The sequence below is a fragment of the Mauremys reevesii genome, linkage group 1, assembly GCF_016161935.1.
Source record: "Mauremys reevesii isolate NIE-2019 linkage group 1, ASM1616193v1, whole genome shotgun sequence".
NCBI classification, from domain to species: Eukaryota; Metazoa; Chordata; order Testudines; family Geoemydidae; genus Mauremys; species Mauremys reevesii.
The window spans coordinates 270,473,465-270,595,442 of record NC_052623.1 but is presented as its reverse complement, the minus strand read 5'-3'; the positions used below and the strand labels follow the sequence as shown (position 1 = coordinate 270,595,442).

Below are 121,978 nucleotides of genomic sequence, written 5' to 3'. Positions count from 1 at the left end.
TAACAAATGTATTTGAGCATAAGCTTTCCTGGGCTACAGCCCACTTCATCGGATGCAGAAGTGGACTGTAGCCCACAAAAGCTTATGCTCAAATAAATGTGTTAGTCTCTAAGGTGCCACAACTACTCCTGTTCTTTTTGCTGAAACTACAGTCACACTCACATGCACTGAGACAGTCAAACATACACACTGATTAAACACATTCAGAGCAAGCGTAATCACACACAGAGTGGAGCACACACTCAGCACACACACAGAGCACATGCACACAGATACAGCACGCAAACACTCACTGACAGCAAACACATACTGAGAGCACATACATTGACAGCAAACACACAGAGATACAGCAAATACACACTATGAGACACAGCACATGGACAACAAACAGGCAGCAAATACACAGTCACACACACAAGAGTATACATTACACACTAACAGCAAATGCACACAGAGACACAAACAGTAAATGCACACAGTGAGCCACATGCACACTGACATCATACATACAGACTGACAGCAAATACACACATTTATCCAAATACACATACACATCGAGACCACAGATCCAGCAAAAACTCACATTGAAACACACACAGAGAGGCACTCAAACACTGATAGCAGACACACTACTAGTACCATCCAAACACACACACAGACACAAAATGTGTATGTCTCCACCTTTTAGTTTGTAGGCTCTTTGAAACTGTCTTTGTATGTTGTACAATGTACACTGTCTATACTTAATAAGCTATTACCTATAATAATGTAGGACAATTTTTCTTAGTAATCTTACCAACCACAATTTTGGCCAAGTTTGCATCCCCAAAAATGTAGAATTTGACTTCAAACGTGCCACAAATTTTTTCAGAGATAAAATGGGAAACTGAGCTGCCTCATCCCCGAATGCTGATTTTATGGGCACTAAGGTCCTGATCCTGTGAACATTTACTCACGTGAGTAGCCAGCTGACTTCAGTGAAACTGCTCACGTCTGTGAGGTTCAGCTTAAGGGCTTTGCTTTACCAGGGTCCAGATTCTTGAAAATTGCTTTTTTTGTTGTTGTTGTTGTTGTTGTTGTCCAATAATAACGTTTCTTTTCAGAGTGATAGTGAACTGGGTTAGATTTATTTAGATATATAACAAACAGGTGTGAGAGGAGGTGCTTTTTCTAGACTCAAGGGTTGAGATTTTTGAAAGGAGATTAGGGGTGCTGTGGAGCTAAATACCCTATCGGCTTTGAAAATCTCAGTTGAGGTGCCTTTAATATTATTCTTAATTAAAATTTAATGACGTAAAACCTTAGCAGCTTCCCCAAAACCAGTAAATAACTAGCCAGCCAACCAGTCAAACAACACACTGCAAATACACCAGCACAGCTACAAATACTGGCCTTTATTGTGCCCCTCTCCTGCCAAAAGACCAGAGGGAAGGAGAGAGGCTTTGTAGAATTCCCTGAAGGACACGGTTGCTGGCTCTTTTGAATCAGGGGAAGGGGAGTCAGCATTCCTCCATGGAGAATAACCTGCCAGCAGTCCCTTCTTTTATACTGATGCAGCTCCAGCTCAAGAGCCACCATTGATCACACTGTTGCAGTATGCTACAGGGAGACTGTCTCTCAAGAAGGATGCCCATGTTCTTTTCTGACACTTACCAGGTGTGGTTCCAAACCTTGTCTATCTTGGTTGCTTAAGGCAAGTGGAGTAGCTGTGGGGGCCATTATTGTCAGGCAGTATTCATGTCTGTTTAACAAGGGTTGAGACAGACTATCCTCAACTATGCAGAGGCCTGCCCCTCCTCGGGGCCCATTTATTGACACTGGCATGCTTGCCAGTTATCACCAAGTCTAACTTATTCCCTTGCTAAGAAAGTGATTGAGCAGGTAGTGGCTATTCAGTTCCAGGTGCATTTTTACATGCAGTGACATCCTGGGTTGATTCCACCTCTCTTTGAAGGTGAGGCTACACTAGTCAGGGACAGGAATTGGTTTTTATTTGTTTTTTATTGGATATAGCTAGTCATTTGGGGGATAGGCGACTTCTCAGTAATTTGCCTGTGGGTTATTGCTTCAGCAAAAGAAGGCAGTTGCTGGTGTCTGAAATTGCCATCCCCTGGTTTGAGCCATTAATAGAAAACAGGGGGTGTTCTGTGGTGATAGATACTTATGTGTTATTCACTAAAGGTCTAATAAGTAGTATCCCCCACCATGTGTTCACTATATAAATGAGGCCTCTTGCCAAAACTATGTCGTTCATACCTCATAGACCATGAAAATGTAGTCCCTGCCCTGGAGAAATGCTAGGCTGATTTCAGAAGAAGGATGCATCAAGCTGTCTTGTTTTCAAGGCCTGCGGTATCAAAAATCATGGCAGTGGATACTCATCGTAACAAGAAAGTTCTCTCTTGCTTTGTGCCCCTGCTGTTGAGGGGGCTTGCTCTGGGATGGTGAATGATGTTTAAAACACTGGCTCTATCTTTGTCCATGGTAAGCTGTGCGTCAGACGTCGTAATAAAGTGTTTATTTCAGATGCACAGTTTGTCCTGGTCGCATCTTTATCTATCTTGCAATGACCTTGCAGGCCCTCATGCTCCCGTGCAGTTTATTATTGTAATTCCATCTGAGTGGAGCTCTCAGCAGAGCTTCTCCATCATTCACAACTTGTTCAGCCGCTGGAAGCATGTTTGCTCAACGGTTTGAACAACCAGGATCAAATTACGCCTGCCATGCAGTCTTTATATTGGCTGTACATAGATGTAGCTTAATTTTAAACTGGCACTCCAGGGTTTTAAAGCCCTCTGTGGTGTAGGCTTGAGTTACATGCAAAACCATTCTCCTAAGCCTCATCCCGACAGGTATCTGATCACACACACCACCTGCTGTGTGGTAATCAGCCTGTTAATCTTGCCTTTTAAATTTGTATGCAATGGTGGCATGACTGCAGTGGGCCCTAACATGTGGAATATTCTTCCCCTGACATCTGTCTTAGTACATCTCTTCCCACTTTTACAGTTTTCACCGCAAAGTTGGCTTTTCATATAAAACTAATGTTGTACACATATTTGTTTCCTTTAGAACCCATTCCTACTCTGAGCTTGGCCCTTTTTCACAGTAGCAAACCCCTCAGTTTGCTTTATTAATCCCACATTTTAAGAAAGTATTTTTCTATAGAGTTTTATTGCATGTTGATATGGCTTAAAGTGTACAGCAGAGCATCCTGAGTGCAGTTATTATTAATTCTTCTTCTATCTCTCCACCTCTGTGTGGGCAAGGCAAAACTCTGTTCAAAGCAACTTGGTTATCCAGTAGCTTGTCTCCTCCAGTAAATAGATGCTATTTTTTCTTCAGCTGAGACAATTGATTTTTGCAGCATCGTCTTTTGCTTTGGAATGTCACAATTGCCCTCACAGAGACGTCGCACCATTCTGCCGCGTGTCCTGTGGATCAAGATGACTCATAGCGTTCTCCATCAAGGCTCCAAGCCCTGAGGGTGGAAAAACTCAGCACTGGCAGTTGGCCCCACTTTCCCATTAGAAAAGTTTGTTGGAGGCCAGGCAATGACCTTTCCACATAACTCATCCACATATTTCTTCTTTTCTTTGTCTAAACCAGAAATTGGGCGAGGTAGTCAATTGAAGTCAATGGGAGTTTTGCCTACTTCCTTCAGGACTGAAGTTGGCTTCTTTGGGGATTTTTGTAACTTTTGATGAGAGCCACCTTCTCTGCCAATGACCTAAATTTCACCACAACCTTTTGAAAAAGAATGTTTGTGTCACATCCCAGCTCCCCCTTTACTGGTGGACTTTATCCAACCCAATGCAGCAGGGGTACTGGAACAGTTTTTATAGTGGTGGTGCTGAAAGCCACTGAACAAAACTAAACCCTGCATATGATGGAAACCACTTCAAGCCGGGGGTGCTGCTGCACCCAGGGCATCCCTAGTTCCAGCACTCCTGAATTGCAGCAGTTCATGAAGTAAGAGAGAGCTGGAGATCAGAAGTGAGAGGCATTTGGCAGAACTGTGTGGGATCTCAGGACTGCAACACCAGAGGAAGCTGAGGCTCAGGCTTGAAGTGCATTGGCATTAGGGTTGCCAATTTGGGTTGGATGTATTCCTGGTAGGGCTGTCATGCGATCAAAAAAATTAATCACGATTAATTGCACTGTTAAACAATAATAGAATACCATTTATTTAAATATTTTTGATGTTTTCTACATTTTCAAATATATTGATTTCAATTACAATACAGAATACAAAGTGTAGTGTTCACTTTGTATTTGTTTTGTATTACAAATATTTGCACTGTAAAAAACAAAAGAAATCTTAATTTTCAGTTCACCTAATACAAGTACTGTAGTGCAATCTCTTTACAATGAAAGTTGAACTTACAAACGTAGAATTATGTACAAAAAAACCCTGCATTCAAAAACAAAACAATGTAAAACTTTAGCGCCTACAAGTCCACTCAGTCCTTTGTCTTGTTCAGCCAATTGCTCAGAAAAACAAGTTTGTTTACATGTGCAGGAGATAATGGTGCCCACTTCTTGTTTACAGTGTCACCTAAAAGAGAGACCAGGCGTTTGCATGGCACTGTTGTAGCTGGTGTTGCAAGATATTTACATGCCAGATGTGCTAAAGATTCATATGTCCCTTCGTGCTTCAGCCACCATTCCAGAGGACATGCATCCATGTTGCTGACAGGTTCTGCTCGATAACAATCCAAAGCAGTGTGGACTGACTCATAGAATCATAGAATCATAGAACTTAAGATCAGAAGGGACCATTATGATAATCTAGTCTGACCTCCCGCAAGATGCAGGCCACAAAAGCTGACCCACCCACTCCTGAAATAATTCTCTCCCTTGACTCAGCTGTTGAAGTCCCCAAATCCTGATTTAAAGACTTCAAGTAGCAGATAATCCTCCAGCAAGCGACCCCTGCCCCATGCTGCGGAGGAAGGCGAAAAACCTCCAGGGCCACTGTTCAATTTCATCATCTGTGTCAGATGCCACCTGGAGAAGATTGATTTTCTTTTTTGATAGTTTGGGTTCTGTAGTTTCCGCAACAGAGTGTTGCTCTTTTAAAGACTTCTGCGAGCATGCTCCGCACCTCGTCCCTTTCATATGTTGGAAGGCACTTCAGATTCTTAAACCTTGGGTTGAGTGCTGTAGCTATCTTTAGAAATCTCATATTGGGACCTTCTTTAAGTTTTGTCAAATCTGCTGTCAAAGTGCTCTTAAAACAAGCAACGTGTGCTGCATTATCATCTGAGACTGCTATAACATGAAATATAAGCAGAATGCAGGTAAAACAGAGCAGGAGACATACAATTCTCCCCCAAGGAGTTCAGTCACTAAGTAATTAATGTATTATTTTTTTAATGAGCATCATCAGCATGGAAGCCTGTCCTCTGGAATGGTTATGGAAGCATGAAGGGGCATACGAATGTTTAGCATATCTGGCACATAAATACCTTGCAATGCCAGCTACAAAAGTGCCATGCGAATGCCTGTTCACACTTTCATGATAAAGAGATTGCACTACAGTACTTGTGTGAAGTGAACTGAAAAATACTATTTCTTTTGTTTATCATTTTAAGTGCAAATATTTGTAATACAAATATAAAGTGAGCACTGTACACTTTGTATTCTCTGTTGTAATTGAAATCAATATATTTAAAAAAATTTTGAAAATCCAAAAATATTTAATACATTTCAATTGGTATTCTACTGTTTAATAGTGCGATTAATCGTGATTAGTTTTTTTTTAGTTAATCATGTGAGTTAACTGCAATTAATCGACAGCCCCAATTCCTGGAGGTGTCATCACATGACAATCTTTAATTCAAGAGTAATCTTTAATTCCTGGAGACTCCAGGACAATCCTGGAGGGTTGGCGACCTGTATTGGCAGAGCTGCAGAGCTCAGTATTTGTGGGGGCTGGTGGGATGGCTGCCACATAAACCTGAAGTGCAATGCCCACGTTGTGTTGCCCTCTAGTACCTTTGTAGGGACATAATTTCAGCCTATCCCTACCAGCTGACTGTCCCTCACCCTAAATTACCTGGGTGATGATATTGCTCATTATAGACAAACATCACCATAGATTGGAGGATCTTTCATTCAAGTATCATACAGGATGTGATTTTGACTGAGACTGTGAAATGAGTCAATGAAACAGGAGTAGGTTAGTGTATACTAGGGAATTTTCAGTGCATGGTAGCCAGGGCCACATGGACAGTTAGTGTGTGGCACACTAGAGTGCTGTGCATTTACACCCCAGTTTGCCATGCACTAACAGTTCATCTAGACAAGCCCTGAGGGACATGCCCCCATGGCAAAAGCCCCTTGACTGGCACTAAGTCTCAGCACAGAAGCCAAGGATTGAATAGGCCTGTAACAGGGGACCTCTCGCATAGGGGCTTGAGTGCCTAAAGCCAGCCAACCCTGATTATGAAGGACCCACACCTGGGTTGGATCAGGTGGTCCCACTATCAGAGCAGCAGGAAGCTAGAGAGAGAGAGAGGCTGCAGCAGGAGCACTGAGAGAGTTGGTGAGACTGCCAGAGGCAGGAAGCTGTGGGAGAGACACCCTGAGGCCAGAATTCAATGCTGGCACGGTAGTGTTGTTTTCAATTTTTGTTTGCTGTACTAACAAAATGAAAAATGACTAAAAACGTGGCCAGAAGTGCCTGGAGACTGAAGCCTGATAAGAAGCTGGTGAGACTGTCCCTTTTGATGTGGAAGTTATGGGGGAGTCCTGAAAGGGTGAGGAATTGTTAGCAGGGCAATGCCCAGGCACCCCTGGCCATGAGAGGGTGCCCAGGAGGTAGCTGACCCTTATTCTGAACTCCCTCTGTATTTCTGGGAGACATCATGGTAGGGCAGTTTGTGGGGGATCACCCACTGGCACTGTGCCTGCTGCCCCTATGTTACGGCTACAGAATTTGATTGCTGGGGCACCAATCTCACCCCTTTTCAGCAGCACTAAAGAAACGTCTCCCCAAGTTGGGAGCTAAGGGAGGCCTCCCACCTCACTACTTCAGCAAGCAGAAAGGCCTGGCCTAATTAATCAAAGTGCTCCTGTCACAGCAGCCACGAGAGGGAGAATTAGAGTTAATACCCAGCGGCAGGCCTTCGAAGAGCGCCAGGGAGGTGTGCCTGGTGTCAGCAGCAGCGTGACTGCTTCTCCTTAATCCCTTCACTTGAGCACTGGGCACAGCCTGGTGTGGGTGTTCAGTTTCAGCTCAGCTCCCTTGAGACAGGGAGGGAAGGGCAACCTAGTTGTTTGAAGGAGGGAGGGAAGGGGGAGGCACTCCCTTACTTTAGCAGGGAAAGCAGCAGGTATGGTTTTCGCTTATGTGGGCAGCAAATACCCCCCTCAGCCATCCTCCTGCAATGATTAGAGCAGCATTTCAGGTATCCTAGGTTGGCATCGCTGTGGCCAGTATCCCTGTAGCCCCAGCGAGGAGCTGCTGTGATCAGTACTTTGACCACCCAGCTTGGCACCCCTGTAATCTTCGTCAGCTTTGTGTAGTCAATGGGCATGTCATCAGCATGTGTGAACCTGCAGCTCTTCATCTGAAATCACTAGAGTCTCCATGGGTTTGGCCTGCCGTCCTCTCCCCCAGTCCCTGCCTCAATGGAACCAAACTGCGCATGGGCAACATTAACAAGTTCCAGCAGCATGTCCTTGGCACCTTCCTTCCCTTTCCCCAAACTGTAAAGCCAGCAGGCCTTACTTATAGAACCCTGTGCTGGACGAGCAACTCATCTTAGTGCTGGGGAGAGGAATCACCTGCACCTCCTGCCTCAGGCAGAAGAAATTCCTTTCACACCTGTCTGTGCCAAAAACTAATTAGCTTTGCTTCAAGCCAAAATTGTGCCCCCTCCTCCTCCGGGAGAGCTCACGTGGCAGCTGGCTTCACCGCAGCTCTGCACGCACATGGCCATCCCTTGTGAGCTCCCCCCCGCCCCAACCAAAGAGAGTGGGCGGGGAACATGAGGAAGCTTGCTGGGGCCAGAGTGTCACCACAAGAGCTCTTCCCTGCCAGGCACAGGCAGGCACATCGAGGGCTGCCTCTGCTTTTCTTCAGTTGTTATGAAACATCTGAGTGCCTGAGTGGAGCCAAATTTAGGAAGTGCCAAAGGTGAATTCTCACAAGGAGCCCCTTGCGTGTAGCACCCCTGCTAGTGACCAGTGCTTGGAAGCGACATAGATGCACTAAACCAGTGATACGCAGACCTCAGTAAAAAAAAAAAACAAAAAAAAACCCAGAGTACTTGTGGCACCTTAGAGAAGTGGGTCAGGAGCCAAATTAGCGATCAACAGTACCCAAAAGAGCCAGAGTAGTATGAATTGTTTCATCCACTATAGTACTATACATTCATATTTAAACAGTATGACAGGGGAAATAGTTTTATATATATATAAATTCTCCACAGCAAAATGACCAAGTGTTATTTTATCAGCTACAATTGGTTAATAACATAGTAAAAGCATCCTGATTGGTTAATGAATTAGATTGCTTAATAATTAAATAACACACTGTATTAACAGGTGGTGCAAAGGGCCGCTTACAAGCCTCAGTCTGAGTACCACCGCGCTAAGCTGAGTCCTGGTCTCTACTACACATTTAGGTCAATGTAAGGCAGCTTATGTCAGCCTAACTCTGTCAGTGTGCACACTACAGCCTTGCTCCCGCTGATTAACTGCCCTACTACGCCGACATAACTGCACCTCCACGAGAGGCTTATGGCAGTGTAGTTAGGGCCATGCAGTGTCTGCATAGACACTGCATTACTTGTAGCGGCTGTCCACTGTCATTCTTGTCAATTTACCAGCTCCAGCACAGATCCATGAAATTGACAAGAAAGTCCTCCGTGCTCCCAGCCAGGCTGCTCCCCAAGGCTCCTGGCTCCCTGCTGGGGGCCTGGGCAGCTGCCCTGCTCCTGGCAGGGAGCACAAAGCTGGGAGGGCTGACAGGTTCCCAGCAGGGAGCTGAGAGAGGGGCAGATGGGTTCCCAGTGGGGAGCACAGAACAGAGAGCGGGGGCAGGGTAGGGGGAGAGAACTGGCAGGGAGCAGAGAGCCAGAAGCCAGCAGGGCACCCGGGCTCCCAGCAGGAAGCTGTGAGCAGAACTGAGAGACCAATCTCTCAGCTCCCCACACTGCCCCTCCTAGGTTGGTGGAAGTGCTTCTGCAGTGGTTATAAATTGACCTAATATAGATTGACTTTAGTTTTTAGTGTAGACAAGTCCTACTATATTTAAAGGAGAATGGACGGAGTGGAAATCATTAATCTCATAGGGATTAGCAGAAGCCTTCGGGTGGTGGGGACAGAGTGGGGGCAAGGAGGACAGTTGACATGGATTCCCCTCAGGGCAGGTCTTTGTACTTCCTCTAAAAATAAGTGAGACCATGATATGGTACATGATAAGATATGTTACAGCAGATACATGCTGGGTAAGGTAATATCTTTTTCTGGACCAACTTCTGTTGATGAAAGACAAGCTTTGGAGCTCTTCTTCACATCTTATGTTACAGCAGACATTTCTCTAGCACCTTTCACCCTGACCCATCCCAAAGCACTTTACAGACTGGATCACTCATCCTCCACTGAAATGTAGGGGCCTCTGGGGTGATGTGGCCCTGAGCAATGCAAATGAGAAGACCAAGGGAAGAACACTATGTGACTGGAACTGTCTGGGGGTGGGCGGGGGATGTAAGTCAGAAGGACATAATTACCCAAACTGGAATTTGGATAGGGATAACACTTCCTCATAGGGAAAGCAGCTTCTGGTGACTCCAGATGGTCAGGGCCTCCATTTTTAGGTCTCAAAAGAAAGATGGCACCGTCAGCTGAACAGATTCCCCTGCCATCATTCTGAAATATTGGTTCCTTACTGACTCAAAACACCCCTGCATGAGTCACTACCACCACTTCCTGCAGCACCATGCATTTCCTTAAAGGTCTCCTATTGATAGTCTCTTTGGGCCTGATGCTGTTCAGCTTATGAAAACTGGTGCAGTCACCCACACACTCCACGCAATCAGGGATTTTCAGTTCTACTGCAAAAAGCAGCATTGGGTGCATGTGGTTACCAGGTGTTCAAGTCTAGCAACACATGGTCCCTTCCCAGCATCTGGCTGCAGGGCCGCCCAGAGGATTCAGGAGGCCTGGGGTCTTCGGCAGCAGGGGACCCCCACTTTGGCGGTAGTTCAGCGGCAGGGGGGTCCTTCTGCTCTGGGACCCGCTGCCGAAGTGCCCCGAAGACCCACGGCGGGGGATCCCTGCCACCGCTGAATTACCACCGAAGACCCGGCACTTTGGCGGCGGGTCCTGCTTCGGCAGTAATTCAGTGGTGGTGGGGGTCCTTCCACCCCGGGGCAGAAGGACCCCCCACCACCAAAGACCCAGAGCAGAAGACGCTCCAGGGGACCCAGAGCAAGTAAAGGACCCCGCTCCAGAGGCCCCAAAAAACTCTCATGGGGGCCCCTGTGGGGCCGGGGGCAAATTGCCCCACTTGCCCCCCGCTCTGGATGGCCCTGTCTGCCTGTAAGGTACCAGAAAGTTAAGTCACTGCAGACCGAGGGAATCTATAGGAGTAAGAGTTATTCAGGGTTCCTTTAATGTTAAATGTTTTCCCCTCTTCTGAGCATGAGGTGGCCATGATAGGAGTCATGTTTGAGAGGTTCCCCTTCCAGGCCTAGGTGAGCTTTATTTAGGAGTTCTACTCAGCTGGTACCTAAGAACCTGTTTTTCAAAGGTCTGGCCTACAAGCTTGTAATTCCCAAGCATTAGGGGTTGCCTGATGTTGCTCTATAATCAGTGATCATGGAGCTCAGCTAGGACCCCAGTTTACAGGTTTTAGAGAATGCAAGGGAAAGCCCTGGTGCAAGACCACCACATAACTGCCCTTTTCAGCTCCCCATCCTCCATCTAGCTTGTGATACACCACCAGGGCCTCCACCACCTGACCTTGAGAGTCTGTCACTGTTTGCTCTGTTACTGTTAAATTTTCATCACATCATCACTTAAAGAGGAAGAAGTTCAGTCATCACGTGGCCTGCTGCCTTCAGAACATAAGAGTTCCCTTCTTTCAGTGCTCATTTTATAGCTTTGGGTCATATCTCCAGGGAAGTTGTCCTTTCTCGACACTGCACATTTAGCTCCAGCTCTTTCTCCTCCAACCCTCCTATTTGTATTTTATGTAGCTTTTGCCTGAAGCATGGAGACCAAAACTCCACTCTGTATTCTGGGCAAAGTCACACTAGTTCTATAGAGTGACACTTATCACCTGTAAAAACTGTGGTACCTCCATAGACATCTTGAAACAGCATTGGATTTTTGTTCCTACAGCTTTGCACTGCAGGCTCATGTTTAGCTTGGCATTGCTTGCTACCAGTAGGTCATCCTCTGTCTCCTCCTTCCACATAGCCATCCTGTTGCTTGTATGCCCCCTGCATTCAAGACTGCAATAATGAATCTCAGCTAGTTGTTGATTGCACGTGGCCCACAGTTCCAATAAGGGGCTGGGTATTTATACAGAATACAGTCCCCATCGCCATAGTATCTGAACATCTGAGTTTCTTGTTTTTACCACATTTCATTATTTTGGTGTAATCAAGAAATGAAATCTCAGATAAATCATTAGTGAAAATATTTAGCAGGTGTCCCAATATTGACCTTTTCCCCTCACGTGTGATGCTCCACTGGATAGTGTTCTCTATAGGGGGAAGACTGGGCAACTACTCTGCCTTAGCTGCTGGTACTAGGTGCAGAGGACTGTGGGTGTCCCAGGGTGTGGAATGTCCTCTTACAGTGAAACATGGGAGGCAGGAGAACTGGCTAACCCAGATTCAGTTATTCAGACCTATCTACACAGCAGAACTCTACAACAACCTGACAATCAAGTTACAGACTTGCTCACCAGCAGCCTTGAAACATGGGTGCCCCATATACTTAGGAAGGATGTGTTAATGCAGAGTGACCTTGTTCAGGCTCAATACACTCGGTAAATATGTGTCATTCAGATGGACCACTTCAAACAAAGATATGCATGGCTAGTGGAGAATTGCAACACACATGCATTTCCATACAAAAGGGCAGCTCTATATTATGAAAGGTACCAGGTTCAGTGTTACTGTGGCATTGAAAATGAACAGATTCTTCAGGGTATGGAAGCTGACTGTTGGAAGAGGCAGTTTGTTTTAGGTTACACTGATAGATGGACCTGAGTTCTGATGCTCTGTCTATATATTAACTATGTATCTAAAAAAAAAGACAAGTTACTAGCACTGAATAATTATGAAGACTAGTGAATTACATGAATATAAAAACACAGGGTGCCAAGAGTGAAAGTAGTGATAAAAAGAACTAGAAGAAGTTTAAAAACAAAAACCACCCTGAGGTAAAAGTTACTCATAAGTGAAAAATGAGGTTTGATTGAAATAAGATGGATCAATTAAGAGTGCCCCCATTCCTAAAAATGTCAAGAAATGCTGTAGAAAATTGGAAAAGGCTTAAACATGAACTTGATTGATTTTTGAGGGCCTTGGGATCTACTCATAAGGAAGATGAACAAAAGATTGCCATCTTTTTGAATATTGCAAGTATTGAAGCAATTTCATTATATAATTAATTTGATCTTAAGGTGAGAGAATGTGCTAAGAGTGTGTCTTAGGGTATGTCTACACTACGGGATTATTCCGATTTTACATAAACCGGTTTTGTAAAACAGATTGTATAAAATCGAGTGCACGCGACCACATTAAGCACATTAATTCGGCAGTGTGCATCCATGTACCGAGGCTAGTGTCGATTTTCGGAGCGGTGCACTGTGGGTAGCTATCCCATAGTTCCTGCAGTCTCCTCTGCCCATTGGAATTCTGGGTTGAGATCCCAATGCAAAAACAGTGTCGCGGGTGATTCTGGGTAAATGTCGTCACTCAATCCTTCCTCCGGGAAAGCAACGGCAGACAATCATTTCGCGCCCTTTTCCCCTGGATTGCCCTGGCAGACGCCATAGCATGGCAATCATGGAACCCGTTTTGCCTTTTGTCACTGTCACCGTATGTGTACTGGATGCTGCTGACAGAGACGGTACTGCACTGCTATACAGCAGCATTCATTTGCCTTTGCAAGATAGCAGAGATGGTTACCAGTCATATTGTACCATCTACCATGCCATTGTAAATTGGTGATGAGATGATGGTTATCAGTCATTCTGTACCATCTGCTGCTATCATGGGTGCTCCTGCCTGGCCTCGCTGAGGTTGGCCGGGGGCGCATAGGCAAAAATGGGAATGACCCCCTGGGTCATTCCCTTCCTATGTTTTGTCTAAAAATAGAGTCAGTCCTGCCTAGAATATGGGGCAAGTGTACTAGAGAACCAGAGAGCACAGCCGCTCCATGTCAAAGCCCCAGAGATCCCGCAGAAATGATGAGCTGCATGACATTCTAGGGGGTGCCCCTGCAACAACCCCACCCGTTGCTTCCCTCCTCGCCAACCCTCCTGGGCTACTGTGGCAGCGTCTCCCCATTTGTGTGATGAAGTAATAAAGAATGCAGGAATAAGAAACACTGACTTTTTAGTGAGATAAAATGAGGGGGAGGAAGCCTCCAGCTGCTATGATAGTCCAGGCAGGACATTAAAGGGTAGCGGGGGAGAGGAGACCAGCCTTCCGCTGCTATGATAGTCCAGCCAGTACATAATCTTTTCTTTAGACATGACGGGGGGGTCTGATAGAGCTCAGCCCCCAGTTGGTATGATGAGGATGGTTACCAGCCATTCTGTACCATCTGCTGGGAATGACCAGGAATCGTTCCTATTTTTACCCAGGTGCCCCCGGCCGACCTCACCGAGGCCAGCCAGGAGCACTCACGGGCTGATGACGAGGACGGATACCAGTCCTACTGCACTGAACCGTCTACCACCAGGGATAGGAGAGGAGAGGATGCTGCTGTTTAACGCTCCAGCACCCCATCTACCAGCCGCATGCAGTAGACAACATTGAAAAAAGGAGAGAAACTATTTTTTTACCCTTTTCTTTCGGGGGTGGGGGGAAAGGGTGTAAATTGATGACATACACCCTGAAACACCCGGGAAAATGTTTTTGACCCTTCAGGCACTTAGAGCCCAGCCAAGAATGCAAATGCTTTTCGGAGACTGCAGGGACTATGGGATAGCTGGAGTCCTCAGTACCCCCTCCCTCCCTCCATGAGCGTCCATTTGATTCTTTGGCTTTCCATTACGCTTCTCACACAGCACTGTGCTGAGTCCCTGCTGTGGCCTCTGTCTGGAGATTTTTTCAAATGCTTTGGCATTTCATCTTCTGTAACGGAGCTGTGATAGAACAGATTTGCCTCCCCATACAGCGATCAGATCCAGTATCTCCCGTACGGTCCATGCTGGAGCTCTTTTTGGATTTGGGACTGCATCGCCACCTGTGCTGATCAGAGCTCCACGCTGGGCAAACAGGAAATGAAATTCAGAAGTTCGCAGGGCTTTTCCTGTCTACCTGGCCAGTGCATCCGAGTTCAGATTGCTGTCCAGAGCGGTCACAATGGTGCACTGTGGGATACCGCCCGGAGGCCAATACCGTCAATTTGCGGCCACACTAACCCTAATCCAATATGGTAATACCGATTTCAGTGCTACTCCTCTCATCGGGGAGGAGTACAGAAACCGGTTTAAAGAGCCCTTTATATCGATATAAAGGGCCTTGTGTGGACGGGTGCAGCGTTAAATCGGTTTAATGCTGCTAAAATCGGTTTAAACGCGTAGTGTAGACCAGACCTTACTCTGAGGAATATTGTTTACACACAAAAAAAGTGAAGGATTTCACTCAAAAAAATCAAATGGAGGAAGAGACTTTTGAAGCATTTTTAACAGATCTAAAGATAAGTCAGACATATAATTTCCAGAATTTTAGTCGAGAGAGAGATGAAATTGTGATGGGCATATAAAAGATTTCAGTGTAAGAAAGACAGCTAGAGACAGATCTAAATCTGGAAAAAGCAGCAAGAATTACTCAAACTGCTGAACTTAATCAACAGTGATTGCCCATTTAAGAAAGAAAACAAACTGATGAATAGAGAAGTTAAAAAAAAAAAGTATGGAGAAAAACAGCAATTGAAAGGCTAATAATAATAAAATGATACTGAAGCCATATAATCAATTTATTCAAGGTTTACCAGTAATTGAAGGAATTATGTTTAAAGGTAATAGTAGTAATTCCTTATAGGGTTAACAGCAGAGATGTTGAAACACACACACAGGACATTTTAGGTATAGAAAAATGTAAACAAAGCAAGAGAGGTTCTGTATTGGCCACAAATGAACCAAAACCTAGAGCATTATATCAAAGAATGAGGCATACATGAAAAGATATAGAAATGCTCAGTCTAGAAAACCTGACATTTATTCATGAAAATTCAAGACCTTGATCTAAAATAGGTTTAGAGCTATTTGAATATAAAAGACATGCATGTTATAGTTCTTGATTACTTGCATTTTCCTGAAAATATCTATACTAGAAAACATGCCAAACAAGTCATTAATAAAATGAAATCAATTTTTGCAAGGCATGGCATTCCCAACATAGTAACAACTGATAATGGACCTTAGTTTCAGAGCCAAGAGTTTAAAAGTTTTGCCTTAGCACATCATTTCAAACATATTACATCAAGTCCAGGTTACCCATAATCTAATGGGCTAGTGAAAATTGATGTTAATGGTAAAAAGATTACTAACAAAAAAGCTGAAGAAACAAATACTGATTTATAGCTGGCATTATTATAGATCACCATTACAAGGTTTATCACCTGCACATTTGTTGTTTAACAGAAACAGATTACTTATGTTTAAAAAAGGATATAAAGAAAAGAATAAGTAGGAACAGTCAAATTTGTATCAAAAGATTTATTATGATACAAGATTGCATCAACTATCTTATTAGAAACTGAATGATAGAGTATGTCTATATTGGTAGATACTGGGCTCAGAAAGCCACTGTAACAAAAGAGGTAGCACCTCAGTTGTATGATGTCATGACTAATAATGGTCAAGTGTCTAGGCAAAATCAGAGACATTTGCAGTTGTTACCTACAGACCAGACCAGACCCAGCTGAAAGAAGAAATGAGGTAGTACAGCACCAAGAAAATGACCTAATTCCTCTACATAGTAAGAGCAACTTCAATAATACAGTAACTCCTCGCTTAACGTTGTAGTTCTGTTCCTGAAAAATCCAACTTTAAGCGAAATGATGTTAAGCAAATCCAATTTCCCCATAAGAATTAATGCAAAGGGGAGGGGGGTTAGGTTCCAGGGATTTTTTTTTCCACCATACAAAAAACTATATATTATATAGATATACACACAGTATACGTTTTAAACAAACAATTTAATACTGTTCACTGCTATGATGCTTGTGAAGCTTGGTTGAGGTGGTGAAGTTAGAGGGTAGAAGAGGGTGGGATATTTCCCAGGGAATGCCTTACTGCTAAATCAGTGGTTCTCAAACTTTTGTACTGGTGACCCCTTTCACATAGCAAGCCTCTGAGTGTGACCCCCCCCATATAAATTAAAAATACTTTTTGTATATATTTAACACCATTATAAATGCTGGAGGCAAAACAGGGTTTGAGGTAGAGACTGACAGCTCGCGACTCCCCATGTAATAACCTCATGACCCCCTGAGGGGTCCCGACCCTCAGTTTGAGAACCCCTGTGCTAAATGATGAACTAGCACTCGGCTGAGCCCTCAAGGGTTAACACATTGTTGTTAATGTAGCCTGGCACTCTACAGGGCAGCACGAACAGGAGGGAGGAGACACAGCGTAGCAGACAGAGACAGACACACACCTTGTGTGTGTGGGGGGGGGGGGGAGAAGAGAGAGAGAGAGAGATGCACACAGCCCCTTTAAGTAAGCTGACCCATTCTTAAGTGCATTGTCTTTTTAAGTGGATCAGGAAGTTGAGACAGCAGCTGCTGCCCCAGGCTCTCTCTGTCCGTGTGCCCTCCCTGCTCTATATGGAGAAGGAGTAAGCAGGGTGTAGGAGCAGGGGGAGGGAGACACCCTGACATTAGCCCCCCTGCACAGCAAGCAGGAGGCTCAGGGAGCACCTCCAAGACAGGGGGCAGGAGCAGCACATGGCAGTGGGGGGAGGGAAAGCTACAGTTATTAGCCTGCTGGCAGCTGCAGCACAAGGAACTTAGGGGAGCGGGGAGCTGATGAGGGGCTTCCAGTCCACCCCGGTTCCAAGCCCCCACCAGCTAGCTGCAACAGGCTGCTCTTCCTGCAAGCAGTGGACAAAGCAGGCGGCTGTCAAACGATGTTAGAAGGGAGCATCGCACAACTTTAAAAGAGCATGTTCCCTAATTGATCAGCAATGTAACAACGAAACAACATTAACCGGGACAACTTTTAAGTGAGAAGTTACTGTACAGCAAAAATAGAATTTAGATGGCCCTTGCTCAAAGTGGATCTGTCAAGACAATTCTGATATGAATACATTTGCATTAAAAAACTAAAAGACAGATGTGGTGTTACTGGGGATTTAAGAGAGTGAATAGAATGTCCAGGGCGTGGGAGTGACTACTGGAGAAGGCTGCTGGTCTTTAGTTAGACTGATAGATTGGCCTGAGTTCAGATGCTCTATATATACACGTTACCTATGTCTCTAATAAAGACTACTGTTAAGCTACTAGCAATGAATGATTATTAAGTGGATACTAGTGGATTACTTGGATATAAACCACAGCAGGTGTCCTTCAATTCCATCCCCCCACCCCTCCCACACCACTCTCTCCCTGTAGTAGCAATATCATTTACCAAGGCAGCCTTGAGGCCCCAATAAGGTCTTTCACAAACTCTTTGCAACATAGATACACAAGTCATCTGGAGAGGGTTTAAAGTGCACACTTTTATTTTCTATTACAAAGGCTAAAAGAAGCAAGTTTGTTTTAAGAACAAAAACAAAATTGTTAAAACATCTACATTATTATCTTGGTACTAGACCTTATGAAAGGTACTAAGGTTTTCTTTAATAGTAAAGCGTGGTATTCTTAAATTATATTAATACAGAGACATTTTAAAGGACTCCATCTCATTACTAGCCAACTTAGAACTGCAGCAGCCCCTTGCGATTTTTCCCTTTCACATGCCAAGAGCACATCCATTTCTGACACACTGTTCATATGAGCTGATTTGTTGTTGTTTTTTGCTTCAAACAACTTCACAAATCCCTCCCTTCACTTGAAAGGATTGGGAGAAGGATTTGTATTATATCCCTCAGCATTTAACAAGCTGAACTAAATCAAAGTCTGGTGTGTGTGTTGGAGGGGTTTGGTTTTTATAAATAAAGGGACAAGATATTTTGTAATGTAAAAAAAAAAAAAGTTAACGGCACTCGTTAGCCCTCAGATGTGTTTCCTTGCCGAAAATCCTCCCCTTAGTCCCCACATTGCACAGGCTAGATTGTTATTGTAAGAGGAGTGAGTGCTTGGTTCGTGGTAGGGTTCCCTTAGAACACTGGAGCTTATGGTTTAATTATCGCAGAGCTGCTAGTGCTGAGTATTTTTGGTGAGATGAAATATCACACTGAAAAAAAAGTGATAAGCGAAAGAAAACGAGGGGTCAAATCTGGAGTCTCCTGCCCTTTACATACATATAAACAAGCTTTTAATCATAACTTTACTCGTTAGCGAAGCACCTGAATGTTCTTTCACTAGGGTGGGGTAGGAAGGTCATCACCGGAGGGCTTTCAGAGGCGTGATGAGGAAAACCTGTTCCAGCTTGAACTTTATACCTGTCTATAAACTCCTCCCTTCCTCCTCCTTTCTGCCACCCCAGCTGGGGGGGAGGGAGGGGAAGCCTTCACATTTAAACAGGAGATGCTGCATTTCCTGGACTGAGTCCTTTTCCTTTACCCTCATTAAAAAAGATTCCTTTGATACCACACACATATATAATATTATATAGAGCGATATATTTAATACCTGTGTATATATGCTTCACAGGGGTCACATATATACACACTAAAACAAGTCTGTGACAAAATACTGCAACACCACAGATCAGGTTATCATATCTGGGAAAACAAAAATAGATACGCAATGCTCATGAGCATCCCCACCCCCTTTGCCCCCATAACAATAGCCCCTCCCCCCAGCTAACACTATCAGTCTGGAGAAGAGTGGGTGCAGAGCAGTTATTTTGATTAAAGAGAAGGGACATTACCCCGCTCCATAATCTAAACAAATTATCAACTCTTAAGTCCCGGCGCAGCAAACGCGACAATTACACTGTAAATGCAGATTTGTTTTTAAAGTAAAAAACAAGCATTTCCCCCCCCCCCCCGATTAATTTTTCCTCTCTTCCCCCTGCACACGTCGCTGCCACCACTCCAACAAACATGGTACAAGCCTACGCACTGGTGTGAATCTCACTTTTTTGGTCAATTCTGCAGAGGGAGTGACTGGCTGAACACGTGTTGGTAAAGCAGGGATTAGACAGATACAAAGGGGGGGCGGGGGTGAAGGGAAGGCTGGATTAGCTCATTTAGCAGCAGCTGGGTTCCTGTTACTTTGCTTAATCCAGTGTCACAGCAATTCTATACATTATGAGTATACGTGGCAAAACAGAAGACAAGCATCCCTCTCCCTTGCCATCTAGCCTTTACAATTTCAGTGCTTGAGACAATGAAATGTACGTCCTAGGAGATGAGGTGCCCAGTTTCAAATCTGAACAGAAATCGCGCCTCACCCGGTCGGTGGAAACAAATACAGCATCAGCCTGCTCATAAACCATGGACATCGGGAGGCAGATCAGTGGAGCAAGGATCTTTCCAGCTGCTCTGCCGTCTCCTTGGGGCATGCAAGAAAAAGCATCCTCCCTTCTCCCATCTCTCTATCATAAACAACGAATACATACTCAATCTCTCTGCTTCTAGTGCCACTTCCAGGCCAGGACCCCAAAGAGTGGTACACACACACACACTAATGAATTAATCCTCATATCGTTATCATCACAATTTGGCAGAGGGGAAAACAAGCATGGAGGGGCTAGCAGTTTGTCCAGGGGACCCAGTGACTTAACAGCAGTGGCTGAAAAGACCAGACCCCAGGTCTCCTCATTAATACTCCCAGGCTCTAACCACTATGCAGGAGCTGAGCCAGCTGCCTATGAGTTGTATACATCCAGAGTTAGGTCTGTAAATAAAGATGCCAGCTGCCAATTCAGTATCTCCCACATATTGCTCCCTACCTAATAGCTCTTGTCTAGGGACACAGGTGTCCTCAGAGGTGGGGTGAAGAAAAGGGGACCCAACGCTGCTGAACCACCATGCAAAATACAGCCACGTTTTATTGATTATACATACAGCACTGGAGGGCTCTGACTTCTCACAGGCAAAACAATCTCATGAGACCCTATACAAAAAACTACACACACATTGCTCTAAGAAGGTGGGACTGTTTGTTCTTCAGCCGATGGTGCTGTATCAAACTACGTACACACATGCACACTCTATTAAACTGTAATCAGAGTGAGAGATAGGGAGGCAGATGTCAGCATGCCCACTCCCCAGTGACAGGTGGACCAGGATGAGGCACAAAGCTGACCCCAGAGAAACTCTGGGGTGTTGGCATAAGCTCATTATTGCCATTAGAAATACTGAGATCCTGACTCAGTGGAGTTATATTTGAGACTCTACTCCGCACCCCAGCTCGGCCAATCGGGTTCCTCCATTTGAGCTGCCCTGTTTTAAACACAATTTATATCATTCCAGTATTGGAGATAGAAAATCCTGCGAGACGTCCCACCACCACTCCTCAAATTAACAAGGCAAGAGTGCAGGTGGTATAGTAGGCACTATGGACAGTCTCTGCCATCTTCTTAACATATCCCTGCATCAATCCCACCCCACCCAAATGATGTGAAATCACCCCAGCTTGCCGACAGACAGCATGTGTTGGGCCACATCACAGACCTTCCCTCTGGAGCCACACATGCCACATGCACTAATGAATCCCCTCAGCTAGGCTCACTGGAGAATGGTACCAACTCTGACAGGAACAGCATTCAGCGGGGCCACTTCATTTGGCAACACTAGCTTCACTTACAGCTGACACAGTCTAAGGGCTGGTCTACAGTGGGAACATACAGCTGTACAGCTACAACTCTCGGGGCGTGAAAATTCCACCCCCCTGAGAAACGCAGCTATGCCAACCTAACCCCCGGTGTAGACAATGCTAAGGCGACAGAAGAATTCTTCTATTGTCCTAGCTCTCCCCTCTCAGGGAGGTGGGTGATCAATGCCAATGGGAAAACCGCTCCTGTCAGCGTAGATAGTGTCTACACTGAAGCATTACAGCGGCGCAGCTGCAACTTTGCCCCAGTAGCATTTTCAGTGTAGACATACCTTGAGTGTCAACTGCTCCCCCTAGAGCTGACCTAATTCAAAATGCAAGTCAGCACAATACCAGCAGCAGACTTGACAGCTGTTCCCTCTCTTGCTCCATAAGGCGAGGCGGGGCGATTCTATCAGAGGCTCCCCTGCGCACCTGAATGTTCCCATGGCAAAGAGGCACTCCTCTATTCTTTCTGCCGGCAGGGGCCAGCTTGCTGAAAAATGACACTACTTGCAGCACTGGAACTCTAGTGAGGGGAGGGAGGCACAGAAGCCTAGAAGCCAGTTTAAACGCAATGTTCATAATGATTTAAAAAAAACAAAAACAATCAGAAAAAACACACTTCCCACTGCTGAACTTTCCCCACCAAAAAACCAAGATGTAACCTGATGGGGACACTGGGGCTGGGTGGTTATGTGTTTCTATTTACCCAGAGGGACCCTCATATTACAAATATGATCTTCCTCTTCTCTTCCAGACAGTTGTTGGATATCTTATCCTCTGTTTGACAAAGGATACAGGAAGAATTAATTTCCTTTTTCTTTTCGGGGAGGGGAGGGGAGACTGCAAGGGGACACACAGTCAAAGTAAAAATCACATGCTAGGAACAAACATTCTCCTTACTTGCATTAATAAACTGGCTTCAGTTTAACAATCTAAAAGAACCTTTAAAATTGGCTTCTTCAGCATGCTATTGATTTGTGTTTTGCACATCACTCAGCTCCAAACTACCCTGGTCAGTTTTGTCTTGCATTTCTAGTTAGCTTTGTTTTCTGGTTCCCATGCACTCGTCAAATGCTACTGAGTGTGATTTTGCAACACTGAAAGAGAAGGTTTCAACCCCCACCAGCAACTACACTGTATTAATTTCAATCGCGAAATCATTTCCAAACGCATTCTTTGTCAAACACACACTCTGAATTTTGGATCTATGCTACTTGAGTGTCCTTGAATTGATTTATGCCCACTTCCTCTGACAGCACCTTCAGCCTCTACAGACAAAACCCGTATCCAAGTAACCAAGTATATAGACTATTTAAAGACGTAATCCCCGAAGCAGAAGCTGACTGACTTTACACTGTTGACAAATAAAAATACAAGCTCCTTTTCTGTTACTTCCTTTTTTCTGCTGATCCCAAGGCCCAGAGCACACAGATGACAACAGCACCATAGTATTAGCTATACCCTGTGGAGGGACTCAGTCTTACTTACATAATCACACTAGTTTAAATTAAAAAAAAAAAAATTCTGCACTCTCTTCTGTCAAATGACCCATTACTAGTTTGCTTTTTGGACACAATCAATAGTAACAGCAAAAAAAAGTTATCCATGATTACTTTCAAACTGCCCCTTCTGCAAAAAGCACCCTGGTTGCTTTCTCAGCAATGCTCCTTGCACCCATGTATGGGGGAGGCTAGACAGCCGTTACCCTCCTCAGCTGTTGTGTGCCTCAGGGGAAGACTTGGGATGTAATTTTGCTCCTTTGCAGTCATCCACAGCAGCTAACAGGCCGGGTGTTTTAAAACTAATGTTTTAAATCACATGGATTTAAAGGCTTTCCTCACCTGCATCTCAGCTACAATTGTTTTTTTATATTGTTCTTCCAGGAGAGCATGAAAGAGAAGGGGAATTTGCTCCATCCTATGGAGGAGAATGAGCACAGAGGACTGCAGACACCTATGCTCCAGTAACCCTGCCCCCTCTCTCAGCTCCCCCTCTCAGCTGCATTCATGACACTGCAATGTCCCAGAAAACCTCCCAGCCACACTTAGAGTCTAGAGATGGGGAATTAAAAGGAAAAGATTCTCTCTCTCTCATGCCCAACTGTGTTCATTCCTTTCAATTAAAGAAAGAAAAAAAAAAAAGGTGGGCAGAGAATAAGGAAAGAAAAGAGAAGATAGAAAAGAAACTTTATGAGCACAGCGTTCACTGGCCACAGAAGAATCGGGTCACAATTTCATTCACCACCGGAAAATCATATTGGTAATCTTGAAACAAAGGGGAAAAAAAAGTTCTCCTTGTGAGACATGTCTCTGTTGCCCTACCACAGCCTCACCCTTTGAAAACTTGCTTCTGTTTTTCCAGTCAACAGGTCCCCACCACCCCACTATACGCCATCCCGCAATAGGAAGTTGTATTTGCCGAAGTCGTCATCCTTGGGGCACAGCAGCATGTCCTTGCGAGCTTTGGCCAGTTTCTGCTTCAGTACCTCCCGCCGGTCCAACCACTCGGTCAGCTCGTCCTGGCCATGAGCACAGCGACATTTATCTCCCTCAGGGCAGGCCTTGGTCTTCTGGAACCTGCCAGGAGAGAAACACAACTCACTGGACTATTTTATTTTGAAGGGGCAGGGTTTAAAGGGTTGCTCCGTTTCTCTAGCATGGACGTTGTGCTGGATTCTAAGGCACTTTACAAATGGTCTTCCTGTATTGGGCTCATTCTCTGAATGCAGAAATGTAGCTCATCACCTCTGGGGTGAAGCCTGGAGGTTGTTTAACAGAGTACAGCAATAACAGTTTTGGCCAAGAAGAGACATACCCATACCCAGCTGAGACTAGAAGGGGATTTAGGGCTGCAGAATGAAATGACAAGTTAGAACTGGGCTAACATTTAGGGTTGGAAGCTCTACTCTTGAAAAAAATGCCATGGCATCTTGAAACAGACATGAGTGATCAGGACCTCCGTTTTCTACTTCACCTCCAGCAGCACAATGCCTCCTATCATCATCTTGAGGCATGGACAAAAGAGAGAAGGGCACTCTAGAGAGACACTAAACCCACTTACTGAAGCAGCTGGGTTTCCCAAAGAGGTGTCTCAGACAAGCAAGGATCCAGCCATGCTCTGATTAGCTTGTGAGATCTGACGTCACCACAGTCATGGGTGGCATGGATGTTGGGTTAAAGGTTTCATTTCCCAAAGTATAGACAGACCACGTGAGACTGAAGAAGCATCACTCATGCCTTTGAGCTTTGTAGTTTATCACTTTTAGGTGGGGGAAACTGGTGTGAGCTCGATTCTGAAGCATTATTGGAGGGGGTGTTCCCAATAACATCTCCCACTTTTCAACCTCCACAGAACTCCCCCAAGCTGCAGTTCCTTGGGGCTCCCCATTTAGGAGGAGAGCGACTCGGTACCAGGTCTGCTCTCCTCTCACCAGCAGCAAACCCGTGTGGAACGGAGGTGTGGCGCACGCGGTACCTGTCACAGAGCCGGAATTCGCCCATGGGGAAGCGGTAGTTCCAGCAGCTAGAGTCGTTGTCAGAGGTGAAGACCTTCTCCTTATGCTTCTCTGACTGGATGTGTTGCTGCCATTGCTTCTTGCTGTTACTGTTCTTCCCACACAGCCAGCAGTGGTATCCCATCTAACCAGCACAGACAGAGCAGCCCATTAGCAGTGCCCACACTGACCTTCCCAGCACTGGGGAGTGGAGAGGAAGGGATGTCCCCTCTCTGCCCGAGCATCCGGGGTCTCCCCACTCGACCCAGCACCTCCCTCTCCTGACACATCAGTGTTGGGAACATCAAACTGTTGGCCACAGGGGACAGGACTGGATTCTTTGTCTGAGCCCACCAGTATCACTCCTTATAACAGCCATAGGAGGGATTGTTGAGCAATTAGATATGGATTCTCCAGACCTCAGTGGCCTGCCCATCCCCCTCCCCATACCTCCCCTCTGCCACACATTAGTACGCTGCCTCTGCAGTCTCCCCCTACTTCTCTTCCCACCCATTGGTGGGCCAGTTACACCCTCACAGATCTCTCACCCCCAACCCAATTCTTTTCAAAATGGCCAGCCGTGGCTTTGCCATTCCAGGACTCCAGGGACGGGCGGGAGCCCAGGAAGCAGGAGTTGATGCGTAAGATACAGTTTCAGCCGACTCTTGGATAAAAACATGTTTAACTGACAGAAAAGTCCTGGAGCAGCCTTGCTGACCCATGCCTATGCCCTCCTGCCTCGTCACTGCTACCCTGGCTGCCCTCCTCCTAGCTGGCAAAGATCACAGGCTCTTTCCCAAGGGGGTGTTCCAACATCACTGGATTTCCAGTCAGCCCAGTCTCCTCTCAAGAGACTCCTGCAGGGAGGCACAGGAGAGAAGGGGAGATGTCAGAATGAGGAAAGGGAGGAGGAAGGAGAGGTATTACCATGATGTCAGCGTAGTCGGTGGGCATCTGGATCTGCTTCTCTCCTTCACGCGACGTGAGTGGTGTTCCCTCTCCTGGCTTCCCAGGGTTGTGTTTCTTTAGCCACATGTCATAGGTCTGCTGCATATCCAATACTGCGAGGAGGGAATCAGTCAGGTCAGCCAGGCAACTCACCTACCCACCCACTATGGACACACTCAGAACAAGAGACCTGTACAGACCTGGTGTTCTGAGTGTGCAGCCCCCTCCCCCTTCCTTCAGTTACAGACACTCCTTCTGCAGTGTGGTTACTGCCTCTGGTGAGAGGCTGGGTAGAGAAATCTCATTCCCTTGGTCTGGGGGAGGGAGGCAGAGTTCTGAAACCTACAGGGTACTGTGATGGCAGCTTTTACAAATACTAAAGAGAGAGAAGGAAGGAGGGCAAAGAGTTAGCGATCCCTCTGGACTTCACACCCACGAGGAGGTGCCAGATCAGAGCTGAGCCTGGTCCCTCTCGCTGGGTAGCTCACCTCCTGCTGCAACAAAGCAGGAGACGAAACAAAACAAAGTAGTAGTTTGTTTGGGTTTCAAATGTTGTGATTTTCTAAGCAAAATATTTATTCAAACTGACATTTTCTTCAGAAACAAAGTATCCAAACACTGATGGGGACATTCTTTTTTGACCACAACTATTCACCAAATTTGACCCAAATTTGTGAATAGTTTTGGAGCCCCCCGCAACATGAATTTTTTTTTAAGCAAAACTGCCATTAGCCAAAGCATTTTGGCCAGCTCTACAACTCACGACATTGGTGGGAGAGTGAGGTAAGCAAGGGGAGAAGAAGAAATTTTGGCCAAGACCACGGGGTGTGGTGCCCACCTACATTTCCAAGAACTATTAACAAGTGAGGACAAGCTTGTCTGTAAGGGGCACTGCCCAATGGGGTCCTCACACAAAGTTCACACCCCTGTGTATGGCCTTTCACACAATCAGCAGGGAGTGCTGCAGCCTAGGCGTCAGGGACATTAGCAGAACTAGGTGAGAGGCCAGGACAGGCGCAGAGGTCAGGAGTGAGGTGTATGGAGCCAGGGCTTGACTAGGAGAGGAAGAGCAGAGCAGTGGAGCGAACAGGCGAGAATGGAATAGCCCTGGGTGCAGGACTCGGGTGCGCTGGCGGAAGGGTGATCGCGCAACTGTGTGTGGCTGTTTGAACAGCTCTAGCCCACGCACTAAGAGTCTCATTTTTCGGAGTAATTTCACCCGCCTGCTGGAAAGACGGGGGTGCTCGACGGCCTTTCCAGCTCTGGGACGCTGGGGAGAAGAGGTGTAACACACCCTGTGCTCTTCAGCGTCCCTGTTCCTGCCCCCATCTCACCACTCACTTTTATTTTCTTTCATGAAGGTCCACATGTCTCTCTCCTCAGGGCTGTGGGCAAAGGAGCAGTTCCCAACATACTGGCACTTCCTGCCGTTTTGTGCATGGATACACAGCTGTCAAGAGACAGAAAAGAAAACACAGCCCCCGCCACCCCACCCAGACCCTTCTGGTTAGGGAAAGAGAAAGGGGCAGACCAAGCAGCAAAGGCACCGAGCAGGTGATGCTGATCACTCGTCCCCTAAGACTTGAGGGAGGAGATCTCTGTATAAAATGTACAGGAGGCTTGAGTTCAGTGACTATCCTCTCACTACCTAGCCACCAAGCCCATGGCTGGCCCGCTTACAGCTAAGGTTACTCATGGAGCCAGGTGAGGTGGTGGAAAGCAAGTTATGCTAACCCAGCAGCGGCGTCTGAAGGGGACTCTCACCCATGTCCTCTCCAGCCTGATGGATGGAGGTCTTGAAGGGGTGGAGAGGCTTTCAGAGGGAATTGGAGAGATGCCCAAGGCGAGTTTAGATTGATTCAGAGCAAAAGTTCCCAATGACAAAAAACTCTAGTAAGAACAGCAAAGAGCTTTCCCTACATACATCCAGCCCACCCTTTGCTAGTTACCCACTCTCTCCCTTTCCCCCTGTAAACAGTCCTACCGAGGAGAGTCTGGAGGGTGGCATGCAGAGCCTCTCTTCTCCATTCATGGCTGTCCTTATGCACAGCCAAAGCAAGCAGCTGGTTGGGGCCCTGCCTCCTTCGCAACTCACCAGCTGACCTTATCTCCCGCTTCACCAGGAAACAGCTCCCTCCCAGATCCCGTCCCCTCCCGTCCCCTCTTCCAGCAACCGGACTGGAAGCGGAGAAAACTTACGGCTGGGTTCCCCCCATTTCAGCAGCTTAGGCCCTGCAAACTGTCAAGCTAGCCCTGACTACGCTGATGGCTGGAATCCAGCCCAGATCAGCAGTGACCCCTGTTGCCCACCAGGAAGCTGCAACATGGCCCCACATGAAATGAGCAAGGCATGGTATGAAGAAGGGAAACTGCCTTTTGGAAGCACCTGAACGCAGAGGTTTTTGACACTGCAGCCCTTCCGGTGGGGGTAGGGGGGGCGGAAGAAGGGGGGGGGGGATGAGGGCATGTCTACCTTGCAAATACCACCCCCGCTGTTGACATACACATTGACCCCCTTGTTGCAGCCTCAGAGAAGGGCCAGGGCCTGAAGGCATCACTGGAGACATAGCCATTCACTCGCCCGCTGGAAGCGAGAGAGAGAGAGAGAGCGCAGCAGGGCCGGGGCGGGAAGCTTGCACTCCTGCTGCCCATGCACTGCCTACTGTGGGAACAAACCGAAGGGTTCACTCCCCAGCAAACACTACCTACCCATGTGCACCTACACAGGAAAGAGAGGAAAAGCCCCCCAGACACTCCAGTGACATCAGTGCCGGCGGCAGCATTTGGGGCCGCAGGTCCAGGACTCCCTCACGAGCTCAGGAAGAATTCAGAGCCAGGCCCAAGGCTCTTGTCAGGCCCTTTTCTCAGGACACACTTTACAGACTCACAAAACAAAAGCTGCCGCCCTAGAGCACATGTGCTGCCCCCGCCCAGGGGTCCTTCCTTCTGCAGCTCTCCCACTGGGCACCCGCCTTCCTTTAAAAGCCCTGCTGAGCCACGTGACAGGCAGGGCTTAGCCCTCTCCTGGCCGTGCCTCCCTGTCATAGGCTCTTTAATGGAGGCACGGTGGAGAAAACAAAGGGATACTCCTTCTGCCAGACACTGGCTCCCATTTCCTGTAGCGCTCATGCCTCCTTTTGCACTACGGGGAATCTTAAAAACAAAACCCCAAGTCAGCTAAGCTGCAAGTCCACACCCTTCTCCTCTCCCCACCCCACAGCTGGAAACTCCCCTGGGTGACATCTCGGCAGCAACTTAGTCTGACCTATCGCCCCCTCCCGCCGCCAACACACACATGATTTTGGCTTTGGGCTGAGAGGGGAGAGACACAAAATCTGATTAGAAACAGACTGAAAAACCCAGGACGGTTTCCCAGAAGTCAGCAGCCACTCTAGGAAGAAACTCCCACTCCCCCAGGCACCGCCTACGACTGCCATGGCAGCACATGCAAATCTTTCATTATGAGGCAACGGAACACACTCAAGCAGCTGAGTGATCCGACTGACAGAGATGGCAGGTGCTTTATAGCTACCCTGGCTGTGAGCAGGAGAAGGGGACCCCCAGCATTTTCACATGGGCTCCCCTCTGGCTCTAGATTAAGAGACAGCAGACACCTCTTCACTGAGGGGAGGGGAGCTCTCCGTGGGGCCTGTCCTGATCTCCTTCTCCTTCTCCTCCTACCCGGAGGCAGAAAGGAGAAGAGTGCTATCCCACCTCCCATCACATGCTGAGCTGGGATTGGGCTTCACAGCTTTTCATGTCACTCTGGGGTTTTAATTTAGGGTGTGGTTTTAAAAAAAAATATCGGTTTTCAAATCACCTTTTAAGTGAGCTGTAAAAACTGGTGGAAGTGGCTGGATTGGAAGCCTAGGAGACTAGTGCGCTCTGTTTACCAGCAGAACAGGTACAGCAAAAGCAGGGACAACACAAGCTTACCCTGTGCCTACTGCCCCACCTGTGACCTGGCCTGGCGTGACTTAAGGAGAAGGGCGAGACCCCGACCCCATCGCCGACCAGTCCTATAGGCGGTGATGGTGTTAAGAGCAGTGTCAAAAACCTGGTTGCAGGGGTCCTTTCATACCATGCTATGGAGCTGGCTGTTTGAGATGGAACTGATCTCTCTTCGCTTTCAGTTGGTCTCTGCTTTCCACCTGGGTCCACGTCTACCTACCCACCTGTCCATTTACAAAGCACCTGCTCCGCGAGCATCGAAGCACTGGCTCCATGCTCGGTGCATGCAGTGTTGCGATAGGAAGGGAGAGGATTCTGGAGCCACGAAGGGGTACAGGGCTTACATCATATTGCTGTGGGAAGTTGCGGATGGAAGGCAGCGGTCGGACGGAAACCCACTTCCTCTTTGCTTTGGACATCACCAGCAGGACACGACGCTCCTTTGTCCAGCTAGGAAATGGGGAGGGGGAAATTAAAACAAAAAGTCAGGAGGGGAAGCAAAGGGGGTTTAAAATATCCCATCAGCACACCAGAACCATCACTCAGCTTGCCCCTTGCACTGGCTGGTAGCCATGTGCTACACTACACCAGACACACCAGAAGAACAGAATGTAGCTCTACAGGGTGAGCCAAAAGGGAGCCTTTCCTCCCGCCCCCCCGCTTGTGAGGTGCTGAACACCTCCCACATTCCATCCCCAGGGGTGACTGAACCAGTCCTGGTCTATGCAGTCTGTAAAACACACACACTTCGGGACCCTTCAGGGCGAGAGCTGCTGTAGAACTGCAGGTCCTTACACACAGACACGGCACTGTGAACAAGATCCTACAGTTAGGCAGATCACTCTTCCACAATGTCCTACAAAAGGATCTGAAGAGGGTATTGTGGCAAAAAAATCCCAGACAGAGAAATGACATCCCAGGAAGGGAAAGCAACCGTCCCTCTCTATGTGGCACTGAGGAGACCTCTCCTAGAGCACTGCATTCACAGAGCAAGGCAGACAAATTGGATGCCTTTCAGAGAAATGCAACAAAAATGATCAAAGGGCTCATTTAAAAAGGATGTAAAGTATACACCATGGCTAAATTTACAACCAATGGTGATAGGATTGCCGTCTACAAACAGCTGACGTCTGGAAACAAGTTTGGAGAATTGTTTTGGGTGCTCCAGCTGAGTATAGCTAGGAGAGATGGGATGAACTGAACAAAGGGAAAATGGAGGCTCCCTCTACCCTAGCTTGTAAGCTCCTAGAGAGGGGACTGTTTTTCTTTCTGCAAAGTGCCATGCCCAAAGAGGACCCTGCATACAAATGATAAATAATAGAACCTGACTGCAGAAAAAACCCAGTCACCTACCTTTTCGTAACTGTTGTTCTTCTTCAAGATGTGTTGCTCATATCCATTCCATTCTAGGTGTGTGCGCACCCACACGCACAGTCGTCAGATATTTTTGCCTTAGCAGTAACTGTAGGGCCGGCTGTGGCACCCCTTGAGTGCCGCACTCATGTGCTGGTATATTAGGCGCTGCTGGCCCTATGCCCTCTGAGTTACTTCTTGCTGACTACTCCGACAGAGGGGTAGGAGGGCAGGTAATGGAATGGAAATGAGCAACATCTCGAAGAATAATAGTTACAAAAAGGTAGGCAACCGTTTTTCCTTCTTCGAGTGCTGGCTCGTGTCTATTCCATTCTAGGTGACTCACAAGCAGTATCAATGGAGCTGGGCTCCGAGTTCAAGGTCTTGCAGCTTGCAGCACTGGTCTGCCAAAGCCAGCATCATCTTGAGCCTGCTGGGTAAGCGCATACTGAGACGCGAACGTGGGGACAGATGACCGGGTAGCGGCCCTACAGATCTCTTGGATTGGCACCTGTGCCAGGAAGGCCGCTGACACTTGCGCCCTAGCCGAGTGTGACGTCACGACTGCTGGTGGAGACACCTTGGAAGCAGCCCATGATCCAGGACAAAATCCTCTGAGCAGACACTGGGCCACCTTTCATTCTGCCTGCCACTGCAATGAACAACTGCGCTGACTTACGGAACAGCTTCATTCTATCTACGTAGAAGGCCAGCGCCCTCTCGACGTCCAGGGCGTGTAGCCTGCGCTCCTTATCTGACGTATGAGGCTTTGGAAAGAAGACGGGTAAATATATGTCCTGGCCAGTATGAAACTGGGAAACTACCTTAGGCCGAAACGCCAGGTGTGGTTGTAACTGGACCGTATCCTTGTACGAGACTGTCTAGGACAGCTCTGAAGTAAGGGCCCTGATCTCGGACATCCTGTGGGCCGACGTTATTGCAACCAGGAACGAAACCTTCCAGGAGAGAAGCAGGAAGCCAGAGGTTCAAAGGGAGGCCCCAGACACCTCAGCAACATGAGATTCAGGTCCCAGGGAGGGATGGGATCCTGGACGTGCGGGTAGAGACACTCCAGACCTTTCAAAACCATGCTGTCACATCACAAGCGAAGATCAACCTGCTTTGGAACAGAGGATGGAAAGCCAAGATAGCAGCCAGGTGGACCGATGACAGGGACAAACCTTGGAGTTTGAGGTGCAGCAGATAATCCAGGATCTCCTGCAGTGGGGCCTCCTCAGCTCAGATACGCCGTTCAGAGGCCCAGCACATGAACCTTGTCCATTTGGCCAGGTAAGTCGCGTTGGTGGAGGATTTCCTGCTACTCGGAAAGACCTGCCTGTTTGTCTGTGCTTAGCCATGCGGTAGCCAAGCCGTCAAGTGCAGCGCCACCAGGTTCTGGCGCAAAAGGCTGCCATGGTTCTAGGACAGCAGATCCAGCCAGAGGGACAGCTGCAGCAGGGTGGCTACTGAAAGGCTCAACAACGTGCCGAACAAGTGCTGGCGAGGCCATGCAGGGGCTATTAGGATCATTCTTGCACTGGCTTGCTTGATCTTCACAGGGACCCTGTGAGCCAACAGCACTGGCAGGAAAGTAAACATCAGCACCCCGAGCACAGAATGAGAAAGGCGTCTGATAAGGAGCCCCTGTCCATCCCCCGGATCGAACAGAACATGTGGCATTTTCTGTTCTAGAAGATTATGCTGACCATCTCCAGATGGAGTGACCACTCATGGCGAGATGAGAAAGTCCTGCTAAGGTGATCTGCTAGGACATTCCTGATTCCAGGCAGGTGCATGGCTATCAGATGAATGGCATGCCACACACAAAAATCTCAAAAGGTGGAGAGTTTCTTGACAAAGGGCCGAAGACTTGGCACCACCCTGCCTGTTGATGTAATACATCGTGGCAGTATTGTCCATCAGGATCTGCACCACCCTGCCCTTCAGGTGGGGCAAGAAAGTTGCAGAGTATAGCCCTGAGATACTATGTCCAGCACCCAGCAGTCTGTGACCAAACGGTAGGGATGAAGATGGTTGAAGAAAGAACAAGGTGGATCCAGGGAATTGACTGGGGCATCGCTCTCGAGCGCACCTTCAAAATGAGCGTTTCTGGCCCCGGGACACTTTGCCAGGCCGGGCTGGGCAGGTGAGCAGGTGGCGACTATGACTAAAGCTTGTGTCTCTATCCCTTCTCCTTGCACACCCCGACGAGGCTGCCAAGGCCTTGGTGATGGGGGCAGCTGGAACTGCTTCCTTGCAGACTGCGGCATATGCATGCCCAGAGAGCGAAGGGTGGCCCAATTGTCTTTTAACCTGTGCAGCCTCACAACAGTCTGCTTCGAAGAGAGACTGTTCTTATCAAATGGGAGGTCTTGGATTGAGGTCTGCAGACTGCCGGCCTGTCCCGAGAGACGAAGCCAGGAGCTGCGCCTCATGACCACCGCGACCACCCTAGCTGCTGAATCCGCCATGTCCCACGCTGTCTGGAGAGAGGCCCTAGCCACCGCAGTGCCTCCTCAACCAGGGTGCCAAATTCCTGGGCCAAACAGTAAGGGAGAGACTCCTTGAACTTATGGAGGAAGTCCCACAAGTTAAAACTGTACCCGCCAGAGAGAGCCTGTTGGTTCACTGCCTGGAATTGCAGGCTGGATGTTGAATACATTTTTCTTCCAAACAGGTCCAGTCTTTTGGCTTTTTTATTTTTGAGAGTTGAACTAGTGTGCTCCTGTTTGTCCTTTTTGTTGGCCACAGAGACAACCAGCAAGCCCGGAGGTGGATGGGTATAAAGATACTTGAACCCTTTGGCCAGGATGAAGTACTTCTTTTTGGCCCTTGTGGAGTGGGAGGGATGGATGATGGGATTTGCCAGAGGGCCTTGGCAATTTTCAGGACCCCGTGCCAGGGTAGAGGCTGAGAGAATATCGAACAAGGTGGTCACCTGCTCGGCCATCTCCTCCACTTCTAGGCCCAAGTTCTCGGTTACCCATCGAAGCAGGGCCTGGTGTTTTAAAAACTGTCCAGTGGGCTGGCTCTTGAGGATCCCGCGACAGCCTGATCCAGGGATAAGGACGACAACTGTACCGCTGGGGGAGGCTCCAGGGCATCATCCCCCTGTTGGGGAGGGTTTTTTTTGGGGTGGGCACTGTCTCCTCTACCCCAACCTCCAAGCAGGTCTCATGCACCAAACCCAGCGCTGCCAGCTGTTGCTCCGAGGTGGCGGCAGATGAGCAGTGCAAAGGGGTCATAGTCATTACTGGCATGCCCCATGCACTCGAATAAGGCCACTGCACTGGCCAATGGCCATGGTGCCAAGGCAGTGCCATAGATGTCAACGCAGCCTCAGGTGCCCAATCGCACCGGTGGGGTCTTGACAAGGGGCTGAACAGCCCTTCCGTGCTGGAGGAACACCCTTCTGGTGACCACAGTGGGGCCGTCGCCGCCTGTGTCTGCCTGCTGACTGTCGCCACTGGAGACCGGTGTCTGGAGTGGCCGGGGAGGGGGCGGGGGGAAATTGATGCCAGTATCGAGGGGACCAGAATCGCGATAGGGAGTACTCCCACGGGGCAGGCAACCAAGATGTGTGCTGAGAGGATGACCGGCAGGAGGGCGAACGGTGACGGTAGAATGGAGACCAGCGCCTCCCCCTAGGCGATCTGCATTGAGATGGTGGGGACTGCGATTGTGGTGCTGATGACCGAGGGCAAGCCCCAGAGGATCTGGGCTGCGACGCCAGAGATCTGCAGCGCGGAGATGGAGCGCGCTGCCTTGTCTCGGGGCATTGGTGGAGTTCCACTGCCCCCCGAGGGGTCTTAGCGGCTGGTTTGCCCTTGTAGGCAGACTTTGCCGCTTCTTGTGGCACGGGAGGGCACATCCACATGGCTCCAGAGTGGCCCAAACTGGGTCCTTTGCCCAATGCCCCACGGCCCTTCTTGTCCGGTGCTGGGGAGCCGTGCTGCTTCTTTTTCTTTTTGGGCACCGGCGACGGGGAGCAGTGCCAGGGGTGCACTGAGGCCAAGGTACTAGGTGAGTCTTGGCGGGATGGCTTGGAAGCCGGATGAAGGGCAGCCTCCATGAGGAGAGCCCGCAAACAAATATCCCGCTCTGAGTCCTGGGTCAAAGTTCTTTACAAATATGACACTCGTCCTTCACATGTGATTCTAAGCACTTTAGGCAGCTGCTGTGGGGATCACTTACAGGCATAGGCCTGTTACAGTCCGTGCGGGGCTTAAATCCCGGAAACTGGGGCGTGCCCCGCTGGGATTCTAACTTCTAACTACACTTAACAGCTACTTAGCAGCAACTACTATGAACAGCTATTTAAAGACCTTAAGGCTCGAAGTCAGAAGAAACGTAATTGCGAGCCCTTACTATGCAAGGAAAGGCGCTCCAACCAACCACCCCGGACAGTAAAAAGTAATGGAGAGGGCGTATGACTGGTGGCACCTGATATACCGACATATGAGCGTGACACTCAAGGGGGCGCCACAGCCGACCCTACAGATACTGCCAAGGCAAACATATCCGACAACTGGGCATGTGGGTGTGTACGCATGTATGACACAAGCAAGCACTCAAAGAATGCTTGCTAATGGTGATGTCTATAAAACTGGAACAGTCTCCCCAAGGGAACAGTCTGCCAAGATGGAAGCCCTCTCAGATATTTCAAAGTAGCCTGTACAAAGCACTGGATAATGAATATATGGCAGGGGGAAATCCTGCACTGAGGCTAAGGGGAGACAGAAGAGAGGACAAGAACACTCACCAGTGGCGGGCTTTGGCACTACAGTACTTGAGGTCCTTGTCTGGCTCCACCACCTGCCCGTTCCTCCAGCATTGGCCACACACAAATTTCATCTGGAGGTCAAAGCTGCTTGACGTCGGAGCCCGGGGGGCAGCCTGTGAAAGATCACATGAAGAAACAGGATTCAGGTACATGGACCTCAACACCTTGCCCCAGTCAGTACTGTGTACAGGCACAGGATCATGCACGCGTTTGCCCTGGGACAGATGCCTTTCCCCATAGGCACTTGTACGCTACAGCAAAGTGCACAGTATAAAAGCCAAGACAGAGGCAGGTTGAGCTCTCATTTGGCAGTACAAGCCATTGGTCCATCAAGATACCAGATTAGATCAAACCACTGGTCCGTTTAGTCTGGTTTCATACCTCCTGCCATATGATATAGGGCCATTGATCACTCCTGTCTGTAGCCTCTCTCTAACAGTGGCCAAATCCAGGTTTTCAGAGGAAGACACAACCACCTCACAATGCACGTGAACAGGCCACACACACCACTAGTGCTGACTGAGGGTTCAATCTGGGCCCGCTGATGCAGCTGCAGACAAGGGATGGGGATTCATTCGCAGGGAGGGTGGGGGGGCATCTAAAATTAATCTCCTGGGGATGCTGTCTATCTGGAGAAAGCAGTTTAAAGTCACAGTTTGGGCCCCTCAGGAGCTCTGTTAGCAGAGGAGGCCCCTCCCGGGGCTGCACTGAATCAACATGTCTCCTGGCCACACTACATCCAGCCACTGCCACCCACTTTTGGGTCACAGCTGGATGATGTAGGCCCCACCTTGTGCCTCTAAACTCCATTGTGGGCAGACTTTCCACCCCTGAGGTTCCTGTGCCCTGAGTTGCACAGCCGGACTCAACCCATCAGCCTATTAACCAACATGTGACCCGAAGCCTGAGAATTCACAGGCCTTACATCACGATCTCTAGCTGAAAGAGTCACAAAATGTCCCTAGTCCTTTCATATGCTCTCGAGGGAGGAAGGACGGTCGGTCATACGATTAAGATACACAATTTGCAATCAAGAGGCCTGAATTCTCTACCTGCCTCTTCCACACACTTACAGCAGAGTGGCATTTTGAATTTGCACCACTAAACGTGGGCACTTATATCTGCAACAACAGGGAAAACATGATGTTTGATTCTACAGCTCATTTCCCAAGGAAGAAGCAAACGCAGATGCAAGGAGCTACGCTCAGCAGCCAACCACATGGGGTGCAGCCAAGAATCCAGAGCCAAGGTGAAATTGCCAAAGGAGCGCACCTAGAGGCGAGCAGGCTGTGGAGCCCAATGATTTTGTGCCAGTACATGCGACTGTCTGCCTGTGCCTGCTGTCCCACATTGACTTTCTTATGCTGGGCATTTACCAGAGAGCAGACAGAAGAAAACCATCTCCATGAGCAGCAGGTTTTAGTCAGTTTGCTCAACAGCAATGTGGATCCTAGGGACATTTGGGCCAATATCTGGCAGGTGGTGACGGCAGTCCAAAGGTCCAATGGACAATGCAGAGGCCTCCAGTTGAAGGACTCACTTCTTCTGATTGAGGCAGATCTGGTGGCATATTCATTTTCACCAGCCCTGCAAGGTCTGCTGTATTATCCTGCCATGTGGTGTATTTCATAACATAACCATGAGATGCAGGTTAGCTCTACCAGACAGGCCAGACTGATGTGTCAGATCCAGAGCATGACTATGTTCAGGGATCTGAGAGGATTAGCTGAAAAATTCTTAGCAGCGTCTGGCTGCTATTCCGAGAACTTCAGGCAGGAACTAACCAAACATGTTTTCTGATGCGAGTAGTGCAAAGACCTTGCATATTTACTGACACAATAAGGGTCCAGACACCCCAAGGGGAGAACAAAAAGTTTAAACCCACAAAATAAGCAGTTAAACCAACTGATTTATAGCATAATACAGTACGCAAAATATATTGAGTAAGGTCTTTCATGAAAGCTTGTCTGAACTTGCTGGGTCAGTATGAGATATGTATACAGAAGGTGGTTATGAATCTATGTGTATAGAAAACTGTGCTCAGAATCTGTACTATGACTCCAACTACATCATACAGCTGTGAGCAATCAAGCAGGGAGGGAGGCACCACCCAAGCCAGGTGTTTTTACATGAAACTGGCTTTTTTTTTTTCCAAACCCAGGAAAAGGCAATGATGGACCATTAGCGTTAATGGGAAGGCACAGAGACAGCCTGGCTATCAAGCCAAGAAGGAATTTCCCCACTCTGGCTAAGCAGAGTCATCATGGACAGAGAGAAAATAAAAGGGAAACCTTTTAAAAGCTTGAGACTGAGGGGTTGTCTACACTTAAAAGGCTACAGTGGCACAGCTCCGCTGCTAGAGTGCTTCAGTGTAGATAACACCCACGCAGACGGGAAGGGTTCTCCCGTTGGGATAGGTATCCACCTCCCCGAGAAGCGGTAGCTAGGCTGACAGAAGAATTATTTCGCCAACCTAGGGCTGTCTACATGGCAACTTAGGTCAGCTTAATTATGCCGTTCAGCGGCATGGATGTTCCACACCCCTGAGTGACGCAGTTAAACCTGCCTAATTTTCCAGCATAGACCAGGTCTGAGGTTTTTTATCCACAACTTGAGGGACAGTCTCTAGGTAGGAGGCTGCCCATGAATGCTGGATCCCTCCTATAGCTAGAGGGTATGTGGAAAAAACTGTTTTAGGGCAATAGGTAACTTGTATTTGAAAAGGGATTTTATCTAATACAGAAGTGTAAAGTCGGAGGCTGCGTCTATGTCTATGTAACTTGTACAGGTTTTCACACCTTTATGATTTCATCTTTGAACCTGTGGTTTTTCTATTAAACAAAAAAGTTTGTTTAGTTTTACCCCAAGCCAATCTCTAGCGTGCAAACTGGGTGGAGCATGGGGGCCAAAGTGAACTGATGACAGAGCCAGTTTCATGCCTTTAGGGGTGAGGAACCAGATGGGAATAGTATGAGCATCTGGTACTTAAGAACACGGGGAGGATGGCTTTGGGACTGGAAGGGCAGGTGGTGTCTTTCCGCAAGGAGTACCTAGGCTGGTGAAAGGCAGGGGGAGACCTTGTGCTTGTGGGCAGGCTGCTAGTGTCAGGGGATTAAACCATAGCTGCACAGCACAGAGACACAAGGTGACAGAACCCCTAGCTGGGCGGGTGATCCCCAGAACATCACACTGACCACGTGCAGTAAATCCGGCATGCCTGCATGCTCAGAGGGGACTGGGCGTAGAGTCAAAGCAGCTGCTGCTACACACAGCTGTATCTGTAAGGACATGCTACACGCCTGGCAGACTGGTAATCAAACAAATAGCCATGACATGGAAATTAGGGTCTCGGGAGGTTGCTACACATTAAGTCAGTCAAAGGGCCTTGAGGTTACAACAGCACCAATTGTTATGAAGCCAACACAGAACACTACAACAAAGTTAGCTACTAAACTGTAGCAACCAAATGAATCAAGACTTTGGCACGGCCGTTCTCAGCTTCATGTTCTAAATAAGGCACCAGACACATTATAAAAGGAGGCAAAAAAATTCTCCTTCCCACATTTTCCCTCAGTGCCTAGCTACCAACTCTGATGCTTACCTCAGATGTCGTTCAGCAGCTGGCCACTGTGATGTGGCACAGTAACTTCTGGAGTCGCAAAGACCTCCAGGAGTCCGGGTAAGTCTACTGCAGAGTCCCCAAACCACCTCCTCTCCCACCCACATCCAGCAGCGGTTTGCTTCTGCACTGCAGAAGACTCTGATCAGAAACGACTCTGACCAGCTCTGGGTGAATGGCCTGACAGCCACACGGCCTCTGGGACTGAGCTGAGCTCCCGCACTAGCCTGAAGAGCAGCCCGTTGGCATGTGGCACCTCCTGTGTGAACCTCCTCGTCTGCACAGCATTTCAAGTCAGCCCAGCATTGCCGCCTTACACTGTTTTTCTCCAACCAGAGGCATCTAGCTGGTTTTGGGGCTCAGTTAGCTGCTGTGGCAGTTTAGGCTGCTCCTAACCGTATAGGAGATGCCTTGTTCCTGCTGTCTGAAGGACACCCTGAGAAGCTGACCTTGGAGCTGTTTCAATTAAGGGTGGGAGGAGGGGCTGGTTTGCACAGTGCTCCTGGGAAGTTGTCTTTGCCATGCAGCTGAGTTCTGAAGCTGGGTGGATGCTATGCCAGATTAGCCTGCTCAGGCTGGAGAAAAATAAAGGCAAAAACCAAACTTCTCTTTGCTGAGTGGGCTAGCCCTGCCCTGCAGTCTGCAGCAGTGAGTTGCTGACTCTCCTGAGCCTATTGTCTGAACACTCACTGGTGCCAGAGCTGTGGTGTGCTGCCAGGCACGCATGTGGCTTTAATTGACTGCAGGAGAGTCTCTCTCTCTCTCTCTCTCTAAAGACACAAACGATGCCATGCACTGGCGTCAGGCTGGGGCACCGACCAGCTCCATGTTCGTGACAAGGGACGGCGTGATAAGCAAGCACCTTCCAGCCACACTGACAATGCATCCCACGTGTCCCACGACAAACACGGGGACATGGGCCCTGCAGCTCTGTCAGGGCCGGCTCCAGACCCCAGCGCGCCAAGCAGGCGCGTGGGGCGGCATTGTCCTAGCAGGGCGGCATTTGGCTCCGGCGGACCTTCCGCAGTCATGCCTGCGGGAGGTCCACCGGAGCCCCGAGACGAGCGGACCTGCCGCAGGCATGACTGCGGAGGGTCCCCTCTTCCCGCAGCTCCGCTTGAGCTCCTGCAGGCATGACTGCGGCGGGTGCGCTGGTCCCGCGGCTCGGACGGAGCTCCCACAGGCATGCCTGCGGATGCTCCACCGGAGCCGCGGGACCACGGGACCGTCCGCAGGCACTTCTGCCCCGGCCGCGGGACCGGGGAAGGGCGGCGCAGCGCGCCACCCTGCTTGGGGCAGCGGAATTTCTAGAGCCGCCCCTGAGCTCTGTTATGTTGCAGAACACCACAAAACTCAGCGCCTGGCTGTCATGCAGCTTTATGAGAATATTAGCAATGGGGCCTGGAAACTGTCAGCTTGGTCTTCAATCCCCACAGGCACTGATGCCCTCCCGATCCTGGCACTGCACATGTCGCTGCTATAGGCCTTTAGCAACAAGGGGAACACGCATATTCCAGGTGTTATTTCCTACTCCCCAATCTTTGTCTTTATTGTTCGTACATTGTCCATTTTAGGACCTGATCCCTCTGCTAGGCCGAGGCACCTCAGTTCACAGTGATTCCGATGGGAGCTGAGGATGCTCAGTGTCTCACAGGACTGGACCCTAGCTTTTCAGCTCTGCAGGGAGGGAACTGGCTCCTGTGGTCTCTACACTGCCAACAAAGTATTGTTGCTCTGCCACCCAGGAACGGCCTCTACATCCTGGGTGAGCCACTCAACTCCTCAATACGTTGCAGACGGAAGCAAGCCCCCCTTGTGGCGGGAGGGTTTAACAAGGCCTCCCCTGGCCCTCTCGGTGGGGTTTGTACACCAAGGCCTAGCTTGGAGGCATAAAGAGACTCTGCTCCTACTTTTCTCACCTTGTCATCTGCACCAGGCAATTAAAGGAGAGAGAACTCTGTGTTCTAATGCAAGAGCAGCTTTAATCTGACCCCAGGGTGGGGCCGGGCTCAGACGGTTACTCACCAGCTGGGCTCTGCTCCACAATGCAAGCCACCACCACCACCAAGAAAGATGGCAAGTGGTTAGGGCTGCAGCTGCCTGACACCACCCAGACTCTACAGCTCAGAAGGAGGCAAATGTGGAGTGGTGCCCTCTGCTTAAACACTCCTCTCCAGGGTCAGCGCTGCCATGAAAGCCTGGTGGGAGGAGGAGGAGGAGTACGACCAGGGGGTGAGGCAATGCCTTCCATCTGCTCTGCCCCCCAGCTTCCCCTGGGTTGGTTGCCTGGCATGACCAGCTTCACCAGCACCTCAGCTTGCATGTCCCCTGCAGCTGTTTTTAAATGGGCTCCTCTACCCTAAAAGGGTGTGTTTGAACCCGGCACCAGTATGACGATTACTGCTCCCCACGGGATCTGGCTTGCATGAGCGGGCTGTCCTCCTTCCCTGCAGAGGCGACACGAGGGCAGGGGGAACGCAGGGTCACATGCCCCCCCAGATTTCTCAGGCCACCCCTTGCTGGGATGCCCAGCAGTGAGGAGGCAGCAGTGCTCACCATGTGTCCATGCAGCGTGGGGAGGGAGGAAGCAGCAGGGTGGCTGTGGCTGGCTGTGGGCTGAATTCCCCTGCCCACTACATGGGGCTGCTTCTCCTTCTCTGCTGCTAGAGTCCCAGCGTTTCCCGCTGCCTGCTTTGCAGGCCACCTGTTGAGGTGAGTCGGGGGCATCTTCAAGATTAGGAAGAGGAGCTGCGACTTGGTGCCCAGCACCAGGCAGCTCAGGTGGAGCCCCATCCAGCCCGAGAGCCCCGGGGTGAGTGAGGGGAGCAGGCTGGAGGGGAATGGCGGGGGCTGATCCTGCTGCTGCATTGAAACAGCAGCAGCCTTCTATGTCTCTACTAAGGAGAAAGCGATTTGGGAATGTCATATCCCCACTCAACAAAAAGTGGCTGATAATTCTGCAGCTTCTTGTTAACTGAGACGAGCCAGCCCCAAGCACTGTCCCACCCTGGCGCCACCCATCCCGGACTGCGCATCCCAGCAGGCCAGCCACAGGGCAGAGAGCAGGAGGAGGAGGAGGAGGAGGAGGAAGTTGCTGGTGTATATTGTCTACATACAGATCAAATTTTAGGGGATGGAGTCGGAGGCAACATGAAGGGCGGTCACATGCCCCCAAAGAACCTTTCAGTTGCGCGACCCCCCACTATCTACACTCATGTCTCACCTCTGATCTCCCCGCCCCATCACAACAGGCACCATCCTCTTTGCTCCACCCTAGGCACACAGCAGGGGGGAAGGCAGCCCCCAATGTGACTGAGAATGCAGGAAGTGATGCCTCATGCTAGAGAAGGAGCGAGCTCCTGCGTGGTCCCATCTCCTCCATGGCCGTGCAGAGCGCCATTCGCGCAGGGGTGTGGCAACTGCAGGGCTTCACCCTTCCCAGCAGAGCACCTCAGGTCCAGCCCAGGCCGTTGTCACGCGCTTGCTCCCACCCTGCTCGCTATGGCGCACGGGAGGGCAAAGGGGGCCCCGGCGGCGCCATATTTTCTCTCTGATTGGTGGAGAGCGGCAGTGGGTGGGGAAGGCACAGAACTGGCTAGAACAGGCGTGAGTAACAGCTCCAAAACCACAAACCAGTCCCAGGTCCCCGTGGCTTCTTACCGTGCTGCTGGTGGCTTTGCTGGCGTGCACCTCCATCAGCTGCCAGTACTTTTTAGACTCCTGGACAATATCTTCATGGGTCATCCCTGAAGACAACAAAGCAGAGACATGACTGAGCATCCCCACACTGACCCAGGCACCAAGGAGGGAGGAAGGGTGGTGTGGCTCCTTTCCCATCACCAGCCCAAGACTCCACTTCTAGTAATGCTGCAGTTCAGGCCTGCATCACATGGATCTTTAGTTTACAGGCTAAAAAGGTGCTGGAGTCACATCCCTGGAGACTCCGGCCTTTTACTTTTCACCAGAACAGGTTCACCACAGGCCAAGGAAGTTCACATTTCCTTCCCACTCACTCTCTCTCTCATCCACGTGAATCAACACCCCAGAGGAGAGAGAAGAATTCAGTCTCCATGATTCAGTCAGTCTTTGGCCTTCCTGCTGAGACAGCCGCTGACTCCTTTGCTGGCAATTTCTAAGATGTGGACACTTGTCCTACAAAATCTCGATGAAGGCCCACCAAACGATTTCACTGAACATTGACCAGCCAGCAGAGGTCACGTACATGACTACCAACCTTTGGCCGAGTTGCAGCTGGTGCCTTAAGATAAAAGGCTGCATACAGTAGAACATTAGCGTTAGGGACACCTCGGGAATGGAGGTTGTCCGTAACTCTGAACAACAGACTTCTGCCATGGGTGGAGGTGGGGAGTGTCAGGGCTGCTGATCCTCAGAAGCACTGGGGCTCAGAGCTTCAGCCATGCAGCGGGCACCGGGGCTCAGGGATTTAGCTATAAGGGGGCCGGGAGGGGGGCCAGCTTCAACCCCAGCACTCTCCCCGTAGCTAAAGCTCTGAGCCCTGGTGCCCCCACAAAACTGAGCCCCAGCACCTCCCGATCTAAAGCCCTGGTTCTCAAGTGGGTCAGAAGCCCTGCCCACCCCCTGCCCAGAGTCTTGACCCCCCCACCATGCGACTGCAACCCCAACCTCATCCCCCCCGAAGCCTTGAGCCCCAGGGCTAAAGCTCCGAGGCAGTAAATATTTGGGGGGGGGGGGGGGTGTAGATGTCTGTCTGTCTCTCCGCTGCTGCCTGATGACGTCCAGTTCCAGAGGGTGTCCGGTTGACCGGTAAGTCCAGAACTCTGGTGTTCGTATCTTTGAGGTTCTGCTGTATATCACATTCCCCTGAGTCAACCAGTCTGTCATTGATCCTGAAAGTCTAAGCTAATTCCTGGCTCCCACATTCAGTCTGTCTGTTTATGGAAAGTCACCCAGTTTTGATTAGGGACTTAACAAATCCACTTAAAACAAAAAAACAAACCCCAAATGGCAGGCCTTACATTTTACTGGATACCAACAATGGCTCCTGCCACTAACAAGACATTCACATATTTGGTTGAAGATACGGTTTTTGTTCCAGTATAGCTATATTGGTTAGGGGTATGATTGTTTACCAGTACAGCTCTTAGTGTGGACAGTTATATCGGTATAAAGATACCTTATACCAGCATAGCTTTTCCTGTACAGGAAGAGGAATAAGCATATTTATACCAGTAAAACTGTGTCCAGTACACAACTTGTGCGTGTCGACGAGCCACAAGGGCTGAGCCACACACAAACTGTCACTAAATAACTAAATCAGGTATAATTCACACCTCGTCGTACTTCGTGGAAGTCTGTGTGTAGACATACTTGTTTCAAAAATAAATGTCCTATTTCAATTTTGTTAAAGTTGGCAAGAAAAAGACTCTTATAGAAACATTGCCTTGGTCACAACTTATCTCAGGAGTTCACTCCTTGATGGGTTCAAGGATCTGAACCAGAACCTTTGCCAACACTACCAGAGTGGAGACAACCAACTAGCATTAAGATTCTCAGCACACCAAACAGTGAGAACTTGTTAATTTTCTAGCAGATGTACAAGCATGCAGTCAATGGAGCACTATGTGGTGAGACATCTTTAAACTACCTGGGTTACTGCCAAGCCTAATTATCTCGTTGCCATGCAGTTTAGAGATGGCATATGAAGCATGTTTAAGATGTCTGACCAATTTCCAGCTCACTGAAACCAAAAACACCAGAGGGCTGCTTTAATAAAAGCCCCACTGATACAGAAAGGCAGCAAAGCAGCATATATTAAAGTCACTGAAAGCTGTTATGTTAGCTTTGCTATTACAGAGTACCATGTGAATGCTCTCTCGGCTCTGAGAACCTGTGTAGTCTAGAGGGTTGGAAGCCAGGAAACACTATACTTCTTATGACCTGCTGTGTGGCCCTGGACAAGAAAGAATATTCTGTGCCTCAGTTCCCCCATCTATGAAATAATACCATCTGGCAGCTTTCCAGGCATGTTGGGGCATTCATTTTGTTAAAGTCTGTACAGTGCATTGAGGAAACCCAAAGCACTAGGTAAGCATTTTTATTATTCAAGAACACCCAGAAATGCCTCTGGAGCAGCAGCTGCCCTGTGTTTGGCACTCAACCAGCAAAACACTGGTTTATCTCCTTGTTGATACAATGTGGTGTTAGCCCCCAGGGAAGACTGCATAATGTCATTCTGGGTCCACTTCTCCTGGCCTTCATGCCTTCTGCAATTCCAGAATGTAGGGTACAACCAACCTCTTACCAGAAGATCCTGCTCAAAAAAATCTTTTTAGTTTTAAAATTACATTTCTTGACCTTGTGGTTGTGTAATAAAACCTTCCGAGTGCAAACAGTGCGGTCCTCTTGAGTCTGCAGACAGCCTAAAACAATGTCTCTGAGGTGTGAACTGCCCAAGCAGCTCAATGGGATAGGAATGCTGAAACCTAAAGCCAACTATTTACATTTCGACATTGTCAGCTATTTCACCCTCCTCTGTACCATCCTCCAGTATGGAGGGCAACCACCCAAGGAGTCCAAAAAACCCCAAGTGTTGGTGGATGGTGGCAAAAGAAGGCCCACTACCATCTGCTACTCGCCAGAAGATTGCACCCATCTGGCTGCGGTGGCCCAGGCACGTGTGTCCTCCAGGCTTCACTAGTGCAATTCATCAGCCCTAGGACAAAGCCTGAGAAAGCTCAAGCGACTACAAAACGCAGCAGCCCACCTGCTTGGCAACACAGGTCACTGTGAACACATCACCTCCAGTACAACCACCCTTGGACTCTGCTCACTGGTGAGCCAGTGCAAGTCAAGCTCCCAAACCTGCTGGTCCAAGCTCTCCAGGGGATTGGCCCTAGGTTCCCAAGAGAGCTTCTCCCCGTCCGTAACCATGAACTGCCATGGCAGCTACATTTCCCTGGGACCATCAGCCAGGGAGGGCAGGCTCTTGAGTGAGCTGGAGACAAAAAACTTTCCCAGGGACTGCCCCTAGATACAGGGGGGGAGGGGGCAATTTTGCCGGGAGGGCGACAGGTGGCTCCGGTGGACCTCCCGCAGGCGTCCCTGCGGAGGGTCCACTGGTCCCGCGGCTCTGGTGGAGCATCCGCAGGCGTGCCTGCAGCAGGTCCACCGGAGCCGCGGGACCAGTGGACCCTCCGCAGGGACGCCTGCGGGAGGTCCACCGGAGCCGCGGGACCGGCGGCGAAATGGGTAGAGCCGGCCCTGCGCCTAGGGCACCAAAAACCCTGGCGCCGCTCCTGCCTAGATAACAGCACTCACTCCTGCAAAGAGACAGGAATGAGCATGGAGCGATTCCCCTGCACAACTAAATGCAAAACCCATGTCCTCTCCTCACACACAGACACACACTCATCGCATCCAGGCTGAGGAGGAGGATGGAGATTATATTTGTTATTTCTCTTTTTACGTACTCTAGAGGTGCTTAAATACTACAGAGCCCATCAGTACGACAGGCCACACAAGCGCCGTGAGAGGAAGGCAGATATTTCTCCGCTTTCCCCTCCGGATGGGCACCAAGTGGAACTGCCACAGGTTTAGGAGCCTGCCTAAACAGGTCGTCTCATTTCAGCCTAACTCCTCCAAGCACACTGCTGAGTTCTCCATCAACTGTTCCAACTCAGGAAAAAGAGTCGGGCTTCATCCTGGGACAGGTCAGTGAAAATCTCTGCTCAGCATGCAATGAGTCAAAGAATCAGACAAAGCACTTGGAGGGGAGAGAAAAAAAAAAAAATCAGACTGAAGAGATCTCCGTGCCATTATGCAAGTGACCTGAATTGAAGAGCGCGCTCCAAGAGGGGGCGGACGGCCTATTGCCAACTACTTAGTTTCCATAACAGCCTCTTGGGAGTGGCTTTATCAAAAAGTTTTTGAATGTTCAAAGAAATCCCACTGGTTACCACTATTTTGTGAATGTGTACAAAGGAGCGAAACATCAGAGGGGCCCAATTTCCTTTCGCTGCAGCTGAGCCAGCTTGTCACTGCCATGTCCCGATCACCTAGCTGTTCTAGGACTCTGCTTCTAACGACCATTTCCTCCAACACACATGGTCCTGAGGTAAAGGCTCGCTGGGCTAGAATTCCCAGGATTGCCCCTAGACAGACAAACCTGGCAACCGCACTGGAAGGGCCGACCTCTCAGTCAGAGCATTTCACAGTCCCACCTCTATCTCCCAGAAGCCGGGAGAGGGAAGGGAGGGGTGGGAGTGCATGTATTGAGAGAGAACATAACATTTCCTGAACTCTGACAGAGCCCCCTGCCAGGCCCTCTCTCTGTGGCGCGCTTACCCGAGTATTGCTGCAGCAGCCAGACCTTGAGCTCGATGAAGCTGTGAGCAAAGTGGCAGCTGTCCTCGCGCAAGCAGCCGTAGCGCACCTCATGCCGGCACACGTCAAACTGGAAGTGCTCCTGGAACTGGCGGATCTTAGAGTATTTCAGGGAGGTGGAACGCACAATATGAACCAAACACCTGCAGTGGGGAAATGGCCGAGCCAGAGAAACACAAGGGATCAATGGATCGACTCTTCACCCCTCCTCCTCCCCCCATTCACTGAGCCGGCTGAGGCACGGGTGGGTGTTAAAGCCGATCCTAGGAGTCACTAACAATCTGCAATAAGCAGCCATTTGCACAGGTGGATCCAAGCCCTGGGCCATGCCTTGTCCCCATCCCTGGAGCACTTCAGGCAGACACTTTGCACCACCTTGTTTAAAATATCTGACCTCTGAACCCCTGTGCAACATAGGCCAGATCCAAGCTCATTGGAGTCAACTGCGGTCTTTCCACTGACATCAATGGGCTCTGATCTGGCTCCAAATCCCTTGGCACCAGGTGTCAGCCATGCAGCGCACCATATCACACCTTATGCTTTCATGTGCTGGGGCTGAGAGGAAGAAATGGGCAAGTAACAGGAGCTAGCTGACGGGGCACTAGTGGGGTTACTCCGGCAGGCACCGCACGGGCCAGTTCACTCACTTGTTGTCGTAGAAGCTGTGTTTGGCAGCAAGGTTGGAGCAGACAGCTGGAGAGTCCTTGGTCCCTTTGCTGATTATCCGGGGTTTGCTGTCAAAACAGATCTGAGAAGGGAAGAATCGGCACACTAGGAAATCTCAGAGAGCAGGAAAAAGGAGAGATGCTGCCAGAGATCTCACCCAGACTGGGATCATTTCACTTGGAAGGGAGAAGAGCCAAAGGGAACTTACTCAAGAGGTCCAAAAATTAGAATAAGCCTGATGGAAACTTAAGCAACAGAGCTGCTTGGAAACCAGTAAACACATTTGCAAAAATTTCCAAACAAAATTTTTGGCTTTTTTTTGGGGGACATTCCAATAGTTTTTTCATCACAGCTGGAAAAATTTCAACCAGGTCAACTTATAATTCCCTTCCTTGCATCCAAAAATGCAAAACCAAGAGGAAACAACAGAGGAAATTAAAGACGAGTAAGTCAAAAACAGAAGTCATGTTCCTTTACACACACACACAGTCACCCTGGGGAACGTGCTGCTGCAGAAGGCCAAGACAGAGAGGGCCAGATCCTCAGTTGATGTAAATCAAGGTAGCTCTACTGGCTTCAAACAGCCTGTGTTGTGCAGGAGGTCAAACTAGATGATCACAATAGTCCCTTCTAGCCTTAGAATCGATGAACAAGTGACACTAATTTCCTTCAGCAGGGGATTTTGTCCATCACGTGGTTATGATTTTTCAAACAGTCGGGTCAAAGTTATGATTATTAACTACCTTGCTAGCTATGAAAGCCCAGGGTAGTCAAACTGCATGCTCTAGGCATGAGATGACCACCTGCAGGGGGCACAGTTGCTCAGGTACATCACGGATTGTTCCGTTTTGTCACCTTCCTCTGAAGCAGCAGGGACCGGCAGCTTCCGGAGGTCGGATACTGGCCAGGATGGACCCCAATGGTCTGGCTGCACACTGACAGCTGATCTAGAGTGGGACGCAGCAGAAGGGAGCCTAACTCTTTCACACACTTACAGTAGAGTTACATTTTGGGTTTATACCACTAACGCGGACACTTATATCTGCAACAACAGGGAGTGTGTGAAGTTTGTGCCTACAACTCATTCCCCAAGGAAATGGTGCCCCCCCCTTCCTCTTCCTCCCTGTACCTCGCAGAGGAAGGTGAAGATGCCCTGGTGTTCCTGCAGGAGCTTGGCAATGGTCAGGTTGCCCCGTTTGATCCCTCCCAGTGGGTCAAAGAGGAGGTCGCGATTGAGTGTTCCCTTCCTTTCCTCTGTCCATACGTCAATCTCCTCCTGGTGGTACGCGAAGGTGCAGTTATCCCCGTACTTACAGTCCTGCTTGTTAATCATATCTACAAAGCAACAAAGAGCAGAGCACCCCGCATTCAGGGGGGCCAGGTCAGAAACTGAGCTCACCCTCGCCACCTCGCCTTGCTCCCCACAACTCACAAGGAGCTAAAACTGAAGAGTTAAGAAAGACACGAAGCCTGAGCTTTTGGCCCCTCGTTAGACACTTTATAGTTACACCACCTCAGAGACTAGTCTGGTTACATCTCATATGCTGAGCAGGGTCGGGCCCGGTCTGGCCTAGCAGGGGGAACTTCTTGGGAAAGCCCCAGTGTTCTGGAGCAGGGCTGGTTACTCAGCAGGGAGGGCTCTGGCCAGAACCAAAGTCCCAGCACATGCTGGTGGGAGCAGTGTTAGTAGTTCAGTGTCAGTGGGAGACAGGCTCTCCGCCTCGGCGGGACACCTAAAACTGGTTGCTTTGAGAGAAGCAGGCTACAGTCTTGCCATTCCCATCACGCTGCGAAATCTCCAGCAGCCAGGCGCATCACTCTTTCCAAGCCGCCCTGTACCCAGAGTGATAGCACCAGCTGCTGCTCCACTGTGCGAAGCTCCTGTTTTCTACCATGTGTTACGGGTTCATCCGTCTTGTCTCTGGTTCTCACCCCCTCCCCCCCAACACCTGAAACCCAGTGATTGTTTCATGAAGGAGTGAGAAGGCTCCAGAGGGAGCATGTGATCCCTGCTGAAAGCTCCCCTGCTACCTTTGCCGGCATATGCCTCATAGCCCCGCCCCCAGCTCACCTTTGCACAGGTAATAGGATCCCACAAAGTTGGTTTTGGTGGGGCGGGGCCGGATCCTCTTCCAGGTCTTGTCTTCAGAGTTTCGCAGTCTCCCCAGCAATATGTCCCGCTTGCACTTGTGCTCCAGGCCTTCCCGGTAAGTGTAGTCACCAGCCTTGGGGCCTATGGGAAAGGAGAACCTGATCAGCAAGAGGGAAAACAATCCCCAAGCACACGAACTGCTGCGGGTGTCATGAGCACATCACCTGTTTTGGGGTAGCAGAGGTGGCAGGCTTGTTTGAAGACATGAGTGGACGCCAGGGGGTTCTTCACGAGCAGGGCAGTGTTGGGCATCACTGCCTCTGGCTGAGACTGCAGGAGCTCTGCCCCTTTGGGGAGGGTGGGGTGACTCACCCCACTGAGGCTGATCTGAAAGACAAAAAAAACCAAAACCAAAACACTCCTCTTCTAAACCTCACAGCCAATGGACAGAAACTGGCCCCCAGACTAACACTGGGCCCCTCATGACCCTGCACACACACAACAGAGCTCGTGCCTCAGCAAGATGGCCACCACCAGCAGCAGGCGGCTCAGAAACAGCAACAGGAACACCAGAGTTGTGTTTTCAAATACACTTAATGGCAATTTATCTGCAGCAGAGAAGGACCTCTCCTTCCCCACGGAAGGGCCAGCAACTCAGGAGACAAGAGCTTTCTCTTCATCCCTGGAGAAAGGGCTTCTCTCCCCCACCTTCCAGCACAATGAGTTGTGCATTCCACAGCACTTGAACAAAAGAACTAACCCTGCCATGCAACGTGTCAGACAGAAAGAAAACAGGAAGGACGGAGGTTCAACGATGCCCCAGCCCCACTCAATAAGCTAGTTTAGACAGAGGCAGATCATCCCACCCACAGAGCTCTGTGAGGAAAAGCCTCAGCCCAACCTCAGACCCGGTGTACAATCCCGTGCATGACGGAGACTGGAGTGAACCATTTAACTCCATTCAGACCCCAGTGACACAGTGGGGGAGGGGACAAAGAAGGAAGGGGAAAATGCTATGTTACCACATATGGAGAAAGGTCTCCACACAGCCCTGCCACCACACGGGGCGAGCGGGAAGGAGGTTATGCACACAGGCCAGGGTAACTGAAGCCACCAGATTTTGGAACTGATTAAGGGCCCAGAGTGCAAGAACAGCCCCGTGCCCTCCCCACTCCCATGGCACACAGGCACCTGGGTACATCCAGCAGGGACAGCAGCTCACTCACCGCAGGAGATGGTTTCTGGCTGCCAGCAGTGTGTCGCAGTTCCTGAGGACCAGCTTCTTCTGGGCAGAGGAAGAAAATCCCAAACACATACATCTCACTTTCAGAAGCTGCTCTGATGCCCGAGACACAGATTTGAGCTTGTTCAACAGTTTTTTAATTCTTTTCATCTTCCAGGAACATCCAGTACCCAGGGCAGAGACTTGAAAACCTCTGCAAGAGCCTCCCCTTTTCTGAAATCCCCAAAGGTTGCAGAACCCCACTGCCAGCTGCCTGAAGGGTGCTTTTCACAAACAGCAAAGGACCAAAGGAATTCAGTGCAGTCAGGAGCCTAAGTTCCAGCACAGTCCTCACTGGGCAACCTCTTCTCCACTTGTGACGCTCCAGCATTCAGTCTGCTGTAACATCCCTGTGCAGCCTACCTATGCCCCAAGGGGCTGAAATGTTCCTTACCCGGTCTCCCTCCAGAGCCCGGCTCCACAGAACATGGAGTGCTCTTTGGGCTATGACACTTATTGCTCACAGAGATCAAAGGAGGCAAACACTGACTAAACCATCTAGTCCACCCAACCCTGCCCAATGCAAAATCCTGCCCTACAGTAGATTTGCCAAGACTTTGCCAAAGTCTGTTTTCAATGACTTGGCATGAAAGGGCTCCCACGACTTCCCTTAGGAGACCACTCACACTCTAGGAGCTCTCAGTGTCAGGCAACGTTCCTTTGATATCGACCTGAATGTCTCCTCATTACTTGAGTTTTATCACCTGGGATAACCCTGAACAGCAGCTCTGCCTCCTTGGTGTCTACACCCTGCAGATGCTTGTGATCAGCGGTCACACACCACCGCTCCCCCATTATCGCTCAGACAAGCCGTGCTGATATTTAGTTTTTTTAATCTTTCCTCCATCTCAATCAATTATCTGGAAGCTTAATTATTGGTCTCTCTCTTTTCTCTGGCATTGACATCTGCCTGCTGTGGAGATGCTCAGAGCTAAAACACAGTGTTCTAGGGGCACTGTCACAGCCACAAACTCCTGCAACCCCCACTCCTCTGTGCCCTGCACATACCTACAGCAAAGGAATCCAGGGCATCCAGTGAGCCCCTGCTAGTCCCAAAGGCATCCAGGGCATCGAGCCGTGGCTCTGTGTACGGGAGCAGGTCCAGTGAATCCAGAGAATCCAAGGGGGAGCCACCACTGCCCCCAGTGGGCTCAAAGGCATCCAGGACGGAAGAGGAGAGCTGCTTGGTGGGATCCATCACCAGGCCGAAGGAGGCAGGTGGCAATGGATGTTGGTTGATCGGGATGTTGGCCGTCACCACAGGGGGCAGCAGAGGGGTTCCGCCCGGAAACACTGGGATCAGCTGGGGCATCTCAGTAGGCAAGTTGGTGGGAATGGTTCCCTGGACCAGAGACTTTGAGAGTTGGGAGAAAAAGGGGGCAGAGAAAGCATGTTAGAGAAAAGACTGGAGGAAGCATGTGTCAGAGAGATGGGTGGATGGGCAGAGCGCACTACAGCAGCGAGTATAACATGGTCTCCCACTCCAGAGTGCACAGCACTTAACTTCAGAGCAGTAAGCCAGGCCCATTTCTACCCCCAAACACTGAAAAGCAGGGGTGGAAGGAGGAAAGGCGCTATCTTCATTCCCATGGGGACTAGCCCCTCCATTTGGATTTATGTATTCCACTCACACTATGCCGTCCAATGAGCCAAGATCTAAGATGGGCTCCTTAGAGAGACACAAGCCAGTGATGGGATGAAAGAAAGGGACCAAGCACACCCTGCCAGATGAACACGCGATGGCGAGGACTGAGAGAGAGAGAGAGAGAGAGAGAGAGAGAACATGCTCTAAAGGATGGATTCAGAACACGACCGGAGCTCTTACTAGAGGGTACTGCGACCCGTCAGCCAGGGAATCCAGAAGAGAGTCCAGTTCTTCCCCAATAACCTCCCCGTCTGTGAAGTCCTCCACACTCTCGGGCACGGGCAGGGATACGCAATCTGGAGAATGGAGCAGTGTGGCGGCAGGCAGAGAGGTGGGTAGGCCCTTTGCATCCATGTCAGAGGCTGAAAGGGCTGCACCTTCGCTCACAGGGATGGAGGTGGCGAGGGGAGCAGGGATGCACTGCAGGTCCATGGAGAAGTCTGCAGGGGGGTATGTGGGGGGGGAGAGAGACACAAAGCCAGTTACATGGCGCCTGAGGGTGAGCCAAGTGCGGCTTGGCCAAAGAACACAAGATGTACAACTTAGTTGAACCTCAAGCACTTAGCAGGTGAAACCTTTAGAGACTGGCGGCTCCAGTTTCGGGGATTCTTGGCCTTTGTTTTTTGTCTCAGACCTCCCAAAGGCCTTTGCAGAATGCCTTGTGAATAGCCAGACAATGCTCACCTCCCCATGATGATGCCTGGGAAGCGTCTGCAGGCCAAATCTTGGTCTCACTGAAGTTAACGGCAAAATTGCTATTGAATTCAGTGGTGTCCAGTCGTGGCCCCATGAGTCCAGTTACTCTATACCCCATTGTCCGGTGGTTTTTAAATGCTTCTGAACTGCCTCCTCCTGCAGAGCTCAGTTGTCCTCCCAGCACCTCTGCTCCTTGCCGCCCCTGTGTCCCCCCCCCTCACTAAACCCCACTTCCCCTCAGGTTCTGTAAGTTCTGAGCTTCCCTGTTGGGGAAGGGAGCAGGGTAAGGAAGCCCAGACAAGCCTCCCAAAGATCATACAGAATATTGGGTCCCCAAACATACATTTTAAGACTCACCAGATGCCCTTGCCAGAATGGTGCCTAACTCTTGAGTACCCCTCCCCTCGATGTCTCCAGGAGACAGGCTTCCTGCCTTAAAGATCTTTACTGTGTTACGGAGGCTTCCCTCGGTAGTTTTAGGGGCGATGTGGGGGAAGGAGAGACACTCTCCCTACAGCTTCCTTCACCCTCTGGCGCAGTGTTCTGACTATTTGAAAATGAGGCAATTCCCCCTCCCGCCCAGCTCCAAATACTCTGTTAAGGTGAAGTTAAGGAGGCAACCACATGTTTGTCACCTGAGCACGCTCTATCCTGCAAAACTGTTAGAGTTTAAAAACAAAACAGTCCAAACGTTAGACCCCCCAGGAGATGCAGAGTTACACACGTAAGTCTCAAACCAGGCACCCAAACTACCTTCATTCTGCCCCTGTAGCGATGCCCTGAAAAGAAAAAAAATCAGAAGAATACTACCACCTTCTCCATCCACTCCAAAGAGTTCCATGTTCAGATTCCAAGCCCAAAGGGACCCACTCTTGTGATCATCTAGTCTGACCTTCTGTATAACGCAGGCCATAGAACCTCCCCAAAACATTATCAGCAACCCCAAAACTAGAACGCCTTCATCTCCACTGATTAGTGACTGGGCTGCTTTGTGGTCGGACACAGTACATATACCAATTCCTGAGCAGACAAATAGCAAAGCGAAAGCAATCACTCCTCACTCTGCATTAACAGCCCAATTCTGCGACATCCTGAAGGCTCATAAGAGAGGCTCGTGGCCTCACAGGTCTGGGTCTTATGATTCCATGTGATAGTCTATTATTCAAGAGTCATTAAGCACAGTGCTAATGTGTTTCCACATACAATCATCATACACCCAGATGAGAAAATGGGGTCCTTTAACGGGCCCAGCAATAGTTAGTGCAGTGACAAATCTTCATACTTAGTATTGCAGACATTTATGCAAGGAACAAATAAAAAGCAATGTGCTGTGGAGCATGGTTTTCAATATGCTGTTAAGAAGGGTGGGTGTCGGGTGGCATTTCTACGGGCTGGGGGTGGGGGGGCAGAGTTAAGGTAGTTTAGTCCCTGGCAGGAAGAGTGCAACCTTCATTCTGCGTTTCCTGGGGTTCTAAACATACAAGGCTCCAATTCTAATGTCCCTGGAGGGAGGTGTGTATTCAAAGCACGGCTCCGTGTCTACAGTCTTAACTTTAAAGTTGTTTTGGTTGGGAATGTACAGCAGAATCGCATGTGTTCAAACCCGGCTTTAGAGCTGAAAATAGGTTACGTCCCCATGTGTTTGTTATTTGCATTGATTAGTCCCCATTTATCCAAAAATATGACCTGTCCCTTGTTCTGCTTGGATAGCTGAATTCCTGCTGTACAAGGTTCTCCTAGTAAGTGCCTTCTTAACCTGATTTTCCCCTCTATCAGTGTCTTAACAGTTTACTGAGGATTCTGAAGTGAAGAGAAACCAATATAAAGAACAGCACCTCCATATACTCCTGCTCCATACCACCTCCTGCCCCCATCCCCGCTAGGCTGGTCTCTTCCAGTCTCCAAAGTCAGGACGCAAAAGAGGCCCAAATGAAGACAAAGCAACTATTAGTCCAGCCAATCTGAGCAGGTGCCTTACTGCTGCCATGAGAAACAGAAAGGAGAAAGCTTTACCTGTTTCAATATCATCTATGGAGCCCAACCCATTGGAAGTCATCTGTAAGGCAGGGAGGAGGAGAAGAACTCATTACTACAAAGACATCTTTTGAAAGGTGTTAGTGCTTCACAGCCCCAAATCTCCCCTCTCAAATATCTTCAGTACAGTCTGCTGCTGCTTCCCTCCTCTCCCCCCACCCCGCCCCCGCCTTTCAGTACTGGAACAATTAAACTGATGTACTGTTAGACCACTATTCCGCCAAGCCTGGTATTTCACCTTCAGCAGTGACCAAAACCTGTATTTCTCTGAAGTAACAAACCCCCATAATACCGGACCTTCTCAGTAATTCTGCACATGGGATTGCATGTGGGGGAGAATATTCCTTCCTGATTCCCAGAGCCAATCAGCTAGCCCCACAAAGCAGGAGATCTGATTAGCCTTATCTTACATAACTAGCCTTTCTTAGCTTACATATCTTTCCATTTAATAACCACTAATTTTTTACAGCAAGACTAAAAACAGGAAAAGGTTCCCACCAAAAAGAATAAATGAGCAACTTTGCAGAAGTCTGAATGGTGCTGCTGGAAATAAAATTTTCCTAATAATTTTATTAGGCCTACCATGACTCCGTTTCCACACAAAAACATTCCTGTGTTAGACCAAAGACCACTTGGCGTTGGTTATATCCAAAATACAAAGATAAGCAAATATATCTATATTCTATACTCCAGCAACAATACAGTTGTAAGTATTTTGGCCAAACAGGCTCTGGTTTGGAAGACACCTTCTCATCATGGCATCACTCTGATAAAGAACCCCTAGAAAACCTTGCCTTATATGCACTCTAACAAACAAGTGATGTCATTGCTGGTTACCGGACCTTGGCTAAGGCCAGATGAAGCTGCTTAGAGCCGAGCTCTATCCTCTGCCCTGGTCAAGACAAGATTAATGACTGGGCCTCTTTCCTCAAGGTTTTCTTATCTCATTTTACCATATTTCACTCTCATTATACTAAACTAGGCATTTCTTTATAATCAACTCAACCAACCAATTATTTACTGCACCTGGTACCCAAATAATAATATTTTTAAAATTTCTATGACTTTTGCACAAAACTTAAATAAGATAACACTAGTATTTTTAAGGGTCACCACAAGTTTAACACAAACAACTCTTCCTTCTCATGATCTGACTCTTTTTAAAAATCACAGGCTTTGGACCTATTCCTTATGCTAAGATCCAAACTCAACTTAAAACCACAGTTCACCCTGGTCTAATGTGAGCCTATATTCCAACAGTGCAAACAGAGTTTTCTTCCTGCTTTCAGTTAAAAATGACACACACCAACTCGACAAATATTTGAGATTACACATTTGTAACTCCATCAGTTACACCTTCAGTTTTTGCGGTGTTCTAATTTTCCATAAAAGGGAAAAAAAATTAATGGAAGAAGATTATGGGCAGCTACAGGAAATGATCTAAGGCTGATTCTCATTGCTAGACAGATATTAAGGGAAGTCACCCATCAATGTAAACTTCAAATTGTACTGCTCTAGTATCTTTTAAGGGGTTTTTAGGTTCATTTAAAAAGGGACAGTGTCAAATAGTGCTAGGCCCCAAATTTAAGAGCCTAAAATGATTGTCAAATAATTCTTTTTAAATATGAAGCGTTTTAATGAAATCTCTTAAAAATCTGCAATGAAATCAGTGATCCGATTATTTTTCATTCTGTCTTTGTACAGTGCCTAGCATAATGGTGTCCTGGTCCATGACTGGAGCTCCTAGGTGCTATGGCGATACAGAAGAGTAAATAATAAATTAAGCAATGTTTAAATTTGCACACTTCACTCAGCTTGGACAGTGAAATCCTCCAGTCTAGTTTCATTCTGTAAGTTTCTTCATCTGTTTCCACTTCCTGGTTCTTGCATTATTAGCACTTTGTAATTGTACCAGCACCAGAGAGGGAAACAGAAAGTGAAGTCATCCAGTCTAGATAAGTGAAACCTAAGCTTTGACAGTGAAAAGCAAAATTAGATTAAGAATTTTTCTGCTTTAATAATGTTTTCAGCACCGCAGCAATGGAAATATTTAAAAAATAAATGATTTTCTTGACACTGTTCCTTGAAAAGGGAAAAATAGATAAACACTGATCTTTTGCTCCTAAAAGATGGTAATAAAACTTGCATGAAATAAAATATAGAAACTCATGTAAAAGAATGTATGCACATTGAGAATGTCAGACAGGAACTGTACCTGATTTGCTAAGCTGGCTGATGTGCCATTACTGAGAAGAGAGAAAGTTTCCAATTCCTGCTGCAAGGAAGAGAGAGATTTCATGACACAGGGATTCCTTGAACTCCTGCAAATTAGGTAGTGACTGATTGTATCTTGTCAGCCACTCCTATCCAACGGTACACTTCCCTGTCAGGCATTCCCTACAACCACAAGCCATAGGGAGAGAAATCAGGACCGCCTGCTTTTCCTTAGCGTGCACCAATCATCCCAAAATTCATGTGATTGTACCTGAAGCCTGTTGCTTGCAGGATTATGAAAGAGCCTCAGATTCAGTCCAGCCATCCTGGTGCAAAATGCACATCGATGCACCCCTGTACAATGCTACATCATGAGATGGTAAGTTTGAACCCCACCCCACGACAGACACATTCAGCCTTGTCATTTAAAAAATTAGTTGTGGAGTGCATTAAAGCACTGGAATGAAAAACAGAAGCTAGAGCAAGCTGCAGCAAAATGCTACTAAAAGGTTTCATTTAACTAAAAAAGGGAGTCTTGTGTTTTGCTTGCATAGACACAGTTTACACTCATCTCTGTGGAGTAACGAGGTAGAGGGAAAGTGCAGAGGGCCAGTGAGTAAGTATGAACAGTATTTCAGGGAAAGTTTCCCTTCTCTCAAGATTCAATAATTACAACATTTTTAGAGCTCTAGCAAGTGGAGGATTTTCCTCTAATCCAACACCACTTCCAAAACACACAGAGCTTACATTTATATAGCATTGTTACCCAAAAGCACTTTACCAACTACTACAAATCACTTCATCTGGCACTGAAATGCAGCCACTTCTCAGCTGGAATGTGCTCGCTGTTTAACACTGCACAGCAAGGTTGCACAAGAATTAGAGACAGGAACTGAAGAAGAATGTTGCAGCTCAATAAAACTGCAGAGAGGAATTTGAGGAACACAGAATATCACTCGCTCAAGCTGGAGTTCAGCTAGGGCCTTGGGGCTAACATTCCTATTCTTGAGAAATGTGTCACAGGAGCGTCAGTGACCAGAAGTGGTTTTGCCTTATCTAAAGGACAGTCCCATCAGTGGCTCAGAACCCCTTAGCACAATCCTGGGGCGTATGTTTCATACTGATAGAGAGAAGAATGCTCCGTTTTGAACAACCACATCCATTTATTGTAGCATTAGGGTTTTCCTTAGAGCAGTGGTTCTCAAACTTCATTGCACTGTGACCCCCCTTCTGAGAAAAAAAAGAAAAATTACTACATGCCCCCAGGAGGGGGGACCGAAGCCTGAGCCTACCCGACCCCTGCTACCCCGGGTAATCTAAGCCCCACTGCCCAAGGCTGAAGCCCTCAGGCTTTGGCCTCAGAGAGTGGGACTTGGGCTTTGGCTTCAGCCCCTTGCCCCAGCAAGTCTAAGCCAGCCTGGTGACCCCATTAAAATGGGGTCGCAACCCACTTTGGGGTCCCAACCCCCAGTTTGAGAACTGCTGCCTTAGAGCTATCCCCTCAAACAAAGTCCAAGCTCCATTCTGCTTAGCTTGAGATATAGGAGATTGCGCACCAAGCCAAGATGCTTATGGCTGCAAGCCAGAAATGCACTTGCAGGGGTGCTGCAGGCCAGGACTGAAGAATGACCGGCAGATCTGGGGGTGGGGGCATTCCCAGGAGTGGAAAAGCAGGAGGTGCTGAAGGCTGTACCTATGGCAATGCAGCCGCTTCAGAATCAGTAGCCTTCACAGAAATTTATCAGTGGAATCCAAGGGACAGTCTAGAAAGAGTCATACCTGAGGCCTCTTATATGCTTTCCGAACCCTTAAACCCAGCTTCTGTGCGAGCTCCTGACCAAGCTGCGTAACGCTCTCATCCTAGAGAAAATGTAATTCAAGGACATTGTCATTTTAAAGCATGTGGTTTTATTTTCCTGCAGATAACATAACCAACCAGAAACAGACCACAAGTTACAGCTACACAGACTGAATTACATGCTAGTATTCTTATTGATATGCAAGACGAGAGGTAGCCAATTGGCTGACTCCATTCCAGGAGAGGCTGTGCAGATCTAAGACATCAGACATTCAACCCTGCAGAGATACAAAGTGCAGAAATGGAGAGGCGACATCCTCTCTCCAACAAAGTATCGAGTCTCCAAATGCAGGGCTAGTGATCCTTATTGACACGAGGGCCCCACCTTCAACCCTGCTTGCCCCCTCCAATCCCAGGATCTGGGTGGGAACACTGGTTATGAGCCACCTTTGACCTTCCCCATCCATCATGTCCAGTCTGCGGTCACTTTCTCAGTTCCTCTCTTAAAATAGAAAACAAACAAAAAAAAGTTTCCAATTTACACAACACATAGATGCTACTTCCTGGAACTACACAATCCACAACGTACATTCAGCCGATCGCTGCCCCTCTCTCCTGTTCGAGTCCACCCTATTAACCCACAGCGCTAGGTCACTCCCAGCATCCGCTCCTGCTCCCATATTGCTCAACACCTTTGGAGGGAGGCCCATGACCACACTGCATCCCCCACTACAGTTTCATTCTCTCCTCCTTCAGCTCTGTCATCTCCCTGGCCAAACAAAAACCACTTTCCTTCCACACTGAGTCCCACAAGCACAATCCCCGACACTTATTTTCACCCTCTGACTGCCTCCTTCAGCCTCCTGTTCCTCATCCTTTCTTCCCTCCTTGCAAAGTATTTGGTTAACTTTGTCACAGGGAAAAATCAACTAAATCCTCTATGATTTGCCCCCTGCCTCGTTCCCTTCAAACACCTTCTCCCTCATCACCAAACTTTGAAGTCTGCCACCTTCTCTCCACCACTAACCCCTCCACCTGCCCCAGTGAGTCCACTGCTGCCTGGCTCTTTACCTACGTTGCCCCCCGTGCTCCTCCCCTGCTTCCCCCTCCTTCTCAACCTCTCCCTCACGATACCAGCATGCCTTGTTTTTCCCCTCTCTTTAGAGCACCATCCTTCAACCAGACCTATTTCTCCAAATACTGCCCCGTCGCCATCCTTGCCGTCTCTGAACTCACTGAGCACAATCTAAAACCAACGCGTTTACTTCCTCTCCTCTAGCTCTGTCTTGGATCCCTTCCAATCTGGCCCCCACCTCTCCTCTCTACTGAAACTGCTCTCGCTAGTGTCGCCAACAACCTCTTCCTGGCCAAAGCTCAGGGCCTCCAACTCTGTGCTGCTTTTGACACGGCCCATTTCCCTCCCCTTCTTGACATCTTATCCTCTCTGGGTTTTCGAGATACCATTGTCTCCTGGTCCTCCTTCCACCTCTCTGTCCATTCCCTTTCAGTGGGCCCACCTCCTCCCCTCTCCCACTCCCAGTGAGGGTTCCCCAGGCCTCTGTCCATGGCCCAGAGACAGAATGTAAAGTGAGGATAGTTCAGGGCCAGCTTGTCTGCTTACTGACCTGTTTTCTTCTGTCCAACTCCGCTTCCCAACCTGTCTGTGACATCTCCTCTTGGATGTCCCATCATCAGTTAAATAGATGTGGTCAAAACTGAACTTCTGTCCCCTCCCAAACCTCCTCCACTTTCCCATCCTTCTCTCTGTCAAACATGGTCACTATCACTCAGGCCTGCAATTTGAGGGTTTCTTTTGTACCCTCCCACTCCGTTGCCACTAATACTCAAGCCATAGCCAAATCCTGCTACTTCTTCCTTCTTAACAGCTCCAAGATTCATCCTTTGTTGTCTCATTTCCCACAGTAAAAACCTCCATTCAGGCCCTCATTACATCCCATCTCGTCTACTGCTGCACACTCCTCTCTGATGTTCCAAACACATGCATTGCTCCCTTCAGTCCATACATAATACAGCCGCTAAAATCATCTCCTTTACTCAGTCTGTTTAGTCTCTTCCCTCTTCACATTCCTCCACCAGCTGCCCATAAGCTATTATAGCAAATTCAATCTGCAGGTCACCACCTTTAAAGCTCTAGGGGACTCTGCCCTGCTCCAATTATTCTCCCTTCTCAAACTCTGTGTTTCCCCTTTCAGTCTATCCCACAAATGCCTCCTGGGCCCCCTATACAAGGGCCCAGCTCCCTGACCTTAGCCACAAGGCCCCTACTCTGTCCACATTTAAGTCTCTCTTAAAGACCCACTTCTGCCATGCTGCCTACACTGAATCGAATGATTTATTTAAACAATTTAAAGAATACCCATACCAAATGCTCTAAAAATTCCTTAGCATTACAACGAGGACCTCACAGAAGCATGAAACACTATATAGCACCACAGTATTATTTAGATTTTAAGCTCTTTGGGGGATAGAACATCCTTTTGTTAAGTAGGTGCACAGGGCCTAGCACAATGCTGCCCTGATCCATGATGCTACAGCGATATAAATAAAATCAATATAATCATCATACCGGTAATGTATTAACCACACAAGCCAGCAGCAGGAAATAGCAGAACCAGGTACCAAATTAATTCAGTCAATCACTTGAAGTCTTTAGATAGTCTACAGCTCAAACAGGAGATACAGGATTGATGCAGGAATTCCTGGGTGAAGCTCTCTGGCCTGCGTTATACAGGAGGCCAGACTAGATGGTTACAACGGTCCCTTTCTGGCCTTAAAATCTAGGACATCAAAGTAACATTACAGAATCCCAGAAACATAGGGACTTTGAGAGGTCATCTAGTCCAGCCCCCTGCACTGAGGTAAACCTAGACCATCCCTGACAGGTGTTTGTCCAACCTGTTCTTAACAACCATCAGCGATAGGCTTCCAAGGGATGGAATCCCCATTCCAGAGCTTTACTATCCTTATAGTTAGGAAAAACTTTTTAATATCTAACCTAAATCTCCCTGGCTGCAGATTAAGCCCATTACTTCTTGTCCTACAATTGGAGGACAATCAATCACAGTCCCCTTTATAACAGGCCTTAACATATCTGAGGAGTGTTATCAGGTCCCCCGTCAGTCTCCTTTTCTCATGACTAAACATGCTCTGTTGTTTTTTAATCTTTTCTCATAGAAAACCTGACCTAAACCTTTTATCATTTTTGTTGATCTCCTTTGGACTTTCTCCAGTTTGTCCACATTTTCCCTAAAGTGTGGCATCCAGAACTGGACATAGTACTGCAGCTGAGGCCTCATCTGTGCCAAGCAGAGCGGAACAGTTATCGCCAGTGTCTTACATATGGCACGTCCGTTAATATACCCATATTAAATCCCCTTTCACACACTGACACCTCTCACCCCCAAGAAACACTGGCCCTGAGGACCTGAACTCCACTCTTATTAGGTAAAACGACTGCTGTTTATCACTTAAAACATATTTACGGTGCTCTACTGAGACTCGAGGCATTAGGAATAGGGTATGCCTACACTAGAAACTTAAGTTGACCTAATATAGGTCGACTTACAGCCAGCGCAGTAATTACTGCAGTGGTGCATGTCCAGACTACCCTCCTTGGGTTGGTGGTGCGCATCCTCACCATGAGCACTTCCACCAACCTAAGAGGGGCAGTGTGGAGAGATGAAAGCCCGGTCCCTCAGCTCTGCTTGCAACTTCCTCCAGGAGCCCAGCTGCTCCACAGGCTCCTGGACTTCAAGTGGGCTGACTGGGGCTTCTTGCCTCCCTTTTCCTGGCCGGGAGGAGAAGCCATCTGGGGCTTCTTGCCTCTGGGGAGTGGGATCCAGCTGTCCCAACTTCTTCCCTCACCCCCTCCCCCACGAAGCCGTGTCAGTTTCACAGCTACAGCAGGGAGCCATGAAATTGACAAGACTGCCAACATTTCCAGCCCAGAGATGAGCTGCTGCCTGGCTTCTTGCTGGTTCCCAGCTGGGAGCAGGATCCACTCTTGCCCCTGCTCTCCTGCCGTGAAACTGACAAGACAGCCAGCAGCTGATGTAAGTAATGCAGTGTCTTCACAGTCACTGCAGTGCTCTAACTACACCGACATAAGCTCTAAGCCAGTGGTTCTCAAACTTTTGTACTGCTGACCCCTTTCACATAGCAAGCCACTGAGGGCAACCCCCTAATAAATTAAAAACACTTTTTAAAATATATTTAACACCATTATAAATGCTGGAGGCAAAGCACGGTTTGGGGTGGAGGCTGACAGCTCGCGACCCCCCCAGGTAATAACCTCATGATCCCCTGATGGGTCCTGACCCCCAGTTGGAGAACCCCTGCTCTAAGCCTCTTGTGGAGGTGGAGTTATGTCGGTGTAGTAGGGCACTTACATTGACGGGAGCAAGGCTGTAGTGTAGACACTGACATAATTAGGTCGACATAAGCTGCTCTATGTCAATTTAAACTGTGTAGTGTAGACCAGGCATGAGTCTCTCTCTCTTCCATGTCTCCAGTTCCCATCTGTCCTAGACTGGTAGTGACGGACAGTCATTCCCACCTGATGGCTGTTCCAACATGGACATGAAGCGAGTTGATGATCTCAGTGCAGTTCCAACTGGGGCAGGCTTTCACATCACAAAGCCATCCCAATTGGAACAAGGTGGCCCTTTTGTTGGCAGCCTCAGCAGAGATGACTTGGTCTGAGAGGGACATGTAGTCAGAACTCTCCAAGAGATGCGATTACGGGGAAGGGGTGTATCGTATAGAACAGCCAGCGTCTCTCTTTCACTACCATCACCATTCACACCGCACTAGATTGCGGGAAAGGAAAGACGGAAAAGTGCCTCACAGGTTGGGGTAGACACGCATGTCACACACTTACATGTGGGAGGGACAGCAGGCAGCGGCTATTACATTCATACGCCTCCTTGTGCCTCCCCAGCTCCTTTAAGGAGCGGGCTTTGCGGAAGAGGGCACGGATGTTCTCCTTGTCAAGCATCAAAGCCTTCTCACTGTCTTCCAATGCCTTCTCGTACAAGCCCTGCATGAGAGGAAAGAGACCACCTGAGCAGGTAATGGTGTCTGTCATACACTGGAATCCACCTCCTTTCCCTGCTTGAAAGTTCTGCCCAACCATTTACCACAGTTCACTGGGGACATGTCATCAAAACCCATGAATATAAAAGCAATTGGAGATTAGATATAATTACACACAACACACCAAACTGCATTAAAAGATTATAAAGGTTGCAGAGTCAAGCCTCAAAAGTTAGGAAATGCCAGAATTAAGGGTGCCTGTGTGATCTTAATTCAGGCCCTTCTGTGTATAGAGTCGTCTTTTGTGATTCCATAATACTTTTCCCACAGGACCCCTGCACCATTCAGTGCACAGGACGGCCCTGCTCTAGGGATAAATAAGGGTTGTGTAGTGAAGGGGCCTATTGTTTGTAGGATTCCTGCCCCATGTATGGGGGGAGCTGGAAGGTGTGTAGTAAAAGAGGCCAGCAATTGAAGGAAGGGAAAGGATGGTCTCAGGGTTAAGACAGGTGAATGCTGCCCTAGAGAATGGGAGTCTAACCCTGCCTCTGCCACTGAGTTCCTATGTGATGCTGGGCAACTCACTTAAACCAGACTTTTTACAGGTGGTCACTCCTTATGTGTTCCTCATTTTCTGGGTGCCTGAGACCATGGGGTCCATTTTTCAGAAGTGCTGAGCTGCAACTGAACTCAACGGGAGCCTTGATTTGAACATTAAAAATGCTTTGTAATGCTGAGTACTCTGAAAAAATCAGATCCTAGGCATCTCAAATTAGGCACCCAAAATTAGTGGAACTTTTTACTTTAATCATCGTGCCTCAGTTCCCCATCTGAAAAACTGAGATACCTCCCCCCCCCCAATCTTACAGGGGTGTGTTGTGAGAATAAATTCATTAACGGTTGTGAAGCACTCAGATACTGTACTTATGAGCGCCACAGAATAGCCTATGAGGAAATTAACAACTCTTCAGAGCAGAGTTTGACTAATGTACATTAAATAAGGCCTGAGGCCACACTCTGATCAATGAGGAGAAAACAAAATATTGACTAGCTGCTCATTCAGTAAGTGCTGCCTGTTCTGTGCACCATCCACACTGAATGAGGCAGGGGTTCTGTGGAAAAAAATAGTATGCAAACATGTAACTAGAGACTGCCTCATAATGCCAGGCACAAGGGGGCCAAATTAAGATCACACAAGCAACCATAATTCAGGCATTTCTTGAACTTTTGAATGCTTGACTTTACCACCTTAATAATGTTTTTTTTAACGTGTGTGTGTGTAATTTCCTAGGTTTAAAAAAGGCAAATCAAATATCATAATGTGGCATCATACTGATACATTTTTAACAGTGAGGGTAATTAACCTCTGGAACAATTTACCAAGGATCATGGATTCTCCATTACGGACCATTTTTAAAACATGATTTGATTTTTTTTCAAATACATGATCTAGTTCAAAGAGAGTTACTTTGGGGGATTTTTATGGCCCATGTTATTCAGGTCAGACTGGATGATCACGGTGGATCCTTCCGAGCTTGGCATCTAAGGGTAGGTCTATACTTACTGCGCTGGTCGACGCGGAGATTTCGACTTCTCGGAGTTCGAACTATCGCGTCTAATCAAGACGCGATAGTTCGAACTCCCCAAGCGCTCCGGTCGACTCCGGAACTCCACCACCGCGAATGGCAGTGGCGGAGTCGACCTTGGAGCCGCAGACTTCGATCCCGCGGCGTCAGGACGGGTAAGTCAGTTGAACTAAGGTAGTTCGACTTCAGCTACGCTATTCGCATAGCTGAAGTCGCGTACCTTAGTTCGACCCCCCCTCCGGTAGTGTAGACCAGGCCTAAGGGTTGTCAGCAGAGTTGGAACCTTTAGATTTACCACACACACCTCTGCCACTTGCGCTAGTGGAGTAACTGATAGCAGAAGTAGTGTGTCATCCTCTTTGTGTACCAGCACTACAGGGAGATGAGACACTGTCAGTGGATTTCACAGATATTTGCTGACAACAGAGGAATGCTGAGACTCAGGAATCCTAGGTTCCATTTCAGGCTCTGGAGCAGAGCATGATCTAGCAAGCACAGACTTTTCCACCCACTTCCTCCAAGCTTAACCCCTTCTGCCCCTGGCCCCTCCAGCCCACACCTGGCCCAGTCCTGTGTCTCTCTCACTCCTGGTTCCTCATCCTAGTCCCATTCTCCACACATCTAGCCAGTCCCCAGTCTCCACTCCTCATGCTTCTCATCCCAACCTCCTTGCCCAGCCAGTCCTAGTCTCTCCCACCGGACTCCTTGTCTCAGTCCCCCCAACTTCCAATCTCCCCCCACCCCTGCTCAACCAATCCCAGAGCCCCCCCTCCAGATCACTGTCCCTAGTCTCCTTGCTGAAAGAGTGTTAGTTCCCCCTCCAAGCTCCTCATCCGGTCTCTCCCGCATGCTGGCCTCGTCATCCCCACCCATGTTCCAGTCTCACACCCCAAGTTCCTAGGCTAATCACAGCATCATCCCCACAAGCTTCTCCTTCCAGTCTCTTTACCCAGCCAATCTCCGTTCTCCCATTCCACTTCGGCTCCTTGTCAGATCGGGCTCCTCGCCCCGCACAGCTACTTTCCAGGCCCAGTTTCCTTCTCCCACCCCACCTCACCTGCCTGCAGTCCCAGTCTTCCTCCCATCAGGCTCCTTGTCCCAATCTACTCTCCCTTCCCCACCCCAGGTCTGTCTTTTGTCCCCTCTGTATTTGAATCAGTCGGCTTCTTCTTCCTCACTGCATGGGCCCAGCAAAGGGGGTTCACTGTTGCACAGGAGAGACAGGCCCCTTGCTCCAGTGCCTGGCTCCAAACTAGCCCATAGCATCAAGAAGTAGTAACTAGAGGTAAAATCCTGCTCAGCCCCAGGCTGGAGCATGCTCAGTGCCCGCAGAATCTTGGGGAATTTTGCTGCAAAGTTTTAGCATGTCTCAGTTGGGTATGTGCAAACTTAGAATTTTTCAAAGGCTTAAAACTGGGCTAGATTTTCCTAGGGATGGCAAAAGACACCTCCCTGTCACAAAGGCCATCTCACTGCCAAATTTAAGTCCCTGCTCCAAAGCGCAAGAGCATCTTAAAGAAAAGCTTGTCCGAAATTTTGAACATTGGCAAAACATAATTTTTCCCCTCGCCTTGTTCTCAGAAACAGCTGAACTGTTTGAGCTGAAGTTTTCCCAAAACATTCAGCCAAAGGCAGACATCCAGTGTGGAAAATTTCAGCTTGAATAGTTAGTCTGGCAAAGTTATAAGCAACTTGAAACAGGATCTTATAATGGGATGGAAGAAACCTTAATAATAGACGGTGTCTACCAGTCCCACCTATAACAACTTTGAAATGGGCATCTGAAGGGAAGAAATCCTACTGGTTGACTGAAGCCTCTACTGCAAGAGTATCTCGTATGACCACATTGGGATCCTGGAAGGGTAACGTTTAAAACCAGTTAGACAGGAATATAGAATATACTACCATACCAGATCATAGCACTGGTCCATCTAGTACAATATCCTGCCATACCAGTTCAAACAAATAGTCTACCCAATCCAGCATCCTTTCGCTTACCATACCAGCTTTGACCACTGGTCTATTTAGTTCAGGATCTTACCTCCACCAATGGTTGATACTTCAGAAGGAAGTGGCCCTGTAGCCAGAGGGTAAGAAGAGAAAATTTCCCCACAACTGCCTCAATTTTTCATCTTATCTCCAGAGACACTGCAGCTAATAACCCCTCTCGACATGTAATGTTTTATTACATCTGTCTTTAGGAGGACTAGTTATAGTGGACGCCAACAATTTAACTAGGAGGGGACCAGGGGCTCATGCCATACTTTGCTGAGAGACTTAAGTTAGGGCTAGTAGAAATTTTTTCATACAATTTGGGAGGGTGGGGGGGGGGAGGGGAAGATGACAGAAAATTAGGTTTTCACTAAACAAAACTTTTGCAAAATATCCTATTTCCACAGAAAATTCTAATGTTTCCCATTGAAAAACTGAACATTTGAAAACCAAAATATTTGTTTTTCCATACAAAAAATGAAATATTTTAGTTCTGAAATGCCTCATGGAAGCTGTGGTTTGGGTACCACATGCTCCTATACTCCTCTATAGGTTGAGTTCCCAGCCAGACTTCACCTTTCATGACTTATTGTGATCACGACACTACCATGATGCACCACCTCCACTTACCAAGAGGGGAGACTGAGGTGTACCATAGGAGATGTAGTCTGACCAGGGAACCTGGCGTATAGAGAATGAGGCCCTTGAACTACAGCTCCCATGGAGGTACTACGGCAGCATTTCAGAATCAACATATTTCAGTTTTTGGTTGAAATATTTCAAATTCAAAATTTTCTATGGAAACCCCCCACCCACCATGTTCATACCAGATCTAGATTAAATGTATTTTCCTCAAGCACAGGAGAAAGAATAAATTTACAGAGCAATGCTCCCAAGGATTGCATCCTCATCATGGAATACCTGAAAGAGCTGTCCCTTTATAGCTCGGAACTCCACAGAACCTCAACCTCTCTCCCAGCACTCTGATCTATATTAGTGCACCCCCTCACATATTCTGTCTTTATCTTGTGACACCAGTGTCATAATGAGAAGAGTTCAGAGTTTTCTGCATTCCTCCTCCCATGCTGGAGGCAGGAAGAGTGGACAAGATCAGTCCAAACCCCCATCCTATGCATGGCCATTTGTTGCATCTCCCCACTTTCTGATGGTTTTTATCCAGCTCTTGGGAATGGCTCCGATAGGTGCTCACCATGGCAAAGTAGCAAGCAGCCCGGTTGACGTGCAGCTTACATAGTAGCTCCACCGGGATGGTCACCTCGTCCGAGGCCGCATAGTCCGCCACGTTCAGCCCTTCTACGTACTGCACCAGTGCCAGCTTGAAGTCCTTCTCCCGGAACAGGTCATTCCCCTCTGCAAAAAGGTTCCGCACCAGCTTCTGTATAAAGGCCTGGGTGGAGCGAGAATATAAACACAGTGGAGTGGAGATTCATAGATTCCATGGCCAGAGCAAGTCATTGTGATCAACTAGTCTGACCTCCTATATAACATGTCCAGAAACTGAAAGGGGTTTCCCAACCCCCCATTCACCTTCACGTATGCCTTCAAGTCAAGTCCTCCTGTGAAGAAATTAATTCCCCATCCTTAAATTCCATCTGTCACCTAGTGGGGAGTTTAATTCAACCAAATCTCCTTCTCTCCTAAGGCTAAGTGCCGTCACCCAAATTCCCCCTCTCTTTGAGGTTAACTCCTCCCAGTAGTCTTCCCCTTAAAGATCTTCCACTATAGACAAATGGCACTAGACCACTCCCACACATAGCTAGCCCCTCTTGGCTCTCAAATGCAAGAACACTAATTTATAACATCTGTGCAAGAGGACAACATGTATTGACCGAAAGCCACCATTATGTGGTTTCAAACACATTCAGAAAAACAAATCTTAAATTACCTCATAATCTTCTTGGCTTAGGGGTAATGTGGACCTGAGGAGAGAAAAGGAAGGTTTCATGAAACATGGATCTGTGCAAGCACATGCATCTCTCTCAGCTAAAGAGGCAGTCTTTCTGGCTCTGCGTTATGGATCTCATTACGCATTTTACTCCACATTCACTATTGATTACTTGTAATCCTGTTATGCCAAGAAGGCCAGTTAAACACGAGTACACTACCGAGCCAGGCACCGCACTCCCTCACCCCCAAGAGATGGTCACTGCCCCAAAGGGTTCACAATTTGACTAATTTAGGAGACTGTATTTTCATGGCTATGCCCTATGCAAACCAGCTGCTCTGGGGGCTGCATTCAGGCAGCCAGGTTTCAATCTGTGATCAGAACAGATATTGTCATGATAAAATGTTTTTATAAAACATCAATTTTAAAGAGAATTTGGCACCAGTGCAAGATGTTGGATTGGTAGCCTCAGAACGCTGAATTCCTCTGTTTACCCACAGAACAAGTAAGGCCCAGAGCGCAGAAAGTGTCTTTCACGCTTCCCCCGACAAAGGGTCTAAACCAGAGGTTCTCAGGACAAAATATCTGGTGGCCTCGGAGTGCGGCCACCAACTCTTGGTGGTGGCCGCTCGCACACTTTTTCCTAAAATACTTAATTAGCTTTAGGAAAAGCTAATAAAATATGCACATATACACCCAAATCATTTTAATGTATTTATTGCTAGCTAGTAAGTCTGTTGTGAAAAGTCATATTAACACACATACAAGTATCATTCTTCACAGCAGACTTATTCATCCCTGGCAAGCCAGAGACAGATTAATCCCTGGAGGCGGGGGGGAGGGGGGACCAAGGGAGACAGTGGAGGGCTAGAGCCTGAAGCCCGGCTGTCGGAGTCTGGGCCCTGCTACTGCACAGCCGGAGTCCAGAACTGGAACCTGAAGCCCCTCACTCACCCCATTGCCCCAGGGCTGAACCCCAAAGCCTGAGCTCCACCACCCCTGGGAAGGTGGAGAACTGCTCCTCCAGCATTGTGCCCCAGGTATCTCCAGAAGGGCATAGGGCCCAACCCCTGCTGGCGGCCCTAGCAACCAACACCAAGGCAGGGCATCCGGGAGCAACAGGGTGGGGGAGTGGCTGCTACTTTGCCCTCTCACACACCCCCCCAAGCCCAGGAGGCTGTGGCCACAAGAAAAGATCCTGGTGGCCGCATTTGAGAAACGCTGGTCTAAACCCTCCCCTGGAAGAAGCACCTCAAAGGAGTTCTGGCTCCATAGGCCATCAATCCTTGCCTTTTCTGCAGAGACCACCAGCCAGGGGGCCAGTAGTGCTGGGTGGTTAATGTGGGACATGGGTTCTGACCACAACAGGACTGAGACCATGCCGTTTCATACAGATCACCAAATAACAGTCTGACAGTAAGGACTTTTGGTCACTCTGAAGATGGGACCAGACTAGAACAAGTGACCCAGAGGTGAAAGACTCCATATCCCAAACCCAATCCTTAGATCATCCAGTCATCTTCAATAAAGTGTCTTTTGTTTAACCACCACAAGATAAGCCATGTTCCCTCCCCTTGATCAACGCACCAAAGCCCAGATCCACAGTGTTTCTTTTCTTCAGGGAAGAGAATGCCAAGCCCCCCCAAAAGCCCTTCATTTCCCCATATCTTTCTAACCCCTGTCCACCCTTGGAAAACTACATCATAATCATCTCGTTAGCCAGATACACCATACTCCCTTCTAGAACTCATCGGTTATTGTGCCTTAAAATTAGCCAGAAGAACATTCACGGACTTCGTAAGTAAAGTGTGTGGGGGCGGAGGCATCATCAGGCCACTAAAATTTTAAAGCCCCTCCTCCATAGTGACCCCTCGAACCAAGCCATTAAATGAAACTTTTGCTGCTCCAAGATTCAGGACATGCTATACAGGAATACTACTTCACACTTCTACAGCACTTTCCAGATGAGGCTCTCAAGGCACTTTAGAAATATGAACAAATTAAGCCTCACAACTTCCCCTGTGAAGCAGGTATGCATCATTAGCCCCACATACTGAGTCTGGCAGAACTAAGGCCAAAATAGCACTGTAAGGCCAAGGCACCAGCGACGGTTTTAAAGTCCTATATCTCACAAACTGATCCATCAGAAGTGCAAATACATATTACGTGCTATTGGAGAACTAGCCCTCTCAGCTTTCCATTACAAACCTGATCTTAAACAAAAAAACACCAACACAATTCACATTACCACCTCGCTTCTCTTACACACACTGGAATTTTGACCCGAGTTTATAGCATTTGCTAACACAACTGTTGGAGAAGGAATACAAAGCTGTATTCCATGTAAACGCAACTTAGACTCCTAGCTTCCAAACACTGTACAAACATTCCTCTCAAACTCTAGCAGACCATAGTCACATAAGGATGGTCTGGAAATTAAATCCCAGGACTGGCAGTTAAGGGATCAGGATTCTTTTTCTGACATTTGGCACCTCTTGTGCCTTGGTTTCCTCATATCTCAAATGGAGATACTACTACTTACCTACCTCACTGAGGTAGTGAAAGGCTTAAATTGTCAATGCTTGACCAATGCTTTGAAATCCTCAGATGGAAGGCTTTGAAGAAGTGCGGAGTGTTACTATTATTATTACTACTACTGCTACACTGGCTATTAAGATCACATTGGAATGGAAGTAGTGGGCAAAAACAAGATGGGAATTGGAATAACGTGATTTTAAGGTTGCAGGACTAGCAACACTTGGAAGGATCAGGACAAATGCTCTTTGGACCTTTCCAAGCATCAGCCCTGGACTAGTGAACAGAATGAAAAGAAAATGCTATTTCTCCTTATACCATATGTTGCAAGGACTATCTCCAAAGAAAATAGCAGTGAACCTGCTGACTTACTGAATGAATTGAAGTCCCTTCTCTATTTCCTCTTTCCTTTTCTGTCTCTCCATTATAGTGTCTGCAGAGAGAAAAAGACAAAGCCAGTTATTACAGATCTTACTGTCAAAGTAGCAGTGCAGTATTTAAGTGACTAGATCACTAGCAAAATGTTCCAGACTGACTGCCTTAGACACCAAAATATTTTATTTACCCAACAGCATGGGAGGCAGCAGCAATGCAAACTCACCACCCATGCATCTCCCTGTCCCTATATGCCACAATGTTGATTTGCAGGAGACCACCCAATGGGGTGAAAAGGAATTCATTCCCACTGGCCCACTCAGTCCTATCTCTCTGCTTAGATTGCCAACAAGAGTAGCATGTTGTCTGTGTACACAATACATGCATGGCATTCCCCAGGACCAGCCATGCCTGAAGGAGGATTCCATCCAGGCCCCAAACGCACATGGAGGAAGAACAAAATGGCGTCTTCTGCACAGCATGACTTTGCATGCACCATACGTGCCAGGTCATGCCACATCAAGGATACAATTTTGCATGCAAGTGTAGAAATGCATGCCTGACTAAAAATGTCATGGTATGCCATTGGCCAGCAAGGAAGTCAATTAGTGCAAACTGTGATGGCAGTGGTTCACTAGAAAATTAACTGAGACCTTCCCCCCACTAACTAATTTAATACAGGCTACCAAGCAGCCATCAGATGATAAAATTTGATCACTACTTACCTGGGTTAGATTTTAACCTGGTGTAAGATGGGGGGCGGGGTGGGGGGGAAATCAGATACCATAGGGATATAGGTAAACTAACTACAACAGGGGTCCCCAATGGGGTGCCCGCGGGTGCCATGGTGCCCACAGGGGCATCTAAATGCACCCGCGTCCTGGCCAGCGGTGAAGCCTCTGCCGAAATGCCGCCAAATTTCTGCGGCGTTTCGACGGCGACACCTCTCGATGACGTCACTTGTCGGCGGCAAGTGACATCAAGAGGCGTCACCACCAAAACGCCGCAGAAATTCAGCGGTGACGCCTCTCGATGACGATGATGCCACTTGCCGCCAACAAGCGACATCATTGAGAGGCGTCACCACCGAAATGCCGCAGAAATTTGGCGGCATTTTGGTGGGTGCTCCACCACCGTCACGGTCCTTCGTCTGGCGCCCACCAGACAAAAAGGTTGGGGACCACTGGCCTACAGTATTTGAGAGATGTAAGCACCATGGCAGCTGAGGAATTGATTTGTGTGGTACAAATAAAAGTATAAGGATGAAACTGGGCAAAGAGAATTTCAGACTGACTTGGAGAATGTTTCCTAATGGTGACACCTGTTAGACCATGGAATATTCTCCTAAGGAAAGTGGTGAAAGCCCAAGCATTTAACACGGAATGGACAGAGACTAGGGGAAGCCACTGTAGAGAACAATCCTGCATTGGTCAAGGATGGAAAAAGACCAGATCCATTCTCTTTCACCTATTTTCCATGACTCTATGAATGCAAATGTGGCCCTCGGGCCAAAGAGTTTGCCCACTCCTGAGATAGAACAAAGGATATGAAAATAAAACAGTTGTCCATAGACTTGGCCCACTGGGGACCATGGTGAGAGCAATCAAACATTGGCAGGTCACTGCAAAGCTAGTGGCAACAAGCCAAAGAAATGCTGTGGCAGCACTCTGAACTCCTGTTTACCCACACACCAAGTACAGCATGAGCAGCAGCTATGAAAGTTTCCTGTACACATCACCTAACCCAACCTCTGCCACTTGCATCAACCCTATTCTCAAGGGACTAGTAGGAGGAGCTGGCGGGGGGGACAGGAGTTCAGCCTCCATTCTATTACATCCTTAGCCTTCCTGCTTAGACACCCCACAAAGTGGGCCAATGGGTCATGGACATGGGTTACATACAACAAGAACTGGACTAGGACTCCTGACCTATTTTACACATCACTGAAAAAGCTGACAACTGAGAATGACTTTCAGTCACTACTAGGACTGCAGGATAGTTACGGTGATGACAATGTGACGGACACTGCCTTTTCAGACTGGAGTGAGGGGGCTTTCACAACACACAGCAGCATCCTCTGTCCAGGCACAGCAACCCTAATCTTGGTCAGGTCTCAGGCACAGGGGCTGCAGAGTCAGCTGGCCCCACGCTCACTCTGAAGCAGCACTCTGGTCCCACAGGGCTGGATCTGGCTTCCTGCTCCAGGGTTTTGCAACCTGGGAAACAGAGTCACAGTGCTGCTCAAGCTTGGCCTGGCCGTTGCTCTGTCATGACTCATTATTCCTACCCGTGACTTTACACGCCATTTCCCCTTAAACCTGTGATTTTTAGTAAATTTACCATGACTGCTCTGTGATTTTTTATTTTAAAAAATGCCAACACAAATCTGCACCCCTAGTCATTATTGACCAGAGGCCTGGTTGGAGCCAATGACTTTGCGGGGAAAAGGGTCCATAACCCTTCTTTGAGCCCCCAGACTCACCCAGCTCCCCTTGGAGCTCATTTCTGATTTCTCCCCTTTTTCACCACCCCTGCTTCCCCCACACCCGTCTAACCTGCCACACCCCACATGCCTCCCCTCCAGAGCTCCCCACTTTGATAACTCACCAGCCTAATCTACCCCTGCTGTAACCCTCATACCTGACCACTGATCCCCACATAAAACCCTGCATACTGTCTCCTCTGCCCCACCCTCTGTGCCTGACAGGTGCTCTTACCTCTCTGTACTGCAGGCATAGCCAGCCCTTTCATTGGCCTTTCTGTGCTCTACATGCCTAATCATGCCCCTCCTATCCCACATGGTTAACCAATCTCTTCTACTGCTGACCCTGATGACTTTCCTTTGCTGTTAAACCCACCCACACCTTTTCATGTGCCTCCACCCCTGCTTTATATAACCCCACATACAAGAACAGTCCTGCTGTGTCCCAACATGCTGCAATACTACCCACTCCATTACACATCTCAGACATGCCATCTCCTTCCACTATCTTTCACGGAACAAGGATCACCCTCATTTTCCGCTGTGCTCCACTCCATGAAGCTGACCACTCACTCCCCCATTCTCCCTCCATAACGGCTGTCACCTGCCTGACCACTCCCCTATTCCCACATTTGACTACACCCCCAACCCTGTCTACCACCCTTCACTCTGCAAATCTGACCACTTCCCCATCTCCCGCTGCTATTACTTACTCTGTGAGCCTGACTATTCCCCAACCCCCCTGCCACGTCCCATCCTATGCCTCACAAACTTCAAACCAGCTAATGTGGAACACCAGCAATCCAAATGTGTGACAAACAAGCAATATGTGAAGCACCTGGATTTTACGGCATGCCATACCATAACTGAGAGAGAACTTATTTTAATTATAAAACCTGTTTTAAAGGATGTGTTCGCACCATCTTAATTAAATAAGTTAAAAAAAAGTTAAGAAAAATGGAAAACCATGCTATACCATGTGCAACACCACAATACTTCCTCTGACTGCATCAGCAGCAACCTGGGCGTTCACATCCCCTGCACAGACCTCTACCACTTAAGGCACAGAGGTTAACTGTTACCGTCTGTGTGGATTAACCACTAGAGGGGGACTTTACACACATTTTGCCAAGGAGTTACAAACTATTTACTAGACAGCAGCAAAATACAGTACTGGCAACCACGCATCCTAAATTCTGTCCCTGGCTCTGGGAGGGACATGTGGTCTAGTGGTTAGACAGGGTAACCCAAGCACATAGATTTGGCACATTCAGTCTGAAAGACAGTATGACTCAGTGGAAAAGACTTGAGTCTTCCATATTAGAGATCTGGTTTTTATTTCCAATTCTGTCTGTGCAAAGTTCCTGTGAATTTATTTGAAAAATGGGGATTGAGAAGGCTAATACTTGACTGCTTTCCAGGGTTTGGTTACAATGCTTTGGTCAGTAATATGAGCTATAAATGCATTGAAATAGAAATGGCAATCAGTAGAGGTGAGATCAGAACTCATGGTCTTCTCACTCCCAGCTTTCAGTAGGCACAGAGTATTTAGATAAGGAGTCCATAACCTGCAGAACTGTACCAGATTTGATGCAACAAAACAGATACCCTAATTCAGCTCAAATGCGGAAGATTCTGCATAATCCAGTACACCAAAGAGCTCTGCCCAATCCTGCACATTTGATTGTCTTCCACTCCATGTGCTTGAACTCTTCCCCAGTCCTTCACCACCCTGGCCCATGCCTGACAACTCCCCACATCCACTCTGTAAACCTGACCACCTTATCCCATACCCCACTCTCCATGTCTGACTAACCCCCATCCCCTCTAACATGCCCCATCCCATATGCCTGACCACCTTCTCTCACCCTACCACCCCTCCATCTCCCTTCCCACCATGCCCATTAGAAATGCTGCATGCCACCGAGATCATCATTGCCACCTGAGTGCCTCCTCTCCCCATATTTAAAAGCACACACAATAATGCCATTTAGACACCGCTGGACAGGCAGCCAGTGCACCAAGCCACCCTCAGCTCAGGCCTTGCCCCACTTTATAGCAGGCTCCCACCTGCACTGAGTGATGTTTCCCCCAGTCGGTGGGTCCATGCATCTCCTGGGGGGGGCATTTCAATGCAACAGGCACCCAAAGGGGCAGGGGGAGTTTTTCCCCCAGACACTTCTTTGTATTGCAGGCGCTGCAGCCCTTCTCCCCGCTCCTCGGGGCGGTGTCACTCCCCTGCCCCCACTGAGGGCCCTAGCAGCAAAATAGCCTGGTTCGATCTCCCAGGAACAAAGTCATCGCCTCTCCCCTCCCCCACCAGCCGTAGGCCGCCGATCCCCGGGCTCGCTTGGCAGAAGCAACGGGCGGCAGGAGCATCTCGGCCGGCGACATACGCTAAGGCAGCGCCGCCTTCCTTTGGCAGCTACAAACGTCTCCCGTCTCGTCTTCCAGGCGTTGATCACCCCAAAGTCAGCTCTCCCTATTGCTGGGAGGTTTCTCCCATCGCCAATATCGCCCAGCTCCCCCACCCACTTAAAAACCAACTCCCAGAAAATTTCAACAACAAAATCACCTATTTCCAAGAGTTTGGGGAGACAACTTAACCCCCCCCCCCTTTTAACACTACCGTCCACCCAGAAACTAGAAAAAGGATCAAAGAATAAAAACAACCTTTCTTATTTAATGAACCTTCCAACCCCTGAGAAATGTACATCTGAAAAGCTATTTCACAAGCATTTCTTTGCTGTTTCATGGGGCTTAATATACCCACAAGAGGGAAAACTGCAGGCAAAACACAGAGAAGGATAAAGCTTTGAAATCTTAAAACCACACCAACATAAAACCAATTACTATCCAGTGTTCACATCAACCCTAGGGGCTTTTTTAGCTCGCTAGTAACTTTTAAACTTCAGTTGCATTTTTTCCCCCAAAGGAGGCATTAGAATCTTTGACAATTATTTCCTGCAAGCCCCACATTTTTTGGTGGGAGGTGGCCTCGAAAATAAATCATTTTCTCTACTTGTTTTTTTGCTACTGCAAACCATTTCCTCTATTTAATTACTATTAGGAAGTGGGGGGATTTTGCTAATGTAAACAATATTTAGCTTTTCTTTCTGTTTGTCGGACCTGTCCCTTTTATGTCTAGAGTTAGGGGAAAAAAATCCAAAAAATATAATAAAGGACTCACCTCTGCTTGGGTTTTTCCCCACTCACACTGTGTATAGCTTTCCTTGATAAATGGTATTATATTACTAGAGATATTATTAGAGTATTATTACAATTAGTAATAATAATAGTAAATGCTATTTAATTACAGAAGGAAGCATTCTGCTTCCGGATCTGCTGCCCCTGCAGCTCCCTCCATGTGCCTCCTGGTCTCTTTACTTTCATTTCCAGGTCTCTCTCTCTCTCTCTCCCTCTCGCAGCAGTAACAGCAGTTTCCCTGAGATTCTTCTAGGTCCTAGTGGTAACCGGTTTCTCCTAAACAGACCTTTCCCTCATGGCCTTGGAAATCGGTTATTTGATTTTTACCAAGGTAACTGTCTTGCTACCGCAAATGATCACAGTATTTGTTACGGTTGATATTATTTTGATCGCCGATTTCAATAGTTTTTATTGCTCTTTTTTGTAAATACATGTACAATAACATAGGCCTGGAATCTTTGCATACACACTTGAGTAACTTTATGCAAATAAGGCATCACATTGAAGTCAGCAGTGAGAGTATGCTACCTAAAAGGACCATCACTATCTATGTGCACTGGGACTACCACATGCATGAAGTTAAGCAACTGCAGGTGCCTAAATTGTTTGCAGGATGAGGGTCATGAAAATTAGAGATGGCAATTACCTAGTTCATCCCGCACTGCTGTGGGATTGTTCTTTACACAAGTAGTTCTCAACCAGGAGTCTGGGGGCCTCAAGCAGGTTTCAGGGGGTCCTCCAAGCAGGGCCAGCATTGGACTCACTGGAGTCCAAGGCAGAAAGCTGAAGCCCCACCACATGGGGCTGAAGCCCAGGTCCTTGAGCCCTGCCACCCGGGGCTAAAGCTGAAGCTTCAGCAATGTAGCTTTGTGGGGGCCCCTGGCAATTGCCCTGCTTTCTACCCCCTAATGCCAGCCCTGGCTTTTATATGAAGAAAAACAGTTATTGTAGCACAGGTGGGTCATGGAGTTTTTATAGTGTGTTGGGGGAGAGAGGCTCAAAAAGAAAAAGGTTTAGAGCCTCTGCTTTACACTACACTCCTAAACTCTTTATCTCAGTACAAAAGACACAAGCAACATATCCAATTTCAGTTATTTTCAAACTTCTAATTGGCTTCTGGTGGAGACTGATTGTTGCTAGAAATATCAGCTGTGAAATAATTTTTGCTGCTTTTTCAAATCCATACATGTTTCCAGTTTAGGCCCTGATCCCACATAAAGCTCCATGCAGGCAAAACCCTGCATCCATGTGGAGCACCACTATCTTCACTTAACTCCATTTGGATCCAATTCCAGGATGGGGCTTAATCTAATATCACTGTTTTTTTTTTTCCCTCTCAACAATATTGTTTAGTGGCAGATGTTTCTCTTCTGACTAATTCTGAAAAGACAAGACATAACAGGTGGGTAAGACAACAAGAGGGACGGTGGGAGTTAAAGAGGCAGAGTTAAGGGCCTAAACACTAAAAGACTGCACAGTTCTTAGCCAGTGAGGAGCAGTACTGCCAACTCACCACCTGCCTCTCGGGAGACTGACATTGAGTCCGAGACAGTGGCCACAACCTTCCATCTGAACAATTGCCTAGCTAATCAACCTCTTACAATCTGTGTTGTGGATTGTCTACTCCCTTTCCAATCAGTTGTCACTTATTTAGGAGTCAAACTGGACCACACTCTGTGATACCTGTTCCATCTAGAACACGTAAAAGATCTGCACTGTCTTGATCCAGAAGCTAGCAGGAACCTTCTGGGGAGCAGAAGCAAATGTTTTATGAATTTCAGTCCCTCTTGGTGCTGGTATTTGCTCCAGCAGAATATTGTGCAGCAGTTTGGGGCAGAAGTTGACTACATATCTCATTGATTTGGAGATTAACACAGCCACCTATATCATTAGTGTCTGTCTTAGCCACACATTAACATCTAATTTATATGTTGGCTCATATAGCTCCCCCAAAACTTTGCCAAGATGCCATCACCCTTAAAACTGCACAGAGGGACTATGGTGGATGAAAACAACCACAAGGCTGACAGTGGTCCCAACAGATGCAAATAAGCAACACAGACGAAGATCTGCCCACTTCCAGAAGAAAACACCTACATCTGAAGTTCCTGCTGACTTGGCACAACTAACTTTGCAACATCCTTTTGCGGTGGCCATCAATACATCATGGCCAATGCTGCCGGCCAGTGCCAATCTTGGATGCACAACAGAATATCAAGGCCAACAACTATGTCCTCACAGAGTGGCAGCAACTGTGGGATAGAGAGACAGACATGCTGATAAATTTCAGAAGCCTCAACTTACAGCCACCTGTTTGCAACCAGGGATGCAGATCTTGGACTAGGCTTCACAGACTGCTGACTGGAACAGCCAGAGCATCTGCCAGAATGCAGAAATTTTACTTAGTCCAATCTTCACAGTGTGACCGTAGGGCAGTGATGCAAATGGACACACGTGTGGTGGAGGAGTGCACAATTAGAAAATTGGAGGGTGGACTGCAACACCTTGCTGCCCTTGATGATGCAGCAGTAAGATGGTTGAACAATCTAGATATTGGCTTGCGACCCATATGAAAGGAAAGGACCACCTGCCTAATAATCAATCTAGTTTAAACTCATCCTCCAGCTGCCCATGCACTAGGTTGGAATAAGAACTAAATTTTTCATACAGTAATGTTCAGTTTCAAGATGGAAAGCAGAGAGGGGTGACCTTGTGGGCTAATTGTCTCTCTGGAGGTGAAAATCCACACTGCAGGGTGTGAACGGAAGTCGCTATAGAAGGAGGAGGTGAGGAATGTGCTCACCGGGCAAGGCATTTCTTTCTCCCCATTCAAAAGGCACCACACTCCCCGTCAGGGAATCAAACCCTGGTCTCCCACATGACAGGCAGGGATACTCACCACTATAACAACAAGGAATAAGATAAGACCTTGTACTGCATGGAACTCCAAGAGACCAGTTATGGCCTGCTTACACCACACCACAGACCACCCCACCAGGCAACAATATAGCTTGCTCTTTTCTCCTTCTTAAGCAGGGCCGGCGCTTCCATTAGGCGACCCTAGACGGTCACCTAGGGCTCCAGGATTCGGGGGGTGGCATTTTGTGCACTCCCCACGGGGCACACGGGAGCTTCCGGTTCCGCTCCCGTCACGCCGCCGAAGAAGGACCTTCTGCCGACATGCCGTGGAAAACAGCTGCAGGCAATTGAGCAGCTCAATGACTGCCGCTGTCGCCTGCGGCATTTCCGCAGAGGGTCCTTCTTCGGCGGCGCGATGGGAGTGGAACTGGAAGCTCCCACGTGCCTCGTGGGGAGCGCACAAAATGCCGCCCCCTGAATTCTGCCTAGGGTGCCAGAAACTCTGGCACCGCTCCTGTTCCTAAGGGCTTTGGCTGCAGGCCCCAGTTGCCTCTCACTCTTGTCCGAAGAAGCTTTTGATATGCCCCATGCAGGTTCCAGGGCTGCTGAGGAGGCAGTATTTGCTATTCAGATTCCTGGTTCCATCAGTAATGTCCCTGGAGTTCAGATTCCCGGCAACTTCTGCGGCCTTTCTGCAGGGGCGGCTCTAGGAATTTTGCCGCCCCAAGCACGGCAGGCAGGCTGCCTTCCGCGGCTTGCCTGCGGACGGCCCGCTGGTCCCGCGGCTTTGGCGGACCCTCCGCAGGCAAGCTGCCGAGGTCAGCCTGCCTGCCGCCATCGCAGCGCCAGCAGAGCGCCCCCCGCGGCTTGCCGTCCCAAGCACGCACTTGGCGTGCTGGGGCCTGGAGCCGCCCCTGCCTTCTGGCTTGTGTACCCATAACTGGACGTTTGTAGGGTGGCAACCTGGTCATTGGGTCATATGTTTGCATCTTACTATACCATCTCTCATCAATCTAGAGTCTGTGTCAGATTTGGATGGGTGGTTCTACAATCCCTGTTCAAGTAGACTCTGATCCCACCTCCCGTTCAAACTTCTTGTGAGTCACCTACAGTGGAATGGACATGTGCAATCACTTGAAGAAGAAAAACTGGTTACCTACCTTTCCATAATTGTTCTTCAAGATGTGTTGCACCTGTCCATTCTACAGCCCGCCCTCCTTCCCCTCTCCATAGAAGTCTTTCCGGCAGGTAGGAACTGAGAGTGCGGGTCTTGCCTAGCCCCTGAGCTCCTGCCCCAGGAATTTTTGTAAGGGAACAGTAAAAGGACTCTGTTTGTGCTAGGCTGTTTGCGCTTGGCTAAAAGGGATCATTCCTGATAACAGCCATGGGGTGCGGGGGAGGGGGTGAAGGGATCATCCCAAATAGCCAGGCGGAGGGGTTGGGGGAGGTGTTTGCTGCACATCCACCTGAAAACCGCAGCCCCTCCTTTTAAATGGCAAACCCAACCGGCATTACTTGCTATGGGAAAGGAGGGCACTGCAGTTTGAAAACATTCCCACATGTTATGAAGGCGTTAGAAGCCAAACTCCTGTACCCTTTGGCTTACCACGGCTGCCTGGAAACCGAATTCTGTTGCCCAGCTGTGTGTGATGTGTCACCATACCAGCAGGCGCTCAATATAAAAGGTGAAATGCGACCTTGTACCTAAAGCACATACGTTGTCTGCTGTGAATTGCTTGATTCACTGTGAAAGAGTCTCCCTTTTGTTCTCAGAAATGTATCATCTTAAATTTTACTCTCCCTTTTTATTCTCCCACAGGTGCAAATGTTTCTATGCTCCCCCTATCATCTCCGTCCCTGAGGTTATCGCAGATTAGAAGGCAAAAAAAATGCACTTGCAATGACGTTTTCCGAGCTCATGCAGTCCTCCTGCACTGATAGGACACAGCTGACTGCATGGAGGCATTCAGTGGCAGAGTCCAGGAAAGCATTAAGTGAGTGTGATGAGAAGAGGCAGGATGCAATGTTGAGGCTAATGGGGGAGCAAACAGACATGCTCAGGTGCCTGGTGGAGCTGCAGGAAAGCCAACAAGAGCACAGACCACTGCTGCATCCGCTGTACAACCGCCTGCCCTCCTCCCCAAGTTCCATATCCTCCTCAGCCAGACGCCCAAGAACGCAGGGGGAGACTCCGGGCACCTAGCCACTCCACTCCAGAGGATCGCCCAAGCAACAGAAGGCTGTCATTCAAACAGTTTTGATTTGTAGTCTGGCTACAATAAGCAATGTGGCCTTGTCCTTCCCTCCTCCCCCACCCCACCCTACCCAGGCTACCTTATCAGTTATCTCCCTTTTTTTTAATTAATAAAGAAAGAATGCATGGTTTCAAAACAATAGTGACTTTATTTCCTTTGCCAGCTGTGGTTGGCTTACAGGGAATTAAAGGGGGGAGGGTGGTTGGCTTACAGGGAATTAAAATCAACAAAGGGGGCGGGTTTGCATCAAGGAGAAAGCACACAATTGTCACATCGTAGCCTGGCCAGTCATGAAACTGGTTTTCAAAGCCTCTCTGATGTGCAGCGCGCCTACCTGTGCTCTTCTAATTGCCTTGGTGTCTGGCTGTTCAAAATTGGCAGCCAGGCGATTTACCTCAACCTCCCACCCTGCCATAAACGTCTCCCTCTTACTCTCACAGATATTATGAAGCACACAGCAAGCAGTAATAACAATGAGAATATTGGTTGCGCTGTCTAACCTAGTCAGCAAACAGCACCAGCGAGCTTTTAAATGTCCAAAGGCACATTGTACCACCACTCTGCACTTGCTCAGCCTATAGTTGAACTGCTCCTTACTACTGCCCAGGCTGCCTGTGTATGGCTTCATGAGCCATGGGAGCAAGGGGTAGGCTGGGTCTCCAAGGATAACTATTGGCATTTCAACATCCCCAACAGTAATTTTCTGGTCTGGGAAGTAAGTCCCTTATGATTTAGTTGGGAACTGGTCCTGCTTTGAGCAGGGGGTTAGACTAGATGACCTCCTGAGATCCCTTCCAACCCTGATATTCTATGATTCTATGATTCTATATCTCACCCACTGAAGGGTGACATTCTGCCTCTTATATACCCACAAGGGCATGGCTGACAACATTAAGGAGGTTCAGGGAAAATGTAGTTCTCAGAAAGTCTGGAAGGTGCCATGAGATTCTAAAAAGGTCCAGAATATTATAGAATGTTAGTGAAAAATAAATCCACATATCAAATATGTGAAACATTTACTTCAAACATTCTATTTTCCCTTTTGCTGCTAACAACAAAACAGCACCCCGAGCCCGGCGCCCCCTAAGCCCGGCACCCCAAGCATTGCCTGCCCCTAAATCTGGTCTTGAATATCAGCTTTCATTTAAAAAAACAGGTAAATTTCTAACCCTTGTGGATGCCGAGGAAAGCTGAAAAGCATGACCCTAAAGACCCAAAATCCAGAAGGCAATTAAAAATGCAATATTTTTTATTTTTTAACAAGTCTCATTATTTTAAAGCCGATCACATGACATTTTGGAATCTGACTCAAGATGTTTTAAAGCTTGGTGTTGGCAATACTGAACCAGGGCAAAACGTAGTCCAGAAATAGCTTTATATTTAGGCTTGGAAGGATTAGATTTTTATCAATAAATGCTGGTAAACGTCGATTTCATTGCGTGCACAAAAAATGACAAAAAATATTTCCATCAATTGTAATAAATGTTTACAGCTAGGCAAAGTAAGAAAAATGCTGTTTGAAAACTTATTAGAGTTTGATTTAAGACTATTTACTTTGTATGTTTTGACATGTGATGTTCACAATTTGTGCTTTAAGGGTTATAAAGCTTTATCTTTTTGAATCTGTCATTAAATGATTATCTGACACACCCCCAGTGTCTGACCCCCATAATTTCCCACAACTTTGAAAACTTACATTGATAACGATTGGGAAAAATGCTTAAAACCCATAATTTTGCACAGCTGTGAACATTTACACTGATCAAAATTGAAAAAATACTTAAAAATAAATATTGATATTATGTCAAAATTACAAACACAAAAATTGAATTCTTTCAAGACTACTTAAGTTACTTGTAACATTCTTGAAAATTACGAGTGTCCTTGTTGTGCCCCAGGGCCAACCAATAGAACCAACTCAACTCCTTAAAGTCTTTGTATCCAACAGCTGGATTCATTGTACAGATTGCTCCAGCTGTAATTTGAAATGAAATCCAGGTCAGCATCAGTAGGCAGCAGTTGTGTCTCTATTGGACCAAGCCAAGAGGAGCTATGCTAAGCTTGTTCCACCAGGGAGTAGCTTGTTGCATAGCTTACATTGTCCTACAGTTCATGCCTTTTGTTTTATTGGGCTCTATTGACAGGGGAAAATAGGACACAAATATATATAGTCACAGTCCAAAATCATGTATTTTTTAATCATAACATAGAATCTCAAACACGTGGTAGGATGCCCATCAGGTAAGTTTGAGAGCAAAATATAAGACAAGGGAGATCTATAAAGATATTATTATTTAAATGACAATTTAGTGAAAATTCACAGAGTAGGGGGGTCACCTACAGTAGGGTACCATATACTGGAGTTTTTCACCTGGGACACATTAATTCAGCTAGATAGTTGCCTAGTTTTACAACAGGCTACATAAAAAGCACTAGCGAAGTCTGTTCAAACTAAAATTTCATACAGATAATGACTTGTTTATACTGTTCTATATACTATATACTGAAATGTAAGTACAATACTTTGATTCCAATGGATTTATTTTGTAATTATATGGTAAAAGTGAGAAAGTCAGCAATTTTTCAGCAATAGTGTGGTTGTAACACCTTTGTATTTTTATGTCTGATTTTGTAAGCAAGTAGTTTTTAAGTGAGGTGAAACTTGGGGGTATGCAAGACAAATCAGACTCCTGAAAGGGGTACAGAAGTCTGGAAAGGCTGAGACCCACTGATCTAACAAAACTGAGATGATCCTGGAAATATCAGGAGGGTTGGCAACTGTATATTCACTAGCAGTTGCATAAGTCATGTTTGCAATCCTCTTCATAATTCATATTATCTCACCTTCCACAAAAGCAGACTGAATCAGTTACCAATGCACATCCTTCCTCCAGATATCTGGAAAGGCTCTAAACCATTGTACTGATTCTTTCTGTATTAAGTACAAAGCACAGCTAATGGAAGCCACACTTCTCTCTCTGCTTGGGGCGGCAAAAACACTAGAGCTGGCCCTGACAAGTTGACACTGAATAACATAGACTACTCAGATTTTCAGAAAAGTTAACTGTAAAAGGCATGTCACTGCCTGTGGGGATGATCTCTTGAGGGGCCTCAACTTCTCGTGACTAACCCCATTACAAGGCATTATTTGTTAAAGTTGGTAACAAGTCATTTTAAGATAAATAGAGTGTGCTGAATCCAAATACAGTTGTTAGCAAGCTGCACGTTGTGTATAAAGGCCTCTACAAAGAAAACAAAGTTGGATCTTAATGGGCTGTAGGATGTAACAAAAGTAATCAAATATGCACAACTTTTTTATAAAGCTATTGGATTTCAATTTCTTATTTGCAAATATTGTAATATGTTATACAACCATGAAAGAGCACGTTTAGCTGGCTCTTATAACTTGAGCATAAGCAACTTGAAACAAACGTATACACATTGATTTATTGATTGATTTTCTATCAGAAATACAACACAATCTGAAAACAGATGTTGGCATAGAAAGTACGCTTATTAAGTTTGCAGATGATACCAAACTGGGAGAGATTGCAACTGCTTTGGAGGACAGGGTCATAATTCAAAATGATCTGGACAAATTGGAGAAATGGTCTGAGGTAAACCGGATGAAGTTTAATAAAGACAAATGCAAAGTGCTCCACTTAGGAAGGAACAATCAGTTTCACACATACAGAATGGGAAGAGACTGTCTAGGAATGAGTACGGCAGAAAGGGATCTAGGGGTTATAGTGGACCACAAGCTAAATATGAGTCAACAGTGTGATGCTGTTGCAAAAAAAGCAAACATGATTCTAGGATGCATTAACAGGTGTGTTGTGAGCAAGACACGAGAAGTCATTCTTCCGCTCTACTCTGCGCTGGTTAAGCCTCAACTGGAGTATTGTGTCCAGTTCTGGGCACCGAATTTCAAGAAAGATGTGGAGAAATTGGAGAAGGTCCAGAGAAGAGCAACAAGAATGATTAAAGGTCTTGAGAACATGACCTACGAAGGAAGGCTGAAAGAATTGGGTTTGTTTAGTTTGGAAAAGAGAAGACTGAGAGGGGACATGAGAGCAGTTTTCAGGTATCTAAAAGGGTGTCGTCAGGAGGAGGGAGAAAACTTGTTCACCTCAGCCTCTAATGATAGAACAAGAAGCAATGGGCTTAAACTGCAGCAAGGGAGATTTAGGCTGGACATTAGGAAAAAGTTCCTAACTGTCAGGGTGGTTAAACACTGGAATAAATTGCCTAGGGAGGTTGTGGAATCTCCATCTCTGGAGATATTTAAGAGTAGGTTAGATAAATGTCTATCTGGGATGGTCTAGACAGTATATCGTCCTGCCATGAGGGCAGGGGACTGGACTTGATGACCTCTCGAGGTCCCTTCCAATCCTAGAGTCTATGAATCTATAAAACACCTGTTTTTAAAATAAGTGAAAATATTTTCTTAACTAAACATTGAGTTAACATTAAGTTAAGCACATGTTAATGTTGTTCTATTTCAAGAAACCCTGGAATGCAGTGGCAGATTGAATTAATGTCTTAGTGTATTTGGTCACTTACTGTGACACATTACTTATTTGATAATACTGTCCTTAAGCACTAAGGTACAGGTACATCAACACAACCTTGTTCCAGTGCTCTACATTTGTATGCTTCTATACAAACAAGTCATGCTGTTTTGAAGTGGCATTGCTGACTTCCGCACCCTGTGCAGCCACAGAATACTGCCTCCATGCAGTCTGCTGGTATTGGTGGCAATGACATGAGCTATAGCAACAGATCTTTGTTCTCCTGTTTCCAAAGCATTGTATTTGGAAGAGGAAGTACTGAATTTGGACAGTGGGCTTGTCTCCAAACTAGTGCCTGCTAATGAGCTCTCTCTGTGGAAGAAAAGAGCACCACCTGTTGGGAGTACAGCTTCTGATGACCACAAGTATGTGAACAAAATGGCATGTGCTTTGTCAGTGGTGTGGACCTCTGGCAAGCTATACATCTTACAAATAAACTCTGCACTTTTCATCTTTTCTGAGTCCAGGTCACCCTGTCCAAGGTGTGTCGAAAGCTGATGGTGTCACTGAAAAACTTTTCATGTGGTCTTTTTTGCTGGGTCCAGCAATAAAAGTCATAGCATCACAACCAGTCAGGGTATGAAATGGGAGCAGAGTTTCCGAATAGTGGTATCCACATTGTAGTTTCTCACAAATGGCATGAATAGGAAAGTACTCTGTCTCCTTTGATGTGCCAGCTTTCATCTAAAGCTGCCTATATGCCATTTTGCTATAGGGATCCAGCAAAAGAATAAGCACATCAGTGTTCCTGGCTGTGGCTGCAAGAACCACACTGATGGCACTCACTGTGGACACAATGTAAAATAATTCTTGTGTCTGCTTCTTCTCCATGAGCACACAGCTGATGGGTGTCAACTGTTGCTGTCGAGCACCAGACTTCAGCCTCATTCTGAAAGCCACTAGCCAGAACAATGATTTTACCTTGTGGTGCTTGTGTTTTTAGTTGCTCAGATAAAAATATTGCACAGTCCTCCTTACAGCTTCTGAACAGGGGACGGGTAATGGTGGGTGAGCAATGGACATCAGCTGTCAGACTAACACCCAGTATTGCTTTTGTGCCTGTTCTTAGACTGCCATTTCTCTGTACTAATGCCAAAGGGACAGGTATTAACTCATGTTTCAAAATCTGTTGCAAATTCACAGCCCAGACAGCTTCATAGGCCATGATTAGTGACTGAAGAATATTTCTGCCTGCCTTCATGGTTGAGGTCTTTCCTTTGACCTCTTTCCCGCCTCATAGATCATGGAAAAAGTTGGAGCATTATTGTTTGGCAGTAGATCATGAACATATACACATCCAGGCTCCTCCTCTTATGTCATGAGCTGTTTCTTCATAAAATTGTCCAATTGCACTTTTCCTAGGATATTTACATTCAACAGTGTGTCTTGTATGGCTTCAGCAGCCAGGTCTTTTGTTGCAATATTTGGCAATGAAGTGGGTGGTACATCCCCAGAGAAAACCTTGAACCTTTGAAGAGTTTGTAAGAGTGCATCCTCCTCTTCACTGTCACTGTCATGTTGCTTCCTGGCCATATCTGGCTTCAAGACTAAGCTTGATAAGTTTATGGAGGGGATGGTATGATGGGATAGCCTAATTTTGGCAATTAATTGATCTTTGATTATTAGCAGATAAATATGCCCAATGGTCTGTTATGGGATGTTAGATGGGGTGGGATCTGAGTTACTACAGAGAATTCTTTCCTGGGTGCTGGCTGGTGAGTCTTGCCCACGTGCACATCGCCATATTTGGGGTTGGGAAGGAATTTTCCTCCAGGGCAGATTGGCAGAGGCCCTGGAGGTTTTTCACCTTCCTCTGTAGCGTGGGGCATGGGTCACTTGCTGGAGGATTCTCTGAACCTTCAGGTCTTTAAACCACGATTTGAGGACTTCACTAACTCAGACATAGGTTAGAGGTTTGTTACAGGAGTGGGTGGGTGAGATTCTGCGGCCTGCATTGTGCAGGTCAGACTAGATGATCATAATGGTCCCTTCTGACCTTAAGTCTATGAGTTTCATTGCAAATAAATTGGTCATCCAAGCCAACATGAAACACAGTTCTGGTGTCTGCTGCAATATGGGCTTTCCAGTTGTAAGACAAGGCTGATCTGCTGGGTGCTGAGAGAGTCTTGGTGATGCCTACACTTCCAACTCCTTTCTTTCCTATGCCATTAAGCCATTCTTGGGCTCTGACCAGGATCCACCTGTTTTAACTTCTCATATGATCTCTTGAAAACAAAGTTCTCTTGTAGGAACTTCTTGAACATGCAGCATCTCCAGTCCATATGTTTCACAGAACTGGACTGTCTTCTTTTGCAGACACTGGTGTCTTTATTGGGATCACTAGAGCTTGCCACACGTGATACATCAGTTGCAGATAGTCTTACTTTCTATAACCTTTGGATTTTGCCTTTGTCAGTGTATTGGGCATAGCAATTTCTGTGCCACATGTACTCCTGGGGGAATTCTGCGCCAAAAAATAAAAAAATCAGCATACAATATTTTAAAATGCTGCATATTTTATTTGTCAAAATAACACAATATAATCACGCCAGTTTCAATTATTTTGGTAATTTATTTCAAAATACCTGTCAGCAAATATGTCTCTAATAATATAGAGAACAAAATTCAGGATTATTTTTTTTTTGACAAATAGATTCCTTACTAGGCAAATTAATACAGAACGTTAAGTAATTCATTTAAACTACAATAAAGAAACATATTTCCCGCATCACTCAGAAGCAATGTAAAGGCTTTGGGGAGTGAAAGGTAACAGAGGAGCTGAGGGAGAGGGATGGAGCCTGGGAGTGAACCTGGAGGGTTGTTGGGTGTGGATGGGAGAAGTATGGAACTGTTTTTTTGGAGGGAGGGGATGCTAGGGAGCCTCCCCCATGCAGACCCTGACTGACCCCTAGCCTCTCCTATTCAGTCAGGTACATCTGCCCCCATTCCTGTGTGTCCCTGCAGCCCCCTTCCCCACCCCATCACCATGTGGCCCTACAGCCCCCCTCCCATTCAGCCCTTGGGTCAGTGCTGTTACCCCACTAGCTTCTGTGCCCTCACCCCAGTCTGTGACCGCCCCACCCCAGCAGTCCCATGTGCCCTGCTCTGTCTGTCTTCCCACATCCTGTGCTTCCTAACCTGGCTCCATGGTCAGGGTGCTGTGATGAATGCAGCCAGCAGCTGGCTGTTACTGTTGGTCAGCTGCTGCTCTCTGTTCTAGTGCCACAGTGGCCTCTGGTGGGCAAAAGGCAGAACATTCTCAGACAATGTATTTTCTGTGCAATAAAAAAAAAAAAAAAAAATTTCTGTGCCAGACAATTTTGTGTGTGTGCAGTGGCACAAAATGTCTCCAGGAGTACACAACTCAGTTCTGCAAGATGGACTCAATTCTGTCAATGGCCTCTCTGTATTTGACATTTTGTAGTTTCTTTCTAATGGCTGTTGCCTCCCTTATTCTACACAATCCTTGTTCACCTGTTTAATGCACATTTTCTTTACTTAATACTTCACAAATAATGTAGAGGCTGTAGGAAACCAGTATGGATCTCTTGAGCCTTACTACTGGTTCCATGGTTTACCTACAATCATAATCAATATGAGTGTCATAAAACATCCTCATCTAACCACTGTTTCTTTGTTTGTAAAAAATGCCATCACCATCATTTCTATGTTAATTCTACTCTAACTCCAAAGCATTATATACTGTAAAACAAATACAAAGTGTGCAAGAAAATAAGAAAATTATTTCACATATTACAGGAAAAATAACTTATGATTATTATAAGGTGCCACAGAACCCTTTGCTGCTTTTACTTACAATAGTATATGAATAACCAAATACTGTAAGAAGTTGAACATTAGGGTGAAGTAAGTGTTTAAACCATGAAGCTTGACAAGGAATTATGTCATGCTGTTATAGTCAGTCCCAGGATATTAGAGATAAGGTCCTTTTACAGGACCTACTTCAGTTACTGAGAGAGACAAGCTTTTGAACTACACAGAGCTCTTCTTCAGGTCATCGTGTTAGCTTGAACACTTGTCTCTCTCACCAACAGACATTGGTCCATAAAAGATACTGCCTCACCCACTCATCTCTCTAATGAATTACATCAAAGCATTTGATTGCACTGACAAGTCCATGCATGTGCTGTTTGCATACCAAACGTTTCTGGTGAACTTTGGCAACTGTATGTATTTGCAAGCTGCAGGGTCTGAACGTCAAAGCTCAGGCTTGGCAACCAGCAGGTTCACACAGGGTTAGAAAAGTTGTTACCAATTTTGAACAAAAACTGCCTCCTGGCCCCGGGCCCCCACCGAGGCTGGTTCAGCCATTTCAGTCCATTCTCTAGTCTAGGGGCTGCAGTGTAGAACCTGGCAGCACCCACGTGCACCGTGGTTGCCAGGCCTCTGACCTCCAGCTCTGCACCCATCCTCGCCTACCTCCCACACCCCTTTTAGCAGCTGGCGCTGCGCGAGGCATCCTGGGAACCACAGTCCACGCGCCCGGCTCCCCCACCAGAAGCCCTCGTTCTTCCTTTGTAGAACTCCAATTCCCGGTATGCCTCGCGGCACAGCGAGCCACCGCGCGGTGCACCACGGGACTTGTAGTCTTCCCAAGGGCTCGGCGAACCAGGCCAGGGTCTCCAGGGGAACCACAGTTCCCAGCGTGCCCCGCGGGGAAGGGCTGGCGTCAGCGCCGCCGCGGCGGCCGGGCGAGCGAATCAGAACCGGTAAAACAAAACTGCCGGGTTTGAAATCCTCCGCCTCCCCCCTGCGCCATCGTCCTCGGCGTGACGGGCCAGAGCCAGAGCCAGGCGCGTCCGACCCACACGCGGCGGCACCGCGCGCAGGTGAGCGGGGCCGGGGCCGGGCGGCTTGTTTACTGTAGGGTCGGCCGGAAGTTGACGGGGTCGGGGGGATGGGCGGGTCCTGACGCTTCTCCAGCCCGATCTCCGCGCGCCCCCGCCCTGCCGGGTTTCCCAGGTAAACAGCTGCTGGGGGAGGGTGTGTCCCCCCCGCAACCCCTTGCTGCCCGGGGCGGGGAGTGTCTGTGCCCCGTGCGGCCGGTCCTGCGCCCCGTCCCCGGGGCCATGTGCTCCGGGAGACGCGCCTCTGGCCCCGCATCCCTCCCGGTTGTTTCTCTCTCTTGCTGCGTTGCACAACTGGAGCCGCCCTGCTCTTGTGCCTGCCGCCTCCCCTGGGCTCCGCAAGCGGCCCGGGCGGACTGAGGCGGGTGAGTCATTCTGCGCTGCGTAGGCAGGGTTGTTGCATCACAGAGCGAGGAGGCGCCGGTCCCGCCTCTCCCTGTTACATCCTCACCTGCTGTGCTGCGCTCTGGCCGCATCGCCGGAGAGCCATTACCTACAGCGTGATGGAGAGCAGCGGAAGTAATGATCGGGGGGGGTGGAGTGGCTGACACAGACAGATGGACAAACAGCTAGCCGTGTTGTAGCCCTGTCGGTCCCAGGATATTAACGAGACAAGGGGGGTGAGGTAATGTCGATTATCAGATCAACTTCTGTTAGTGCTGCTATGTCTGCACTACAAATTACTTTAGCATCACTTGCGTCACTCTGGGGGGGTGAATAATCTGAGCGACATTAATTATATCAGCCTAAGTGCCAGTGTGGAATGCGGTATGTTGGTGGGAGAGCTTCTCCCATTGATATAGCTATGGCCTCTCAGGGAGGCAGGACCCATCCACTTAGAGTATCTTCACCAGAAGTGCTACATCAGCTGTACCACTGTAGTGTAGACGGAGCCTGAGAGAGACAAGCTTCTGAGATCGCTTAGCTCAGTTTTGACTAACGGGTGGCCTAAGAATCCACAAAAACATGGTGTGCAATTGCCAAGTGGGGGGAAGAATTATCTAATATAATCTAAAGCATTTCCAACTAGGATCAGAAGAATGAACCAACCAAAGGGAAATCTTGGACTGTCTGCAAAATTTACCAGGTGTTTCAGGCTGTGGAATAGTTTTTCAGGGAAAGAGGTGGAAAACCCCTTTGCTTGTTACAGTTACAACTAGACTGGGTAAAATACTAGTAAATAATAAAGTACACTGTAGTTGCTCTTGTGTCCTGCACCCATGTTACCTCTGTGGTAGCTATTCAGTAACCAAATCTGATTCCAGTACTGTGCTGCCATGTGAGTACCAGCCAGGATTTAAGTGAAAAGGAAAAACAGTTGTGTTTAACTCTGGCCCAGCTTTCAGAGGAGGGGAAACTCGCAGGGCTGGATCATGGCTTGTGTTTAAAGGCCATGATTTTGGGGAGAAGAATGCTGTTTTGCAGTTCTAACAGTATTGCAAACAGAGTAATGTCTTATGGGATGTTGTCAGGTAGTTCAGGTGTCCAATTCAGTTGTGTTGATTAACAGTAATGACTAGATTAAAATCTAAACCTTTCCCTGCAACACACTTTTTCAGATTCTGAAACTGACCAATCTAGTCTCACTGTCATGATTATTACTGTTTGGGTTTTTTTTTTTAATAGCTCAATCAACTAGATTTCTAAAAAAAATCAGTGTTGATAACCTGAGATGCTATTTGTAAACCAGATTAAACCTGTTTCTTCATGTCAAAGTTTTTTTTGTTTATCTTGACAGTTTACTCCCTTTAAATCAACAGTTCTTGGAAGTTGGTGAAGTGGAGAAAATGGCATCCGAGGACATCACTAAGCTAGCGGAGTCACTTGCCAAAGCCCAAGTGGGCGGAGGGCAGCTGAGTTTCAAAGGCAAGAGCCTAAAACTCAACACCGCCGAAGATGGTAAGCAAAAACGCTTGTGTTGGGGCAGTGTTCCCCCTGGGTACATGTTAGTGCCATCCCAGAGCTGTGTGTCATGAACCTCCTCCTAACTAAAAGTGTCTGGACACAGCTAACTCTAATATGTGAGAATCTGCGTAATGTGGCAGGGGGATACAAGGGTCAGCCATCTGAGAAATGGGGACTTCTGATAGAGAAGCAAGCCCTCCCCACCTTTCCCCCCACCACACTATCCCAGCTTCACCGCTACACCTGGAGAAACTGGTTTTGACTCTCCCTGACTTATAAACATTGATTTTGTTCTGGGTGTGTCTCTTGTCCTTTTAATACGCACACTGACGCTTTAAATTGCTAGAGGCAAGGGACTTTCCTCCTACACTAAACGCTTCAGGAAGCCTAGTAAAACTCGGAATGATTGAAATGCCAAGAGATGCTAGCAAGGCTTTACAAGCTCCATGCAGGGGGATTAGTTAGTCTCTCCTGCCTGCCTCCGCAGTCCCCCTTGCCGTAGGATAGAGTGCCTCAGTTCCTGTCTTAGTCCTAGACAGGCTTGTTGTTGTTTGCCTGGGGTGCTCTTCCCCTTGCACATCTCTTTGTTAGGATAAAGCACTGGCTGGGCAGTGTTGTCCTTGTCTTGCAGTGGGGGAATAAATCCCTGAATCGCACCTGGAAGTAGGTTGTTCTCAAACCTGGGACTGACTTTTCCCACTAGTTTGCATGGCGATGCTCTCCTTACCCTCCTTGGTAGTGCAAAACTACATTAGTTGTGGGTAAAAGGCCTAGAGGCTGGGGAAAAATGAGTAGTGGTGGGAAGAGAGACCCTGCAACCTGCCCTTGTAGGGAACCTAAGATGACTTGGGTTAGAAAGGAGGAGAGTAAGGCTCTGCTTGCTCTGTGCAGCCAAAGAGGTGTCTAAGGAAATTGAGGAATTTGATGGCTTGGAAGCCCTGCGCCTGGAAGGCAACACCGTGGGTGTGGAGGCAGCAAAGGTCATTGCCAAAGCCCTGGAGAAGAAAGCTGAACTCAAGGTGAGATCTTTTAGTAGTACTGAAGGGGAGGATATCTTGACGAGATGCTGAAGGCCTTTCTGTTTTTGAGCGCTGACCCAGGACAGGTCCCTGCAGGAGCGATACAAACTTCAAATTCCCTCCTTGTCCCCCCAGCAGATAAGAATAGACCCAGGAAACTAGGCTTGTGTATGAATAAGTGGTGGCAAACCCATAGGACCTCATAACTTGGCTTAACAGCCCTGTGAGTAGCATTTGCTGAAATACTGCATTTCAGCCTTGGGCAGCGCTCCCTGGCTGAGACAAGAAAGCCATGAGAGAAGACTCGCACCAGGGTAAGCCTCTGTAAACCAGAGGGGAGCGCTCTAGTAATGCAGTGTAGCCACTTAGGGCTGTGATCTCATCAGATCTTGCAGAGTCAGACCTCCTGCTTGGGTAGGAGACTTCAAACAAAGCCCAGGAAATGGTGATGGAAGTTTACCACGATGTTTTCTACCCCTTGAATTATTTATCCAGTACTCTAGCCTAGTATTGAGATGGGTGGGTACTGTGCCACTGGAAATGCTATCTTCTGAATGAAACCTAAACCTGAAGCCTTGACAGCTTGTGGTCACTGAGGTTTCTGTGGCCCTTCTCATAAGTTTAGGCTTCCTATCCTGATGAAATTCTCATTCTGCATCCTTCAGTTTTCATTGGGTGTGGTAATCTTCACTTATGTCCTCCGTTCTTGTGTGTTGTTGCTGTGCACTGTTAAACAGCTGATGAATTCTACCGCAGAAATGACTGTGTTTCCTTGGTGGGTGAAGTGAATTATAGTTTGTGTAGCTCTTTGGCATAATTAGGTGACAGGCACAAGAGAAGTGTAAATTGTAATATATCATGTCCCCTGTCGAGTGCTGGGGGCTAGAAGACCTTTGTGTGTGCTTCTGATATTTGACAGTCATATCTTTCCATCTGTCTCTTTTTAGAGGTGTCATTGGAGTGACATGTTCACAGGGAGATTGAGGTCTGAGATCCCTTTTGCTCTGGTAAGTGGGAGAATTGGGGGTTAAAGTTTCAGATTTGTGATTACTCCTAACCCTAATCTCCTCTTGCTCCTTATGTTTACACTTAAAACTATCCATCCTTTCCATGGATCCATGTGCTGCCAGAGACCCAAATACAGACATAAGCTTGCTGATAAAGCATGAGCATGTATGGCTTTCCCTCTCCCTCTGTCTCTGGGATGATGGGAAGAAGCTACAGCATAAGCACCTTCTGGCTGATCAGTAAAGCAGCTCTTACCTGGAGGAGGATCAGCGGTGTGGCCATCTGATGGGCAGGGTGGAAAATGAGGACTCCAGAATAAAAGGATACCCTCTTAAAGCAGAAACTTGAAATGATTCTGGGGTGAATCAGGAGATGGCTTCTGTAATCTTAAAATAAAAAAGAATAATTGCTCATTTAAGTAGCATGTATTTGTATCTGTGAAACTTGGTGCTTGGGCAGGTCACTGAAATGTGTATGGCTCCTGTGGCCTTCTTTTAAAAAGGCCTGGATAACTTCATGGTGTCTAATTCTTAGAGCTGTGAACATTCAGCTAACACTAATCAAATCCCATGCTTCAGGGCACAAGCTAACTGCCTTGGCAATCAGAAAAGATTCCCTCTGCCTCGTGCAGCACTGCATAATGCAGGGTGGGTGGGTGGGTGGTGGGGGGCTCTTCTGAAGCACCGAGTAGTGGTCTAAATGGGCCTGTGGAGCTATGTTACTAAAAACCAAATCCCTTGTCTCCTCACAGACTGCCCTGGGGGAGGCCCTTATCACCGCAGGTTCCCAGCTGGTGGAGCTGGACCTGAGCGACAATGCCTTTGGGCCAGATGGCGTGCGTGGCTTTGAGGCACTGCTGAAGAGTCCTGCCTGCTTCACTTTGCAGGAGCTCAAGCTGAACAACTGTGGCATGGGCATTGGAGGCGGCAAGGTAAGTGACACTTCTCAGTCCCAGCTCGCTTGCATTGGTCACCCCATAAAGATTTGGTATGAAGGGCCTTAGGTTCCAACTTCCCCCTTTGTTGTCTTGATTACCATCATACTTCAGACTGATCTCATGAGGTGTCCCCAATGAGCAGAGTTGGCCTATCCCAATACCTGGACAGGAGAGTCCCCCATCAAGAGAATTCTGTTCTTCTCTCTGAACCCAGTGCCTGAGCCTGGCTCTGATGGAGGCTGTTCTTTTGAAGTGTAAAAGACAATTCATGGTGACTAAAGAGCAGGGTTGTTTACCCAAGTTTGTGTTTAGACAGGGCAAAGGGACTATTGCGTTTTTGTGCTATAAATTTCCTTCTGCAGTTTCAAGTGTGACTACACTGTTAATATTGTGTAATAGTGGTGGTGTAAAATGGTTCCTGTGTCCCACACCAGAAGCAGCTTCACTTCAGTGGTGTCCTAAATGCTTCCTATATATCCAATTCATAAAACATTTCTGGGATCCTCCCAGGATGAGATGCTATAGTAATATAAAGCTGTTACTATTGTCTCTAGATCTTAGCAGCTGCCCTGAAAGAGTGTCACAGGAAGTCAAGTGCCATGGGCAAACCTCTGGCTTTGAAAGTATTTGTGGCTGGCAGGAACCGCCTGGAGAACGATGGTGCCACCGCACTGGCTGAGGCATTTGGGGTAAGCGCCAAAGTAGGACTTCCTCAGAGAGGGGGTACAGGTGTGTCAAGTATATGTGGGCACTGGTTCTGGTAGTGATGGGGGAGCTGTGTGTATTCAGACACGTATGCTAAAGAAATGTGCACTGAGGAGAAAGGTGTGCATAAGGTACTGGCCCTCAGTTCATCTTTACCACCGCAATCTGTATGCTGCTAAAACAGTCAAGCATTTGAGGATAACACCAAGAAAAGGAGAAGACTTGGTTAGAAGAGGCATAACTGAGAGTAAGGGGACAAGACTGAGCACAGAAAACACAATTCATTTCCATGATGAGTAACTACTCCACACTGTAATCTGGTAACTGTTAGGTGAAGTGATGTATTGCTTGAGTAACTTAATACAGTACAGAACAAGTGATGCAGTTGGAGATAATCTGGCACTGGGAGGGGGCGGGCCAAATGACCAGTTATATCTCTATCTCTAATCACTATGATAGCTGGCCCAGGCATAGCTTTTATCTCTCTCTCACAAAGCTCCTGCAGGGGGCACTACCAACTGGTGTCTCATTTCTTCCCTTAGCCCCTGTTCTGATCAAGCTGCTAGTGCTGTATTTGGGCGGGGGAATGGAAATCAGGCTGTCCCATGCCCACCTTTCTATCCAGCGAGAATGAATGAGACTGGAATTTGGTTTAGACTTGTGGTAGTTTTGGGGGACTAAGTGACAAGAAGTCTCCACGTTTCCTCACCAGCAAACCTTGCATTGCCTCCCTCTTTCCTCCTGTGATCTCCATATCCTAGATCCTTTGTGCCAGATCTCAAAACACTGTGCTTTTCAGCTAAAAAGACCCATAATGATTATATACAAGTCTGGCAAAAAATAAGGATTTAAATTCAGTGCATGGAAGTTTTGAGATAACTTCACCCTTTAAGAATGTATCCTGAGAGAGACGGGCTGCCCTCCAAAAGCTCTTCTAGGCAGAGAATGTCTGTCTTCATCCTGCTTCTTTCAGCCATGAGTACTAAGTAGGGGTGGTATCCATGAAGGGACTAGGTGTCGCAACACTGAGCATCACAGCGCCTATCTTTTTAGATACCTAGAAAGTCACAGGAACAACACAGCATTCCACAAAACCGAGTGAGTGGCCTAGGCTCCCTACACAACGAATGGGGGGAGCGAGGTGCCTAAGCATGTGATCCACAAAAGTAAATGCACCATGAAACCGACAACAGTATACCTGAGATGTTGATATTTTCATCCTCTGGACAGGGGGCTTAACGTCCCTCATAAATTTCCACCATAATTTCAACAACCCCCACTCGTCTATTAAACTCTCTCCCTTGAACACTCCCACACTTGCATCAACTTCCTGGACACCAATCAGCTACAGCAATGCAACCCTGCAGACAACCATATACAAGAAACCCACATAGCAACACACCTAGGAATCTGTTATCTACAGCCAGGCACTCAGATACCACAAAATGTGCTCCAAGGAGGAAGTCTGGGATATACAACTTAACACACTCAAAACCACCTTCACCAAACAACACTACTTCACCAGAGAATGAGATCGAAGCTTGGATCGGGCCACCCAAATAGCCAGAGAAAATGTGCTTCAATACAGAAATAAAACCCCTTCTGACTGCACACTGCTAGTTGTCACCCATCACTCAACACTGGAACTCATATGGGGTATCATCAAATAGTTGGAACCCATGCTCAATGGGGATCCATCCTGAAAGAAATCTTTCTTAAATCCCCTCCTCTGGCCTCCAAATAAAGCTCCCCAACTTCTCCAAGCTTATCAGAAGCAAGCTCCCCACAGACCAGGACTATACCATCTTATAGCAGCACCAGACCCTGCCAGAACAACAGATGCAAAACCTACAGACATATATCCACTGCTACAATGATCATTTCCTCTCTCTACCCCCGCCCGCCAGACACACACCTTTCAAGATCCAGGGGTCCTACACATGCCTATCCCAACGTGGTGTACCTCATCCAGTGCACTAAATGCCCCAATAACAACTGTGTGGGTGAAACCAGGCAATCACTATGCATGCATCCGACGAAGTGGGTATTCACCCACGAAAGCTCATGCTCCAAAACATCTGTTAGTCTATAAGGTGCCACAGGACTCTTTGCTACTATGCTCTTGAATGAACTCTCTCAGGAAAATAAGATGACAAACACCATATCACCTGTGGGTGAACACTTTTCACAAAACAATCACTCTATATCTGACCTATCAGTCCTCATCCTCAACACTTTAAAAAGCTGAGCCTGGGAGCTTAAATTCATTATTCTGCTAGACACTAAAAATCAGGGACTGAACAAACATTGGATTTGTGGCTTATTACAACCATCTGCAACCCACTAATGCCCTCTTCTTGTCCTCTGACTGCGGAGGTGTTAATGGGTCACTCTACCTTGAATGGTCCCTTTAGAATATGTGCTAACTACTTACACTAACCTATCTATTCCACCTTGCATTTTGCTGTGATGCTGGGAGTACCTTTCCCAGCCCTGCCGTGTGGCAGGAAAGTTTCTCTCTCACCAGCAGAAGTTGGCCCAATAAAAGATATTACTTCACCCACCTTGTTCCACAAAAGCCAGCATGCTAGCTGAGCAGCTACCTAAGCTAACAGGAGATGCCAAGAAGAGGGCTGTGTGCTAAGCCTTACCCATGTCTCAGAAATAGGCACCTAAGTCCAGCCTACAGGGAGGCGCCCAGCTCTGCTTAGCATTCAGTCAGTGGGAACTCACTGCCTGGAGACAAGCATCTAAGGCCTTTTCTTGCAGGAATGAGTTAAACGCCTGTCCTGCGCAAAACGGGGTGCTGATGCTGGGCCCACCTCATAATTGTTAGTTCAGTGGGTAGAGCAGTGACCTGCCAGAGAGGGAGAAAAGCGGAAGACCCCTGTTCAAATCATCTGAGTGTTCTAACCACTGAGCTAGGGGGTATTCTGATGTGGGGCTCCCTCTGTCTCCTGTCGAAGCTGTTGCACTCTGGATAAATAATGGGAGAGTGATAGGAGCAGGGGGACTGGACTCAGGGCCTCCCATATGGGTGTCCTGACCATTGGACTACAGAGTCATTCCCATTCTTGCCCATTCTCTCTGTGGATAAATACTTAAAATAGTCACTGGGCCAGAGAGAGCGAGTACATGAGTGAGAGTGACTGACTGTAGTCCAGTGGTTTAGACACCCACTTGGGAGGTGGGAGACCCTGGGTCCGGTCCCCCTGCTGCCATCACTCCCATTATTCATCGAGAGTGCAGCTGCTTCAACGGGAAAGACTGAGGAAGCCCCATTTCAGAATATTGCTTAGCTCACTGGGTAGAGCTTTCTTCTGAGAGGATTTGAACAAGGGTCTCCCACATCCCAGGCAAGTGCTCTAACTGTTGAGCTAAAAGTTTTGTATGGTGGGTACCACCTCCTCCAGACTTGGAATGGGAGCTGATCCGGTAGGCGCTTCACCTGACTTCAGGGGCCAAATGCCTTTCTTCCCCTGGTTCGTGAATCGCTCTGGGGCGTAGGCAGCCTGAGTTATATGTCTGCCTAGAGGGAGACAGCAGCGCGTGTGCCCAGAGGCAGGAACATAGGCGCTGAGGGACTCTGAAAAACATATTCACTGAGTGAGTTTAGGCACCTGTATGGTTCAGCAGGAGTTTTGTGGACCACATTGGTGCCAAAACTGGGACTTAGGTGCTGAAGTACCTTCTTGGATCCCACCATAGCTGCTCACTACATAACTCCCATCCAAGGCAACAGGAGTTGAGCCACAGAAATAACAAGTGCCTCCATGTCTTTCAAATGTACATTTTCTACCACCTAGTGACTTTTTAATTATCTTGCATGCTGTCAAATGTGCCAGCAATAGTGTTGCAGAATCTACGTATTGGTGACCCCATCAATATGTGTATTGTTGCATGTAAATGGGTAGATATGATCCTGCCTGTTTAACAACTACAAATAAATGAGACTCTCTATCTTTGGATACTATATAAGTATCTTCCTAGGCCTGTCTTACATATTTATATAATGCCATTAGGTGTGTGGACTAAAGAGAATTCTGCACAGTGCTAAGACCAGCCTGCAATCCCTAAAACAATGACAGGTTTGGGGTTTTTTTCCATATAGCAAGGCACTTAGACTTGTGTGGGCTGTAGTCTTATTTTCATGTTATATATTGTATGTGCCATACTGCACTAATTCCCCTTTTGGATGGTTTCCTTTGTGCCCAGAAGGGCCAGAAGCAGAACTAAAAAGAAGCAAAAGATTTTGATTCTGCCAAGTGGTCATGTGCCTTGATCTGGAAAGCAGCTTCTTGAGCCACTTCTGAGCCAAGGCTCAGAATCTTTGGCCAAAGAACAGATGGAAAATGACATCCTAAGCCCTGACTCACCAAATAAAAACATCGGTCCTATCTTGATTTGTCACTGGAGGCATAGCTGCTGGGGCAGGAGGGGTGTATTTGTAGCAGTTAACAGGATTGCAGGGGTTCTGGTGGGTGATATAGTGGACTCACTGTGGGTGGCAGAGAAGCAATTTGTAAGGTAATCCTGTGGGATGGTGGTTGTCTCTGCTTGTATTGAAGTGTCTTTTTTCTAATGGCTAATCCTGTCTGAATCTAGCTCATCGGGACACTGGAAGAGGTCCATATGCCACAGAACGGAATCAACCATCCTGGCATTACAGCGCTGGCCCAGGCCTTTGCTGCCAACTCTTTGCTGAGGGTTATCAATCTGAATGACAACACCTTCACAGAGAAGGGGGCTGTGGCCATGGCAGAGGTGAGTTACTAGCGGTTGCATTGAGTGTCTCTCTCTGCTTCCTCCCCATCCCCCCACCCCTGGTTAACAATGGTCAGTGCTTTGGGGCCGAATGTCCTTGTGAAGCAGGGAGGGAGAAGAGTTGATCGTTCCCTTTACCCTTCACCTGAATTTCTGCCTTCATGGGCGTGCACTCTCTCTCTGCAGACGCTGAAGACTCTCCGACAGGTAGAAGTGATCAACTTTGGGGACTGCCTGGTGCGCTCAAAGGGTGCCATCGCCATTGCTGAAGCAGTCAAAGAGGGGCTCCCTAAACTAAAGGTACCACATTCTGCTGCTCCATCTTCAAATCTCTTCCCAAAACACCCAGTATGTTTCCCCTCCCTTGTTCTATGTCCACTCCCCAGCCCCACCCTGTAATCCTAAAACACGGTTCTTCCAAGTGCAGGCCTGTCAAATTCTACAGCTCTGCCTACTGCTGATTTCAGAGGTGTGATGTGTGGAAACTACACCTCACAGCATACAGTGCTCCAGCGTGAGCTAAGTGGTGGTCTGTTCAAGTCCAGGTTGAACAATGTATTTAAAGCCACTTGTCTCATCTACTCTACAAGTTGCTAACAAGGTTCTTGGGTGGGTTTGGAAGCAGCTATTCTAAGCTATGGGACAGCATAAATCAGGAGGGGAACAGGATGAGTGGCCAGTACAGTATGTTCATAAAATGCAGTATCTGTATCTCCATGTCACATCTTGGATGAGACCCCAGTTCACTAATATTTGTATTATCCTGGCATCTATGGACCCCCATATTGACTGCAGTTCCTGTCCAGTACCATACCCTACTATTTCATTGTCCCTACAGTACTAGCATTTCTGTCAGCCTTTTCCAGGGTGTGTCTTACTCAGTCACCTGTGAGGTATTTGGTAAGAGTGTCCCTCTAACTCCAGCCATTGCATTATTATTTACTTGTATTACCAATGCGCTTTTGGGTTCTGGTCCATGCCTAGGGCTCCTTTGGCCTCAGCACTGTACAAACGCAGAACAAAAAGATTGATCCTTGTCCCAAGGAGCTTACAATCTAAATAGAAAACAAGAGATAACAAATGGATACAGACCAATGGGCGAGTGAAAGAAAACAGTGAGACAATATTAGCTACGCAAGGTTATCTAGTGCAGAGAGTTGTTAACAACTTGCTTTGTGAGTTTGGAAAAAAGTGTCCACCCTGTAGTAGTACCCAGAGCTCAGGCCTGTACTGTGCCCAGTGGAAGTCACATTTAAAAAACAATGGGGTTAGTTCATGAATACGCCTGTTAAAGTAAGACACAGACATCCTTTCTCCCAGGTCAAAGGATCCCAGGATTAATAACAGGCGAAGGGAGGAGGACATCAAACCAAAATAATCCATTCCAGAACAAATTCCCTTCAGCTGTTTATATTAAATCCCTTCTCGGGGATCATCTCATTCAATATGTCTCAAGGGATGTGGCTGCCCGTTGAATAATTTGTTCTTATTGGTCTGTTGGCCTATCTGTATTGTTTAGTCTTTGCTCACTGCCTGAGTCCCTTCCAAGTCTCTTTTATAACTTAAAAAAATATTACCTCTGTGCTGAGACCAGCTCCAAAGAAGAGAATTCCTTAAACAATTCTGAGCATGCCAAGCTGGTATTTCTAATGGAGAATTGGCATACAGCATTCCTATAAAGCAACTTCTCCTCTGCTTCTCAGGAACTGAACTTGTCCTTCTGTGAAATCAAACGAGATGCTGCCCTGACTATTGCAGAGGCTACTGAAGATAAGTCTGAGTTGGAGAAACTGGATCTCAATGGTACGTGAGCATGAAGTTAGATCAAAGCTTATCCAATCCATGACAAACTCTAGAAACCATTGGGAAAAAGCCTGCGGGATTGAAATATCTGTACTGCTGCCTGAAGTGTCTCTGTATAAAATATTGGTGCTGCTTAGAGCAGCTGAACCGACTAAGCGAATAAGCTCTTCCCTCTTCCCCTAGGCTTTAGTGGTTATACTTAAACCTCTTGAGCCACAGTTTCAAATCCTGACTGCTTATCCCTGCCACTTCCTGAAGTGAATAAATCTGAGTTCCATATGTCTGTGTCTCTCTCTCTCTCTCTCTCTCTCTAGGATGAGAATTTAAAAACAAGGTCCTGTCTGCTCTGTATTGGTATTAAAGATTCCATGATGCTATTAGTTTTGCATTGAGGTCTGCTTCTATGTGATTGGTCAGTTTCCTGTTCCTTGTGTTGGTTGTTGCCTTCCCTCCCAGAGGTGGCTGCATTTCTATGGTACTATACATATATAATTTGAGAAGTGCTTTAGAATCACCCAGGATGAAAGAAGCTGTATCAATGTACAGCGAGTTCAGTCTCCAAGACTCAAATCTCTTCTGGTTAATTGCATTTTTCCTTCTTTGAACTTCTCTTGCAATTGGATTCTGTAATGTTCTTCTTGTCTCAAACCCTTGTGTGGTGTCTGAGTTGGTAAACAGCTGACAGATTTCAGTGACAAGTCTGCTGTCTGAGCAGTTTGTAAAGTGCTTTGTGTGAAAGGTGTTTATAGAAATGCAAATCAAGCAGCCATCCTCCCAGCCAGCCAGAGGTTGGATTTATGGACTTCACTGAGCGCTCTAGTTAAACTTTTATTTTCTCGTTACAAATTCCGCACCCGATCTGTGAGTGTCTGTCTCTTCCTCACCCTCAAGCTGACTTCTGTCTTCTTGCATCCCAGGAAATGCTCTGGGGGAAGAAGGCTGTGAACAGCTCCAGGAGATTCTTGAAGGTTTCAACATGGCAGATGTACTGGGTTCCCTGAGGTAGGCCATGAGAAAAAGCTGTGGCATGGGTCTGCTCACCATTCATGTCAGAGCTCTGGCTGTCTGCCTTTTACATCTGGATCATGCGAGTTCCTGTTTTTATGGGGTCTGGCACTACTGGGAGGTGTTGGATTAACAGGACTGGAGATGGAAAATTTCTATCCCCAGTATGTATGCAAGTCCCACCCCTCAGTGTACCTTACACCTTCGTCTGGAGGGAGCTCCGTAAGGGTGAGGTGAGAACACGGTCTTCGTGGCCTGCTCTGCTTTTGACTCTTCTGCCCACACTTGATGCCTGCTCTGGTGTTTTGTGGACACCTGTCCACTAGGAACTAGGCTGAGACTCTCACCTCTGTTTTACCCACTGCCAAAGGGCTGTCGGATGGGACCCAATCTGTCTCTGCTGGTCTGATTTTCTGCCAGTCACCTTAGTGGTTTAAGGCTTGGAAGGTTCTTACTGCATTTTGTAATGACCTGGAGAACTATTCTCAGGTGCCAGTGCATGACCAGGAAGTCTGTATTGCGGGGCTGCTTTTCATGTGAACTCTTCTCTTAATTCTTCTTAGTGATGACGAAGGGGAAGACGAAGACGATGAAGATGATGAAGGCGAGGACGAAGAGGATGAAGATGACGAAGGGGAGGATGAAGAGGAGGAACAACAACAGCTGCAGGAGAGGGGGCAGGGAGAACAGGAATCGTTGCCTTCTAAGAAGATTCTTGACTCACATGTAAATGTGCTTTGAGGGGTAGCCAATAATCCCTTATTGGGAGTAGGGGAGGGAAGTTTGAAATGGGGGGAGGCTGTTATGAACGTGTAGAGAACAAGTGGGGGTCCACATACCTCTTCTTTGCTCGGAGGGATGTGTCAGAGCAGGGGTGGAGTAAGAGAGGAGGTGGGAGAACAGTACCTCAGGAATGTTCAGTGGTGATCTGAAGAAAATTAGCAGGAAAATAATTTCTTCTGTCATTTTCCGTAGCCACGACAGCGCTGCCTGGAGCCAGATAGTCATAGCGTTTGCAGTACAAGCTTTCTCCTCATAGCTTATCTAGTGCCATTCCTGTCCTGGGCTCACTTTTCCCACCCCTTCACAAGCTCTGACAGTGCAGATAAGTACTGACCTGCAGCACCATCGCCCTTTCCTACATATTCATGCACTCACAGTTCTGCCGGTGCTCTGCAGAATGAGCTGGGATCTCACTTGCTCTGTTTCAGGACTCTACTCCCGTGTCTTCTGCTCCTCCTGTGGATGTTGCCACGTTCCTCGCCTTCCCATCTCCAGAGAAACTGCTGCGACTAGGGCCCAAGTGCTCTGTTCTGATAGCTCAGCAGGTAGGTGGGTCAGTGGCTTTCTGATGGTGTGGTTGGGATAAATTGTTTAACCGCCAGAGGTAATCTCTTCCGGGCAGACACTCAACTTGAAGCTGCACGTCTCTGAAGCAGATATGGTGCCAGCACAGCAGCTGCATTTCATGGCATGGCTTATGCCTCCATGAGCATCCTGATACAGCCATGACAGTTCCTGTCATGTGCAGCCAGTTGGAGGCAATTGTTACACGGCTCATTGTTGCTTCTGTAGCAATCGTGTCTCTTCTGCCCTTACTCTGCCATGCACTTAATGGCTCCTGCTTTTTATCTCTTACAGACAGACACATCTGATACGGAAAAGGTGGTTACGGCTCTCCTGAAGATCTCTTCTGTGTTCAAAGATGAAACCACAGTGAAAACAGCAGTGCATGAAACAACAGGTGATGCAGTCAGTGTCTCCATGCAAAGGTGTGGGCTGAAGGAGCCTAACTTGCACCTGTGGCTTCTAAAGAGATCCCAGGGATGGCCTCCCTGGACCATGCCATTTTTTGGTAGTTCGGTCTCCCATGGCAGCCAGAGGAAGACTGTTCTGTCTCCATAGTGTGCCAGATTGTGCAGTGCTGTTTTGGGGGGAGTGAGGGTCTGAAACCTCAACAGATCAGTTTATGCCCCCAAAGCATGACAATCAATATCCCTTATAGCTTAATTAGTTTGGCTGTGAGTGTTACTCTTCCTGGTATTTTTTGGTCGGGGGAGATGGGATTTATTAGGGTTTTGGTTTTGGTTTGGCCTCAATATCCTGTCAGTGAGTTCCACAGATTAATGATACTGTAAATAGAAAGTGCCCCCTTTCTTCTTGTATCTGGGGACAGTGTAAATAGAGAGCACCCATTTGGTGTTCCTTTTACTAGTAACTGTCTTAGATCTATCGTCTCTTTCCAGAAGCACTGGGACTGGAAAGGTGTGGGGCAGGGCAGAGAGGCAGTGCGGGGGGACCATGTACCCTTTGTATGCTGTGGAGCACAGCACTGGAGCACAGTATAGTAGAGGAGAGATTTGGGTGGGGTGTGGCCTATGGACTGTGTGAATCCACTGAACAAAACCTTCCTGTAGAAGTGTGGATGCTTCCATAGCCCTGAGGCTGCTGTCGTGGCAGCATAAGGTATGTGAAGGTGCTTGGTGTACTGCCCTGGGGTTGAGGAAGAGGAATTCTCCATCCTTTCTTCCCGAAATCCACAGCAGCCGTATTCACCTACATGCAGTCTGCTTATTGGAGCTGTGTGCAGGGTTCAGGATTTGGCTTCTCCATCTGGCATCCCTTTAAAGTCTCTTATACTGATTTACGCAACTAGCTATTGCCATTAACAGACTCCTAGGACAGAAACCACTAAAGGGCTGTTCTGTGCACACCAATAATGTCCCTTGTCACTGAGGCAATAACCTGTGGTCAGTTGTATCAAAGGCTGTTGCAAAATGGCCAGCTGAGCTTCCTCTGAGGTCAGCAGGAGATCAGAGGATTATGGCTCTGCTAATCTCTGCCTCTGCTCCTGTGGGTGACTGGCACCCACGATGTGACTAGTGTCCACATGCACCTGGAACTGGATACTCTTCGCCTTCCCTAGCAAGTTCAGGTCATATCTGGCAATTGCTGCAGTGTCAAGAGATGGTTTCTTCAGGGTGAGGCGTCTGTGTGTTTGAAGGAGGGCTGACCCTTCCTGAGGGAAACATTGATAATGTCTCACATGGTACTGCAGCCACCCCGCTTTCCTTAAGTTACCAAGTGAGGTGAGGGCCAGAGCCACAAGTGGCTGATCTTGAGGAACTCTGAAAACCACAGATCTCCTTGCTGGAAACCAAACCAAATGCACACCCAGTGGATGACGGTCCCATGGCAGCCTGTTGCTCTTGTCATTTTAAAGGCCAGTGAGACCAGCTCACAGCCAAATTGTCAAACCCATCGCAGCGAGGGGGAGGCTGTGTGCTACCCAAATGCATCCAGGTCGACCATTCCTTGCATTGTCTCTGCCTGAGGTCAATTAACACTTCTTGACCTCAACCATAGTTCTTCTCTAGGCATTTATGCAGCCCCCATACTAAAGACTGGACTCCATGTGACTTCTTGACTTTCTCTCTGCCTCATCTCTTTCAACTCCCAGCACTCACTGGTGGCCTGCAGTCACCTCTGGCACCAGAGACAAACGGGGTATATAAAGGGGTGTGGCCTCCCACGGTCCATCTAACAGCTGATAATAGTTAAGGCCTCATGTACTCAATGGCAAACTTGACCTAAATTCTGCACTGAGCCCCCTGTCTGTGTGGTGTTCCAGTGCAGTAGACTGGAGATTGAGGCAGCTTCAGATGAGATGAATGTAATTGAATCCAGTAGTGACATGAACAGAAGTCACCACAGTATCTCATGGTGCTCTTCAGCTTGACACATTTATTTCTCTCTCTAGATGCCTTGATGAGAAAAGCCTTCACTTCTGCCACGTTTAATTCTGATGCATTCATCACCAGCCTACTGATCCACATGGGCCTGCTCAAGGTGAGAGGGCAGGAGAGAGTTAAAAGTGGGCTGTGATGGGTGAGGTGGGCTGAGTTCTGATTACGTTTCTGGTTAACAGCTAAGGCTAGCTGGATTGTGGGTAATCATGTTCCTGTCTCCATGGCAACGGTAAAACTCCTGTGTATGCCCAATGCCTAGGGACAATAGAAAACTGCAGGGATAACAGATTCCAGAGTGGGATTATATTCGGGTGGAGGGCATGGATTAGCTGTTCCCAATTCTGTTCTACTTGGTCTAGCTTGTATATTCAAGATCAAATATCTCTGTAAGGCAGGAAGGTTCATACAGACAAACTGGGATGCTGCTGGACAAAGCTTTTATAGAGTTATGAGTTACCAGTTGTCAGACTCCTGGGTGTAGCCTCATGAATATTTATTCTTCACCCTGGTATCCAAAAAGACCACTTAGTCACATCTTCTCTTTTAAAAGGACCACAGCAAGAATAAACAAAAGACATCTGACTGAAACTTTCAGTTTCATTCTATCCAGTGTCCTTGCTAATGCCTGGAGCGTCCAGTTTGTGGCTGCACAGAATAAAACCTGTTAGTAGGATTATTGTTTTTGAGAATCAGCTGCAAGTTAGCTAACTGCATTAGATCCTGCACGTAGGCTACAGCATGAGCTGAGCCGAAGGGGGATTGGAGGTGTCTCCATCGGCAAGCTCAGAGTAGTGCTTCAGTGGTCTGGCTGTTCTGTCGTCATAGATCAATCTGAAGCATCTCGGCGCCTCAAGGACTAGAAACATTTGAAAATAAAGTCTGGAAAAATCAGCAGAAATACTTGGAATACCCTAAACCCACAAAACTTGCATCATCTTTTCGATCATGTGGCTTTCTGGGGTTCTCAGTGATGACTCTGAATCTGGGGAAATGCACAGCTGTGACATGGGTTAGGGACTAAGACACTTCCTTTGGATGTTCTACTCTTTGTCCTCTCTTCCTCGTCCCCCACTCACATGAGGCTCGGCCTAGTTTTCTAGTCCTCTGCTCCATGGACAGGGTTTTTTCTTTCCCATCCTGCCTCAGATTGCAATCACTGTGGAGATGCTGAGATGAATTGGAGGGTAGAGCTTTCTTGGGGCTGGGCTTCAAAGTAGAGAATTGACTGTTGACACTGCTCCCCCATTCAAGTCTTTTCTTGGCTGACCAGTTGTTGACTGTGATCCATGTGCATCTATGGCTCAGGTTTGGGGTGGAGAGGGAAGCTGTTTCCATACTTCTTTTTCACTCTAGACTTGAAGCAATAGCTAGGGTCGTACAAACAAAACACACTTTCAGTGTAACCTAATGCAAAGGGATCCATTCAGGAACAGGGAATGCAGGGCAGACTTTGTATCCTGGAAAGCAGTGATTCTGAACAGGATATAGGAGTTGTGGTGGACAAGCAACTCAACATGAGCTCCCAGTGCAATGCTGTGGCAAAAAGGGCTAGAGTGATCCTTGTATGAATGGGGGAGCGGAGGTAGGGAGGTGACTTGACTTGTGTATACAGCACTGGTGAGACCATCAGTGGAATGCTGCATACACTTTTGGTGTCAGCATTTTAAAAAGGATGTTAAATATTGGAGAGGGTGCAGAAAAGAGCCACAAATGATTCAAGGGCTGGAGAAAGTGTTTTATATTGAGCAACTTGAAGAGCTCAATCCTATCTTATCAAAAAGAAGATGGAGAGGAGACTTGATTCATGTACAAGTACCTTGATAGGGAGAAAACACTGGGCACGGAGGGGCTCTTAAATTCAGTGACGAGAAGCATAACAAGAACCAGTGGCTGGAAGCTAGACAGACAGCGTGCCTTGTTTCTAGTTTGAATTTAACAGTGAGGGTGATTATCCATTAGGTCAAACTCCCAAGGGAAGTGGTGGATACTCCATCTCTTGGTGTCTTCCGATCAAAGCCCTTGGCCTTTCTGGGAGACGTGCTTTAGACAAACACAAGTTATTGGGCTCCATCCAGGGGCTACTGGGTGAAATTCTGTGGCCTGTGATAAATGGGTCGTTGGACTAGAAGAGCTATTGGTTACTTCTGGCTTAAACTTGGAATCCATTCTGGGAGTGACTGGAAACAGTATGCTTGGGTGAGAGAGGGGCCTACAGGAGGCAATAACTGCCCCCTTGGATCTAGCAGGAGCTGTAGGCTTCCTTCTCAGCTGGAGGCGGGGGGGGGGGTCCTGACAGGGTGTCTATGCAGAGGAAGGTCTAGAAGAAACATGCATGTGCACGGTCTAAACTGCTTGCACCTCACAAGACTGTCAAGCCCTAATTGAAACAAACTGGAGTCTTGCTGATGCCTGAGTTGGGAGACATCTCCCTTTGGGTTGATTGCTCACCTCCTAAATAACCCAATGTGTGTAACACGGGGGCCTGCTCTCCCTCCTGCTGCCGAGGGAAAGGCTAATTCCAGCAAAGAATTAAATAGTTGTGTGAATAACCACGGCATCTGTCATGATGTAAACTAAGATGATCTCCATGACTTACTAGAAGCTGAGCCTCAGCTGGAGTCAGATTTCTCCCATTTTGCGTGCATTGCACTGTGGAGGGTCGCTTGCCTTTTAAAGGCATCAGGGGTTGGTCGGTCAGTCAGCACACTGGATTAGATGGAGTGATGACTGCGTTTGGTGTGGCAGTTGCTATGGGCCTGATTTTTTTCTGTCCTTCCCCATCCCCATCTGGCAGAGTGAAGAGAAGATCAAGGCTGTCCCAAGCCTCTATGGCCCTCTGATGACCCTGAACCATATGGTCCGGCAGGATTATTTCCCCAAATCCCTGGCCCCGGTTCTCCTGGCCTTCGTGACAAAGTGAGTATTGCACCTTGCCAAGCAATCCTGTTCTACAGGAAGTTAGACACATTTGCATATGGTTGAGGTTAAAAGGAAAAATACATACTCTTCCCTTCGAGCCTCCTGTGGGCGGGGGTTCTAGAATAAAAATGCGAACAGCTTAAAGGAAAGCTGTTCCTATCTTGCTTAGTCCAACATTCAAAGCTTACAAGGTAAGAAGCGCTGATCATGGGGAATGAACTGGGAAACTGACTTTCTAAAGGTGGTCTTAAAACTGGCGTTTATGCAGAGGCAGGCAAGTTAATGAATAGTGATATCAAGCGACAGTAGCAGTGTCTTAGCCCAAAGGAAGACTAGGGTCTAATTTCCAGTCACAAGTTTAATGAGTTAAAAGGACCCTGCTGAATCAGATTTAGCCCCAAATGCATATCTTAGCTATTACAAAAGTAACATCCAAGATTAATAAAGTTTTCATGACTTCAAGTTCCAATGGAAACTTCTTGAATTCCCGTGCATTGCATCTGCAAATGAACACTGCCATGTTGTGACAGGGCATGAGAGCTGGGAAATGAAATCAAAATTGACAAGTCTGTTAATTATCTTTGGAGCGAACGCCAGAAAGTAAAGATCATGAATAGTGAAAATTTTAAGCCTTGTTCCTTTTTTTTTTTAAATTCTCTTTTAATACTAAAATATTTCTTATAAGACAATGCTTCTTAGATTGTCAGGTCTAACAGTTTCCTTCCAATACTTATGCAAATGTTGTTTAAAATCATTAAAAGGGTAAGTCTTAAATGTAGCCCTGGGGCAAAGTTACAGATTGATAGGGCATTGGTCTCCAGAACTATTCTCTCTCTCCCTCGCCCACCCCCAGCAGGTCAACCATGGAAGCACAGTGGAAACTTAACGTTTGTATAGCACTTACAAAAACCAAACCACTGAGTCCCCACGCACTCCGTTGCTGTAGATAAGTGTTGGTATCCGTCTCTTCACTAGTGGAGGGGGAAACTGAGTCCGAAAGGCTGTGACTTGCCAAATCGCCACACAGTTGGGATCCATGTCAGGGAGTTTGGTGGCTTTTTAACCTGATTATATCCTGTTCAGTCTGCACTGAACAGTGGACACCTTTTTAAACAAGTTCCATACCCAAGCTAAAACTTTGGGCAGGCGTAAAGCTAAAATTGGTCAGGTACAGTATTAATTCCATGTATTGCGAAAATCCTCAGAGACTGTCATGAAGATGAGGATCCCATTGTGCCGGGCACCATACAAATACATAGAAAGACGCTGGCTTAAAAGGTTGTGGCCCTCTCCTCAGCCCTTTGTAAGTCGTGCACACTTATATATAGCTGGCCATGCTTAATAGCTAAATGGAAGGGCTGCTAGCTAACTGGCTGACTTCTAGCCGTCACAGCAGAGGTGGCTGGCCTTGCAGGGCCAGTTCAGGGGCTCATTCCACATACAAAGGACAGTATGGCTATAGCTGCAGAGGTAGCTGTATACAAAGCTGCCAAAAGGTGGTCAGACCTGGCTCCTGTTGCAGATTGGGGGGGCTAGAATTCGAGTTCCTGATTCCTAACCTAAAGGGGAGAGACTATGCGAGCTATTCACATCTCTCCTGCAAACATGCCCATGAGCTGTGCGCTGTTGTTGCAGTCCCCAAAGGAAGGATGAGGAAATGGGGCTGGTAGTAGTTCCTGCTCAAGGGGGGCAGGATGTAATAAACAAGCTGCCGTAGCAGTCCTGTCCGTTAGCTCTCTCTCCTTTCCCCAGAGCCTGAGCTGTAGCCCCGCTCACCACCTTGCTGGCTCTGAAGCAGCCCCTCCCCAAGTAAAGAAGAGCAGGAACTGTGCTGTCCCCAAGCCCCCAGTCACTGGACCTGTCTGCACTATGTAAACGAAATGTTCAGGGGGGAGGCATTCCCATCCCAGACCTTCCAGCCTTGTGCTACTACCTGTGACAAAAACATGTCTAAGTAAAACTGACCTGGACGATGCGCCACGCTGGGGACTACTTGTAACATCCACTTCTAGTGATCTGCTGCGGAGTCAGGTGCTCCATTAACGAGCTCTTCCTCCAGCATAACCTCTGACCTGAGAGTGTCCAGTGGCTGTGTACACTGAGGAGTTAATTCACCGCACACTCTGCCCTGGATGTGTGTACACCCCTCTCTTAGGCTCTGGGCCAGCAGTTAACCCTGCGTGGTGTTCTCTGAGCTGTGCCCATAGCGCAGTAAGCACGGTGGCAGCCATGATTTTGCTGCGTTTAGATCAGTGGTTCTCCACCGATTTACCTTTGTGGGCCGCATATGCAGCTCTTTCCGTATTATGTGGCCATATACACACTACCTGTATGGCCCTGAGGATCTCGCATGGGCCACAGCTGTGCTGACACGGCTGTAAGTGGGCCGCAGGCTGAGAACTACTGATCTAGATGTTTGGGTACCTCAGTTGCAGGCATGGTGTAGGTAGGTAGGGCTTCCAGAGTGAAAATGTGGCCTCATTGATGTCAGTGGCAAAACTCCTGACTGCGGCTGCAGCAGTATTTCATCATAACTTTGCTTAAGAACGGGGAAGCGGAGAAGCCTAGTTTTGCTGGGAGGGGAGGAGGAGAAGCTAGAGGGAGGAATGTGTGTGTCTTACAGTGAGATAGTGTCAAATCATAAAACAGCCCAGTGACTTTTGCAAAGGAAATGTCTTAACATATGGTGAGAGCAATAGGAAAAAACAAGCTAGTACCAAAGCTGCAGAGTCAAGCAGTTAAGCCATGCCATTGTCCAAGTGAGAACTTCCTTCCCAATGCTAATCTGAGGGGGGGCAGTAATACGGGGTGGGGGATGTGCGACAAGCCCAAGGCAACGTGGGAAGAGAGCGCTTCTTTGCTGCTTCAGGGCTTGCTCTCTCTGCGTAACACCTCACTCCCCGGCTGCGGGGGTTAGAGGGAATCGGGAGCTATGCAGCTGAAAGCTTTGCAGGGTTCTCTAGTGATTTGCTATGTTCCTTCAGCTGCTCCTGCAGTCAAACCTTGTGTGCCCAAAGGGCTTCACCAAAGATCTTGGTAATCCAGGGTCATCTGTGGCCCCTGTTTGCCTGGAGCTTGGATGCTGCGGAGCTTGTCCTGTTCTTGTCCAAAACTAACGGGTTGTTCCAGCTCACTACAGAGCCAAGTTTTGCTCATTGGAGTGTCAGGTAACAGCCTTGGTCAGCTTCCCCTGGGAATCTAGTCAAACACTTCAGCTCATTGGCCTGAGCTTCCATGGTACATGAATCCAGCCACTCCAGCAGCTCTCCTGGCCTGGTTAGACTATCAGCTCCTTTGTAATGGGCTTGTGGAGCTACAAAGTTCCTGTGAATTGCTTCGGTCAAAGCAGATGTCGCTTACTGTGTCTCCAAGCTCCATTATCTCTCAGTAGGAGAAGTTATAAATGCCTGTAGCCAGGGCCCTCTGGACTCTGAGGGCGAGGAATTGGCCACAGAACTCACTCAGTGTGACAGAATTTTTCCTTTTAAATTGTTTCTAGCCTTACAATTCTTGAGTAAGAGAACCTCCAAAAAAAAAAAAAAAAAAAAGTGTAGTGAGTGTAAGTGATGCCCATCTGACTCTGCAAAGGGGCCTGAACGCAGTGGCCCTGATCATCTCAGATGGGGGTGCTTAGGGCTGGTTCTCTGCCTGGAATTTCTGATTCCCCACCTCCCACAGATGCTGCAGAATTCATTAGCTGGCTGCAGACAGGCCCCCACCATTTTGTGTTGTGTCCCTGCCCTGCTGGGATTTGCCTGCGGCTGCCTCTCTCAGCTCCTTTCCCCACAAGGTGAAACTGATTATGTACAGCGCATGCTCCCTTCACTATTCTATAGAGCCAGGCTGCAGAGAGCCTGAGGTAGAATCCAGCTGAGGAGAAGGGGGAGCCATAGAAGTGCAGGCTAGCGCAGCAGAGGTTCAGGGAACTTGGATACAGTTCACTTCACTAGTTCAAGCTCTCCCCTTTCTCTCATGCACAAGGCCTGGAAAGGAGATTCCAAGTTAAGCCCTGCACATAACATCAGAGCTGAGGCCTGCAGAGCTACGCTGGCTGGAGAACCCGGTAAAAACTCCATCAAAGTCATGTAATGAATTGTCCACCAGTGTACATCTTCAGCAATGAACCACTCGGGGGCAGGAAGGATGGGAATGGAGCATGGAGATGCAATCCATTAACAGTGCTGCAGAATTTGGTCCATTGGCCTGCAGAGCATACGGGGTACTGTCTCTCAGCAAATACCGTAAAGTGCATAGCTAACAGTTTAGCAACAAGGAAATAGTGCTCAGTCCCATATTTCAACATTTCTGGCTTCATTTGAAACCCACTTCTCCCTCAGACGGAGCACTGCATATATTGCTGTTCTGTCATTGCGGGGGGGCTGGTCGGAATGTTTTTCATTGGTGGTATTGGATGCAAGTTCTTCAGGAAACATTCCCGTGGGGTGGGCACAAAGCATGGAAAGTTTCAGCCTAAGCAGTGAATGTGCTCAAAGGACGAGCCTGTGAAAAGGGCAAACCTCTTGCAGCTGTAACTGTAGCAACCTCTACGCTCACGCCCTGCACAGTAATAACAGAGGCCAGCTGACCAGGTACATTTCAGGAAAGGATGAGAGAGCTGAGGAAGCACAGTATAGCTGTAGTTACTCGGGAAGAACCATTGCAGGGCCAATCAATCCTCATGCTTCAGGGAACAAGTAGATCGCTTGTATAATACAGTCCAGTATCAGAGGGGTAGCCGTGTTAGTCTGGATCTGTAAAAGCAGCAAAGAGTCCTGTGGCACCTTATAGACTAACAGACGTATTGGAGCATGAGCTTTCGTGGGTGAATACCCACTTCGTCGGATGCATGTATGGAAAAGCAGTTTCTCCTCCCGTGGTGTTCACACCTCAACTGCTAGAAGAGGGCCTCATCCTCCCTGATTGAACTAACCTTGTTATTGCTAGACTGATTCTTGCCTGCATATTTATACCTGCCTCTGGAAATGTCCAGATTTGTGGGATTCAGGACTAGACGGAGCAATAGGCTGATTCAGTGCAGCAATTCCTATATCTCGTCCGACCCTGGCTCTGAGTAAGAATGAAGTCCCTTGCAGGTGGACGCTCCAGTTCCTGGCACCGTACTGAGCCCGTTAACCCACAAAGTGCTGGAATTCAGTGAGTCAAAGCGCTGTCAGGGGGCAGCTTTTAAATGAACTTTTTCTCTTCTCTTCTTTTTCCAGACCCAACCGTGCTTTGGATTCCTGCTCCTTTGCCCGCCACATGCTGCTGCAAACCCTCCACCAGCTGTAGTAGAAGCGCAGCTCTGCCCCTTCCCCCTCATAGGACTTTTATCAGCAAGAGCTCTTAGCCAGCTGGCAGGAGAGGATGTCAGCGCCCATGGAAACATGCTGTCTGTCTCACCGGGATGTCCGTCTTTCCTTCTGCTTTAACAAACTCGGAGGAATCCTGCTGATATTTTTTACTTTGTTTTTCCATGTTTTTAATTGAAGGCCCCACTTCCAAAGCACACTCCCTGGGCTCCAGCGCAGGCAGTTGTGCCAGAACTAGTCCTCCTGGGGCTCTCCATGACTTGGAAAGAGGGCCCCATTAAACTCAACACTGCTGGAAGGGGTTGTGCCCAGGCTACCATCTTGCAGAGGGTGCTGGACATGGGCTTTCTCTGAAGCAGCAGCAGCTGAACCAAGCAGGGCTTTTGCATGGTGCTGTGGCTTCCAGCTCATGCTGCCCTGGGCCATGCACCTGGAAGTTGCAGCAGTGGTGTTGCTTCTCCAGGGATATCGGATTGCCCAGATGCTTCCTGCTCTTGTATTCCTAATCTAAATGGGAGAGGCCTATCGGTGTTTTAATCTGCTAATCCCCTGCTATGCTAGAGTGGAGCTCCCTCGGGTAGGGCTGGCCCTGGTGGTCTTTGCCTGTTCATTTTGCGCTACTGCCACAGCCTGCATTCCCCCACCCCCACTTCCCCATTAAAATAGGCTTGGTTTAGAAATGAGTAGAATCAATTGAATCCTGCAGGGGGGTCCATGTTCAGCACTCACCCCCAGGGGCGCAGTAAAGAAAGAAGGGGAATAGCATTTGGGGGCTGGAATACTTTGCCCGCAGAGCGTCTCAGGGCTGGGCACTGCAAGTTTAGCAGCTTCAGTGCCAGGAACTAGCTGAGGGTCTCTAAGCATGTTAAAATAGGGGTGAGGGCTCTGCACCCACAAATGCCCCTGCCAGTCTGAATTTTTCCTGCTGATTGTCACACCACCTGACCCTATGTACGCACATTGAAGTCTGGGGGAAGGGCATGGATGGGTTCATGGGAGTGGGGGGGTAGTAAAGGACAGGCAATTTCCTAGTTTAAGGTGCCCCTCAGCTCATTTTCCAATCTTCTTCCCTGCTCCCCAGCTACCTTATTACTCACAGTAGTGCAGTTCTGGGAGTTTTGCCAGAAATCTTGGCCGTGGAAAGGGGGCCAAGGAGCCCCTCCACTTCTAGCACAGCTGCTAAGGGCCCAGCTTGGCCTTAAAAACACTGTTGCCTCTGAGGAGGAAGCAGCTGTAACTTGATTGCCGATGAGCAGCACATTCTGCCCAGGGCAGAGGCTGAACCTAGCGTGTAGGAAAGCCCAGTGTTTGCTCATGCAGTCTTGGGGGAGGGGCAGGGATGCCAGCCTTTCTGCCCTGCACAGGCTTCATGGGGGCAAAGTGGTCACTCTTACCCCAGCTAACTCTTGCTGCTGTCTCTGCCATGCTGCTGCATGGGGTGGGGCCTTGATTGGAGCAGCCCTAGTCCAGTGAGCTGGTGTGTGTGACCAGCATCCCTAGTGGCAGCATCTCATCCCTGGCTGGTGTGTGCTCCTACCTTGCTCCAGTTCATGTTTATAGTACAGCTTGAGGTGCCCCATGCACCTAGGGGTGAGTGAGCTCTCTTCCTGCGCCAGTTCCTGCAGGAGCCAGCGGCCCGTGCCATCTGCACAAGGCAGAGCCAACGCTCTTGGGTGAAATGCTGCTTGCTGCTGTTGCAAAGGGTGTAGTTGGTTTCCAGGCACTGCCAAACGCCTGCCTTCAGCTTGGGCCTCTAGCAGCATGGCGGAGTCAGCAGCACCTTGTGGGAACCACAGGGCAGATGGTTGCGGGATGCTGCAGATGGGATGCGAGCTGGCAGTTGCTAGGTGCTTTAGGGAAAGGTTAGTCATAGCCCTGGGTGGAGGAAGCCCTGCAGTGGTGGACCGTTGCTAGTAGCCCCTGGCACGCTGGGCCTACTTTGACTGTGGGGAGACCTAAACCCAGAGAGTAACTGGGCTGTGATGCACTTCTGCCAGCAGGCTGGTAAGCAAGGGGGTGGGGCACACCCAAGCAACCTGAACCATGCAGAGGGGGTGTGGCTTTCCTGAGGCTTCTTGCCACACCCACTTTCTGTGTTGAAGGCTCTGCAGGCTGTAGTCCTGTTCAAGCCAGCCCCTGGGGCAAGGGGGGGGGAGGGTGTCTGTCTGTCTGTGGGATGCTTTCTCGACCCTTGTGGGTTAAGGTTTCTCAGGTGGGAGTGCCTGGCATGTGTCTTCACCACCCAGGCGTGGCTCTGGGCCCCTGCCCTCACCCTGGCCTTGAGGCATGTGATGTCATGAGGAAAGTGCACCTTCTGAACTCTTCCTGGTAGTGAAGCCAGTGTTTCTTGTACCAGCTCCACGGCGGGAGGAAGCAGAAGCGGCTGCATGTATGTAAAATAGGCCTATAGGTCCGTGTTCCGACTATAAAAAAAAAAAAGTACAACCTGGGCTAGTGCCTGCAAACTAAACCCCACCCAGCGTAAGCCTCCTTCTCTTGTCCCATCAAACCGACCCCTCCCCCTGCAGAGAGCCTCAGAAACCACAGGTGTCTGGCAGTGGGATCTGTAGGTCAATAGATTAGGGCTCTCACTGTCAAGTGCATTGGGCTATAGGTCCATGTACAGACTATAAAAAAATATCAGAGGGGGAGCCGTGTTTGTCGCTTTTTACAGATCCAGACAGAGTCCTGGGGATATTCACCCACAAAAGCTCAAGCTCCAATACTTCTGCTAGTCTATAAGGTGCCACAGGACTCTTTGTCGCTTTATAAAAATATAGTACAACCTGGACTAGTGCCTGCAAACTAAACCCCACCCAGCGTAAGTCTCTCTCTCTCTCTCATCCCATCAAACTGACCCCCTCCCCCTGCAGCGAGCCAAGTGGAGAGTGAGAAATTGAATGATCTTTATTGCCTACTAGACTAGCGCAATTACATCTCCCCGCAAGCAGTGTGGTCTGTCCTCCCGCGGCTTGCGTGAGCCTGAGGGGAGGTGCCTGGTATTGTCACAGAGATGCGAGAGGAATTCTCGGTTACTTCTCAGCTAAGGCGAGTTTTCCACATGATGCTCCTCCTGCCAGTGAGCCTC

The 121,978-nt window shown here is 47.9% G+C and overlaps 2 protein-coding genes across 16 annotated transcripts; one reads left to right on the top strand and one right to left on the bottom strand.

Moving 5' to 3' along the window:
* Positions 1 to 17,907: 17,907 nt before the first annotated feature.
* On the bottom strand, positions 17,908 to 79,879 carry ZC3H7B (zinc finger CCCH-type containing 7B). 8 transcript variants are annotated; one of them, XM_039490889.1, is made up of 23 exons: positions 79,861 to 79,879; positions 73,523 to 73,583; positions 70,616 to 70,649; positions 69,920 to 70,117; positions 64,977 to 65,135; positions 60,058 to 60,138; positions 58,280 to 58,339; positions 56,044 to 56,086; positions 53,515 to 53,774; positions 52,698 to 53,043; positions 51,634 to 51,692; positions 50,632 to 50,794; positions 50,387 to 50,548; positions 49,445 to 49,650; positions 48,297 to 48,397; positions 47,611 to 47,792; positions 42,946 to 43,031; positions 35,646 to 35,779; positions 29,875 to 29,980; positions 26,921 to 27,029; positions 25,559 to 25,692; positions 24,613 to 24,776; positions 17,908 to 23,714 (listed from the first exon to the last, which is right to left on the bottom strand). In XM_039490889.1, the coding sequence occupies exons 2-23, from the start codon at positions 73,573 to 73,575 to the stop codon at positions 23,522 to 23,524; spliced, it is 3,033 nt and encodes a 1,010-aa protein (XP_039346823.1). In that variant the 5' UTR covers positions 73,576 to 73,583; positions 79,861 to 79,879; the 3' UTR covers positions 17,908 to 23,521. The 8 variants fall into 8 exon arrangements, with proteins under 8 accessions (XP_039346823.1, XP_039346847.1, XP_039346815.1 ...); XM_039490913.1 differs by having other exon boundaries at positions 58,280 to 58,336; XM_039490881.1 differs by lacking the exon at positions 79,861 to 79,879 and adding an exon at positions 79,198 to 79,414.
* Positions 79,880 to 93,604: 13,725 nt separating this feature from the next.
* On the top strand, positions 93,605 to 121,266 carry RANGAP1 (Ran GTPase activating protein 1). Of its 8 annotated transcripts, none has more exons than XM_039490744.1 (16): positions 93,605 to 93,749; positions 95,528 to 95,666; positions 96,564 to 96,691; positions 97,639 to 97,698; positions 98,451 to 98,630; positions 99,191 to 99,325; positions 103,947 to 104,105; positions 104,292 to 104,405; positions 105,809 to 105,908; positions 106,826 to 106,910; positions 107,477 to 107,639; positions 108,125 to 108,241; positions 108,555 to 108,657; positions 110,674 to 110,762; positions 113,457 to 113,578; positions 118,801 to 121,266. In XM_039490744.1, the coding sequence occupies exons 2-16, from the start codon at positions 95,555 to 95,557 to the stop codon at positions 118,868 to 118,870; spliced, it is 1,737 nt and encodes a 578-aa protein (XP_039346678.1). In that variant the 5' UTR covers positions 93,605 to 93,749; positions 95,528 to 95,554; the 3' UTR covers positions 118,871 to 121,266. The 8 variants fall into 8 exon arrangements, with proteins under 8 accessions (XP_039346678.1, XP_039346664.1, XP_039346701.1 ...); XM_039490730.1 differs by having other exon boundaries at positions 93,606 to 93,749; positions 95,506 to 95,666; XM_039490767.1 differs by lacking the exon at positions 93,605 to 93,749 and adding an exon at positions 93,769 to 93,882.
* Positions 121,267 to 121,978: the final 712 nt, after the last annotated feature.

Bases quoted from the DNA above. Each gene is read 5' to 3' on its own strand.
- RANGAP1 (XM_039490744.1), top strand. From the start codon at position 95,555: ATGGCATCCGAGGACATCACTAAGCTAGCGGAGTCACTTGCCAAAGCC. The intron at 98,631-99,190 runs GTAAGTGACACT...TATTGTCTCTAG, and splicing joins TGGGCATTGGAGGCGGCAAG to ATCTTAGCAGCTGCCCTGAA. The intron at 104,106-104,291 runs GTGAGTTACTAG...CTCTCTCTGCAG, and splicing joins GGGCTGTGGCCATGGCAGAG to ACGCTGAAGACTCTCCGACA.
- ZC3H7B (XM_039490889.1), bottom strand. From the start codon at position 73,575: ATGGAGAGACAGAAAAGGAAAGAGGAAATAGAGAAGGGACTTCAATTC. The intron at 65,136-69,919 runs GTGAGCACCTAT...CCTCTCATGCAG, and splicing joins CTGCTTGCTACTTTGCCATG to GGCTTGTACGAGAAGGCATT. The intron at 43,032-47,610 runs GTAAGCGCGCCA...TGTTGTCTTCAG, and splicing joins GCTGCTGCAGCAATACTCGG to GGATGACCCATGAAGATATT.